The sequence below is a fragment of the Passer montanus genome, unplaced genomic scaffold (genome assembly GCF_014805655.1).
Source record: "Passer montanus isolate IOZ18808 unplaced genomic scaffold, ASM1480565v1 scaffold101, whole genome shotgun sequence".
Taxonomy (NCBI): domain Eukaryota; kingdom Metazoa; phylum Chordata; class Aves; order Passeriformes; family Passeridae; genus Passer; species Passer montanus.
In genome coordinates, this window is record NW_024356616.1 from 1,939,356 (window position 1) to 2,072,702 (window position 133,347).

The 133,347-nt window shown below is 49.8% G+C and overlaps 7 protein-coding genes across 7 annotated transcripts in view; 2 read left to right on the plus strand and 5 right to left on the minus strand.

The window, feature by feature from the left end:
- Window positions 1–2,230, plus strand: part of NFU1 (NFU1 iron-sulfur cluster scaffold) — a 7,020-nt gene extending 4,790 nt beyond the window's left edge. Inside the window, exons 7-8 of the mRNA XM_039716579.1 lie at window positions 392–566; window positions 1,059–2,230. Of these exons, the coding sequence (XP_039572513.1) occupies window positions 392–566; window positions 1,059–1,106 (223 nt within the window). The 3' untranslated portion in view covers window positions 1,107–2,230. The remainder of the gene's footprint in view (window positions 1–391; window positions 567–1,058) is intronic.
- A 7,113-nt stretch (window positions 2,231–9,343) lies between these two features.
- On the plus strand, window positions 9,344–31,607 carry GFPT1 (glutamine--fructose-6-phosphate transaminase 1). Its single transcript, XM_039715698.1, has 18 exons — window positions 9,344–9,464; window positions 9,847–9,954; window positions 10,342–10,467; window positions 11,082–11,140; window positions 11,970–12,104; window positions 13,269–13,330; window positions 14,013–14,092; window positions 17,808–17,913; window positions 19,573–19,736; window positions 20,619–20,714; window positions 20,959–21,056; window positions 22,116–22,329; window positions 22,467–22,507; window positions 23,955–24,177; window positions 24,894–25,021; window positions 26,149–26,316; window positions 26,821–26,982; window positions 28,091–31,607. Exons 3-18 carry the CDS (start codon window positions 10,353–10,355, stop codon window positions 28,133–28,135), a joined length of 1,896 nt encoding a protein of 631 aa, XP_039571632.1. The 5' UTR covers window positions 9,344–9,464; window positions 9,847–9,954; window positions 10,342–10,352; the 3' UTR covers window positions 28,136–31,607.
- A 5,056-nt stretch (window positions 31,608–36,663) lies between these two features.
- On the minus strand, window positions 36,664–95,155 carry ANTXR1 (ANTXR cell adhesion molecule 1). Its single transcript, XM_039715710.1, has 19 exons — window positions 94,700–95,155; window positions 88,727–88,798; window positions 88,065–88,136; window positions 86,273–86,354; window positions 85,429–85,462; window positions 84,633–84,712; window positions 82,353–82,421; window positions 80,597–80,677; window positions 74,127–74,187; window positions 71,842–71,940; window positions 67,919–67,988; window positions 67,585–67,663; window positions 65,700–65,795; window positions 56,330–56,371; window positions 49,262–49,357; window positions 47,864–48,031; window positions 42,173–42,253; window positions 38,419–38,600; window positions 36,664–36,667 (listed from the first exon to the last, which is right to left on the minus strand). Exons 1-19 carry the CDS (start codon window positions 94,849–94,851, stop codon window positions 36,664–36,666), a joined length of 1,620 nt encoding a protein of 539 aa, XP_039571644.1. The 5' UTR covers window positions 94,852–95,155.
- Window positions 95,156–97,663: 2,508 nt separating this feature from the next.
- Window positions 97,664–99,934, minus strand: GKN1 (gastrokine 1). The gene is made up of 6 exons (XM_039716907.1): window positions 99,821–99,934; window positions 99,159–99,212; window positions 98,878–99,018; window positions 98,638–98,748; window positions 98,178–98,319; window positions 97,664–97,774 (listed from the first exon to the last, which is right to left on the minus strand). The coding sequence occupies exons 1-6, from the start codon at window positions 99,830–99,832 to the stop codon at window positions 97,686–97,688; spliced, it is 549 nt and encodes a 182-aa protein (XP_039572841.1). The 5' UTR covers window positions 99,833–99,934; the 3' UTR covers window positions 97,664–97,685.
- A 1,934-nt stretch (window positions 99,935–101,868) lies between these two features.
- Window positions 101,869–103,575, minus strand: LOC120505327 (gastrokine-1-like). Its single transcript, XM_039715720.1, has 3 exons — window positions 103,468–103,575; window positions 103,135–103,245; window positions 101,869–102,117 (listed from the first exon to the last, which is right to left on the minus strand). The coding sequence occupies exons 1-3, from the start codon at window positions 103,552–103,554 to the stop codon at window positions 101,869–101,871; spliced, it is 447 nt and encodes a 148-aa protein (XP_039571654.1). The 5' UTR covers window positions 103,555–103,575.
- Window positions 103,576–103,591: 16 nt separating this feature from the next.
- Window positions 103,592–109,312, minus strand: LOC120505337. The gene is made up of 12 exons (XM_039715729.1): window positions 109,294–109,312; window positions 108,794–108,882; window positions 108,261–108,410; window positions 107,930–108,040; window positions 107,294–107,432; window positions 106,790–106,878; window positions 106,251–106,400; window positions 105,239–105,349; window positions 104,614–104,752; window positions 104,434–104,471; window positions 104,063–104,201; window positions 103,592–103,608 (listed from the first exon to the last, which is right to left on the minus strand). Exons 1-12 carry the CDS (start codon window positions 109,310–109,312, stop codon window positions 103,592–103,594), a joined length of 1,191 nt encoding a protein of 396 aa, XP_039571663.1.
- Window positions 109,313–109,356: 44 nt separating this feature from the next.
- LOC120505349 lies at window positions 109,357–118,854 on the minus strand. Its single transcript, XM_039715738.1, has 13 exons — window positions 118,792–118,854; window positions 115,745–115,885; window positions 115,414–115,524; window positions 114,311–114,449; window positions 113,370–113,485; window positions 112,743–112,922; window positions 112,490–112,600; window positions 111,861–111,999; window positions 111,392–111,480; window positions 110,755–110,934; window positions 110,502–110,612; window positions 109,884–110,022; window positions 109,357–109,502 (listed from the first exon to the last, which is right to left on the minus strand). The coding sequence occupies exons 1-13, from the start codon at window positions 118,852–118,854 to the stop codon at window positions 109,357–109,359; spliced, it is 1,665 nt and encodes a 554-aa protein (XP_039571672.1).
- Between the last annotated feature and the right edge of the window lie 14,493 nt (window positions 118,855–133,347).

The following is a 133,347-nucleotide window of genomic DNA, read 5'->3' on the forward strand; positions in this document are numbered from 1 at the left end:
TTTTCTGTCCTGTGTGAATGGTGGAGAACTGTGTATTTATTTATGGAAGCAGGGCTCCTTATCACAGGTGACAGCTGTGCTGCACCCTGGGGGACACGCCCCTGAGGAATTTATTGGCACAACTGAGGACACCGGGCTGCCTGTGCAGCTGAGCTCTGCCCCAGGGTGCTCACTGTACCCTAAAACCTCACTGCCTACAGAAAAGGTTTCTATGTTAGATAGCCCAGCAGAGCAGGAGTTGGAAATGTGAACCAGTGGCTGCAGAGAAACAGTGCCTAAATCCCTGTGCCTTCACAGTTATTGTAAATATTAAATACTGCTTTCCTGAGGGTTTCTGGAAGGATCCCTGTCTCAGCTCATGGGCTTTAAGTGGAATGTTGTGTTCCCTCAGGCCCACCGTGCAGGAAGATGGTGGTGATGTTATCTACAAAGGCTTTGAGGATGGCATTGTGCAGCTGAAGCTGCAGGGGTCGTGCACCAGCTGCCCCAGCTCCCTCATCACCCTCAAGAGTGGCATACAGAACATGCTCCAGTTCTACATCCCTGAGGTGGAAGGCGTTGAGCAGGTGGGCTGGGAGACATTGAGGTTTTCTTTTGTGGGGAAAAGGAGATCTTTGTCCCTTTCCAGTGGGGGCAGGTTGGAAAACCAGGGGTGTGTGGGTGCAGGCTTCCCAAGTCAGCTGCAGAGCTCTGCAGGGTCCTGTGCCCAGGGCTGGACACACTTGCTGATACCCTTGTGCTTGGGTGACTTGATGTGATAAAAAGCAACGAGCTTTGTCCCCTGAAATGCAGATTCTTTGGGTTTCTCATGGAATATCTGATCTCTGGAGCCATTTGGTGGCCTTTGTGGTAGCTTGACCAGCTCCTGTAATTAAAGCTCATTTCCTCCTGGCATTTTGGATTGCCAGTTTTTCTTACCTTCCTCCTGAGCCCGTTGTTGTTCAGTGGTGTGGAATAACTGCTGCTCTCCTTGGGCCCAGCAGGGATTTAATGTAATAAATCCTGCAGGACTGAGAGCTTAACCTGTTTATCTAAACTACTTCTGGATTTGATTTCAGGTTGTTGACGACGATGATGACGTGGGGAAAGAAGCAAATTCTACTTGAGCTTCATCATCTGTGGCCAAATAAACATTTACCTCCTGCTGCATGTGAACCATCTTTGTGCTGAGGAGCAACCAAATCTGCCTTGTCAGAAAAACAGTTGTAGCTACTGTGAGAGTGCACCATCAGTTCAAGCAGTTCATCCACTCATTTATTAAATGCCCTGGATTACCAAAAGATTCTTCTGCCATGTCTTTAGAAAGAAATGGTGGGCTCAGAAAACAGTGATGTGTTTCTTTTTTGGTTTTGTTTTTTTCTTCATACAGAAACTTCAGTACTGAAAAAAAGAGAAGGCAGAAGTTCCTTGGCTTTTTTTGTGCAATAACAATATTAAATGTTTATTCTCCCAACTTGTGGGACTGACAGGACTGTCTGCCCTTACTCTGTAAATGGGAGCTTCAGGAATGTTAATTTTATCAAGTCTTGTTAAAAAGCTGCTGATTCCTATCAATTTTTTTGTGTGTGTGAAAGATAACCTATAATATCAACTGTTCATTTTGGGGGATGTAACACTGCCATGGCTTGTGGGAAGTTACCTCCTTGCTCATTACCACTGTGCAAACCATAGCAACAGAAACAAAAAAACCATGTTATAAAAATCATACCTTCTAAAGCAAATGTTAGAAAAGAATGATCCTTATCAGCTTCAGTAAGTAGACTAATGAGCTCGTTTAGCAGTAAAATCGTTCAGGCACCATGCAGCAGCTGATTTCCCAGCCCTGGGAGGAAGGTGCAGTGCTGGAGGCTGCCTGTGCAGGGTGCCAGGGGCAAGGAGGGCTGTGTTTGGCTGCTCCTGCCACATCCTGTTTGCCTTGTGTGTGGCAGAGCAGGGCTCCTTGCAGTCCTGCACGCCACGGCACAGCAGTGTTTGCTGTTCTGACGTTGGAACACGTAAATGGGGCTTTGCAAGGAGCTCTGTTTACTTTTGTGTGTGGGAATGATTTCTTCCTGGTGCCCGGCTCTGTGACCAGGAATTCTGTTCCTTTTTGCTGCCACCACGGAGCTGAGTTTGTGGTCCTCGTTTGGCTTATGATTGACTTGACAGCTTCTGATGTGTTCCCCTCTTTCAGCCCTTGCCAGTGTGATTATTCCACTGATAAAGTCCCTAAACAGGATCAGTTCAGCTGGTGGAGAATCTCCTCTATAGCACCACATCAGCATCTGGTAACCATACACTGCCTATTGGTAGAAATTTGAAAATAAAGATTTTAGCTAAATATTTCTTCAGCTTTCAATAATAACCCGCAGTTGTTTGAATGTGGAAATCGGTGTGAAATTACCATGTTTTCTTTGACTCTCTGATGAAGTACTCGGTGCTGTTGATGACAGAATTCCCTGCTGCAGGGCAGGGAAGGAAAGCCGGGGGCAGGGTGAGATTGGAGGGGAGCAGCACTGCTGTGCCTGCTACTGGGAATGTGTTCCTGCCCTTCAAACCCTCCAGGGCTCTGTGCCTTCTGATGGGAATGTGTTCCTGCCCCTCAAACCCTCCAGGGCTCTGTGCCTGCTGCAGGGTGTGTGTTCCTGCCCCTTCCAGGGCTCTGTTCCTCTGCAGGCTGTGTGTTCCTGCCCCCCACACCTTCCAGGGCTCTGTGCCTGCTGCAGGCTGTGTGTTCCTGCCCCTCACACCTTCCAGGGCTCAGCGCTTCCCTGCTCCTGGGAGATCAGCTCCCACTGCAGAGGGGCACTCGCCTGCCGGCTGCAAATCGGGGTGTGAAGTAATTTTCCCAAGTGACGAGGGGATGGAGCGCTGAGAGTCCCGGGATCCCCGCCGGGCTTGTCCCGGTGTGTCCTCGCCGTGGAACAAAGGGGGCTGCGGGCTGGCTGCAGGCTTCTCATGTCCCTGAGATCCGGTGACCTCCTCCTCTCTGCTCCGTGCCCAGCCAGGTTCTGGCAGCAAGCTCAAAATACCGTTCTTTTATGTGTCCTGACGTTGTGGGTTGTGCTTTTAAAGGAAATAGTTGTGTGTTGACATTTTAGTGTAATATAAAGTTGAATGAATGGTATTTCTCTCGAGGCATTGCTCCCTTTTGCAGCCTTAGGCTTTAATAAGTTTCCAAGCAGGGTTTGATGGCGGTGGCTGCGGACAGACAGCATCACTGAGCCCTCCAGCTGCACGGATGTCACGCCTTGGTCACTTGCGCCCGTCCCAGTTTGCTTTGCAGATTCATCTTAATGCTTTCTTTCTCTTGCCTGTGAATGGGTGCTGTTATAGAGCAGGGCTGGGGAAGGGTGGAACCAGGCAGCCTGGCTGGCCGCTGGTCCCCTGCCCTAGCCCGGAGCAGCCTTGGTTCCTCACCCGGTGATACACTGAGTGCTGCGGGAGAGCCTGGGGCTGATCCCGTGGGTGCTGCTCCTGCCTGGCCTCAGTGGGATTTACCGGGGGAACACCTCCCCTCCGCTGCCCGGGGCTGGGAAATACCGGGAAGGGTCCGGGGAAAGGGGATACACTGGTCTGGGGCTGGGAATTACCGGGAAGGGAATGGGAAAAGGGATACCCCGGTCTGGGGCTGGGAATTACCGGGAGGGGTCTAGGAATGGGAATACCCTGGTCTGGGGCTGGGAAATACCGGGAAGGGTCCGAGGAAAGGGGATACCCCGGTCTGGGGTTGGGAATTACCGGGAAAGGTCTGAGAACGGGAATACCCCGGTCTGGGGTTGGGAATTACCGGGAAGGGTCTGGGAAAAGAGATACCCCTGTATGGGGTTGGGAATTCCGGAGAAGGGTTTAGGAACGAGCATCCCCCGGTCTGGGGCTGGGAATTACCGGGAAAGGACTGGGAACGGGCATCCCCCGGTCTGGGGTTGGGAATTACCGGGAAAGGACTGGGAACGGGCATCCCCCGATCTGGGGCTGGGAATCACCGGGAAGGATCCGGGACCGGTCTCCCCCCGGCCGGGGTCAGGGGGCCGGGAACCCCATCCCGGCGTGCCGGGGGTGTTTCCGCCGCTCGTGCCCCGCTCCGTCCGCCCGGCCCCCGCGGCGGACGCGGCCCCGGCAGCGGCTGCCACGTCCCGGGGCGGCCCGGGCGGGCGCTGTGAGGCCGCGGCCGGGCGGGGACGGCGGGCACGGCCGGGCCGGCTGTGGAGAGAGGCGGCCCGGCCCCGTTATCCCGGCTGCGGGGAGGCGGCTCGCACACCGTCAATTCGCTTAAAGGGCGAATTGCCGGCAGAGCGTGGGGATGTGAGGCGGCGGACAAAGGGCCGTGCCCCGTGCCGTGCCCTGGGGTTGCCTCAGGGCCGGGGGAATCCGGCGTGGCCCCGGCGGGCAGGGCCGGAGGGGAGCGGCGCTCCGGCGGCGCTGCCGGCCGTGCCCTGCTGCTGCCGGCCGTGTCCTGCTGCTGCCGGCCGTGCCCTGCTGCTGCCGGAGGCACCACTCCCACCCGGCTGCCGGTGCGGTTTCTCAGGCGTTGCTGGTGCCGGTAATTTCCGCAGCTCGGGCCGGGCTGGCTCGGTGTGTGGGTCCGGCCTGGCCCGGCTGTGGGCCGCTTCTGGTTCTGGTTCTCCTCTCCTTCCACTCCGCTTCCCATGGCACTGCAGCCACCCTGCCCCATCCTTCACACGCAGGAATGTCATTTATTTATCCTTTTATCCCGCTCTCTTCCTGTTTTCCCATGGAAATCTATGCAACAGCAATCTCTTGGATTTTAATATTTTCTTTCCACACTACCTTCTCTTCTTTTTTTTCCCCCCTCCCCCCATGTATTTTTGTGTGCAAAATCACGCTGTCAGCGAGACTGTGTGTTTTACACTTAATGTGCAAGTTGCCATTTCTCTCATTGTTTTTGTGGGATGGAACCGGCGTTGCCTTCAAGCTGTCAAGCTGTGGAGAATCAGAGACTCATACCTCAGCTCACATTTAACACCGTGTTAATTCGTGTTGAAAGTACAAAGCGGAGCAAAGCTAAGAATAGAAAGGATAATTATTATTATAAATAGCTTGCTGCGAGAATAGAGGTGGTTTTGGTGCCTCTTGCTTGCCGTATTTGAGGTCCAGCCTTTGAAATGTGCAATATTAACATTGTGCTCTTTGTCTTTCCTGCTCTGAAAACACAGGGCAGTTCCTCAGCTGGGCTCAGGATTTAACGTGTTTTTGATACAAGTGAAGTTCTTCTTGGATATTGAAACATTTTATGGAAAGAGTGAGAAAAGCACTGGGGATTATTGTCTCTGCTGCAGAGGGTTGCTCTGGGATGTATCCTGGAGTGAGAGAGCTGCTGGTTTGTCTGGAGCAGGGTCTGATTTCCCAGGGCTTCAAACACAACATTTCTGTCATGGAATTGTGGCTGGGGATGTCCTGCCACCCACCTTCAGAGTTCTATCCAATTCACACAGAAAGGTTAAGATGAATTTTAAAAGAAACAAATGTGACAATGGTGCTGTTGTTACCTGAATTCTCAGACACCTCAGTCTGAAGGGATTCCACCTTCCAGACTGGAATTACCAACGCGGTGATTTCAGCCTGATGTTGAAGTTTGTCACCTTACAAAATCTGGTGGGCTGCTGCTGCTGGACAGGTGAGGGAAAGGAGCCTCCCAGTGCCTTGGAGCCTGCCATGAGCACTTTTGGATGTGCTGGGGGTTTGTTTGTAACAGTCCCAGTGAAAAACAGGGTTTGTGCTTGGTTGTGTGTTAGACACCTGCAGTCTGAACACCTGGCCAGGTGTGAGCTGGGTGTGCTTTGGTCCGAGTGGTATCTGTGAGATCATTCAGGAAACTGGTTTTTCCGGGGCTCCAGAGACCATTCTGTAAATCAGTAAACCTGTCATCTGCCGTGGCTGGATTTAATGAGCAAAAGGGATTATGGAATTCGGGTCTGGGGTGACAGAGTTCGGGTCTGGGATGGCAGAGTTCGGGTCTGGGGTGGCAGAGTTCGGGTCTGGGGTGGCAGAGTTCGGGTCTGGGATGGCAGAATTTGGGTCTGAGGTGGCAGAGTTCGGGTCTGGGGTGGCAGAATTTGGGTCTGAGGTGGCAGAGTTCGGGTCTGGGGTGGCAGAGTTCGGGTCTGGGATGGCAGAATGCAGGTTTGGGATGGCAGAATTTGGGTCTGAGGTGGCAGAGTTCGGGTCTGGGATGGCAGAGTTCGGGTCTGGGGTGGCAGAATTCGGGTCTGGGATGGCAGAGTTCAGGTTTGGGATGGCAGAATGCAGGTTTGGGATGGCAGAATTTGGGTCTGGGGTGGCAGATTTCGGGTCTGGGGTGGCAGAGTTCGGGTCTGGGATGGCAGAATTTGGGTCTGGGATGGCAGAACTCAGGTCTGGGGTGGCAGAACTCAGGTCTGGGATGGTACAATTCAGGTCTGGGATGGTACAATTCAGGTCTTGCTTTACTAGTGATTCCTGAAGATAAAAATGGGCTTAGGAAAGACCTGAGTTTTTAGTTCTGGGGTTGCATTCAGCCCTTCCCCATCTGTTACCCCTGGCTGTGCCTGGTGCCTGCCTTGGAGAGGAGCATGGAGCTGTGCCTCAGTGAGTCCTGCAATTGCTGCTCTGGTTGTTTACCAGGAGAAATCCTGCCCTTTTTGGCTGGAGAGGGAGCGTGGGCAGCGAGAGAAGTTTCCAGTGGACAAATGTGGATCCCCAAGCAATGTTTGTCTGGTTTTGTTGTTTTTTTTTTCCAGCCTGGAGGTGATGAATTGAGTGTCAGCTCTCCCCTGTGCAGCTCCCAGACATAACAGTGCCAGCCAGCTTGGCCTGACCTTGTGCTCCTCAGACTGGGCAGAAAAAGGGATGGTTTGGGGCACAGGGCACCTCCAGAGGCTCCTCCAGCAGGGATGAGCAGCATTCTGGGATAAAGCATTCCTTGGAACTGCCAGGTGGATGTACTGATAACAATGTCTATGGAAATCAGTTAACAGTAATAGGAAAAGGAATTTGGAAGTAAACCCAGCCTGAAGGCTTTTCTGCTTTTGTAGGGAGTGGATTGCAAGAAGCTATTCCTTCATGTATCTCAATAATTTACCTGCAAGGGGTGATTTCATTTGCCTGTGAATGTGAAATTAAGGAACCTGAGCTCCAAAAAAAGTTCATGGGGAAAATAAAGTTCTCAGAGAAAGTGACTGTCAGCTATAGAAATCAATAATGCCCATTTGATGGAAATGTTATTCTATTAAAAAAGCCAACTCTTTGTAGGGAATTCCTTATGTAGCTGGTGTTCAGAAGGCCTAGGATTTGTGCTTGAGTGTTAAAAATCAGCTCCACGAGAGAGCTGAGTGTCAGAAGCAGCTGAATGCCTGTTCTGGTGGGATGTTTAAGGCAAACCTGCAAGAAAGGAAATGCTTTATATTCTAGATTATATTATTCAAGGTATTTCACTCCAGAAAACTTCTTGCTGTGGATCTCAGCGTGGTTCAAGAGCTGTCTGATGAGCTGACATGCTTTGAGCTGCCCTTTCCAGTCCACACATGCAAAGTGCAGTGTGGGGTTAGCAGCTGAAATGTGTTATTGTGCTGGGAAGTGTCACTGCTGGTCTCATTCTGACTTGCACTGGGCTTGAGTCCTGAGTTTGTCAGCGTGCTGCAGACAGGGGAGTTGTGTTTTCTGCCAGCTGGGGATCCCTGCACACCTTGCCTGCTCTCTCTCTTGCAGCTGGCAATTCTCAATTGCAGAGCTGGAGAGAAGGAAGTTCCCAGGGCTGGGTTTTTGTGTCATGTGTGTTTTTGTGTCATGTGTGGTTTTGTGTCATGTGTGTTTCACCTCCAACAATGCCAGCCAGAATGATTAAATGTCACTGGAGATCCTGGTTTTCTGGAGTGCTTCCTCTTGCATGTGAGGGCAGGTGTGGAAAGCATTGCCTGGAAAGGCATCTAAAAGTGCACTGAAACCAAAACTCCTCTTTGGCTCTGCTGGGGACCCGAAACTCAGGTTCTGCTCCGAGTTTGTGCATCTCCAGCAGGTTTCTTCCAGGCTGGTGGTGCACAGCTCCGTGGAATTCCCCCCAAAAACAACATTTCCATTGGGGATTTCAAAGAGTTGTCACTCTGAGGGAGAAATTGTCCCTCCTGAGAGGGCTCCTGACACACTTGGTGTCTTTTCGTGTCCTGATTGATTCGGATATCAGCTCAGGGAGGGGGAGAGCAAGGCTTGAACGGGGCACTGTGGCTCTGGGGTGTGACAAAAGCCTTTTCTGGGCTGGGAAGTGCATTTGGGAGCTGGACTTAAAATTGGAAGTGGTTACAAGGTGTGGCTGCTCAGATGTGAATGATCCAGTGGTTAAGAGACAGAGAAAATGCTGTTTTCTACGTGGGGATTCAAACTTTCCCCAGCTATGAGGTATTACATCATTACAGGATGTTTGGAAAGGGGAAAATGAAACACATTTGTAAATATTTCCAATAAATGAAGTTTATTTACACATAGTTCATCGTGATAAGTATCACAAATAGGTGATAAGCCTTCAAATATTGGATATTGGCCTGCAGATTAGTAAGTCATACATTTAGGAAGACTTGTGTTCTTTTACAGGAACCTTATGGTCTCACTTTTTACTTTAATTATGCGTCATTTAAGCATATTTATTTTTATTTCATTTTTCCTGTTTTCTCCAAGGTGAGTTTTAAACATCCCTGTCTCACTTGCCTTCTCATTTGTAAAATGTGTTGCTCACAGATGAGTTCTTAGAATTTCATTTTCCCAGTGGCATCTCTATTATCATTCTTGCTATTTTCCTCTCAGGATCTAAAAGCTGAACTGAATCAAAACTGGATCTCCCAGGGTCTGGTTTTTGGAAGAGCATGTCCATATTTCATGGCATTAACACTGTATTTGTGTTTCTTCTGGTTCCCTTAGTTTTCATAGTGTGTTTTCTGAGAAGCACTGAATTCCTTGGGTTGGTTTTTTGGGAGGGTTGGGGTTTTTTCATGCCGTTCTTAGCCTTGGATTCAGGGGTTTTTTCCACAGGCCTCATGAATAATGTTAATATAATTGTGCTGTAATTAATAGCTGTTTTCAGTGCCAAGCTGGCTCCTTCCTGGATGGGTGTTCAGTGTTTGTTTGCAGTACAGGCAGGGATGAACACTCTGCCTTTCCCTCTCCTCCCACCCCTCCCTGTGGGGAGCCACTGCCACTCTGTGCCCATTTTGTTGTGCACTGCCAGCATTTGGGATCTGGGACAAGGAGCCAGGCTTTGGGCTCTTGGTTGGGGTTTTTTTTTAATTCAGGTGTGACTGAGCTTGCTGAAATCTGCAGGAAAAACAACATCTGTGTGTTTTGGGGTCAGATTTAGCCAAGCTGGCCCTGATTCTCCTCTCCCCACACAGGCATCTTTGCTTACCTGAACTACCATGTGCCCAGGACGAGGAGGGAGATCCTGGAGACCCTCATCAAGGGGCTGCAGCGCCTGGAGTACCGGGGCTACGACTCTGCAGGTACCTCTGCCCTTGCCGGGGCTCTGGCCTTGCTGGGGGGCTTCTCCTGCTGTCATGTCAATGGGTTCTGCCACCTTCTGCTGTTGAAGAAAGCTGGAACACAAACTGCATGTGTCTGTGGTCAGAGGTTTGGATTAACTTCAATGTACAGATTTCTATAAGCATTCTTGATTTTTTTTTTCCCCCAAAAGGCTTTAAAATACTGACAAGACGACAAAGGGAAAACTTAATTCTAACATAAAGGGTTTCTTGCCTTTATGTGGCAGGCCAGCTCTTGGAGAAAGGGCTCGGGAAGAATCAAAAGGCAGAATTTGTTGATATAAAACACTGCAATAACTTCTGCACTTGACCCTCTTTCTCCATGTTCCACGGTGGGGTTCAGGTGTGGGACTGGATGGAGGAAATGACAAAGACTGGGAGGCCAATGCTTGCAAAATCCACATTATCAAGCAGACGGGGAAAGTGAAGGCTCTGGATGAAGAGGTTCACAGTGAGTATCTCCCTTTCCTCATTTTTGTTTTGAATATCCCCTGTTTTACCCACAAACGTGACTTTCCAGAGGTGTAAAGCTATTTCCAGAGGTGTAAAGCTCAGGGATGAACTGTGAAGAGCCTGGTGATCCAGGCATGGGCTCTTCCTTAGAGGCTGCTTTTTGTTTTGGCAGAGTGAGGAGTGCAGGGCTGTTTTCTGTGTGCATCTGCCCTCAAACCCCTCGAGGTTTTTGTTGGCCTTTGTTGATGCTAAAGGTCTTTCCTGTGTCCTGTGGGGTTTGCTGGCCCTGCCAGCATTGCTGTCCCGTATTCCCCAAGGCCTGGTGAGACTCCCAGGCTGACCTGGGGTGTGGACAGCCCCTCAGGAGTGAAACTTTCTGCTGCAGAGCAACAGGACATGGACCTGGACATCGAGTTCGACGTGCACCTGGGCATCGCCCACACGCGCTGGGCCACGCACGGCGAGCCCAAACCCGTGAACAGCCACCCGCAGCGCTCGGACAAGAACAACGGTCAGTGCCTTCCCTGGGCTCCCCTGCAGCTCCTCCTGGGAACCCCTGCCGCCCTCCTGGGCTCCCCTGCAGGTTCTGCAGCCCCTCCTGGGATCCTCTGCAGCCCCTCCTGGGGTCCTCTGCAGCTCCTGCTGGGGCCTGGGCTCCTCTGCAGCCCCTCCTGGATCCCCTGCAGCCCCTGCCGCCCTCCTGGGCTCCCCTGCAGCTCCTAGGGCTGAGCAGGGCTTTTCCTCTGTCCCCAGAGTTCATCGTCATCCACAACGGCATCATCACCAACTACCCTCCTGGGAACCCCTGCAGATCCTGCTGGGGCCTGGGATCCCCTGCAGCCCCTCCTGGGGTCCTCTGCAGCCCCTCCTGGGGTCCTCTGCAGCTCCTGCTGGGGCCTGGGCTCCTCTGCAGCCCCTCCTGGATCCCCTGCAGCCCCTCCTGGTGTTCTGGGATCCCCTGCAGCCCCTCTTGGGCCCTGGGCTCCCCTGCAGCTCCTCCTGGGCTCCCCTGCAGCCCCTCCTGGGCTCCTCTGCAGCTCCTGCTGGGTCCTGGGATCCTCTGCAGCCCCTCCTGGGCTCCCCTGCAGCTCCTGGGGCTGAGCAGGGCTTTTCTTCTGTCCCCAGAGTTCATCGTCATCCACAACGGCATCATCACCAACTACAAGGACCTGCAGAAATTCCTGGTGAGTGACCCCTGGGGGTGAGAAAAGAAGAAAAGGGAAGGAAAATGAAAGGTGAAGGGGGGAAGGCAGGAGCAGAGAAAAGGAAAAGCATGAGAAAAAGAGGGAAGAAAAAGCCTGTTCTGGGATCCCCTGCAGCCCCTCTTGGGCCCTGGGCTCCCCTGCAGCTCCTCCTGGGCTCCCCTGCAGCCCCTCCTGGGCTCCTCTGCAGCTCCTGCTGGGTCCTGGGATCCTCTGCAGCCCCTCCTGGGCTCCCCTGCAGCTCCTGGGGCTGAGCAGGGCTTTTCTTCTGTCCCCAGAGTTCATCGTCATCCACAACGGCATCATCACCAACTACAAGGACCTGCAGAAATTCCTGGTGAGTGACCCCTGGGGGTGAGAAAAGAAGAAAAGGGAAGGAAAATGAAAGGTGAAGGGGGGAAGGCAGGAGCAGAGAAAAGGAAAAGCATGAGAAAAAGAGGGAAGAAAAAGCCAAAGGCAAGGTGAAGGAAAAGGAGTGAAAGCAAAGAAAGGAAAGGTGGGAAGGAGAAAAGGAAAGGTGAGGGAAGAAGGCAGGAGCAGAGAAAAGGAAAAGCATGAGAAAAAGAGGGAAGAAAAAGCCAAAGGCAAGGTGTGCTGCTCAGGAGTAGTAAAAGCAAAGAAAGGGAAGGTGGGGAGGAAAAGGAAAGGTAAAGGGGGGAAGGCAGGAGCAGAGGAAGGGAAGAGCATGAGAAAAATAAGGAAGAAAAAGCCAAAGGCAAGGTGAAGGAAAAGGAGTAGTGAAAGCAAAGAAAGGGAAGGAAGGGAAGGAGGGGAGGCAGAGGGCTGGTGACCCACAGGGCTGTCCCTGCAGGAGAGCAAGGGCTACGACTTCGAGTCGGAGACGGACACGGAGAGCATCGTCAAGCTGGTCAAGTACATGTACGACAACCGCGACAGCGACGACATCAGCTTCTCCACGCTGGTGGAGAGGGTCATCCAGCAGCTGGTAACGCTGGGGGCACGCAGGGAGGGCAGCTGGGCATGGGCACAGCGGGCACGCAGCCCCAGAAATGCCCCCTGCACCCCAGAGCTGGCAGGGAGCTGCAGCGTGGCCGTGCCGCTGCTGCGGGGGGCTTGGGGCACCTGCCAGGGCAGGGCTTTGTGTCTGCTGCCTCTGGCTCAGCTCAGGGGTGTGTGGTTTTTTGGGAGGTTTGGCAGTGTTCATCTGGGAAGGGGCTCAGCTCTTGGGTATGGCAGTGCTGGAGGCTGCCAGCTCCTGGCTGGGGTGGTGGGAGTGGGGAGGGAGGGTCTGTGATGCTCCCAGTCCTTCCCAAACCCCAACCTGGCAGAATCTGTGCTGCTCCCAGTCCTTCCCAGAGCTCCAGCAATCCTGGGAGAGTCTGTGGTGCTCTCTGCTCCCAGTCCTTCCTAAAACCCCAGCCTGGGGGTGTCTGTGCTGCTCCCAGTTCTTCCCAAAACCCACCTGGGGGAGTCTGTGCTGCTCCCAGTCCTTCCCAGAGCTCCAGCAATCCTGGAGGAGTCTGTTCTGCTCCCAGTTCTTCCTAAAACCCCAGCCTGGGGGTGTCTGTGCTGCTCCCAGTCCTTCCCAGAGCTCCAGCAATCCTGGGAGAGTCTGTGGTGCTCCCAGTCCTTCCCAAAGCTGCTCCCAGTCCTTCCCAGAGCTCCATCATTCCAGGGATTGCTGCTGACCCCTGCTGGGAGCTGCTCTGCCTCCAGTGCCTGCTGGTGTGCAGGAGCAGGGCCCACCACAGCTCCCCTCCCACCCACAGCACTCAGCTGGGTTTTCTCTGGGTTACCTGCCAGGAACTCGTGTTGCTGGAGGGTTGTGACACCTCAGCTGAGCAAACACCCTCAAGTTTGGTGCTGCTTTTGGCAGATCTTTGCCTCTCAGGTGCCCTCACTGCACCCTGAGCTAAAGCAGGAGCCACTTGGGTAACCAGGGGAGTCTGGATGTGTCTCTGGGGGTTCAGTGGCTGAGGATGTGCTGCCATGCTCAGGGGGTCTGGAGCTACAGGCAGTTCTGGAAACATCTGTGGAACCTCTTTGGTGTATCTTTTGTGTCCACAAAAGCACAGGAGCAGTTTCTGTGCTGGGAACACTGAGACAGTGCCAGTGCTGAGGGGATAAACATTTGTTTCTCTTGTTGCAGGAAGGTGCTTTTGCCCTTGTGTTCAAGAGTGTTCATTACCCTGGGCAGGCAGTTGGTACCAGGTGAGTGTTGCCATGGGAAGGAACACCCTTGCACCCTGTCTGGCACTTGTTTTTGTACCCCCAAGTTAGAAGCCAGAGTGGAGATCATTCTCATCACACTCTTATGTGCTGGGGAGAGGGTGGTTGTTGTTTTTAATTTCCTTTCTCTTGTTTTCCATCTGTCATAACAGAAAGTTCCCAGAATTATTTTGGAAATTTCTTCTTGGCCAGCTGTACCACACCTGGTCTGGAACAGCTTTGTTTTGGTATCGTCTGGGGATGACCTGAAAGGAGAGGATTTTACCTTTTCCTTTGTGCTTGCCCTTGTGGCAGCAGTGGGACATATTCTCCACATGGCCTGGAATTTGGGCCAGCCTCGTGTTCAGGTTTTCTGTCCCACTTTTCAACACCAGCATCAGCTGGGCTTGAGCTTCAGTGCCTAAAGCTGTGTGTGGGTGTGTGCAGTGAGGGGCAGCCCCTGGTTCAGGGGTGCAGTGACTCTGGGGAAGTTTCTCCAACCCTGATGCAGGTTCCTCACCTTCTTGTGTTCCTTCTTGTGTTCTTTATCCCATGATTGTTTCACTGTCTGCAGCAGCTGCTCCGGGGGGCTCTGGCTGTGCCCTGCTGCAGCTGAGGGGGGCACGAGGCCTGGGTGGGGCGTGGGGGTGTCCCCAGGGGCTGAGCTGTCCCTGTGTCCCTGCAGGCGAGGCAGCCCCCTGCTCATCGGCGTGCGCAGCGAGCACAAGCTGTCCACAGACCACATCCCCATCCTGTACCGCACAGGTGAGAGGGGAAAATCCCAGACCTGACCCCAAACCCAGCCCTAAACCCCATCCCCATCCTGTACCGCACAGGTGAGAGGGGAAAATCCCAGACCTGACCCCAAACCCAGCCCTAAACCCCAACCCCATCCTGTACCGCACAGGTGAGAGGGGAAAATCCCAGACCTGACCCCAAACCCAGCCCTAAACACCAAACCCTAACCCCAATCCACAGACCACATCCCCATCCTGTACCGCACAGGTGAGAGGGGAAAATCCCAGCCCTGACCCCAAACCCAGCCCTAAACCCCATCCCCATCCTGTACCGCACAGGTGAGAGGGGAAAATTCCAACGCTGACCCCAAACCCAACCCTAAACACCAACCCTAACCCTAACCCCATCCTGTACCGCACAGGTGAGAGTGACAGCCCCAACCCTGACCCCAAACCCAACCCTAAACCCCAAACCCTAACCCCAATCCACAGACCACATCCCCATCCTGTACCGCACAGGTGAGAGGGGAAAATCCCAGCCCTGACCCCAAACCCAGCCCTAAACCCCATCCCCATCCTGTACTGCACAGGTGAGAGGGGACAGCCCCAACCCCAATCCCAACCCCAACCCCAGCCCTAAACCCCATCCCCATCCTGTACTGCACAGGTGAGAGGGGACAGCCCCAATCCTGACCCTGACCCTAGCCCCAACCCCAACCCCAGCCCCAACCCTGGGGCTCCAGGGCACGCACAGCTGTGTGCTCTGAAATGCAGATTTCAGGTAATCAGAAATTAAACCTCTGTTAGAGAGTTGTTTTTTTTTAAAAAGCAAGTTGTTAACCATGCATTTCACCCACCTCATACCTCAGGCTGGCCACAGCTTTAATATCCAGTTACTGTGAGGAAAATACATCTTAGTGTAGAAAAATAAAGTCATGAAATGGTTTGGGTTGGGAGGGACCTTAAAGCCCATTTTGTTCCACCCCCCCTGCCATGGCAGGGACACCTCCCACTGTCCCAGGGAGCTCCAAGCCCTGTCCAGCCTGGCCTGGGACACTCCAGGGCTGGTGGAACAGCTCAGTGTAGGAAATGAAACAGTGCAGCTCAGCTGCAGTCTGTTCTGCACGTGGCACCTGGGCATTTGTGAGCCTGGTGCTTTTCAGGAACAACGAGAGAGCTTTGCAGCTGGGGCTTGGGCTGCCACAGGCCTGGTTTGTCCCTTGGCACTGCCACAGCCCTTGCCTGTCCCTTGGCAGTGCCACAGCCCTGGTTTGACCCTTGGCACTGCCACAGCCCTTGCCTGTCCCTTGGCACTGCCACAACCCTTGCCCCTGCCACCCCACCTCATTTGTGGGAGCTGTCACCCTTCATGGGACAATGCCTGGTGGTGTTGTCTGTCCATCCTGCTCTCACAGACACCCTTGGAAATGAAAAGTACTGAGAATTTCTCTGTAATTCCCTGAGGTCAGAGGGGTCTGAGCCTGCCCAGTGCCTGGGAGCTGGACTTGTGTTCTGAGCAGTGCAGGGTCCCAGGAGCTGCTCTCCTGTCCTGCTGCAAGAGCCAGGCCCAGCAGCTTTGCCTTTTCATTGCATGATTAGCAGTAACATGAATGTATTTATGTAACACTGTGGTTTTTTTACTGAATATCTCAAATTTGGTTTGTTTGTTTGTTTGTTTTTTTCCAATTGCACTTCCAGCCGTACAATCTATGGATCATTCTTTTGATGGAATATCCATAAAAATGGAGGAAGGTGCCCACCAGAGAAAAGCTAACACTTGAAATTTCAGACAAATCCTCCAGCTCCTTAGAAAAGGAATCATGAATGGGACCAAGATGCATTGTCTTTATAATATGTGGCTATTGCTTTCCGTGTAGTGTAGTGAAACATGTGGGAAAATCAAAATTCCTTCTTGATCAGAAACACCACGAGCAGCACACAGGAAAATCCACCCATCCCACTTCAAATATTGGGACATAATGCTCAGCATATGTGCAAAAACTGATGACAGTGCAGCTTGTACTGAGTGTTCCTGCAGCTCTGGCTGCAGAAGGAGACAGTGAATTACCTTAAAAATAACCCCCACTAAAGCAGGAGGCTGCTGCCAGTCCTAATGCCAGCACTGCCCAAAATTCCTTCTGGAGTTGGGGTTGTCAGAGCCCTGTCCTCTCCCTGGTTGTGGTGAGAGGCTGAGCTGCAGCCTCTGGGGGCTGCACTAAGCTTGGCCTGAGCTGGGCCTTCCTTCCCCTGTTCATTTATCAGGGGGAACCATCTGGTACTGTCCTGAGGTGCTTTAAAGGCCAGCCCATGACATGATGGGATGGAGCAGCTCACATCTGAGGCAGGAGAGCCCTTTTCTGTGAGGGGGAGGATGTGCTTGCATCTGCAGAAGCTGTCGTGCAGGAAAGCAGTGCCACATAATGAAGCCAATGCAGGGAAATGCTCTATTTTGAGAACCCAAATTTGCATGTTCTGATCAGGTCTGGGTGCTTCTGTGGGGGAGTGGCCACTGGCAGCTCTGCTCTGTCCCTTCTCAACACCAAATCAGTCTGTCCTGTCTCAGCTCAACAACAAAGGCACTGTTTTCCTCATTTACTGACCTGATAACTGCACTGGAAGGCTCTGAATCACTGCCTGAGTGGGCCTTTCTCACTGAGTATCAACATGAAAGCAGTATTTTTCCTTCACATTTTCATCTGCAGAAGTGGAAACCAGAGCACCACGAGCTCTGCTTGCATCACTGAATCAGATCAGTGTCTAGTAGGTGAAACAACATCAGGATTGTGCAATAAATATAGAATGGAGTAACTTCAACACTGAAGTTCTTCAGCCATAGTCCCATTTTGGGAGATAAGCTGATTAATCCACCCCCTCCCTCCCCATACCCTGCACAATGACTGGCAAATAATTTTGCTGGAGGCTGGTGCTGAGCAGTAGGTGTTGGGTGCCTCATCTGCATCCCTGATGAGCTTCACCACTGAGCAGCAGTTTGGAGGAGGAGGAGGAAGAGGAGACAGTTGGGAATTTCCAGAGTACTCCAGAAAGGATCCCTGGTGACAGGCTGAACTTTGAGGGCAGATTTTTCCAAAGCTGGCCCTCAGTGCTGTGTCCCCCAGCACCCCTGGGTACCTCCCTGGCCAGAGCACAGGTGTGATTTCCTGGTCAGGGTGAGGTGGCTTTGTTTGCTAGTGCAGGAACAAGGCTGAGCTCTTAATCCTGGATTTCCTGAGCTGTGTCTGGCAGGGAGCTCAGGCAGGCAGAAGTAGGTTTGGGTTCCCCTGCTGCTCAGGGGAGCTGGGTGGGCACACAGGTGGCAGCTCTGAAAGAATTCCCCCAGTGCTGAGGGTAGCAGACAAAGAAAGAGCAGTGCTGCTCCATCTCTGGGGGCTCAGCAGAGAGGAACAGGGGAGAAACTTAAAATGATCAGCAGGGCAGGTTTAGCAGGGAAATGTGGCTGCTCATAAAGCACCTTGAATTCTCTGCCAGTGGAGCCACACAATTTGGATTTTCTCCTGATACTTTCCTCTAAACTCCAGACTGCACTAGTAATACACTTCTCAAAAAGCAACAAAACCCTTGCAAGCCAGCTGAGGATGGGCACAGGTGCTGCTGCTCCTTTTGCTGTGCCCACCTGCAGGCATGAAAATAGTGCTTCATGTTGGTACCGTGCTTTGGGGGCTGTGCTGGGTGTCACCTGTGCCAGGGCTGTCACCTGGGCAGCCCCTGAGCCCACTGTCTCCTAGGGAAGGACAAGAAGGGGAGCTGCAACCTGTCCCGGGTGGACAGCACCACCTGCCTCTTCCCCGTGGAGGAGAAAGCTGTGGAGTATTACTTTGCTTCTGATGCCAGGTAGGGTTTTCCAGCATCTCTGGTGTGTGTAGAAATATCCTGTTTAAAGGCCTCTGGAACAAGAGAGGGGGAGGCTGGGGTTTCTTTGTTAATTACTTTACTGATTATTTCACAAATGCTAACCAGAACAGAGTTGCTGTTAAAGTAATGAGCACTGGCCTTGGAATAGAGTGTTGCCATTCTTCAGGCTCATCTGTTGGGAAGATTTCCCAGTGAGAGGAAACCTGAGAGAGTCCTGACCTAAATTAACAGGCCAGGTGCTAATTATGAGGAGAATTGTGTTGATTCTCCAGGGGTCTCTGCACTCGTGCAATTCCTTCATGATCAAAGGTAATCCCAGAGGAGTGAGGAGAGACCAGCTTGGCAGCAGCCTTAGCAGAGTCTTTGGGGTTCTCTGGTTCAAGAGGATGAGAAATGCTTGCTCCAGGAATGTGGGAACACTGCTGTGGTTGCTTTCTGCAGCTCCTTCCATCAGAGGGTTGTGCAGGCTCTCAGCACACCCTGATGTGCTCTGGTTTTAGGGCTTTTCAGTGACTCTCCAGGTGTGCTGCTGAGCAGATCTCAGCTGCCTTACCAGGGCACAAAACTGCCCTGGTTTTACAGACGGGCAGAGAAAATTAGTAATGAAAATTAATAACAAAATTAATAATGAGCCGGCCAATATATAATATATTATATACATTAATAGTACAGTATAATAGAGTATATATTATATACTATATAGTACAGTATAATATACATTTTAATAGTATAATATAATACAGTATATATTATATACTATATAATATAATATATATCTTTATAGTATAATAGAGTATACATTATATACTATATAATAAAATATATGACACTATATAATAGGATGTAATATATATCTTAATAGTATAGTGTAATATAGTATATATATTATATAATATAATATATTATATTATATATCTTAATAGAATATATTACATACTATATAATATAGTGTAATAAATTATATATCTTAATAGTATAGTATAATAGAGTATATATTATATACTATATAATACAGCATAATATATTATATATCTTTGTAGTATAATAGAGTGCATATTATATAGTATATTTTATATATTATATAATATAGTATATGTCTTAATAGTATAGTATGATAGAGTCCATATTATATACTATATAATATAGTATAATATATATCTTGATAGTATAGTATAATAGAATATATATTATATACTATGTAATACAGTATAATATATATCTTAATAGTATAGTATAATAGAGTACATATTACATACTATATAATATAGTATAATGTATATCTTGATAGTATAGTATAATAGAGTTCATATTATATACTATATAATACAGTATAATGTATATCTTGATAGTATAGTATAATAGAGTACATATTACATACTATATAATATAGTATAATGTATATCTTGATAGTATAGTATAATATAGCTTAATAAAGCAATGGATCAGCCTTGTGCAATCACGGAGTCAATGCTAATTATCCCCTTTATGGCACCGTTGCCAGGACAGAAATGCACATTTCAGGGTTTTAACAGAGCAGGGCATTGCTCACCCCTGGGGGTGCTGGGGGGTGCAGTGTGTCCCCGTGAGCAGGCTGTGGTGTCCCCGTGAGCAGGCTGTGATGTCCCCGTGTCCCCACAGCGCGGTCATCGAGCACACCAACCGCGTGATCTTCCTGGAGGACGACGACGTGGCGGCCGTGGTGGACGGCCGTCTGTCCATCCACCGCGTCAAGCGCACGGCCGGCGACCACCCGGGCCGGGCCGTGCAGACCCTGCAGATGGAGCTGCAGCAGATCATGAAGGGTGAGAGCCCTGCCTGCCTCCTGCTTGGGGCTGCAGGCACCCCGTGCCACCCTGCCCCGGGTGGGGACAGCAGCCTGGGGCATCTCCAGAGGTGCCACAGCTGGGTCTGGTGCTGGGTCATCCTCACGGGGTTAAAAGTCCTCAAGTGTCATGGGATTTCCTCTCTAGTCTAGAGTTGTGGGGCTGAGGATTTTGCCTCCTGCTTGGGGCTGCAGTTACCCCATGCCATCCCTGCCTCAAGTGGGGACAGCTGCCTGGAGCATCTCCAAGGTCTGAGGTGCCACAGCCTGGTCTGGTGCTGGGTTGTCCTCATGGGGAAAAATGTCCTCAGTGTCATGGGACTTCTTCTCTAGTCTATAGAGTTGTGGGGCTGGGGATTTTGCCTCCTGCTTGAGGGTAAAATGCTCAGCTTGGGACTGCAGTCACCCTGTGCCACCCCTGCCCTGAGTGGGGACAGGCTCTGCTCTGGTCTGGAGCATCTCCAAGGTCTGAGGTTCCACAGCCTGGTCTGGTGCTGGGTCATCTTCATGGGGAAAAAAGTCCTTACATGTCATGGGATTTCTCCTCTTGTTGTTGATTCCTTACTGAGGAGAGTTGCGGGGCTGAGGATTTTGCCTCCTTCTTTGAACCCATCTGGTTTTTAACCAAGACTGATCCCTCACAAAGTTGCCAGTCTGGATCTGCCCTTCACTGCCTTCCAGAAACTCGAATCAAGCTCTCATCATGAGCTGGTGTTTTGGCAGAAAACCAGTTTAATAATCTTTGGCTGGCCCAAGCTTTTCTCTACATACACGGGAAAAATGGCAATTAGCAGGAGGTAATTTAAAATTTAAGTTATCAGGTGATAAAGTGTTCTAATTTGTTTTCTCTCTCTCTTCATAGGTAACTTCAGCTCATTCATGCAGAAGGAAATATTTGAACAGCCAGAATCTGTTGTTAATACCATGAGAGGAAGGGTCAACTTTGATGACTACACTGGTAATTGAGCTTGATCCTCACTCAGGGTCCAGCAGTTGCAGGGAGGGAGGGGGTGGAAACCTTGCTGGGTGAGATGAAATGTGTGCCACAGTGCCTCCAGAATTCCCTGTGCTGCTGGCAAGGTCCCACTTGTGCTGGTTTTCTGCACAGTGGGTGATGGAGATGGTGGCAGGCTGTTGGCACCAGTGACCTGGGAGCTCCTCCTGCCTGGCCACCCTGATTTGTCTCTCTGCTGTGCCCACAGTGAACCTGGGTGGGCTGAAGGATCACATCAAGGAGATCCAGAGGTGCCGGCGTTTGATCCTCATCGCCTGTGGCACGAGCTACCACGCAGGAGTGGCAGTGAGTGCTGGGCCCAGGGCCAGAATCAGGGCTGGGGTGGGCTGCAGGGACCCGAGAGCCCACCCAGTGCCACCCCTGCCATGGCAGGGACACCTCCCACTGTCCCAGGCTGCTCCAAGCCCTGTCCAGCCTGGCCTGGGGCACTGCCAGGGATCCAGTTGCTCTGGGCACCCTGTGCCAGGGCCGTCCCACCCTCTCAGAGAAGAAGTTCCTCCTAATAATCTCACCTAAGTCTACCCTTTCTCAGTTTAAAGCCATTCCCCTTTGTCCTGCCACTCCAGCCCTTGTCCCCAGTCCCTCTGCAGCTCTCTTGGAGCCCCTTCAGGCCCTGCAGGAGGCTCTGAGCTCTCCCTGATGTGTGCCAAGCAGATTAAGGATTGATTTCAGGTTAGGGATTGGTGTTAGGGATAAGCAAATGCACAGAGGTGAGTGAAGGAGGACCCTTGTGAAAGCTGCAAACACCAGGCTCAGCTCACAGCAGCAACAAGAGGAAATAAAAGCTGATGAAGCTGAACTTGGGGAAGTGGCTCCTGTGACTTCCATGGCTGTGGAAGGCTTTGGAAAACAAAACCTGCTGTGCTCAAAAAGGCAGCTGCAGGAGCAGAATGCAAAGGCTGCAGCAAGGCAGGGGCTGCTGGGGGCCAGGTGGGGTCCAGCTGGGCCTGGATGTGGGTGGGCATTTGGGTTCTTCAGGCTGGGACACACACAGGACACCCAGCATTACATAATTTATGTGGAGGGTTACATAACAAGTAGGAATTAGAGAAATCTCCATTTGAGGGAGCAGTTGGCCCCACAGGCCAGTGTGTTTTCCCCCCATCCCTCCCTGCCCAGGAGGGGGGAATTTTTATTAACCAGGAAAACAAATAAAGTTGGTGGTGGTGCCAAGGCAAGGTTGCTTCTCACAGGGGTTGGTGGGCAATATGAGTAATTAAAGTGTAACCCAGCACTAATTGTCATATAGGGTTTTAACAGTAATACTTTCCAGCGTGTGTGGCAGCTAGAAAGCTTTTTTTTGCTTTTATAAACATGATGTAATAATCCCTGCCTTCCTGCCAGACCCGCCAGGTGCTGGAGGAGCTGACGGAGTTACCTGTCATGGTGGAGCTGGCCAGTGACTTCCTGGACAGGAACACCCCCGTGTTCAGGGACGATGTCTGCTTCTTCCTCAGCCAGTCAGGTACTCCTGGGCTCCCCTCCCTGCCCAGGCCGAGGGGGAGGCAGCAGGGCCCAGTTTGGTGCCTCTGGGGGGTGGCGTTGGTGCCTTGGCAAGGCTGACCTAGAGCAGAGTTACAGAACAAAGTAATAAATTTATTAAATCCTCAATGGATCCACCTTGGGCAGCACAGCAGCCTGGCCCGGATGAATTTTCATTAACCAGGAAACAAATCAAGCTGTTTTTTGTTGAAGGGACAACCCCAGAGCTGCCTTTTGTTAACCAAAAGCTGCAGGTGGGTTTTGTGGTGGCACTGCCATGTGCTCAGGGCTCAGGCTGGCTCTGCAGGGAGCACCAACCCTGGGCAGTGTGGGCAGTGCCCATGAGCAGTGGCAGCAGCACTGAGCACCCATCCCTGTGTCCCCTGTGTGTCCCCTTAAAAAATTGATTAAATTTTTTTATTTTATTTTATTTATTTTTATTTTATTTTTTTTAATTTTTAAAATTTGCTTAACATTTTTAATTTTATTTTATTAATTTTATTTTTATTAACTAATTTTTTTAGATAAGATAAAGGAAACTTTGTCTGCATGTAACTCCCTCACTGGTTGTGCTTTACCAAAGAAAATGGGCCATTAAAACTATCCTTTTAACAAATGGGGGAATGGTCTTTGACAAAATCCCACTATTTGTGTGCAGATAACAGGACTGTTCTGGCTGGGTGAGATACAGTAGAAGAGAACTTTGCTGCCTTTCACTTTGGTGAAGTGTTTCTGCATGGTGAAATCTGCTTTGGTTTAGTTAAATTTAGAGGCGAGATGATGTCAATCTGTTACATAAATCCAGCCAAAAACCACATTTGAGTTTAATAGTTCATTGGGGGATTGGATCATGGAAAATTCATGAGTCTCTTACGAGAAGCTCTTGAAGGAGCTGTTTGTCCCTGTTGTTTTCACATGGCCAGCTTGGAGATAAATGCCATTTTCCCTCTGACCATGTGGGGAGTTACCAAAGCTGTGCATAGAGGAAATAAGAACTTGAAAAGTTTCTGCCCTGAGGTTGCCCAGAGCTTCTTTTGGGAATATTCGAAACAGCCCAGGCGTGTTGATGTGACAGCAGAGAGCTCCCACTCCCCAGCAGCTCCTCCAGGCAGAACAAATGCAGCTTTTCTGCCTCCTCAGAGCCACCCCAGGGCAGCCACGTGGAACTTTGCTCACTGCTCAGTGCCAAAACCACTCCACACCTTGCTCTGAGCTCTGCAGCCCTTCAGGACCGGGCTGGCCCCAAGAACTTTGGTCTTGGGAGGACCTCAGAGGGCAAACTGCAGCTGCAGTGTCCCTCAGGTGTCCCTCAGGTGTCCCTGTGACCTTCCTGCCCTGGTGTGACCCCTCTTGTCACCTCCAGGGATTCCCCCCAAAGGCAGGGACATCTCTTTCAGGCAGGGGAGAGGATGTTCCTAAAGAGGGGAGCTGGGGAATCACAGCTGCCTTTGTGTTCCCTGAGTGTGGCCCAAAAAAATCCCATCTGGTTGGGATGGGGTGGGGTGGGCGTCCCCCAGACACCTCCAGGCAGTGCCCTGCTGCTCCCCGTGCTCTCAGAGTCACCTGCAGGTCACAAAACAGGGTTGGGCAGTCAGCAGGGCATGCAGAATATCAAATCTTGGTTGTTGTGTCTGAATTTTCTGGGCTGTGAGGAGATCCCAGGTGAGCCCTGCCCAGGTGAGCCCAGCCTGGTGAGCCCAGCCTGGTGAGCCCAGGCTCATTTCTGCTGCTGACCTGCAAGCAGAGCTGCCTCTCTGGGCCGAGGGGGCACCTGCTGGGTGCAGCAGTGACCCTCCCTGTGCCCCCCAGGCCTACACCAGCCAGTTCGTGTCCCTGGTGATGTTTGCCCTGATGATGTGTGACGACAGGATCTCCATGCAGGAGCGGCGCAAGGAGATCATGAGGGGGCTCAAGGGGCTGCCAGGTAGGACCTGGGCAAAGGGAGCTCAGCTGGGCTGGGCCTGGGCAGGGGGAGCTCAGCTGGGCTGGGCCTGGGCAGGGGGAGCTCAGCAAGGCTGGGCCTGGGCAGGGGGAGCTCAGCAAGGCTGGGCCTGGGCAGGGGGAGCTCAGCAAGGCTGGACCTGGGCAGGGGGAGCTCAGCAAGGCTGGGCCTGGGCAGGGGGAGCTCAGCTGGGCTGGATCTGGGCAGGGGGAGCTCAGCTGGGCTTGGTCTGGGCAGGGGGAGCTCAGCTGGGCTGAGCCTGGGCAAAGGGAGTTCAGCAGAGCTGGATCTGGGCAGGGGGAGCTCAGCTGGGCTGAGCCTGGGCAAAGGGAGTTCAGCAGAGCTGGATCTGGGCAGGGGGAGCTCAGCTGGGCTGAGCCTGGGCAAAGGGAGTTCAGCAGAGCTGGATCTGGGCAGGGGGAGCTCAGCTGGGCTGGGCCTGGGCAAAGGGAGTTCAGCAAGGCTGGATCTGGGCAGAGAGGGTGGCAGAGCTGGATCTCAGGGCTGCTGAGCTCAGCAGGGCTGGACCTTGCAGGGAGGGTGGCAGAGCTGTCACAGTTCCTCTCAGCCACATCCCCTCAGGCGTCTCCAGGCCAAGCTGGGCCAGCCAAGCTTTGAGCCCAGGGGTTTGCAGGTCACTGCTGGCTGGGGGGTGAGCAGGGTGTGAGCACACTCAGCTGGGTTTTACCTCCCTCCAGACTTGATCAAGGAGGTGCTGAGCATGGATGATGAGATCCAGAAGCTGGCCACGGAGCTGTACCACCAGAAGTCTGTCCTCATCATGGGACGGGGCTACCACTACGCCACGTGTCTGGAGGGAGCCCTGGTATGTTCTGATTTAATAGCTCACACAAAAACACACGTGTCAAACCAGACAGGGAGCAAATCTGCTCCATGGCACGGGGTTAAATGGAGCTGGGGCTGCCCCTGCATCCCTGGCAGTGCCCAAGGCCAGGTTGGGCACTGGGGCTTGGAGAGCCTGGGGTGGTGGAACTGGGTGGGCTTCAGGCTCCCTTCCAACCCAAACTGTGCCATGGTTACAAATGCCTAAAATTACACATTTGAAATTTAAAATTTAGGTAATTAGTATTACCTAAAATTCAAAATTTAAAATTCAAAATTTAAAAACCTAAAATTACACATTTAAAATTTAGGTAATTAGTATTACCTAAAATTCAAAATTTAAAATTCAAAATTTAAAATTTAGGTAATTACCAAAAATTACAAATATTTCAAATTACAAATTTAAAATTTAGGTAATCACAATTACCTAAAATTACAAATTTAACATTTAAAATTTAGGCAATTACAAATACCTAAAATTACAAATACCTAAAACTACAAATACCTAAAACTACAAATTTAAAATTTAAGTAATTACTATTACCTAAAATCACCAATACCTAGAAGTCACTGTCAGATTCCCACACCCCAGCCTGCCGTGGGGTGCACGGTGTATTTTCCATTTCCTGGGAATGCTTTCCTGGACATTTGCACCCTCATCAATACAAAACTCAGCATGCACTTTCCAAACCCCTGCACTGCATTTTTTACACTGGAGGCCATTCCTGCTCCATTGCTGTCCCCATTGCCATGCAGAGGTGTCCTCTTTGCCCTGCCAGCCTGGGGGTGGCTCAGGGCTCCTTCTGAGGGCTCTGGTGGCACAGCTGGAAGCCACAGCTGGAAGCCACAGCTGGAAGGCACAGCTGGAAGCCACAGCTGGCTGCAAACAGCCCAGCCCAGGGGCTCTGCTTGGATCTGGCCTTGTGTTCTGCCTCACCTGCACCTGAGAAGGGCTGAGCTTTCCAAAGTGCAGCAATTCAGGAATTCAGGAATTCAGCAAGGCTGGATCTGGTCAGGGGGAGCTCAGCAGAGCTGGACCTGGGCAAAGGGAGGTTAAAAACCACGACAAGGTGGCTCGAAGTGTAATGAATTCTTTCCTCCCCACTGCAGAAAATCAAAGAAATCACCTACATGCACTCGGAGGGGATCCTGGCTGGGGAGCTGAAGCACGGCCCCCTGGCCCTGGTGGACAAGCTGATGCCTGTGATCATGATCATCATGAGAGACCACACCTATGCCAAGTGCCAGAACGCCCTGCAGCAGGTCATTGCACGCCAGGTGAGGGCTGGGGGCTGCAGAGCTGCTGATTCTGAGAGGAAAGTCACTCACAGACCCCAGAGTGCTCACCTGGGGGCTGAAGAGCTCCAGAGGTGCTGATTGTGAGAGCAAAGTCACTCACAGCCCCCCAGAGTGCTCACCTGGGGGCTGCAGAGCTCCAGAGCTGCTGATTCTGAGAGAAAAGGAATTCACAGACCCCCAGAGTGCTCACCTGGGGGCTGCAGAGCTCCAGAGCTGCTGATTGTGACAGAAAGTCACTCACAGCCCCCCAGAGTGCTCACCTGGCTGTCACTGCCCCCCTGTGAGCTCCCTGAGTACTGTGCCCATTTCACACCAGTTCTTGCAGCAATTGCAGAAGTCTGTTCAACCCTTAAATCCCCTCAGGGGATGTGAAGCTGTTTGATTCTAATTTAAGTAATAAATTTTGCCCCTGGGAAAATTTATTACAGCAGCGAGGGAGGAACCCCCCAGGTGTGCTTCCCTTCAGCCCCCCGTGTGTTGCAGGGCCGGCCTGTGGTGATTTGTGACAAGGAGGACATCGAGACCATCAAGAACAACAAAAGGACAATCAAAGTGCCCCACTCGGTGGATTGCCTGCAGGGCATCCTGAGCGTCATCCCCCTGCAGCTGCTGGCCTTCCACCTGGCCGTGCTCAGGGGCTACGATGTGAGTACAGCGCGCCTGTGTCACCCCTGTGTCACCCCTGTGTCACACATCCCTGCCTGTGTCACACCCCCTGTGTCACCCCCCTGTGTCACACAGCCTGGGTACAGCATGCCTGTGTCACCCCTGTGTCACCCCCCTGGGTCACACATCCCTGCCTGTGTCACACCATGAGTGCAGCATCCCCGCCTTGCCTGTCACATGTCCCTGCCTGTCACACGTCCCTGCCTGTCACACGTCCCTGCCTGTCACACCCCCTCTGTCACACATCCCTGCCTGTCACACCCCTGCCTGTCACACACCCTGAGTACAGCACCCCTGCTTGTCACACCCCCCTGCCTGTCACACCCTGTGTCACACATCCCTGCCTGTGTCACACATCCCTGCCTGTGTCACACATCCCTGCCTGTGTCACACCCCTGCCTGTCACACCCTGTGTCACACCCCCTGCCTGTGTCCCCCCCTGTGTCCCCCCCTGTGTCACCCCCTGGGGCTGCTGCAGGGCTGGGGCTGCTCTGTGCCACTGCTTGAGCTGCTGCAGGGCTGCAGGGAGCCATGCAGGGCTGCAGGGAGCCATGCAGGGCTGCAGAGGCCGTGCCCCTGTGCCAGGAGCAGGCAGGGCTGCAGGGCACCGAGGGGAGGGTGGCAACCCTGGGGGGGTGTTTGGCAACAGTTTGGTGTGAGCTCTTTGGGGAGCAGTTTGGTGTTAACTCTTTGGGGAGCAGTTTGGTGAGAGCTCTTTGGGGAGCAGTTTGGTGTGAGCTCTTTGGGGAGCAGTTTGGTGAGAGCTCTTTGGGGAGCAGTTTGGTGTGAGCTCTCTGATGGGCAGTTTGGTGTTAGCTCTGACCTTTGTGCAGGCACCAGCCCATGGCTGTCAGCAGTGACCTCTGGGCACAGCCTGGACTAAAGCTCAGCCTAGCTCTGAGCCAGGAGATGCAGCAAGCAGGGTTGTAGACATTTTTTTATACATTAATTGGCCTCAATGGTGAGAATGTGCTGGATTGTTTTCAATTGGAAGGCAGAGCAGACCTTGCACAGGTTACAAAGTGATACACAAACCAAGCAGGGTGTGAATACTCACCAGCCTGTTCTTTCTCCTCCCTCTCTGCAGGTTGATTTCCCAAGAAATCTGGCCAAGTCCGTAACTGTAGAGTGAAAGATCATCTGAATCATAGGGGCAAAGGGGAATTAAATGAAAGACTTTTTTTGGTACCAAAATAACTCGATTTTAAAGCCCCCTAGGTAAATCTTATTTTGGTAAATTGTTGTTTGTGTACAAGATCACCATAATTCCATTGCATTAGTGATTGTCCAGTTGATTCCACGTGCTACATCAATAGCTCTGGATTTTTTTTTTTTTTGATCAATACTTCCATGAAAGATGTTAACTGGTTTTCCTTAAAGGTTGCTGAGTCCTCTGGTGAGGGGTTCCTCTGAGCTGGTGTCATTGTCCCTTCCCCGACGTGGCTCAGCCCAGTCACTGCTGGGGAAGCTCTGAAGGAATTCCCAGTGCCCTGTGGTGCTCTCAGGCAGTGAAGCAGGACACCAGGACACACCACTGGAGCAGGAGCTGGCACTGCTCACGCCTGGGCAGGAATTTTAGCAGTGAAGGAAGCTGCAGGCAGCCTTGGGGTGCACCCCTGCCTCAGGAGCAGGAGGGAACTCAGCTGGCACAGCCTGCCAGGGAGGTGATGCTGCCTCCAGGGGGTTTTATCCATCCCAAATCCAGAGCAAGTGACAATCTCCTGGCCATGGTGGCCACGGGACCTGGCTCTGAGCTGCTGCTGCTGCTGCTTGGGGCTGTGAAAACAAGAGGAGCTTTTCCTGTGCTGAGGATTTCCCCTGGAGCTGAGGGGCACTGAGAGCACCTGGGGGTGACACACCTGGGGGTGACACACCTGGGGGTGACACACCTGGGGGTGACACACCTGGGGGTGACACACCTGGGGGTGACACACCTGGGGGTGACACACCTGGGGGTGACACACCTGAGTGTGACACACCTGGGGGTGACACACCTGGGGGTGACACACCTGGCTGTGACACACCTGGCTGTGACACACCTGAGTGACCCAGCTCTGTGCAACACCTGAAAAAGATAAAAAGGCTCCATAAACACAACAGAAACAACCTTTGAAAATTGCCTTGGTAATAAAGAAATTGCCTAAAGAAATTACCTTGGCCATATTTCTGTAACAAGGTTGAAGAATCAGAAATGACACAGAAAATGACACCTTCAGGACTGAAAACCTGACTTTTTCAGAGTCATCCAAGGGCAGTTATTATGCATTTCCTAATGTGGAAAGGTGAATTTCCTCCCATCTTGCTGGGTTTTGAATTGGCTTTCCACAGGCACTGTCAAACCTGCTGGTGACTGTTGCAGGGGATTTACTGCCCCTGAAAAATGGCTTTAAAATGGGGAGTGCCCAGTATTCCAAAGACTCTGTGGCAATTCTGCTTGGTCTAAACCCCCAGGGACTCCTTCACTTCAGTTCAGTGCCAGCAAAGGCTCAGATGATGAGACTGAAATGAAATGAAAAATGAAATGAAATGAAAAATGAAATGAAATGGAATGGAATGAAATGCTGGGTGCCTGGAAAAGCTTCTCTAAGCCAGTGCATGTGTTTATTAACCTGTCACAGCTGTTGGTTTGGGAACACACCGTGCTGCCAGTGTCTGTTGAAGAACAAAGTGATAAATTCTGCATTTTGGTTCAGCACAAGCTGTGTGTGAGGCACTGCCCTGGCACAGCTGTGCCTAAACACCACCTGTACCCCCTCCCTGCTTCCCTGGAGGAGGAGAATTGAGGAAAAAACAAGGATTTTGCAATCACAGGTGGGAGAGAGGTGCTCTTCCTCCTCCTCCTCCTCCTCAGCTTGCTTCAGAGCCCCTGCAGGGCTGGGTGTGTGCAGTGCCCCATCCTTTGCTCTCAGAACAGCATCTGTTAATTAATATTAGTTAATAATCCCCTCGAGGGGGTGCTTCAAGGCCCTTTTCCTCCCCCTGCAGCCAGCCCTGCTTCCCTGCTGCCTGGCACAGAGCAGGGGGCATGGCACTGTGCCAGTGGCACACCTTGCTGGAAGCTGCCTGCAGACAGGACCAAAGAGCTGAGCTGGCAGTGCCAGGGGCGTGCTGAGCTCCCTGGCTGTGCCCTGTGCCACACCAAGCCCTGCCCCTGCAGCTGGGGGCACGGATGGCTCCTGGCACAGGCCGTGCCCCCTCCTCTGCTCTCAGACCCAAAGGGGGCTGCTGTGGGCTCAGCCCCCAGGGATGCTCTGCAGCACATTTGTAGGAAGAATTTCCCTGCTGGGCACGGCAGGGAGCTCGTTGGCATCTCCTGGTGGTTGTTGTTGCCATGCAGTGTGAAGTGGGGATGCACACAGGACTCTGCTGGCTTTCCTTACCTCACTCTGTCCCCGTGTTGCATTTCTGAGCAGATGATGTCTCTCTTTCCCCTGGAAAGCTTTTAGGATGTCTCGTGGTATTTATTAACAGCCAGTCAGTCTTCTGCTCTCCCAAATGAATGTTTTGCTTACTGAGCCAGTGAAATTCTCTCCTTCCTCACTGAGGTGTTGCAAAATTCAGTAGCTCTGTGTCTAAAATTGAGCCACAGGTAAATACAAAGGGAGGCCTTTGCCACCTGCACTGGCAGCTCCTCCCGTGGCCACAGCTTATTTTGGTGTGAGTAGCTCTGCCCCTCACCTGCAGAAGCTCCTGGAGGGTTTTAATTCCCAAAAAAAAAGCAGAGAGCTCCCAGCCCAGCACCCCTTTCTGCCCAGCAGTTCCCACAGGTTCCACACTCACACAAACTGAGCTGCACGTGGAGTTTGCTGCAGCCAGAAGGGTTTTGTATCCCCCTGGCTCTGCTGCAGAAGGGCTGGGGGCAGTTTTTTCCCCCAGATTTCTCACAGCCAGCACTCTGTGCAGAGCCCATCAGTGCCTGGGGCTGCCCCTGGGCAGGGCCATCTCCAAAACCACCCCCCAGAGCCTTTCCCAGCCTCCTGGCATGAGCAGAACCCTCAGCCTGAGCCTTAAGCCCAGCCCAAAGCCTCTGAGGGCACAAATGACACGCAGCAGAGCAGAGCTGGGCCTGTCCCCTCCCTGGCTGTCCCTGGTGCCACAAGCAGGTGCCTGGTGGATGGAGGGAGGGAGGGAGGGGCTGGAATTAAGTAGCTTAATTAGCAGGTCAGTGTTTAGCTGTGGCTAATTTTAGATCCTACCTGAATGTACCAAACTTGCCTCAAAGCATGGAGTCCCTCCTCTTCACCAGGACAGGAAGAAGAAGAAGAAACAAAAGTATTTGGGTTGGCAAAAAAAAAAAAAAAAGGAAAAAAAAAGAAAAGAAAAAAGAAAAAGAAAAAAAAAAGGAAAGAAAACTTCTTTGCCTTCAATTCAGTTTCTGTAAATAGACATTTGAGTGGCAAACCCACATTTCCTCTGTGTAGATGCTCTGTGCTGTACATATCCAGCTGGCTGGGCTTGTGGGGACCAGACTGCACCGTGTTTGTTGTGTGCTGTAGCAGGAGCTGTCTTCTTTCTGTCTCTAGTGTTCATCATTCGGGTTTTGTCTCTTTGCTTACTTTTTTTTGTATCTCACCCTTTGAATAAAATCAAGTGCCCTACATTAACCAAACGGAATTCCTGGTCTTCAGTTAAATCCATTGAGGAGAGGTGACCCCTGGGGCTGGGGGGGCAAAGCAGAAAACTCAGGGATGAACTCGCCCCTGTCCTGCCCAGGGAGGCTCTTCTGGGGCAGAGATTCTGCATTTCATCTCATATTTCACTGCCCTGTCCTAAATGGGCTTTTCCCCACTTTAACAAGAGATCCCCCTAAGGCAGAGCTGTTCCTGTACCTTAATTATTACTGAATGATTATTTAATGATCACTGAGAGAGCACAGCCCACCCCTGGCCGTGCTCAGGGAGTGCCACCCACCTTCCCCAGCTCCTGGGGGGCCCTGGCTGGGCTGGGACCCCCAGGGTCAGGTCAGAGCAGGGGCTCAGGGCTGAAAACACCTGGCTGCTTTTGTAGGGAATAAAACCCTGGAATTCCATCCCTGGATTTCCTCTTTTGGAATTTCCACCCCTGGATTTCCACCCCTGGAATTCCATCCCTGGAATTCCACTCCTGAATTTCCACCCCTGGAATTTCCACCCCAATAATTTCCATCCCAATAATTTCCACCCCTGGATTTCTACCACTGGAATTCCACCCCTGGAATTCCATCCCTGGATTTCCACCCCTGGAATTCCACCCCTGGAATTTCCACCCCAATAATTTCCATCCCAATAATTTCCACCCCTGGATTTCCACCCCTGGAATTCCACCCAGGAATTTCCACCCCTGGAATTTTCCCTCTGGATTTCTACCCTTTGTTCCTCACGGGTTCATTTCCTCGGGGATGTCCAGGGGAGCAGCCCCAGCTGCAGTTTATTCCCAGCAAAGGCAGCAGTTGTTGTTTTTGGGGCCCCTTGTCCCGTTTGCAGGTGGAGCTGCTGTTGTTCCCTCTTGCAGGTGGATCGCATCGCTGCCTCCAGAGACTGAGCCCGGCCCTGCCCCGGAGCTGCCGGAGGAGGGAGCGGAGCCAGCGGTGAGCGGGGCAGCCCCTCCTGCCGGTGACAATGGCCAGGGGTGACGCCATCCCCAGGGTGACATCAGCCAGGGGGTGGCGCTGGCACTGGGGTGACACCAGCCCTGATGTGACACCAGCCCTATAGTGGCACCATCCCAGGGGTGACATTGGCATTGAAGTGATGCTACCCCAAGGGTGGCATTACCCCAAGGGTGGCACTATCCTAAAGGTGACACCATCCCCAGGGTGACACCAGCCCTGTAGTGACACCATCCCAGGGGTGACATTGGCATTGAAGTGATGCTACCCCAAGGGTGGCATTACCCCAAGGGTGGCACTATCCTAAAGGTGACACCATCCCCAGGGTGGCACCATCCCAGGGGTGACACTGGCACTGAGGTGATGCCACCCCAAGGGTGACACCATCCCCAGGGTGGCACCATCCCAGGGTGACACTGGCACTGAGGTGATGCCATCCCAGGGGTGGCACCAGCCCAGGCCCCCCTGAGCCCCCATTCTCTGCACCCCAACCCCTAAATGTGAGTGTTGAGCACTGAACAAAGCCCAGAGCCACCCTGGGCAGGTGACACAAATGGGGGGTGGCACAAATTGGGGGGTGGCACAAACGGGGAGGTGACACAAACAGGGAGGTGACACCCCCAGAGGTCACTGCTCGCTCTTTGTGTTTTTCCTGGAGTTCTCCTCTCCTCTGGAGTTTTAAGCAATAAAAGTCTGCAGGGATTCTCTCTATTAAAAACCACTTAAATAAAGAATCTGAAAAGTTCTGACAATCTGCTTCAGACTTTCAGCCACTGGCTGCATCCAGGATGATTTATTTTATTTTTGTTACAAGTTATTTTATAGCTGTTTCTGACATGAAAAGATGCATTACCCAGAGAGAGGATGCTCTGTCCCCCTGGCATTTCCATCAGCCCCACACAAACCCTTATGTCTGACTCACATTTGGGCCTTTCCCTGCCAAATTTGGGGAAAAAAAAGCAATTTCTTTCCCTGGCAGAAGTTTGGTTATTCCTGGTGGTGGCTGTGCCCTGTTAAGGGTTTTTAACAGTTTGTGTGAAATCCATTTTGGGAGGAATGGACACTTCAGGCTCTGTCAGACCCCAAAAAATCAGTTTTTGTGTCAGGAGTGCTCTGGGTTTTGGGAGGAAAACCACCAAGTCTGAGTCCCCAGCACAATGAGAAACCAGTCAGTGAAAATCAGTGAAAAACAGTGAAAAAAAGATCAGTGAAAATCAGTGAACAATCAGTGAAAAATCAGTGAAAATCCATGAAAATCAGTAAAAATCTGTGAAAATGTTTGAAAAACGGTGAAAATCTGTAAAAAATCAGTGAAAATCAGTGAAAATCAGTGAAAATCTGGGAAAATCAGTGAAAAGCTATGAAAATCAGTGAAAAGCTGTGAAAATCTGTGAAAATCTGTGAAAAATCTGTGAAAATCAATGAAAATCAGTGAAAATCTGTGAAAATCAATGAAAATCGGTGAAAATCGGTGAAAATCAGTGAAAATTCAGTGCCCAGGGTTTGCCTCAGCTCAGCAAGGAACGCTCAGAGCCCACAGGAGCTTTGTGTAGTTCTTTAATAATAACATCAAGGCCAGCAATCAAGAATAATGACTGGATTTAACAGAGGACACAATTAACATGCAACACACAGAGGGGTGAAACATCCCTGCACAGCCCCCCTCTGCTCCCCCTGCCCCTCAAAGCTTCCCCAAAATCACCCCAAAACCTGCCAGAGCCCCCAAAAGCATGGAAAATAAAATAAAATAAAGCCAAATAAACCAGAGGCTGGAGCTCAGAGCCCTTGGAGGCTGCCAGGCCCTGGCAGAGCTGGGAGGAAGGGGAGAAAAGGCATTTTTGGGGGAATATTTCACCCAGGACGGGCAGGGGGAGGTCACACAGGGTACAGAGGGCACCACAGGGGTGCTGCAGCTCTTCGACCTCATTTACATGGCATTAATTAATTAATTCATTAATTGGCCGGGGCAGCTGGCTGGGATCCAGGAGCAGGAAAGGTTTCACTCCCAGCCTTTTGTGGAGTCCCAAAATTCATCTTTGGGGTGCGGCACAGAGGGAGTGGGGCTTTGAGAGGCACCTAAAGGACTTTGGGGAGCCGTTCTGGAGCCAGATTTAGGCTGCTCCTAAATCACAAACCCCCAGAAGGGCTTGGCTGGGTTGGGAGGGGGCTGAAATCCCAGCCAGTGCCACCCTGCCATGCCAGGGACACTTGGCACTGACACTCCCAGGGGTCCAGCTGCTCTGGGAATCCCATCCCAGCCCCTCCCCGCCTGCCATGCCAGGGACACTTGGGGACACTCCCAGGGGTCCAGCTGCTCTGGGAATCCCATCCCAGCCCCTCCCCATCCTCACAGGGGAGAATTCCTCCCTAAATTCAAACCAGGGATAAAATTCCCCCCCCGACAGGCTCTGGTTTTTGTGGGAACATCACCAAAGCCCATCCTGGGCAGAATTATGGGGTTTTTTTTATCCAAATCCCACCCAAAATGGGCTGGAGCTGCCCCAGTTAATGCCATGTAAAACAGGTGCTCGTCACTACAGGAAATATTTGTACATTTATAAAAACAAAAAAAAAGCAATACAACCATAAAGAAAAAAAAAATACAACAAGCACAGCTTGATACGATAACATGCCATGAAATGTCATTGGCTTTAGAATAATTTACTACAACTTGAAAAATGTTCTTTTATCCACAAGGGATAGGAAATGCTTCCATCTAACATATGGTAAGCATGCAGCAACAATATGTACAACAACAAATTTGGAGCTCGTTTTTTATTTTTAAGCTGGATGATTACAAAGGGAGCATTTGAAAATTCTGATTTTTTTTTTTCCCTAGCCTGATCTAGGCTTTATTTTGCTTCTTTAAATCTGCAGGGTTTGGGGTTTTTTTCCTTAGTTTGGGGAGAATGAGAATTTCTCTGTGCATCTGCAAAAACGTCACGGACAATACACTGCTTTTATTTTGTCCCCCAGCAGGAGGTTTATTGCTAATTAGCCAATTAACCAACTTATTGGCTAACTGACACCTGAAAAAAGAAAATCCTCAAATCTGTCTTGTGGAAAATCCATTTCCTCCCCAAAGGTTTCTGAGATGCTGAGGATCTGCCGGGGCCGTGGGTCCCGTGCTGCACTGGGCCAGCTTTCACCCCTTCCGTGGAAACAGATTGAACCAGAGCAAACCAGAGCAAATCAGAGCCAACCAGAGCAAACCGGAGCAAACCAGAACAAACCTGACCAAAGCAGACCAGACCAAACCCAACTCAACCAAACCAATCCAGACCAAATCACACCAAACCAAACTGAACCAACCAGACCAGACCAGACCATACCAGACCCAACCAGACCAAACCAAACCAAACCAAACCAAACCCAACCCAACCCAACCAAACCCAACCAAACCCAACCCAACCAAACCAAACCAAACCAAACCCAACCAAACCCAACCAAACCCAACCCAACCAAATCAAACCAAACCAAATGAACCAAACTCAACCAAATCAGACCAGACTGAACCAAAACAACCCCAACCAAACCAATCCAAACCAACCAAACCAAACCAACCAAACCAAACCAACCAAACCAAACCAAACCAAACTGAATCAACCAAACCAGACCATAACAGGCCCGACCAAACCAACCAAACCCAACCAAACCAAACCTCACCAAACCAAACCTCACCAAACCAAGCCAACCAAGCCAAGCCAAGCCAAGCCAGGAGAAGGGACAAAGGGACAAAGGGGCAAAGAGACAAAGGGACAAAGGGACAAGGGACAAAGGGACAAAGGGAGCCCTGCTGCAGCCAGGACAGGGGGATCAGGGCAGCTCAGCCCCTGCAGTCCCAGCTCCTCAGCACCTCAGGGTTTGTCCCACCAAGGGCAGGGGGAGGGAGGGACCCAGAGCCTCTGCCAGGGGTCCCCTGCTCCCCTTGCCCAGGGCAGGTCTCCACTGAGTCTCTTTCCTCCATTCCCTTTCCTCCTTGAGATCTTATATTTTCTTTTTTTCCCCACTTTGTTTTGCTAGAAAATCTAGAACCGATATTTTCCAAAAGCAGCACTCAGCAAAGCATTTCTTTACCTGGTAAAAAACCACAAGAGGATGAGAACCCTTTGCTATGACAGCAGTGCAGCTCCAGAGGTGGATTTGTCTCCTGGGAGATTTGTGAGACCTGGAGGGGCTCGGGGGGCTCTGGGGGCTCGGGGGGCTCTGGGGCTGGGCTGCAGGAGGCAGGGGGTGCCCTGGGGGTGCTGGGGTCCCCTGAAGGGGAGGAGGAAGCAGGAGAAATGCAGCCAGTGCATTTCTTGGCAGGCTGATTCCCGTCTGGCCGGCCCCAGGGGGGTTTGCCTCAGTCCCTGCTGCTGAGAGCTGGCAAGGGTGGGCAGGAACACTGGCTCTTCTTCACTCGGGGCTGGGGAGGCAGCTGCTGCTTGTTCAGGGAAGGAAAACGAAACAAAACAAACATCCAAAAACCTCCAAAACCCCAAAAACCCCCAAAAACCCCCAAAATAAAACAAACAACCTCCCCAAAAAACAAAACAAAACCAATAAAAAACCCCAAAAACCAAAAAAAACCCAAACCAAAACCCCAAAAATATCCATGTGGAAACATTTTTAAGGCGAAAAAATTCAATTTACAGACAGACAGGGAGGCATCAGTGGAACCTTTTCAGCAACAAGGAGCCCCAGCAGGGCGGATTTGGGGATCCCCAGCCCCCAAACCCCTCTGGGTGGCACTCAGAGCCCTTCCCTTGGGTGGGGAGCAGCACTGACCCACACTGCAGCACGTGGGGACGGACAGACGGACAGAGCCCCCTCTGCTGCCCACAGCTGTGCCAGCCTCAGCGGTGCTGGGGCTCCTGGTGCCCCCGGGGCTGGCCCGTGCCCGTGCCCAGGGGTGGTTTTGGGGTTTCCCTGCGCTCTGATTTCCTGATTTCCCTCCTCGGTGGGAGGTGGCACCTGCTGGGGCTGCTGTGGGAGGGAAGGGTGCCTGGCACCACCTGGGCCACCCCAGGGGCTGCTGGGCCCAGGGGCAGGTGTGCCAGGTGTGCCCAGGTGTCCAGGTGAGCCAGGTGTGCCCAGGTGCAGCTGTGCCAGGTGCTCAGATGTTCCCAGGTGTGCCAGCCCACCCTCGCTGGGAGGTGGCACCGCCTTCCCTGCTGGGGCTGCTGTGGGAGGGAAGGGTGCCTGGCACCACCTGGGCCACCCCAGGGGCTGCTGGGCCCAGGGGCAGGTGAGCCAGGTGTGCCCAGGTGTGCCCAGGTGTGCCAGGTGAGCCAGGTGCACCCAGGTACACACGTGTGTGTCCAGGTGTGCCAGGTGTGCCCAGGTGTCCACATGTGCCAGGTGTGCCCAGGTACACACGTGTGTGTCCAGGTGAGCCAGGTGTGCCAGGTGTGCCCAGGTGCAGCTGTGCCAGGTGCTCAGATGTTCCCAGGTGTGCCAGGGCGTGGCCAGGCGTGTCCAGGTCTGCCAGGTGTCCAGGCGTTCCCAGGTGCCCAGGTTTGCACGGGTGTGCCCACGTGTCCAGATGTGCCAGGCGCTCAGATGTTCCCAGGCGTGCCAGATGTTCCCAGATGTTCTCGGGTGTGCCGGATGGTCCCAGGTGTGCCCAGGTGTGCCCAGGTGTGCCAGGCAGCTGGCTGGGGTCCCGCTCTGCTGGCAGCCCTGCCGTGCCATGCCGTGCCATGCTGTGCCCAGGACCCTCCCTGTCCCCCGTGCCCTTCCTGCAGAGCGTTCCCACAGTGGCACAGGGCACACAGCTGGCACACACAGCTGGCACACAGCTGGCACACAGCTGGCACAGCCGGAGCTCCCCGAGTTCCTGGCACTGATGCTCGGGGGGGTGTGGGGGGGTCAGGAGCGGGGAGAAGGTTCCAGAAGGGGCCGGGGGGAGCTGCTGCCACCCCGTGTAGATGGGCGCCGGGGGCGGGGCCGGGGGGTAGGAGTTGTTCAGGGGGTATTTGGGGGGGGTCTCCGCGTTCTTCACCCGCGTGAAGTTGATGCAGCGGCCCTGGAAGGGAGCAGGAGGGGGAGAGGGGTCACTGGGACTGGAACTGTCAGCACCAGGGCAGGGGATGGACCCCCAGACCACCCTGACCCCTCCATGGCATGGCAGGGACCCCCAGACCAGCCTGTCCCAGCCCTGACCACTACTATGGGATGGCTGGGACCTCTCAGACCTCCCTGTCCCACCCCTGTCCCCCACCATGACACGGGATGGACCTCTCAGACCACCCTGTCCCACCCCTGTCCCCACCTTGGCCCACCTGGGACCTCCCACCCCCCCATTTCCCAGGCCAAAGGGAAGGTTTCTCTAACTGGGACGTTTTCCTGCCCACAACTTTTCCTGAAATGCATCCACTCCCCACCAGGATGTCCCCATGCCCCAGGGCTCCTGAGGAGCCAATGAATTTTTGCTTTTCTTGCTCTTTGGTGCTAAGCTACAGTTTGTTGTACAGTTTTAAACAAAACCTTTGCCCTCTGAGCTATTATTTTCTTTTTTTTTCCCCTCACAAGTTCCACCTGCAAAAGATCCCACTGTAAATACTCAAATGTCAGAATCAGCATTACTGTATTATGGATTCATTCCTTTAGAGATGAAATCATCCCCAAAAGGCACCAGAGGATTTCTGGACCCGTTCTTTATTTTTGGCCTGGCTGAGCATGAGCTTATTTTCTGTTTTACTCTTTCCTCTCCCAAAGCAAATGTTTTTCCTGGTGAAATTTAAAAAAAAGCCAAAGGGAGCAGGGAGCCCCTGGGGGCTGGAGCAGATTTCTTGGGGGTTCTGGCACGTTTGTAACCCCCTGCACAGCTCCTCCCTGCTGTCCCCAGGCTGGAAGGGACACAGAGGTGTCCAGAGAGCTCCTCCAGCTGTGCATGGGGAGGAACATCTGTCTGAGAGGGAAAGGGCTCCTGGCCCGGGCAGGCTGAGCCCAGCCCTCCTCTGGGGAGAACAAAACCAGAGATTTCACAGGGCTCTGAGCTGCCCCCAGCTCAGGGTGACCCAACCAGGAGGGGCTGGGTTGGGCTCACCCAAATCTGGGGTTTTAGAGCCCAACAGGAGGGGCTGGGTTTGGGGAAACCCAAATCTGGGGTTCTACACCCAACCAGGAGGGGCTGGGTTGGGCTCACCCAAATCTGGGGTTTTAGAGCCCAACAGGAGGGGCTGGGTTTGGGGAAACCCAAATCTGGGGATCTACACTCAAAAAGGAGGGGCTGAGTTCAGTCTCACCCAAATCTGGGGTTTTACAGCCCAACAGAAGAGTCTGAGTTTGGTCTCTCACCTAAATCTAGGATTTTACAGGCAGAGGAGTGCCAGGCTGGAACTTCTCAGCTGGGGCTGGATCCCAAAAAAACCTCAGCCAAGCTGGAACCTCACACAGCTTTTGGTGAGGAATAATTCCCACAGAGTTTGATGAGGAATAATTCCCACAGCTTTTTGGTAGAGAGTAATTCCTACAGCTTTTGGGGAGGAATAATTCCCACAGGGTATGGTGAGGAATAATTCCCACAGAGTTTGGTCAGGAATATTTCCCACATCTTTTGGTCAGGAATAATTAATTCCCACATATTTTGGTCAGGAATAATTCCCACATCTTTTGGTCAGGAATAATTCCCACATCTTTTGGTCAGCACTAATTCCCACCCCACAGTCCCTGGGGCCGGCTTTTCCTCAGCCTCTGACTCCAATATCAAAGGCACAACTCCCACCCTGTCTGGCCAAACGCTGCCCTGGCCAGGTGAGGCTGGAGCTGCTGCAGGCCCTGCTGGGCTCCCCCAGCCCTGCTGCCAGTTCCAGGAACAAAACTCATCTCTAGGTTAACTTTTCCACTGGCAATGGAAAGCAAGTGCAGCAGAAGGCGTGGAAAGGCTGGGGAGTGTTCCCAGGCTCTGTCAGGAGCAGCCTGGGCTGGGGTGGAGGGATGGGGCACACTGCAGGGACACCTCAGGGTGAGCTGGTGCTGCTCTCAGGTCTGAAAAGGGACCCTGGCTGGTGTTCAGACCAGGGGGATTTGAAATCCCAGCTCCTGGTTTCTGCTTGTTCCTCCACCACTGAAATCACACAATTGCCTGATGTCTGAATCTCCTGGAATTTCTGACCCAGGCTCCCAATTCCAATGAGGCAGCAGCCAGGGATTTCCCAGGGTGAGAGGGAGACTTTGCAGGGGTGCTGTGTGACGTTCCTCATCAATCCATCAGCACTTCCCCACCTTCCTGAGAGGGACATGAGCAGGGCTGGGCTCCCAGGGAGCAGGAGAGCTGAAATCTTCAATCCCAATTCCTGCCCTGGGGCTGGGCACGCCTGTCCTGGCAGCCCCAAGGACCCCCAGAAACCCCCAGCTCAGTCTGGGGCAGGAACAGGACAGGCATCCCCACCTTCCTGAGAGGGACATGAGCAGGGCTGGGCTCCCAGGGAGCAGGAGAGCTGAAATCTTCAATCCCAATTCCTGCCCTGGGGCTGGGCAGGTCTGTCCTGGCAGCCCCAGGGACCCCCAGGGACCCCTGGGAGCTGCAGCAGATAAAACAGCTCACAGCAGCAAAAGCCAGCTCAGGGCTTGAGGTGGAACCCGTGCTTCACTCTGTGCAAGGAATCTTCTGAGCAGCCCAGCTCTGTGCTGGGAGGGGATAAAGTGCCTGATTTCAGCAAGGGATGGCTTCTCTATGGGAATGATGTAAGCCTGGGACTCAGCCCAGCGCCGTCCCGGGCTCCAAAGCAAACAGAAATGCCTTTCAGTTATTTTTCATCTGGCTTCACTATTTTATCTCCATCAGGGGGTGAATTAAGGAGCCCTGAGTCTGAAATCTGCTTCCCTTGCTCGGGAAGGAGAGGGGAAAGAAGGAGGCACAGACTGCTGTCAAGCAGCTCCTGTGCTCAGAGGCTCCTGCTGCAAAGCCCAAACCCCTCTTCACCAGCCACACGTGCTGCCTGCAAGGCTTTGGGCATTTATCCAGCCTGAGAAGGTTCCACCAGCATCTGGGGGCTCCCTCTGGGGCTGCTGGTTCCTCTGGGGTGCTCTGCTAATCCCTGGTTCCTGTGGGATGCTCTGCCAGCCCTGGTTCCTCTGGGATGCTCTGCCAACCCTGGTTCTCTCATTCCCAGGGCATGCCCCCAGCTTGTCCAGGGCTGGCACTGGGCACCTGCTGGTTTGTGGCTGGAAAACTCGAGGTGTTCACTCAGAAATCCAGCCTGGAGCTGCTCTGGGACACAAAGCAGAGCTCAGCCCTCCTGGGGTGAGGGTGCTGGGTGACCTGGTGCCCTGCAGCACCGGGATGAACTCGGGTGATTTAACAAAGAAAAATCCCAGAATCCCAAATATCCTGATGCCCAGCCCGACCCTCCCCTGCCACAGCTCCAGCCCCTCCCTCAGGTCCTGCCAAAACTTGCAGGAATGTCCCTCACTGCCCTGGAACCGGTGGGCAGCAGCTCCGTGCTCCAGGCTGGGCTCTTCCAGGGCTCCCTGCACAGCTCAGGCTGGGAGCCACAGCAGCCAAACCCCCAGAGGGGACAGAGGGGACAGAAGGGGGACAGAATTTGCCCCTGGGCACAGAGGGCTCTGCTGCAGGGCTCTGCAGCTCTGTACCTTGTCTCCGGGCTGCGGACGCATCACGGACACGCGGTCGTAGCCCTTCCTCAGCAGGACCCAGAGGGCATCCAGCTTCCCCTGCAATGACACAAACTGGGGTTTTTATATGCTCTGGGCCAGGAGCAGTGCCCAGACCCCCAGGCTGTGCCCCAGGGCCTGCAGGACAGGCTGGGGGACAAGGCTCCCTCTCACAGACACTCGTGGGGTTCTGGCTCACGAGTCAAAATTATTGATTTGATCCAACTCTCTTCATTTGATCCTTGGTCGTGAAGAAATCAGTACCCTGAGATTTGTAGGAATTTCTGGGATTTCTGTTTTCTGGAGAAACAGAATTCCTGCCTACTGTATTGTCTACAACAGGCAGGATTTATTAATCCAACTCTCTTATTTGATCCTTGGTCTGTGAAGAAATCAGTACCCTGAGATTTGTAGGAATTTCTGGGATTTCTGTTTTCTGGAGAAACAGAATTCCTGCTTACTGTATTGTCTATAACAGGCAGGATTTATTAATCCAACTCTCTTATTTGATCCTTGGTCTGTGAAGAAATCAGTACCCTGAGATTTGTAGGAATTTCTGGGATTTCTGGAGAAACAGAATTCCTGCCTATTGTACTGTCTACTACAGGCAGTATTTAATGTTTCCATGATTATTGATTTGATCCAACTGTCTTCATCTGATCCTTGGTCTGTGAAGAACTCAGTACCCTGAGATTTGTAGGAATTTCTGGGATTTCTGGAGAAACAGAATTCCTGCCTATTGCATTGTCTACAACAGGCAGGATTTATTAATGTTTCCATGATTATTTTCCCAGTGCTCTGAGTGCTGGGATATTGGAGCAGAACCACGAGCACAACCCCAGCAAACTTTACCTGCAGAGATAAGGCACTCTGAGAATGCACAACGTTATCCCTTGGTGCACAGCTGTTCTCTGCAAACCCAAAGCCTGAGCCCTGGCTGGATGCAGGAGCTCCTGCCTGGAAACGAGGGCTGCAAAACTCTGCTGAGGGCAGGAATGTCTGGTGGAAGTGTCCTGGGGCTGGATGAATGGGTGGAAATGTGAGCTGGGCGTTGCAGAGGTGCTGGGGAAGGACTGAGAGTTCTGATTCTCCTGCTCTGGGTGTGGGAAGCCCAGTCTGGGAGGGCCAGAGGTGACTCTGGGGGTGTTTGGGAGCTCTGTGTGACTCCAGGTCCCTGGTGCTGAACCAAGACTCCTTTTCATGGGGCAGAGCCCTCCTCTTCCCCTTCCAGGGACCCCCCAGGGCTGTAATTCCCTCTGGGATCTGGATTCCTGTGCTCAGCCAAAGCTCCAGAGCTGACCTGGGCCTTGCAGGGACACGTGGGTGGAGGCAGACACGTAAAATGACTGCATGGAACTTGTGCACGGAGGATGTGGGGGAAAATCCTTCCCAAGGTGAGAGCCAGGAAAGTCTGGGATTCTCAGAGGATGGAGCAAGAAACTCCTCTGTCAGATTCTTCTGCATTTGGACACGGAACTCCTCGGAGCTGAGGGAAACCATCCCTCCTGCTCCAATCCATCTTCCCTCTGCAGCAGAGCTGCTTGAAGCTCTTGATCTCCTGTCCACCCTGACAGCTTTAGAAATAAGCACCTTTTCCTTCCATTTCTCCTTTAGGAAAGCAGAGGCAAAGCGACAACTTTCCATGGAACAGATTTAAAAAAAAAAATAAATTCCTTTTTACTCTGCAGTCCCAATTTCCAAGAGCCTACCATGATTTCTTGGGGAAAGCCAAGAGCTCCATCTTTGGGAGCCTCTGAGACATCGGGGTGGAAGAGAGGGAGTGTGCATCATGGAAAGGATGATGGCTGGAGAAATGGAATGGCAAGGCTTTGTCTGGAAGCAGAAACCCTCCTTGCTCTCCACGGATGTGTCTCCGTGTCTGGAACTGCTCCACAGCTCCAGCACGAGGTCACTTGGAGGAAAAAAAAGAAAAAAGGCAAGATCTGAAGGCAAAAAAAGCCCTTGAGTCCTGCTAGATCTGAAGCCCAGAGAGAAGAAACACAGGGCACATGACAGATGAAGGAGTGCACGGCTCCAGCCCTGGAATTTCCTCTGAATTCAGGGTGAACACAGCCCTGCACTGAGCCTGAGTTACCTCAGTGCTCCTGAGAGCTGCTGGGGTCAGGCACAGGCACCTCTGGAGCTGCCTGGGAGCACAGCTGGCCACAGCAGCTCTGGGGACAGACAGGAGGGACAGAGCTGGAGAAGTGGGATCCACCTGGGACCCCCTGGGATCCACCTGGAACCCCCTGGGATCCACCTGGGACCACCTGGGATCCACCTGGGACCCACCTGGGATCCACTTGGGATCCACCTGGGATCCACCTGGAAACCACCTGGGACCCCCTGGGATCACCTGGGACCACCTGGGATCCACCTGGAACCCCCTGGGACCCCCCTGGGACCACCTGGGATCCCCCTGGGACCCCCTGGGACCACCTGGGCCCCCCTGGGACCACCTGGGATCCCCCTGGGACCCCCTGGGACCACCTGGGCCCCCCTGGGACCACCTGGGATCCCCCTGGGACCCCCTGGGACCACCTGGGATCCACCTGGAACCCCCTGGGACCACCTGGGAACCACCTGGGATCCACCTGGGAACCACCTGGGAACCACCTGGGACCACCTGGGATCCACCTGGGACCACCTGGGACCACCTGAGATCACCTGAGATCCACCTGGGATCACCTGGGATCACCTGAGATCCATCTGGGACCCCCTGGGATCCACCTGGGATCCACCTGGGACCCCCTGGGATCCACCTGAGCTCTCCCTGAAGACCACCACTGGTTGCTCCAGCCTCAGGCTGGGCTCAGCCTCTTGTTCCAGGTAATGAAGATGAGAGGAAATGGCCTCAGGTTGTGCCTGGGGAGGTTCAGGTTGGGTGGTGGGAAGAATTCCTTCACTGCCAGGGTTGGAGAGGCCTGGCCCAGGCTGCCCAGGGCAGTGGTGGGGTCCCCATTCCTAAAAAACCTGTGGCAGGGCTGTGGTTTCATGGGGGACGTGGTGGTGGATGAGGATCCTGCAGAGCTTTTCCAGAATTAATGATTCTGGGACTCTGATTCACTTCCATCCATGTTTTGTGCTGCCCCTCCCTGTCAGCTGAACCGAGGGTTTGGTGAGGTCCTCAGGAAGTTTTCAGATTTGTCATTCCCCCTGGATTATCTGCCCTGGCTTTTCAGACAGTTGAAATGACATTTTAAAAGCAGGATAATCCAGTTGGCACCGTGCTGAGGAGCAACAGCAGCAAACCAGAATAACAACAATAATAACCCCAATCTGTTAAGTGTCAGTAGACACATTTGGTAGCAAATAAATCTCTGGAGCATTTAAAAAAAACCCAATCTATCCACTCTCAGCTCTACTTACAGACATGACTCTGGGAAGACTGAAAAATAGAGGGAAGAAGAACTCCATCATAAAAGGCAGAATATTCTAAGTAGGGGCAGTGCAGTGTGGAGAAGAGGGGGCCTGTGACCAGCAAGATGACTTGTCCTAAAATGTGAATTTCCTGGCTCTTCTCCAGGTTCCAGCACCCTTGTTCCTGAAGTTCAATTCCTTGCCCTTCTCCTCCACCCATGATTTTTTATTTTTTTTTAAGCAGCTTGTCACAGCCACGTTTATCTGCTTCCCAAGGGGTGCTTCAACCAGCCCAGGGAGGGGTGGAAATCCAACATCTGCTTTATCCACGGTGCTCTGGGAGCGTGGGCATGAGGGAAAACTCAGGAGCACCATCAGGAGCCATTTCAATGGGTGAGCTCTGGGAAATATCCCCCCAAGAAGTGCTGGATTTGTTTTAAAATGCAGGATGGATGCCAGGCAGTGCTGCCCTGGCCGAGGGTCCCAGGCTGTTCCCACCTTCCCTGCACATCCATCTTGTGTGCTCACACCTCTCTGCCAAGACTGAGCAGGAATTTTGCCAGTTTTGCCCATTCCTTACTGCCCAGGGAGAGCAGCAGCATTCCTGCTCCTCAGGAATGATCCTGCTGGGTTTGCTGAGTGCTGTCCGTGAGGGGTTGGGGTTCTCCTGTCTCCATCCTCTTGCTGGGTGCAGCTCAGTAAAGGGTGTGGTGGCAATTAATAATTAGGTAAATTCTTCTCCAGGCTGCTAAATGCTATCCAGCTGTGGAGCACTGCAAGGTTTTGGGAGTATTTGAATTTTGCAGCATTTTGGGTTGGAACTGACCCTGTCCTGCACACAACTGGAATGGTAGATAAGAGAGAGGCTTCTAAAGGAATTAAGAATATCACCCATGAGATGCTGCTAATACTTGTAGGCAGCATTGTAACAGAATTCTTGTTGTTATGAACAAAAGCTGCTCCAGAGTCAGAACTGAGCCTCAGCCCTACACTGAATCCTCTCTCCAGGCCTCTCTGGAGCTTTGGAGAATTTCCATCCTGGACACAGATCTGCAACAGACCCAATTCCTCTTTTCAGAGCTGATTCCCAGCATGCAGAACAAACCCTGGAAATTCACTGAGAGTCTCCCGGGGCTGGGATGCACCAGACCAGAGGGAGAAGGGGAGAAACTCAGCAGAACCTCCTGAGGGAAGGGACCCAGCTCTCCAGGAATGAGCTCAGGTGGCTGCAACCCCACGGTTCCAGCTGCCTGAGCAGCTGTTTGGGGCTCTTTGTCCCCAAATCAGCATTTCTGCCAGCTCAGCTGCAAAAACCCCACTGTGCTGTGTCTTGGCTGGACGAGCTCATTCCCAGGAGCCAGCAGAACCTCCCAGGTGGGCCTGGGGGGTTTTCCAAGGGCACTGAGGCAAAATGACAGCTCATTTCAGGGATGTGGGCAGCCCTGTGGGGTTGGGGTGGGCTGAATTCCCCACTGGAGCTGGGAATGGGGTGTGCAGAATTCCCCCCTCAGAGCTGGGAATGGGGTGTGGGATTGGGGTGGGCTGAATTCCCCACTGGAGCTGGGAATGGGGTGTGGGATTTTCCTGTGGGTTTGGGGTGTGCTGCACTCCCCTCAGGGCTGGGATTGTCCTGTGGGATTTCCCTGTGGGATTTCCCTGTGGGTTTGGGGTGTGCTGCACTCCCCTCAGAGCTGGGGCTGTCCTGTGGGATTTCCCTGTGGGTTTGGGGTGTGCTGCACTCCCCTCAGAGCTGGGGCTGCTGCCTCCAGCCTGTCCCACCGTGGCAGTGAAAGCCCCCAGGGACACATGCTGAAGCCATTACAGCAAGTGGCTTGTTGGGAGCCTCTGTTTATGAGATGACAATCTTCCAGGGGGGAAAGAGAGAAGGTTCTGGACCCAGTCTTCAAGGAGGCCCACGTTTGGGATCCTCAGAAAGCACCTGGGCTGCCATCCTGCCCTGGCTGTGAAGCTCTGCAGGGTCAGGACTGAGGAGAGCCCTGGTTCCTTGGAGAACCTGGAGCAGCCAGAGGCAGCGCAGGGAGCTCTGCAGGGTGGGACATCTCCCATGTCCCCCCGACCCCACGGCTGCTGCTGGGCAGGGAGGAAGCAGGGAGGAAGCAGGGAGGAAGCAGGGCAGCCAAGCCCGTGTTTTCCTTCAGGAAAACCTCTCCTCCTTCCCCAGAACACAACTCCCAAAGCTGAGCAAGCAGAGGGGCAGCTCCCAGGCTGCAGCAGCCTTGGGATCTCGGCTCTGGGGGCAGATCTCACCCTGAAGTGAGCACAAAGCACAAAAAGGAGCCCCGGGCTCACCTTGATGGGGGAGTACCACCTGCGAGGGGACGAGGGCCGGCGCATGCTGCTGCCCGGGCTCCGCGGCTCGGGGAACTCGTACTCCTGCTCTGGCATCTTCACCCGGGCGTTCTTGGCCTTCTCCAGCTTGGCACCTTCCTCCGTGGAGCCCTTTTCCCCCCAGCGCACCTGGAGGGAGGGATCGGGGCAGGGTCAGGACTGGGGCAGGGGCAGGAGCAGGGGCAGGATCAGGGGCAGGGTCAGGATTAGGATCGGGGTCAGGATTGGGGTCAGGATTAGGATTGGGGTCAGGATTAGGATCAGGATCAGGGTCAGGATCAGGATAAGGGTCAGAATTGGGCTCAGAATCAGGGTCAGGGTCAGGATCAGGATCAGGGTCAGGGTCAGGATTGGGGTCAGGATTAGGATCAGTATCAGGATCAGGGTCAGGATCAGGGTCAGGATCAGGATTAGGACCAGGATTAGGGTCAGGGTCAGGATCAGGGTCAGGGGCAGGATCAGGGTCAGGGTCAGGATTAGGACCAGGATTAGGGTCAGGATCAGGATCAGGGTCAGGGACAGGATCAGGGTCAGGGACAGGGTCAGGGTCAGGGACAGGGTCAGGATCAGAGTCAGGATTAGGATTGGGGTCAGGGTCAGGATCAGGATCAGGGTGAGGATTGGGGTCAGCATCAGGGTCAGAGTCAGGATGAGGATGATGATCAGTGTCAGAATCAGGATGAGGATGAGGATCAGGACTGGGGTCAGGATTGGGGTCAGGATTAGGATTGGGGTCAGGGTCAGGATCTGGATCTGGATCAGGGTCAGGATCAGGATCAGGATCAGGGTCAGGGTTAGGATCAGGATCAGGGTCAAGATCAGGGTCAGGATCAGGATCAGGGTCAGGATTAGGATCAGACCAGGATTAGGATTAGGATCAAGGTCAGGATCAGGGTCGGGATTAGGATTGGGGTCAGAATCAGGGTCAGGGTCAGAATCAGGGTTAGGGTCAGGATCAGGATCTCGATCGGGGTCAGGGTCAGGCTGTGCCACCCCTACTGCAGGAACAGCCCTGCCTCTGGGTGTCCCCAGCTGAACAGCAATGCACAGGCTGGGAGGTTTGTTTCTAGGCTGCAGCCCAAATTTTGAGCTTGTCCTTTGTGGTGGTTTATGAGAAATGTGGGAGTGGGGGAGCTTTTCAGGAGAACTAAAACCATCTCCTGGTAAATTGTGTGGCAGTGCTGCCCTGTGTCCCAGGCACGGATCAGGACCTTGCTAAACCCCCCAAATCTGTGTCTGCCTCTCAAACATTCCCATACAAAAATGATCTGCACTCCTAAAAACCTCCAGAAGTTTGTGCCTGTCTCCTGGGTGCCCTGCTGGGGGGCTGTGCCCAGACCTGAGCCCTGATTTCCTCACCTCCATCCGTTTGATGCCGCCCACTCCTCGCCCGCCGTAGTAAGAGGCATCCACTGTTGGCCACTTCTTCTTTGGCAGCCCATCATCATCCTCCTCCTGCAAAACAGCAGCAGGGGTGGCTCTGTCAGGGGTGGAAGGGATGGGAAGGGATGGGAGGGATGAGAAGGGAATGAACAGGCTTTGAAAGGAATGAGGTTTTGGGATGGGAAGAAATGAACAGGGATGGAAGGGAGGGGAAAGGTTGAGCAGGGATGGGAAGGGAATGAGCAGGGATGGGAAGGAATGAATAGGGATGGAAGGGAATGAGCAGGCTTTGAAATGAATGATTTTGGGATGGGAAGGAACGAGCAGGGATGGGAAGGAATGGGAAGGAACGGAAGGGAATGAGCAGAGATGGGAAGGAATGAACAGGGATGGAAGGGAATGAACAGGCTTTGAAAGGAATGAGGTTTTGGGATGGGAAGGGTTGAGCAGGGATGGGAAGGAATGAACAGGGATGGAAGGGAATGAACAGGCTTTGAAAGGAATGAGATTTTGGGATGGGAAGGGAATGAACAGGGATGGGCAGGGATGGGAAGGAATGGAAGGGAAGGGAATGAACAAGGATGGGAAGGAATGAACAGGGATGGAAGGGATGGGAAAGGTTGAGCAGGGATAGGAAGGGATGAATAGGGATGGAAGGGAATGGGCAGGGATGGGCAGGGATGAACAGGCTTTGAAAGGAATGAGATTTTGGGATGGGAAGGAATGAACAGGGATGGGAAGGAATGAACAGTCCCAGGCTGCCTTGTCCTTGCAGGGCAGGCCAGCTTCTGGTCTGTCCCTCGTTCTTTTCCAGAGGATGAACACTTGTGAAAGGACAATGTTTCGTAATATAAACACCACACCTGGAAGGGACAGGCCAGCTCCAGCAGGAATGAGATTTTGGGATTTTTCACCTCTGCCACCCCTTGGTGACATTCAGATATTGGTGACTTAACAGGTCAAGAAGATTCCCTTCAGTTTATTTAAAATGAGTCTGCTAAAGCTCCAGTGAAATTCAAGGTGTTTCTGGAAGGTCAGGGTGTACACTTACAGTGCCTTTCCCTTTAATTTCTACAGTTCAGGCTGTGAACTGGCAAAGCAGAAAAGCAGAGTTCATCAAAAACGTGAAGTATTTCCTGTGAAAAACGTGGAGAGAAAAGAAAAATGGTCCCTCACTCTTTTTTCTTCTTCTTTCTTTAATTTTTCACAGGGATTTGGCCAAACTCCAAAACTTAGGAGCTTTCCAAAACTGGAAAAGCCAAAAATACTTTGAAATTGAAACTCCCCATCAGGAAAACTGAAAAACTGGGTGGGGGGAAAAAAAAAATCCAAGAAAAACTCCGGTTTTCACAGCAACCAAAAGCATTTCAGTTTATCAAAACACAGAAACTGGGCTGCAAAACGTGTCCTGATCCAAGGGAAGGGTGAACAACTGGTCACAAGTACCAGGTTCTCCTCTTCAGAGCTGACCTCTCTCTCTGGCCCCAGGCAGAGGCTCTTTGCTGCAACCCAAGAACTCAATATCTCTTTGCCATGAGGATTTTCTTGTTAAAAAAAAAAAAAAAAGAAAAAAAAGAAAAAAAAAAGGAAAAAAAAAAAGAAAAAAGGAAAAAAAAAAGAAAAAAAAAGGAAAAAAAAAGAAAAAAGTGGAAGAGAAGCCATCTAAATATTTTCCTTCAGCAGTTCTCTTTCTCTCCCTTCAGCTCAGCACAGACTGGACTCCTCACAACAGGAAATACCAAGGTTTAGGAAATTTTCCCCACAAGCCTTAAAAGCCCTGGGAGCCCAGGACAGCAGCACACGCACGGAGAGGCAGCAGCACACTTGACAAACAAAGGAGTCACAAGTTTGCTGCAGAAGGAGCCTGTTTACATCCCTGGAAGGGCAGGGCAGGTTTTGCAAGACAAGAAAAACCCCCCTGCACCCCTGGCTGTGTGCTCAGCACTCTGGGGGAGCTGGGAATGGGCTGAGGGAGGCAGGGCAGGGAAATGGGAGGGAAAAGGCACCCAAACCCCACACCCAGCACCCCAATTTGGGATGGATTCTCATTCCCTGCCTGCCTCAGGTGGATTTTCCTCCTGGGGTTGGTACCTGAGGAGCTCCAGCTCCGACCCAGCTGCAGCACCAAAAGCAGCCCCGGAAAATCCAAGTGCATTTGAGGATGCTGGAAATTGACTGTACAGAACCTGGCAGCTTTCCACCCCCAAAATCTGCTTTAGATGGAGCTAGAGTTTCTTTTAACAAGCAAGAAGAAGCAGGACAGAGCTGCATTTCACAGTCAGGCATCCAGATCCAGAAGTGCTGGATTGCAGAAAACAAAGATCTGTGTTTATCTCAGGGGCCAGGCTGGGCTCTGGATACTGTGACCCTGACCTGAGGGAACCTCATCTGTGGGTAACACAAGGGTAATTCAGGCTCCACAAGGGACATCTGAACCACTCAGGGTAAGAATTCAAACGAAATTTGGCCAGATATTAAAAAAAAAATTGGACAACTTACCCCCCTCCCCACCCTTATAATTATTTTCCCAGTTGTCTCTGCAGTGCCTGAATTTTGTCAGAATTCAGCATTTATGGAGAGCTCTGCCTGCACCAAGGGCTGAGCCACGGCACGACAATAATTTCTCTGTGTCAGAGATGTTCTCATTGAATTTCAGTGTTGAGAGAGCACAGAGCAAATCCAGCTGTCCTCAAGACTCCTTTCTGCCCCTTCTCCCACCACTGGAGCCATCCCCAAATCCCATGGGCACCTCTCAGCTGCCTTGTGCCACTTTGGGGACACTTTGCTGTTCCCCTCCTGCTGGGGAAGGTTTTGCTTGGTGCCTCTAAAAACTCCCCAGAATCTTCTCCTCTCCAGCCTGAACAATTTCAGCTTCATACAATCTCATCCTCGAGACACAATCGTTTCTCAAACCAGCCTTTGGTGGTCTGGATCACCACAGAAATTCCACATTTGTCCTGGCCCAGATCCTGGGAGGTGCTGCCTGAGGTGAAGGCTCCAAGAGCTGGTTGTGGTGAAAGGAGGATTTGAGCTGCTCCCACTCCAGAGCCCCTGAGCTCCAGGAAGGTGAAATTCCCATCAGCTCAGGGCAATCAGCACCAGGATGGGACTAAACCAACCCCCACAGACTCTGCACTGCTCTGGATGTTTTACATGAAACTGGCCAGGAGGCTGAAATTTGGCAATGGAGCTGAAATTTGGCCATGAAACTGAAATTTGGCCATGAAACTGAAATTAGGCCATGAAACTGAAATTTGGCAATGAAGCTGAAATTAGGCCATGAAACTGAAATTTGGCCATGGAGCTGAAATTTGGCCATGAAGCTGAAATTAGACCATGAAGCTGAAATTTGGCCATGGAGCTCCACCCCTCATGGTGTAACACCTGCACCTCTCCTACTGCCAATAACAGCCCCCCATTTTTTCTTTGCCTGTCCCTTGGAAGGTTCCTTTTCTCCTGCCATGTTTCCACAGCTCACTGTAAAAAGGGGGTACAGGGAAGGAGAAGCACTGGCACACCTCTGGGACCTGGTTTAATTTCAGGAATAAATTGATTTCTGCAGAAATTCCCACCAGATCCTTTCTCTGGAGCTGGTGTTGCCATCTCCCCAGCACGGCTCTGCAAAAGGAGCCAGGAAAACAATTTGGACAAGAATAATGAACAGCAATAACTGAACAGGTCTGGTGGAACAGAAGGATCTCCAAGGACCCTCCCAACCCATCCCATGATGAGAATTGAGGGTTCCAGCAGCTCTCCAAGCAGCTGGGTGTCCTTTAGCCATTCTTGTCCTCGTGGATGCTGTGGGAGAGATCAGAGCCCAGCAGGCGGAGTGGATCCAGCAGAGCAGGGAGTGCAGTCCCTGCTGTCCCTGCTGCCTCCCAGGACACCTAAAACCCCTCAGGGGTGTGCCAGAGCTGCCCCAGCACCTCCTGTGAGTGTTTCTGTGCTGTGTGTGGCTAAGAGGAGAGCAGACATGGGAATTATCCCATTACAGCCTGGTTGGTGGCTTGGCTCTGCTGCCCTGGATGCTGGGTGACAGCAGCGGGGAAAAAAGGGACTCAGTGCTGGGCAAAGGGCAGGCTGTGGGCACCTGGGTGATCTCCTGCCAGGCCCCAGGGGCTCTGTGTGCCTGGTTGTGCTGTGGTGCCTGCACAGATCCAGCTGTGGCTCCCTGGCTGCAGCCACTCTGTCCAGGACCCTGGCCTGGCCCAGGGGTGAAGAGGAGCTGTAGGAAGCTGCAGAGCCCTGCAGCTGGGGGTTTTGGTGTGTTTTGAGGATGGGGAGCTAGAGCAGGACCAGCTTCAGCCTGGGGGTGAGCCTCTGCTCTGAGCTGGGCAGAGCTGTGCCAATGAGCCCAGCCTAAAGGTGGTGCTTCTATTGCTGTGCCCTCCTCCAGCAGGGCTAGAAAAAGCCCTGCTTTTTCTGAACGTGGTTCTGATCCACTAATCCAGGCCAGAAAGGTGCTCCTGCCTCCCCCAGGCACTCACCTCTTCCTCTTGGCATTAACTCAGTCCTTGCTGGCCTAAGTGAAAGCAGCTGTCCTGCCCTGGCCCTCACCTCAGCATCCTCAGCATCCCCAGCTCCCCGAGCAGCCCAGCAGGAGCTGACAACATTTGCAACTTCTGAATGAATTAATTGGGAGTTTCTGGCCAGGGCTGGTTTCCTTCCCCAGCACTGAAGTGTCTCCCAGGGGCTCTGAAGCAGAGTTCAGTGAAACTTTGACAGCAGAGGCTGCTTCCCCTCCTTGTTAGAGTGTAATGCATTCTCCTTCCTCCTGTGGCCTTCAGCTCCCAAACCTGCTGATGCAAGAATTCCTTTTTTTTTTAAATTTTCCTTTTATGGCCAAGGATTTCGTGAGAAGGAAAAAATCCAACTGTAACCCTGCTGCTGAAGGGACCAGCAATCCCTCCTGCTGGAGTCCTGCAGGGGAGGGGGATAGCTGCAACACCTAAAAAAACGGATTACAGAAAATCAACTCCATCTTCTATTCATTTAGAGCAAAAGAGAAAATCTCGAGGCTTCAATCTTCTGAGAATGCAGCACACCACTGTCAGTCCTCTCCAGCAGTAAATGCACCACAAAATGCATCTTTTCAGAGCTGCTGCTAGTTTGTCACTAGTGGGAAGCTCTTCTGTCTGGGCAAAAAAACCAGTGCAAGTCACAGCTGCAAAAAATCAGCTCATTTCTGAGCACTGCCCTGCTGCTGCACAGCTTCTAAAATAATATAAACGACATTTTCCTTTCTTAAAAAGCCTTTGGCTGCTAAACCTTGGGCTAACTCAGCTGGGGGAGTGCTCTGGTGGGAAGCACAGGTGGAATGGTACCACTGGAGCAGCTGGAATGGGATGAGCTGTGAGCTCCCTTCCAACCCAAAGCAATATTGCCCAGTATCAAAACGATTCTGTCTGAACTGCACACACAGAGTTTCTGTGCTATCACTCCGTTTTTGAAGCCTTTTCCAAGGTCTCAGGTCAAACAAAGTGTTTCCTTAAATTCAGAAAGCTCCAGGTTTTCAGCCATCAGAGTTCCAAAAATCCATGAGTGCTGTAACCAAACCCTGCCATGCCCAGGCCCCCAAAGAGGAGAACAACACCCAAAAAATGTCCAGATCCCCTCCTGGATGGGTGAGGCAGCAGGGAAAGCCCATCCTGCTGAATGCCAACTTTCAGTCACCCTGCAGGGCCCTCTCAGGGTACCACCAAAGCCTGCACAAGGTGAATTTCAGGCTGCAGCTGTGATTTTGCAGAGATTGCTCTGTTTTTGCAGCACTTACTGGGCTGACAAAAGGTTTCCTTCTAGGTGACACACTCTTCCCTCTTAGGGGATGCAATTTCCCCCTCCAGCTCTTGGCCAGGGAGCCAGCATTCCAGAGTGATGTCTTTTAATTAATTTCAGCAATTGAATCCCTTGGCTCGGAGGCATGTGTGATGCAGAAGCAAGCATGTGCAATCTGAGGTTCATATTTTCCTTTTCATTCAGAGGACAGGAGCTGACAAAGCTGGTGGGTTTTCACCCAGCCCAGACAAAAGTCTGCTCAGGGAGATGAGCCAGCAGAGAGAGGGTCCCAAAGTGAGCCCCCCTGGCTCTGGGAATGGTTTAATTTGGGGTTTGCTTCAGGGAGAAGCAAGGCTGGAGCCTGCTCCTTGCAGAGCCCGGAGCTCTCCTGACCTTGGCTCAGCCCCTCTCCCTGGGCCAGGCTTAGAGCAGAGCCCCATTCCACCAGCTTTTCCACCTGCAAGCTGAAAACCACCCTGGATTTGTCTCCAGAAGCAGAAAACAGGGCAAGCTAGCCCAGCAGATCAGCCTGACACAGAGCTGGGGCTCATTCTGCTGCCTGGTTAAGGGAACTGATCCAAAGCTCAGTGAAGAAAATGGAAAAAGTGCCCTTGGCATCCGAGTGCCCTGCACAGAGCCCAGGAAATGCCACAGGGAAAGCCCTGGGAGCAGGGCAGGGACTCACTGTGTGCTCAAACAGGAGCCCACACACACAGGAGGAGGAAAAGTGGGCTCAGAATGGTGGCACAGCTTTAACCCTTTGTGGCAAGGCTCATCTAAAACCTGTAAGATGGAAGCTTCAATGTTGATTTAGCATTTTCTGAGTAGTCTCCATTAAAATCTCCCTGGCTTGTGCAGCTCTGCTGGTGTCCAGAGGATTTTGCTGGGGTTTTAAATCTCAGTGTGCCTCACACAGTGCAAGGCCCTTTTCCCACAGCTCCAAGGGCTCAGCACTCCTGCCAGGGGTGGTTCTAGATCCCAAACCACCAAAATCATGACATGCCCTTCCAGGAAGGCAGCTAAGCACAGCTTTAGGCTCCACTAACTCAGAGTTAAACCCAGGCTTAAGGGCTGTCCCTGTGTGAATCACAGCCTGACTGCTCTGGCCGAGGGAGGAGGGATTGTCTGAGCTGCCCTTTCCTACCTGTGAACCCACGGATTTAATCAGCTTTTCTGGGGTGGTTGAATCAGCTTTTCTGAGGTGGTTGAATCACTTTTTTCTGAACAAAACATTGTCCTCAACACAGAGCAGGGGGCAGGGTCACTCACCTCGCTGTCCTCTGCAGGAGGTGGGGGAGGCTCCTTGATGATCTGGAAGGATTAAAGAGAGAGAACCATAAATTCGTGCTGTGTTCTGCAGCACCACCCAAACCCACAGGAGGAAACAAGAGGATGTGCTGCTGGGACCCCTCTGTTAGAGCCCAGTGTGTCAGGGGTGGCTCTGCCACTCACGGGTGTCACTGTCACATTTCCTGGGAAAATCCCTTCGCCAGGATTTCTCTCCTGGGAAGATGAGAAGCCTCAGAGCAAAAGGAAAACAATAATTATCTCATTTGCCTCTCCTGTGTTTTGCTGCTTTGGAATGTGGTTGGAGATCTAAAATTTAATAGAATATAATAATAAATTAGCCTTCTAAGAACATGGAGTCAGTTTCATAATTTCCTCGACTTCCTTGGGGTCTCAGAAAATCCAAGGCAGGGGAGCAGGAGTGTCCCAAAGCCACTCCCAAAGCCAGCCCCACACTCCCCCTGCTCGCTGGGTGACCTCTGCCCGTGTGAGGCCACAGAAAATCCCAAATCTGATATCCCTGAGCCTCCTAACCCAGCAGCTGCCCCGGTCAGTGCTGGCTCACATCGGTGCTTCACTGAGCAGGCACAGAAAATCAGCAGCTCCCTCTCCTGCCCCGTCCACATCCTGCCTCAGGTCATTGCCAAGGCAGAGAAAAGCAGCAAGCTGCCCTGGGGAAGTTGCCAAGCAGTGATAACCCCCAGCCTGGCCCCCACACCACTCCTCCTTTCTCATTCCAGGAGGCTCTGCCACCTCATAGTGCTCTTCACATCATCAGGCTAATACAGCTCACTGCCATAAACTAAAAAATACAAATATATAAAAATAAAATAAAATAAAATAAAAATAAAAATACAATCCCAGCCAGCAACAGCTTGGCCGTTTAAATGCAGAAAGGGAAAATCTCAATCACTTTAAAGGCCCTGAAGATATAAATATTTACAGCAATTCCTCTCACTCGTGTTTTTCCTCCTGTGATGAGCTCACTGTTTTTATTTTGCTCTGCAGAGCCCGAGTCATGCAATGCTCCATTAATGAGGAGCATGTGCCTCAGGCTGGGGAGGAGACAGGGCTGGAGCAGGCTCTGCCACCACCTGCTCCTGGCCACAGTGACACTGTGACAGTGAGCAAAAACGGTGAAAACGAGCAAAAATTATAAAAACTGTGACAATGAGCAAAAACAGTGAAAACTGTGACAATGAGCAAAAATGGTGAAAACTGTGACAATGAACAAAAATGGTGAAAACTGTGACAATGAGCAAAAATGGTGAAAACGATAAAAAATTATGAAAGCTATGAAAATGACCAAAACCAATGAAAGCTGTGCAAATGACCAACAATGATAAACCAATGAAAATGACCAAAAATTATGAAAAGTCTGAAAATGACCAAAAATTATGAGAACTATGACAATGACCAAAAATGATGAAAGCTATGAAAATTACCAAAACCAATGAAAGCTGTGAAAATGACCAAAAATGATAAAATTACCAAATTTTACTATGAAAATTACCAAAAATTATGAGAGCTGTGACAATGACCAAAAATTATGAACGCTATAAAAATGACCAAAACCAATGAAAACTGACAATGACCCAAAGTGATAAAAACTGGGACAGTGACCAAAAACTACGAAAACTCAGAAAATGACCCAAAATGATGAAAAATAGCTGAGGATATGTGCCCAGGGAGGTTCGCAGTCCCCATCCCTGGAGGTGGCACTCAGTGCCCTGTGGGGATGAGCCCCAGGCTGGGCTTGGTGACCTCAGGGGTCTTTTATAACCTGAATAACTCTGGGATTCTGTGCAAAGTGGATGAAAAGCTGTCTGCAGGGCAGGAAAGGAAATTCTGGATATCAGCATCATCAGAGGTGTAAGATGGAGACAGCACCATCCCCTCTGTGTCCTTTGACACAACAAATACTAAATAAAACAGAGTGTTCAACGCACCAAAAGACCCAGGAGACATTTCTGGATTAATTTTGGTCACTTTGAAGGGTGGCATTTGCCAACAGAGCTCCGAATCCCTGAGCACAAACCCATCAGACACTGAGAAAATTCAGATATCTGATCCAAAATGTACCTGCTGCACCTCCTGGCTCCCTCCTGCAGCATCCCCTGGGCTCCAGTGGAGTTCCTCTCATTGACATTGGAATGAATCAGAATAAATCATCCAATTTTGGTCCAGCTAAGCATCCAAGCCCAACTTCTCAGCCAGTATCAGTGCAGATTCCACACTTGGAAGTGAGGGGATGGCTGTTTTCCATACATTTGCATTCCTTCCCATAGGCACACACGTACACACAAACTGAGTGACTTCTGTAAACAGATCAAGTGTTTTCTATCCCACGCCAAGAGGGGGGAAAAAAGGACATTCCTCCCATTTTTGAGCGCTTTGCACTTCTAAGAGCAACTGAGCTGCCCCTAAATTGGCAGCAGGGATTGGTTAATTTGGACAAGGCTGGAGATGGGGGAGTTCAGTCTCATGTGCCTTTGAGCCCGAACGACCTTTCAAAGTTCAAGTCTTACAAAAAAAATTTTCTCATTTCTGACTCGCTAAAGTTCAAGTCTTAAAAAAAAAAATAAAAAAAATCTCATTTCTGACTCGCTGCCACCCATGCCTTCAAACAGCACAAAGCTTTTCCTTCTCCCCTTTGGATTCTTACAGCTGTGCATGAAATCCTTACTCTGGGGCACTGAGACCCTCATTTTGGGGCTCAGAGAGCCTCATTTTGGGACACTGAGATCCTTGTTTTGGGACACTGAGACCCTCATTTTGGGACACTGAGACCCTCATTTTGGGGCACTGAGACCCTCATTTTGGGACACTGAGACCCTCATTTTGGGGCACTGAGACCCTCATTTTGGGACACTGAGACCCTCATTTTGGGGCTCTGCGTCCCTCATTTTGGGACACTGAAACCTTCATTTTGGGGCATCAAGATCCCCATTTTGGGGCTCACATTGAGACTCTCGTTCTGGGGCACTGAGATCCTCATTTTGGGGCAGTGGGACCCTCATTTTGGGACAGTGAGACCCTCGTTTTGGGGCACTGAGATCCTCATTTTGGGACACTGAGACCCTCGTTCTGGGGCACTGAGATCCTCATTTTGGGGCAGTGGGACCCTCATTTTGGGACAGTGAGACCCTCGTTTTGGGGCACTGAGATCCTCATTTTGGGACACTGAGACCCTCATTCTGGGGCACTGAGACCCTCATTTTGGGGCACAGAAGGCAGTGAAGCCAATGGCACCTGGTGCCATCCCACAGCACTGGGCCCAGCAGGCCCACAGGCCCCAGGCTCGCTCGGCACAACCAAAACCAACCCAAAAGACTGAAAAAGGCCATCACAGGGACCCTGTGAGGACACAGCCCACATGGCCACCTCGTCCTGGGGCCAGATGAGCCCCAGGGGCTGCTGGAGGAGCAGCTGGGAGCGCGCCAGGCCCAGCCCGGCCTGGTTAGGCTTGGCTTGGCAAGGCCGCGCTGTTTGTCCATCAGTGCTTGGGTGAGCCCAAGCCATCCCTGTGTTGGGGAGAAGGAGAACACAATAGTTTGAGGCCTTTAGTTTTAGCTTTTGTACTTCTCATATTCTCTGTTGCCTGGTGTGTTACTCTGAAACTTCACGTTAGGTGTTGGTATGTTCTCTTCACAAAACAGTCCCCTCACAGCTGGAGAATCAAAGACAACCTTGCCCAAAAAGCACAAACAACAGCAAAGACAAAGGGGCGAGCCAGGAGGCTGAGACTTCATCACCTGGAGCTGTAACTGGACAACTGAACCCAAGGTGTAGATGAACCAAAACTTCTAAAAGTGGAAAATCTCATGACCAGGATCCATCTTGGGTTCAATGGGACACTGAGACCCTCGTTCTGGGGCACTGAGATCCTCATTTTGGGGCAGTGGGACCCTCATTTTGGGACAGTGAGACCCTCGTTTTGGGGCACTGAGATCCTCATTTTGGGACACTGAGACCCTCGTTCTGGGGCACTGAGATCCTCATTTTGGGGCAGTGGGACCCTCATTTTGGGACAGTGAGACCCTCATTTTGGGGCTCTGAGATCCTCATTTTGGGACACTGAGACCCTCATTCTGGGGCACTGAGACCCTCATTTTGGGGCACGGAAGGCAGTGAAGCCAATGGCACCTGGTGCCATCCCACAGCACTGGGCCCAGCAGGCCCACAGGCCCCAGGCTCGCTCGGCACAACCAAAACCAACCCAAAAGACTGAAAAAGGCCATCACAGGGACCCTGTGAGGACACAGCCCACACGGGCACCTCGTCCTGGGGCCAGATGAGCCCCAGGGGCTGCTGGAGGAGCAGCTGGGAGCGCGCCAGGCCCAGCCCGGCCTGGTTAGGCTTGGCTTGGCAAGGCCGCGCTGTTTGTCCATCAGTGCTTGGGTGAGCCCAAGCCATCCCTGTGTTGGGGAGAAGGAGAACACAATAGTTTGAGGCCTTTAGTTTTAGCTTTTGTACTTCTCATATTCTCTGTTGCCTGGTGTGTTACTCTGAAACTTCACGTTAGGTGTTGGTATGTTCTCTTCACAAAACAGTCCCCTCACAGCTGGAGAATCAAAGACAACCTTGCCCAAAAAGCACAAACAACAGCAAAGACAAAGGGGTGAGCCAGGAGGCTGAGACTTCATCACCTGGAGCTGTAACTGGACAACTGAACCCAAGGTGTAGATGAACCAAAACGTCTAAAAGTGGAAAATCTCATGACCAGGATCCATCTTGGGTTCAACCTGGGTGTAGCCAGGCCCTTGTGCTGCCCAAGGTGTGTCCTTTTAAGGCCTTGCAAGAAATACTTATTTTGTCCATTTTGTCGAGTCTCTGTTCCAGGTTCAGCCCTGGGTTTGCTCTTTAGGTGAGGAACACCTGAGCTCAAGGTGAAGGACAGGTCCCTGCTAGCTGAACTCCAGATCCATGGAGAAGCAGCTGTTTCTGATGGATAACCCAGTGGCAAAGCTCAGGAATGCCATTAGCCACCTCCAGGAAGGTTAAAAATATTGGGAAGGATGAATTTTCTGTTGCCCTGAAATTTCTGTAGCCATTCAGTCACAAGAAAGCACAGGCTGAGTCCAAATTTTGCATATTCCAGGAATGTGTCTGGGATGTTTTCCGCCCTGGGAGCCCAGAAATCTCCACCAGCTCTGTGTCCAGCAATCCCACAGAGACTATCCCTGCAGTTTCAGATGATAAATTGGGGCAATATGTTTCTTGTCAGAGGAGCATATCTGCTTTAGGATGGGACAGATCATCATTTAAAACGAAGCAAACAGTGCAAAATAAGAAATAAACGACTTTGCCTCTAATTAGGACTGGAGTTTGAAAGCATGCTGTTAACTGGGCAGATTATTTTTGTCCTTAATTACCTTCATTCTTCTGGAAAACACCAAACATATATTCTTGCTGTTTTAATAAACAAGGATTTTTAATAGCATTAACCATGATCCATCTGACTAATTTCCTATTTTTCTCCCCTTACATATTTATAGTTTTGACCTCTCAGTCCTGTGACTGCTTCATATTTGAGGTATGAGTTGGGTAAAGGAACATTTCCTTTTTATTTCTGTCATATCTTCTGTGTCTTCTCCTTGGAGATCCGCTCTACACTTCAAAGCTAACACAAGCAGGGGCCTGCCCCAATTTCTTCAGCTGCAATAAAACACAATCTTCTCCTTAGAGACAGAAATTAAATTTTATAGAAATGAAATTTTATAGACATGAAATCACTTTTCTGGGCAAAGGAGAATCACCTGGAGCTGCGCACAGGAGCCCTTGCCCTCCCTCACTGGCTCCTGGGGAATTTTCTGCCTGAGTGATGCTGTGCTCCCTTCTCCCCAGAGCAGCACAACCGAGAGGAGCTGTGCTCGTGGGAGAGGGTGGGAATCAGAATCCAGGGATCTTTGCAAGGAATCTCCATCCATCCAGCCAGCCAGCAGGGACCCTGCCATTTTATAGCTCTGCAGAGCCTATGCATTTCCCCCCCTTCTCTTCCACCAGTTTAGCCATGTGGTTTTAATCTATATTTTCTGTATTTTCTCCATCCAGCTTTTTGTTTCCAAAACTTCTGGTCAGCTGCAGTACAGAGAGCCAAACAGATTGCTGGGTTCTTCCAAGCTTACTTCCAGAAAACAGCTTTAAAGTTAAAAACTGCTGCTAGATGCTCAAATACCAACACCTCATTTATCTGCCAGCCACACCCCTGCATCTAAAATCGCTGTAGGATGAAAATGAGCGAGGTGGGGCAGATTCTGTGGGCAAATAACCCAGCCCAGCCCCTCAGGCCACCCTGGATGGCTGCACAGGGGAGGAAAAGGCTCAGACATGGAGGAGTGTGATGGAGGAGCAGCATCCCCGTGAAGGGAGACCATCCCAGTGAAGGGGAGACCACCCCAGCAAGGGGAGACCATCCCAGTGAAGGGGAGACCATCCCAGTGAAGGGAGACCACCCCAGCAAGGGGAGACCATCCCAGCAAGGGGAGACCATCCCAGTGAAGGGAGACCATCCCAGCAAGAGGAGACCATCCCAGTGAAGGGGAGACCATCCCAGCAAGGGGAGACCATCCCAGCAAGGGGAGACCATCCCAGTGAAGGGGAGACCATCCCAGCAAGGGGAGACCATCCCAGCAAGGGGAGACCACCCCAGTGAAGGGAGACCATCCCAGCAAGAGGAGACCATCCCAGCAAGGGGAGACCATCCCAGTGAAGGGAGACCATCCCAATGAAGAGAGACCATCCCCGTGAAGGGAGACCATCCCAGCAAGGGGAGACCATCCCAGTCAAGGGGAGACCATCCCAGCAAGGGGAGACCATCCCAGCAAGGGGAGACCATCCCAGTGAAGGGAGACCATCCCAGCACAGCCAAGCCTTCCAGCTATTACACTAATTCTTCCTTCACTGTACATCCAAACACTCGAAGCAGCTCCATTCCCAACGTGTCTCCTTAAGCCAGTTTTGGAGGTTTATTATCTCCTTGGCTTACATGAAAAGCTATTTGATTTATATCACCATTAAACCTGAGGCTCATGCTGGCCTCCTGCCCGGGACAGTTCCAGCCCTGGGCAGCTGAACAGCCTCCTGCACACGGTTCCTGCTGTGGATGTCTGCATTGGGCTTAGGAAAGAAGAGGGATGGGAGGACAAGCAGTGCCTGGGAGCAGCCAGGAGCTGGGATCTGCTGGGATCTGCTGGGATCTGCTGCCTGGCAGACCTGCTCAGCTCAGGAAAGGTGGGGTGACCCCGTTGGAGGTGTCTGTGTACTGGCTTCCTCCTTGCCATCCTTCTTGTTATGAGCACAGTGCTGGGGAGTTCAGCCCAGCAGAATTGTTCCTTTGTTTTCTGTTATTCAATGAACCTCCTACAACCTTTGGAGAGGTTCCTCCTGCCTCCCATGCTATTGTAACATCCTGCACAGGTATCCAGGGGAATTCTGCCTGTGCTGGTACATCAGGCACAGCAAAGAGTTATTATTGTTCTGATCTACTAAGCAACAATTGCCTCTACTGTAAACTGAGTGGTGAATTCCAGACTTCACCCCAGAATCCTTCTGGGACCAATAAACTTGGATGCATTTGGAAACAGCATTCCTTCATGGACGAGTGCCAAGGAGATACTGGGCTCCAGATAAACCTCCAGAGTGAGTCTGTTGACTGCAGTCCATTTACTCCAGGGATGAAGCTGGCTCAGTGTCTTTCCTGAAGAACTGCTGGATAGTAATGACTCCTATTCAATTAAAAAGCACGCCAAGAGGAATTTCAGGGTTTAGAAATGTGCTTGTCGCTCAGAAACAGATTTATACTTGGTAAGAGAAGAGTTTGTTGTGTTTTTTTTCCCTTTTTCCCCTGACACATCCCCAATTATCTCAGAGACGTCCCTGGGCTGGAATCCACGGCGATGTCTCCGGGTCTGCGGTTTGGTTATTCGAGGTTGGAGCTCTGGGCTGTTGTGCAAGGCAGTTCCTCTGCCCTCAATTCACTTCTGACAGCACTGCATTCCTCCCCGTGCCACTTCCAGCCCAGCCAGAGCTCTGCTGGGCTCCCTGTCCCCATCCCTGACAGGCTGGGCACTCCTCCATGGTTTATCTTTGATTTCACAGCATTTTGGGGTGAGCGTGCACAGGGAGGCATCCTGGCTGCTGACCCCCTGCCAAACACACTGCATGCCCTCCCAGAGAGGTGGAAGAGATTTCCTACAGCCTCTTGGAATGAAATCTTTCCAACAGCCACAGGGAAGTGTTTGACTACATTGGAAAAATATCAGTGAGATAGTCCCCACTTGCAGACCTTGCTAGGAGGGAACGTGGGAGGTAAAGGAGGAGAGTAAGGAAAAGCTTTTATCTGCAGCAAAGAGTTTAAGAGGAGAATTTAAATCTGGAAAATATTAAGCTTTTAAAGTTTCATGTGGACCAGAGATTCCCTCTCTCTGCTGCACCCACCTTGCTTATCTGGACTATTTTTCACACTCAGGGCTGTTACATGAGCACTGTCCTCACATGATTCCGCTGCAGCAGAGCCAGGTGCCCTCACAATCACAGCTCCACATCCCCTCCATGCCCTGCTGCTTTTATTTATGCCTTTTTCTCACCAGCTCCATCTTTCTGCTTCACAGAACCTTAAACCAGCAGCATCACTGAGAGCATTTTCCCTCTGTGCTCCAGATCCCAGTCTGCAGAGGGCACATCTCCTCTGACTTCCATGCAGATGTGCCAACAAAAAGCTGGCCCAGCTCCCTTGGGAGTGTGCCATCTAGTTTAGACAAATAACTCTGAGCAACCTACCACGCTGCTAATCCTCTGGCCAATTTTAGAACCTTTTTTTTTTTTAATTGTTCTGAAAGTCCAAATAAATATTTTTTCCATTCTGGTTTTCATCCTGGGACAGAGGTGCCAAACTAGTGTGAGGAGAAGCGTTTTATCCCCATTTTCAGCCAGGAACAGAAATAGACAACTGAGATTTTTCCTGCAAGATTTCCATCCCCGTTCTGGATAACACATCTCAGCACAGAGTGGCTGCTGCAGTGTGGGGCTGCAAAGCTCCCTGCCCTGCACTGCAGGTTTGCTACAACATGGTGCAAATTTACAACGTGGTGCAAATCCACACCAGGCATGGCAAGGAATTCATTTCTGCAAACTATTTCCATTTTGTGACCAAAACACAAGGCTGAAAGGCTCCTGAGAAGGTCTGGGTGTTGGCAACATGGGTCTAATCCATGGCTGGGCAGATGAAACAGGAGCCCAAAGCAGAGCCAGCAGTGGCAGAAACTCTGGGATCAGCCCTGTGGAAAACTCTGCCTCCTCCCCCTCATTTCTTCCTCAGATGCTGCTTGTGCTGGTGATTTGTGTCACTTACCACGGTGCAGCACAGGGGCCAGAACCACCAGAGCAGAGCCAAGGCCAGCAGGAGGAAGAGGATCAGCAAGGCAATGGCCAGGATGGTCCCATCGGACTGGAGAGAACACAGAGAGCACAGCCTGTGACACCTGTGACACCCCTGACACCTGTGACACCCCTGACACAGAGCTGTCCTCACACATCCTGCCCCAGATGTGTCCCCAAGGCCTCTCTCTATTTGCTGCCACATTATTATTATTATTATTATTATTATTATTATTATTATTATTATTATTATTACACCCATGTAATTGTCAGAGCAGGTGCAGCCCTCCCCTCTCCTCACACAGGGAAGGTGGCACCTGCCCTCCCCAGCACCTCCCTGCACAGGGGCTGGCACCTCTCCTTGCCCTCACAGGTTTGGCATCGTTCACATCACGCATTTTGTTCTGACCCCTGCACTTTCATCACTTAACTCAGGTTAAAATTCATGTAACATCCCCCAGAATATTGAGGTGAGGGCTTGAAGTAAAGATTTGAAGAGCTCACAACACAGTCATGGAATCGTGGAGTGGGTTGGGGTTGGAGGGACCTCAAAGCCCACCCAGTGCCATGGCAGGGACACCTGCCACTGTCCCAGGCTGCTCCAAACCCTGTCCAGCCTGGCCTTGGGATGGGGCAGCCACAATCCTGGCAAGGATTCACTGCAGTCTGAGCAATTTCCCTGCAGCTCTTCCCTGCTGCAGCCCAAACGTGCCAGATGTTGGTGTGAGAGCTGACTCCAAACTCAGAGATCTCCAGGGCCCGTGACCCAGGTCCTGCTGCTCCTCTCAGCTGTGCTGACTCAGAGCAGCTCTGCCAGGAGCTTTCCAAGAGCTCTGAGCATCCAGCACAAGGACACACAGGGAGTTTCCCCATCACTAACTCCACAAGGTCCCCTCCTCTCGGGCTGGGACACTTCTCCCAGGTCAAACCCATTTTCTGCAGTTCTCCAGTGCTGATCAGCACTGCAAATGCTGCCCAGCCCAGCTCAGCCCCGAATTTGCAGCACTCCTGGTGCTCAGCTTTAACCCACAGCAGATGTGCCAGCCTCCCTGAGCCGTGCCAGCCTCCCTGCTGCTCCCAGACCTGACCTAAACCTCTCTGAGATGTCCCTGCTGCAGGAGCCAGGCATCCAAATCCCACCCAACGTCAGGGCCACGGTGCCAGACTGGGGACAGGCCAGGGACAGGCTGACCTGGTGGGTGAGAAATGGGTGCCTGCTTGAATCCCTGCAGCCCAAGGGCCTGAGGACCTGCCACCATTCCAGGATGCAGAGTAATGGAAGAACAAGCAGGTCTGAGAGCGTTTTCCAAACCCTCTGCTGGTGCAGGAGGAATTTCTGGAGAACTTGGACCAAGACAACCTGATCTTTGCCCAAGAGCACAAACAACATGGACTGAGGAGAGAAAAACAAGCAGGATGGGACTTCATAATAACCTCAAGCTATAATTGGATAATTAACTCCAATATGCAAATGGAGCAGAACTTATAAAAGTGACAGACCTTGTGACAGGTCATGCATTTTGTGCCCATTTTGGTTCACCTTGGGTACAGTCCTGACTGGGCTCTTGTGCTGCCCAAGGTGAATTCTTTGAGGAAATCCTTTTAATAAATCCCTGCTTTATTCTGTAACTCTGCTCCAGCTCAGCCTTCCCCAGGCACAGATCTGGAGCCTGAGGTGTTCAGTGAAGGCTTGGCCACGTTGTGGCACACCCAAAATGTCACATTGCCACACGTTCAAACTCCCCTTTGAGGGGGGCACACGTCCTTCAGAGCCAGCCTGGCAGCCCTGCTGCTGCTGGGACACACACCTGGAGTCAAATCCCAGCACCCCCAGAAGCATTTCAGGAGCCACAACTTACACAGTGTGTGCTGGAGATGATGACAGAGCTGGAGATGAAGCTCAGCCCATCGTTCATGCTGACTTGAAGGGCTGCTTCCCTGGAAAAAAACAGAAACAAGTCAGGGCAGCTCATGCCCAGCCCTCTGTCTGATGCCCTGGGTGCTCAGAAATCCTCGTGTACAGATAATTCCCACTGCTCCCTGTGCTCCAGAGCACAGCTGGCACCGAGCACGAGAGGATGGCAGCTTGGAGAGGAAAGAGAAAACAGAAAACCAAAGAGAAAATCAGAACTCAGGGAGGAGACCCAGCCCCATCTCCCCGAGGCAGGGTGAATATTGGGCACAGAAACGTACATGCCAACTTCCCTGAGCACAGGTGCTGGGCACAGCAGGTAGGTGTCCTCCACCACGAAAGGCTTCTCATCTGGAGAGGGGAAAGATGGGGTTAGTGCCAAATCACTCACACAGGCCTCAAAAAGCAAGTTTAAACCAGGGTTTTCCTTGCCATTGGTGCCTAAATGGGATGGGGGATGAGGAGATGCCTCGTGTGTGAGCCACAGCAGGGCTGAAGGTGTGGAGCTCTCTGGAAGGTCAGAGGACAGGGCCACTCTGGCAGGGGGACAGGGACACTCTGGGCAGGGGGACAGGGACACTCTGGGCAGGGGGACAGGTGCAGTTGCAACAGAGATATCCAGGTTAGCATATAGGTTCATTAGGATGTCTGTACATTACAGAATTTAGGATATCTGTACAGTAGGATATCTGTACATTAGAATACCTGTACAATACAGAATTTAGGATATCTGTACATTAGGATGTCTGTACATTACAGAATTTAGGATATCTGTGCATTAGGATAACTGTACATTAGGATGTCTGTACATTACAGAATTTAGGATATCTGTACATTAGGATACCTGTACATTAGGATATCTGTACATTACAGAAGTTAGGATATCTGTACATTATGGAAAATTTAGCATTTTAAGGCAGAAGCATCTGAACTTCAGCTACACCTTCCAGCCTGAATTACAGATTTCAAAAGTGATGAGAGAAGCTCCCAGGAGGCCTGAGGAGCAGGAGCACCGAGTGCTTTCCTCCTCTGCAGACTGGGGTCAGGCTCTGCCCCACCACACACTGGGGCACCCCAGGAGCTGCCCAGCCCCTCTTCCAGCTGTCTGCCTGTGCTGTGCTGGCACGTCTGCTCCCTCTGGGCTGTCCTCACCCTGATTTATGAGCATATCATGAACCCCCATGAATTTATCACGTTGTCTCAGTGCACACATGCCAAGAAAATGAAGATCAGTGTCTTGTTTTCTCTTGGCTGAGGAGAGGAGGCCAAATCCTGCTCCGTGCCAGCATCCACAAAACAAAAGCTGCTTCATCCTGCAAGGCCTTTTACTCAGCTCTCCTCAGGTTTTTGTTTCTCTTTCTCTCCCTGCCCACTGCCATCAGTCCAAGCCTCTCTAGAAGGTTTATCAGCTCTGGGTGAGCTCCAGGCTGGCCAGATCAGTTTTGTTTGGAGAATGTTTTGTGTTTCACCACAAAAACGAGCTGTGCTCTGAACAAAGGAGCATCCATTTGGTTTGCATAACTCTGGCCCAGCTGACTCCTGCCTGAAAACTCACCCAGGGAAAGCAAACAAAACAACACTTCCCATCTCCTGCTCTGCTGCAGGACAGATTGCTGCATCCCAGGGAGGGGTTTGCTGGATAAACCCCCCCAGATGACCCAGACTGGCCATTCCTGGGGCCTGAGCAGTGTGCAGGAACACAGGAGGGTCAATCCTCCCACTAAAACACATCTGGGCCCTGTGGGTGCCCTTCCAAGCAGGTACCTGACACTGCTCAGGCTCCTGCAATTCTATCCCCAGTGTTCCTGCACCTGAGCAGCTCAGTGCAGCCTGGAAAACCCATCATTCCCAGCAAGAGGGAATCATTTCTTGTGCCATTAGCAGGGTGGAACCTTCTGGCAAGCAAGGACTTGGAATATTTCCTAAGCATAATAATAAAAAAGGTCCCAATGTATGCAGGATGCTTTAAGAGCAAGCCTCAAAAAAACCCCTCAAAAAATAACAAAAAACAAACAAAAGGGAAGGAAAGGGAAGGGAAGGGAAGGGAAGGGAAGGAAAGGAAAGGAAAGGAAAGGAAAGGAATGGAAAGGAAAGGAAAGGAAAGGAAAGGAATGGAAAGGAAAGGAAAGGAAAGGAAAGGAATGGAAAGGAAAGGAAAGGAAAGGAAAGGAATGGAAAGGAAAGGAAAGGAAAGGAAAGGAAGTTAGAAAATTAAAGGATTCAGTGGAGGGTTACAGTGGTCTGATCAGGCAGGGAAATCAGAGGGTGGAACTGCAAACAAAATATTCCTGTGCTGAGAGTGGCAGGGCTGCAGGAGAGCACAGAGGGTATCACAGGCAAAGCTGTGCTGCCAGCAGAAAGGGAAGATGGGGAAAAGGAAAGATCTGCCAGGCTTTAAATCAGGAGCCAATCCTTAGGAGACGTTGGCTGGGGATGCACCCCCACACTCCCCAGGGCTGGATGCTGCCCTGAAGCCTGGACAGAGCACAGCCTGGCCTCTCTGTGCCAAGGACGGGCTTGGGGCAGCACCCAGGGAGTGCAGCAGCTCCAGCCCAGCCCTGCTGTGCTTCCATCCCAGCACAGAGCCCAGCCTCTCTGCCCAGGGCTGGCTGGGCTGGCTCCTGCAGGTGTGGGCACACTCAGACATTTCAGCACACACAGCAGCCTAAATCCTGCACTGGAGAATCACTTTTAACCCTGTGCAGGCTGAACCCAACCCTGCAGCTCCTGCTGCTGGCAGGGACAGCCTGCTGCTGAACATGCAGCTCTGCTCAGCCAAATATCCCTCATGCTTTCTACAGATGTTCCCCCTTTTTTTTTTATCCCACAGCTCTGAACATTATGAGTCGCTGCTCTCTTCACCTGCCCCTTTTCCCTGCCAATAATCCCAGTAAAACCCCATTAGCTCATGCCTTTAACCTCAGCACATCCTAGCCCGGCTCACTGCATCTCATCTGGGATAATTTAAGGTTTCAGGAACTGTTGGCTTAGTGTTATCTTTAAAAATACCTCCCTCCCTGATGCAATCAGAGGCACAGAGGTTTGAGGCAAACAAAGACAGCTGAGCTTTCCAACCTCCATGAGGTTTCCATAAAATCCTGCTTCAGTTCTCTCAGGGAGAGGGTTTGAGTTGTGTCACCTCAGATGAGCCAAAACACCTCCCCAGTTCTCTGCCCCACCTACCAAGAAACTACCAAATGAAAGGAAAAATTATCTATCACAACTGTTCCTGAGATGCACTGCTGTAAGAGCAAGGAGAAATTCTTTACAGTATCCACTTCTACATTTATTTCTATTTTATTTCCAGCCTTGCCTCAGCAAACTCCCCCTGCTCCAAGGAACAAGTTACCCAGGTGCTCAAAACACACTGAGCCTTGAGACCTGCACTTTCCAGAGCTAATAAATGCATTTATTTTACACTGAGCAGGGCCAGGACTGCCTGAAGCATTTTCTGAACAAATCCCAGGTTGGGGATCCCCAAAGCAATCAGGCATTTTCTGAACAAATCCCAGGTTGGGGATCCCCTGCTCAGCAGAGCTGCAGGAGCAGGGCACAGAGCACCCCAAAACACAGCTGGGGAGAGAACCAAACTGTGAGCACCTGAGGCAGGCACTGGGGGATGCTCTGAGCACCCCAAAACACAGCTGGGGACAGAACCAAACCTGATCCCCTGTTCTCAGGCCAGCCAGGGATGCTCTGAGCACCCCAAAACACAGCTGGGGACAGAACCAAACCTGATCCCCTGTTCTCAGGCCAGCCAGGGATGCTCTGAGCACCCCAAAACACAGCTGGGGAGAGAAACAAACCTGATCCCCTGTTCTCAGCCCAGCCAGGGATGCTCTGAGCACCCCAGATTTCAGATAATGAGAGAACCACACCTGATCCCCTGCTCACAGCTCTGAGGATGCTCTGAGCACCCCACGTTTCAGATGAGAAGAGAACCACACTTGGTCCCTGCTCCCAGCCCAGCCAGGGATGCTCTGAGCACCCCAAATTTCAGATAATGAGAGAACCACACCTGGTCCCTGCTCCCAGCCCAGCCAGGGATGCTCTGAGCCATCTCCCTTTCACACAAGAATCCCTCCTGCCTCCTGCACATCCAAATCTCATCCCACAGCCTCTGCCCTCCCAGCCAAGGAGTTTGAGGGTCCACAGGACGGGGGGAAGGCAGGAGGGCAGCAGAGGGAAGGCAGGAGCTCCTTACTGAGGGTGAGGGTGTCGTTGATCCTGAAGCTGCACAGCACCCGGTCCACGTTGCGGGCGTGGCGAAAGCCATTCCCCCTCACCACCACCTGGAAGGACTCTGCCAAAACAGCAGCGGGTTATTTGGGATGCACAGCAGCCAGGCAAGGGGCATTGTGGGGTTTACAGCTGATCAAATTGGCTGTTTCACCATTTAAAACCTGCTGGGAATGGGATTCTGTTCTCTCGCTGCCTGAGAGGAGTGAGGGGTTTGTCTGTAAAACAAATAAAGTTTGGTGATAAAACCAGCACTGAGAGATGAGAGGAGCAATGGGAAGGGTTCCACTGACTGTGAATGGAAAAAGAGGTTTGCTTTTACAAAAAGATAAATGAAATTGGGCATTAAAGGTGAAAGAAACAATGAAGGAAAACCCCCAAATTCCGTAAGAACGAAAAATTAAAAGGGAGGGCTGTACATTAGAGGGAAATCTCTGGTATCAGGTGTTCTGGGAAATCTGAACCTCTCAAGTACCTCAGAAATGGGGAAAAAGAGAAGGGAAATTGGGATAAAAAGGAGGCTGAGTCCTCCAAAAATCCGAGACACCCCAGGGGGATGCCCCATGGCCTCTCCCTTTATTGGAATAAAGTTACAGGACTCCTCTGTCTCCTTTTTGGACATAAATCTCTGGTGTTTGTGGATTCATTTTCCTGACATGCCCAATTTCAGCTTGGATTTCTGGCAGCAGGGAAGAATTGAGCACAGACACACTTGGCTGCAGTGGGAGCACAAAGCTTCCAGGACACTGAGCCCTTTTCAATGGCAGCAAATTTGGGTGAAGAAAGGCAAAAAAACCTTCTAGTGAGAGATAATTTGGAGAAGTTTAAGTGCTCCTTTCCCAGGGGGCTGCAAAGGAAGCAGAACTCTGGGAGAGGCACTGGGCTCATCCCCACTGCAGCCTGCCTGGGGAATGGGACCTGAACACAAAACTGGAATAACCCTAGAGCATCAGGGACAGGATTTAAAACCCCCAGGATTTAAATCTGCATTTAAAACCCCCAGGAGCACCAAGGAAGCTCCTTTTTGGGCAGGCTCAGCTCTCTGCCCTTGCATTTCACAGCCCCCATCTCCCCTCAGCTCCCCCGGGGCCTGCACAGTGCATTTGTCAGGAAAAGCAGATTTCTGGAATCTGGGCTCCCTTCCAGGCCCCACTGGTTTGCAGCCAAGCTGAAAACCATCCCAGCACATGCAGGGAAGCTGCTCCAGGCCCTTGGTGTGCTGGGGACAGCTTTTGGGAAGGGCACAAGAGCTCTGGGCTGCTGAACATCCAAGGGGAATCACAGAATCCTCAGGCTCTGGGGGGTTCAAGCAAAAAGAACAAAAATCAGAGATATCAGCAGCACCTCTTGGGGCTGGAATATCAGCCCAGTGCCCCTGCATGGCCAAACCCCCCAGAATTGTCATTTCAGAGGGATGGCTGTGCTGAAATCCACCTTGGACAGGCCAGCAGTGCAAGAGTGGCCTCGGGTGACACAGAGCCCTCCTTGCAAACAAGAAAATAAAAGGAAAAAGCTGCCAGCATCCTTCAGGGACCTGCACAGCAACGTGAAAAGCAGAGGTGTCTCAGCTGTGCCTGCAAACACGGATTTGAAGGACAATAATTCACATTATTTGTGTGGCCAGTGGCACTTCCATCAGTCCCAAAGGGATTTAACTCCCTGCAGGCCAAGGGCAAGGACTGTGTGCCCAGACTTGGAGGTTCTGAAGTGAGGATCTAAAAAACTGATGGGTTTTCCAAGGATTGCTCCTCTTGTGAAGCCCTGGCCAAATTCTGATGCAAAGAGCTTTTATAAACCCTCTGCATTTCCTCTCTGGGCACAGCTCTTCTACCCCTGTCCTCCACTCAGGCACAAGGAGTGGCAGTGATAAGATCAAAGCCCTCAGAAAGTGTTAAAGATGGTTATAAATGATGATTTCAAGCCATCTGTGTTCTAGAAGCATCCTTGTTTATCACTTGAGTAAGTATGTAAATATCTTTTCAAGTGCATCTACTTCAAGCATCCACAGCCAAGTAAGGCAGAGTGGTTTGACAGGAGAACATTTCTGCAAAACTTTGGAATTTTCTGTAAGAAAATCCCACTTGACATCACTTGGCAGAAGTGGGGCAGTGCAAACTGAGGTGAAAAAGAAATTCACCCCAAAACAAAAGTGAAATATTTAGCCTCTGGTAATTAATGAATCAGCAACCAGGGGTGGACTGAAAATTGTATTTTAGGCCACAGGGAGAACATGGCCTTGCTCACACTTACCCCCTGCACAGATGCTGGAGGGCTCTGCTGCCAGGATCTCTATGCAGGATTTCTTCAAAATCTGCAAGAGACAAAACGTGAAATCCCTCAGCCTTGTTTCCACTGAGACGCAGCCATGGAAATAAACCTTTAACCCACCAGAGCAGCCTGCACTGGGGGCACAACTGCAGCTCCTGACTTCCCACTCTAAACCCCCCCAGGCAGCTGGCACTGCCCTCCTTGAGCTGTGCCAAGGGGAGGGGAATCAAGGTGAGGGTGCCAAGGTGAGGGGTGCCAGGCTGTCCCCTGTCCCAGGGCTTTGTGGCCTGGATTCTGCAATAATTCTGAAATTATTTATGATTATCTGCAGCTCCCCAAGCACTCACAGGGCTGTGGAGACCATCAGTGCCCTCTCTGGATTCTGCAATAATTCTGAAATGATTTCTCATTATCTGCAGCCCCCAGGCACTCACAGGGCTGCATCAGTGCCCTCCCTGGGTTCTGCAATAATTCTGAAATTATTTATTATTATCTGCAGCCCCCCAGGCACTCCCATGGCTGCATCAGTGCCCTCCCTGGGTTCTGCAATAATTCTGAAATGATTTCTCATTATCTGCAGCCCCCAGGCACTCACAGGGCTGCATCAGTGCCCTCCCTGGGTTCTGCAATAATTCTGAAATGATTTCTCATTATCTGCAGCCCCCAGGCACTCCCAGGGCTGTGGTGGCACCATCAGTGCCCTCCCTGGATTCTGCAATAATTCTGAAATGATTTCTCATTATCTGCAGCCCCCAGGCACTCCCAGGGCTGTGGAGACCATCAGTGCCCCCCCTGGGCAGCCCCACCTCCCTCTCCAGAGCAGCTCTGGGCCCAAAGCTCCACTCCAACATCTCCAGTTTAAGCTGAACTGTTCAGCTTTGCCCTAAATCATCCCAGAAATTCCCACAGAGCCCTCCAGCCCCACCCCAGGGGCTGGGATTTCTGTTTGAACCTGGTTTATGTGCGCTCACCCGAGGCTGCTCAGACCAAGCACAGACAATTCTCCTCCATTTAAGCCAGGCTTAACAGAGCAGAGTCTTTGGGAGGGCTGGCCCTGGCTTTAAGAACTTTTTGCAGCGATTTGCTTGGCTCGGGCTTGGCTCTCAGGGCAGGGGATTTATTATGTATTTATTATTTCATTATTATTATAAATAAATAATAAAGAAATAATAAATTATTTATTTATTATTTATGTAATAAATAATAAGCTCCTCCTGCCCAGCCAGAGCTGAGCCTGGGCAGAGCTGGGGGGGCTCAGCCCCAGCCCCAGCTCCAGGGGACACCCAGCAAAACTCAGCTCAGCTCCAAGAGGCAAGCAAATGTCAGCCAAGCATCCTCTGGTGACTCAAATCCAGCATGAAAACTATTTTCCCAACTTTAAATTGAAACATCTGTAAGGAATGAACAGCAACCAATACAATAAACCCTGTAAGGAAAAGAGAATTTGTTGTCGTTGTTGTTGTTTTCTCCACAGTCACAGCTCCCTGCCTCAAATTGCAAAAGCTACTCACAGAGCCAGGCTTTGCTTTTTAAAACATTTAAACAGAAGTTTGAAGCTTTAAAACGTTTAGACAGAAGTTTTACTCAGAAAGCAGAGCTGAAAGTACCAAGGGGCTGAAGGAGGCAGGATGCTCTGAGCTGGTGGCACCTGACAGGTGAGGAGAGAGAAGCTTTGCAGGAACAAGGTTTTACAGGAACTGTCAAGTGGAAAAAAAGAGAAAGTCAACAGCTGAGAACAGAACTGAGAAGAATTTAAAACAGAGGAATTTAAAATAGACAGAATAAGGAAAAACACAGAGAGTGTAGAATACAATCAGCACTTTTTTAATGAAGTAAATGGCAGGTGGCTCAGTTGGGTGATGCACATCTCCCAGCCCAGTCTAATCCCTTTACATGACTACAAAACCTGCCCTTAAACACTTCCACGGTGCCAATGGCAATATTTATTTTGATTTAGATAAAGTTCCCAATGTTCCAAGCACACGCCCTTACTTAAAGTGAACACCAGGCAGAAAAGGCAGAACCATTGCAAAAAAACCCCAAACCTTTATGTCTCCTCTCATTAAAAAAGACACCCAAAAAGGATTCAAAGCCTTCATGCCACCCCCTGACTCACTCCCCTGGAGGTCACTGGGCCCTTTTGGAGCCCAAGGCAAGGAGGGCAGTGAAATTCTGCAGCTGCTGGAAGCTCCCACTGGACATTCTGCACCCAGCCAGGTCCCTGCACCACTCTCCTCAACATCCTTCCCCCCAAATCTGGGAATTCCAGCCAGCAAACAGCATGCAGAAGTGTCCTAGAAGATTGTTAGCTAATTAGTGTCAGTGTTAATGACCTTCAGCGTGATGCCAGGTGCTCATTAGCAAGCTCTGTTCAATTACTGAGTGCCAAAGTCTGCTGCAAATAAAAAAACAGCCATTTATTTATGGAGTGTTTCCTGTCCAGCAACAGCCACACGAGCTAAGTAAAAGAAATAAGTAAAATAAATACCCTCAGGCCCTTCTCAAAGATGCATTTGGGGGAAGAAAGAAGCAGAGAGCTGATCATACACCATTAAAATTAACAAGGAGCACTGTGGGGTAAAACATGTCCTGTGTCCAGTGTGGGATCTGCACTTGCAGGAGTGCCTGGGATGAACTCCCCCTCATCCCTGTCCCCCCCAGGGGTCTCAGCCCTCCCCCTGCTCCACTGAGGTCTGGAGCTCAGGGTGGGCACACAAAGCCATCAGCACATTCCTCACAGTGCCCCAGGAAACCCTTGTGCAGCAGGAGAAGTCAGTGAATTTAGTGAATTTCTGTAACAGAATTCAGTGAATTTAGTGAATTTCTGTAATAGAATTCAGTGCATTCAGTACATTTGTGTAACAGGAGAATTCAGTGTATTCAGTACATTTCTGTAACAGAATTCAGTGTATTCAGTACATTTCTGTAACAGAATTCAGTGCATTCAGTACATTTGTGTAACAGGAGAATTTCAGTGAATTCCCAAGCTAAAACTTCCTGAGCTGCCACATCAATCCTGAGCTGAGGCAGGAGCTGGAAAACACTGAGAGCAGCTGAGCACCACTGCAAGAGGACCCAAAAGGAGCAGAGACAGAAACGAAACAGGAAAGGATGACCCAAAAGGAGCACAAAGAAGTTAAACCTCAAAGGATGAACCACCTGTGAATTCATACAAGCCAGTCCCAGACTGCTTCACTTCTCACCCATCAGCACTGCAGCTCCCAGACCCCTGGCCTGAGATGAGCTCCAGGCTGGTGCCATGGTTTAACACACAGCAAAAATCAGGATTTTCCTGTCCCAGGAGCTGCTCCTCAGCCAGCTCCTGTCACAGCTCAAAGCAAGGTGAAGACAGGATCCCACCCTGACTCTCACGTTCCTTGCCTCCAGCACTCCTACCAAAGCCAGGAGATTAGGTTGAATTTCAGGTTTTCTTCTAGGACTTGCTTCATTTGCTTTAAATTGACGGGTTGTGATCTTTTCCAGAAATTTTTCACAGCAAAGGAAAATTCAATAGAATAATTCAGTTCCTTCCATTGGTTTCCCAGCCTGCAGCAATCAGTCAGATCTGCTCCTGCTCCAGATTGTTCCCTCCTGACAAACTCAAACCACTCAATCATTAGCAGGGGGAAGCTGGAGTTTCAGCAGTGGCTTTTGCATGATGAGGAAGGAAAAAAAAAATTGGTTTGCTTAATAAAAAAGTCACATTAGAACTCATGGGAGGGAAAGGACCATACCCCACTGAACACCCACTGCAAGAATTGTGTTTTTAGACATGACCTCAGCGTGGGATTGGATTTTCCTCTCACTTTCCAGGGCTTGGAGGGGTCAGTCCCTGCTGGAACAGCAGGAGCAGATCTGCAGCTGCTCCCTCAGCCCCTCTGGCTCCCCAGCAAGGGAAGGGCAGGTGCTCAGGAACATTCCCAGCCCCACCACCCCAGGAGCTGGGGCCAGCCCTGAGCTCCAGCCCTCCCAGCTCCAGAGGGGCTGCCAAGCCCACCTGCACACACAGAGGGGCAGGAAAACCCCACCCAGACGGGGCAGGGGGGGAGAGCCAGGGCAGCTCACCCCAAATCCCTGCAGAGCCAGGTGTGCACAGCTCCTGAGCTGCTCCAGATCATCTCTGCAGCTCTCCTGTCACATCCCGTGCTGCAGCCTCTCTCCAGGGGCTCTGCATCCTTGCTGTGCCAGCTCCTGCACAGGAACTGGAGGAGTTTCCAGATCCCAGATCCCTTCCACCATTAACACTCCCTGTGACCACAGCTGCTCCAGCACAGGGGTGCCTTTGGCAAGGAGGAGAGAAGCAGGGAAGAGGGCCCTGATTTCCCAGCTAGAACAGGAATCTGCAGATTGTTTGTTATTCTCTGGAGTGATTCATGCCCTCTTGCCATTCCTTTCACACACAAAACCACTTCCCTTCTGCCAGGCTGCTGCAGGGACTCCTCTCCAGGGCTCAGGTCACAGATCCACCAGATCCTGCCCTTCCCTGTGACCCTCCTTGCCAGGCTGGGAAATCTTGCCCCCCTCAGCTGGAGCTTGCCTGGCTGCCTGGAGGCTGAAATGCTGCTCAGCACAACTGGAAGGGGAGGCAGAGCTGGGATTCATTAAAAGCAGCTGCAGAGGGAATGCAGGGCTGGGAAAGCAAACCGTTGCTTTGCTGTTGTTGTTGTGCTGCTTTCTGAAATGACAAGCAGCACCTGACTGTCCAAGAGAGCTCAGGCAGCAGATCCAGGCTCAGCCAGTGCCAGGAAAACCAATAAACCAGGATTGGCTTCCATGTCCATGTGAGAGCACTGGGGAAGCTGAGCCTGTGCTGAGGGAAGGGTTCTGCTGCAGTTGCATTGTCCAAATAGTGTGTGAGCACAGCAAACACAGAAATCTGAGCCCCCCAGGGCTGCCCCCTGCCCAGCTCCACGCTGGAGCTTTCCTCTGGGTTTTGTCACCCAAAATGAGAACACACAAATCCCCACAGAGGGATTGCCCATCCTCTGGAGCCAGGGGAAGCACCCAAATCAGCCCAGCCACTGGAGCTGCTCCCAACCCCTGCAGGAAATGCCAGCTGATGCCTTCAGCTTTAACTTTTGTATTTTCCAGCTTCTGTGCTGCTTTAGTGTGCAGTTCTGAGCTTCGTGTGAAGTGTTGTAAGCTCTCTGCACAGGGTAGGGAGACAAAACAATTCCTTCTCCAGCTGGGGATTAAGGACAACCACCCAAATCCCACCCAAGAGCACAAACAACATGGAATGAAGAGGGAAAAACAAGGATGGGACTTCATAATAACCTAAAGCTGTAATTGACAATTAGCTCCAATATGCAAATGGAGCAGAACTGATCAAAGTCACAGACCTCGTGACCTGTCGTGCATTTTGTGCCCATTTTGGTTCATCCTGGGCTCATTTTGTGCCCATTTTGGTTCATCCTGGGTTCATTTTGTGCCCATTTTGGTTCATCCTGGGTTCATTTTGTGCCCATTTTGGTTCATCCTGGGCTCATTTTGTGCCCATTTTGGTTCATCCTGGGTTCATTTTGTGCCCATTTTGGTTCATCCTGGGCTCATTTTGTGCCCATTTGTTGTAAGCTCTCTGCACAGGGTAGGGAGACAAAACAATTCCTTCTCCAGCTGGGGATTAAGGACAACCACCCAAATCCCACCCAAGAGCACAAACAACATGGAATGAAGAGGGAAAAACAAGGATGGGACTTCATAATAACCTAAAGCTGTAATTGACAATTAGCTCCAATATGCAAATGGAGCAGAACTGATCAAAGTCACAGACCTCGTGACCTGTCGTGCATTTTGTGCCCATTTTGGTTCATCCTGGGCTCATTTTGTGCCCATTTTGGTTCATCCTGGGCTCATTTTGTGCCCATTTTGGTTCATCCTGGGCTCATTTTGTGCCCATTTTGGTTCATCCTGGGCTCATTTTGTGCCCATTTTGGTTCATCCTGGGCTCATTTTGTGCCCATTTTGGTTCATCCTGGGCTCATTTTGTGCCCATTTTGGTTCATCCTGGGCTCATTTTGTGCCCATTTTGGTTCATCCTGGGCTCATTTTGTGCCCATTTTGGTTCATCCTGGGCTCATTTTGTGCCCATTTTGGTTCATCCTGGGTTCATTTTGTGCCCATTTTGGCTCACCTTGGGTGCAGCCCTGGCTGGGCTCTTGTGCTGCCCAGGTTGCATCCACTGAGGAGATCCTTTTCATAAATCCCTGCTTTATTCTGTAACCCTGCTCCAGCTCAGCCTTGCCAAGGCACCACAGGAACTGGGAACAGGGAAACCTGAGACCCTAAAGTTGATAAACTCCACCTCAAAGCAGCATTTTAGCCCAGACCAAGGCTGGTTCCCTTGGACTGAGGGATTCAGTGAATTATTTTCCAGCAGGTTCTGGTGAACACAGGAACACCAAACCTCAGGGTGACACCAAGAGTGGGGTGAAAATGCTGAAAATACTCACGGAGTCTATGATGCCCTGCAGGGCCTCAAAGCCATCGTTGACAGGGAAGACATGATCTCTGCTGTCAGCAATCCGGGCCAGCTGCCACAGGGGGAGGAAAAGGAACAGAAATGCAAAGGGTCAGATCAATTAGGCTGCAGGCAGCTAATTAAGACTTCTCCACTTGCAAATAAAACCCTCAAACACTCTCTCTGGATTGCCCCTGTACTGTGGTTTATTAAGCAGCAAAATGTTTGTCTTGTTAGCATGATTGGCTTTATAAAATTCCATATCAGGGATCAGAAAGGACTTGGAGACAAGACAGAGTGTGGCTTTCACTGTACCCCAGGGGATAATGACCTTTAGGGCAAGGGCTGAACCCAAAGAAGGCTGGACTCCATAATCATGGAGGTCTTTTCCAACCTGAACTCTTCCACAGTTCTTTGAAATGACATCACAGGCCTGATTCACCTCTCCTGCCAGGACAGAGAGTTGATGCTGGGCCTGTGTTCAGAGAGGAGTCGGGGACACAGCAGGGGATGTTTTCTGACAGGAGGCTGGAAGGTCCCAGAGGAGATTCAGAAACCTCTGTGATGAAGAGGAGGAGCCTTCCTGAGGAGGTGGTGAGCTCAGGACAGCCAGGACATCACCTGCCTGAGCTCAGGACATCACCTGCCTGCAGCTTCAGCTGGCAGCAGCACACCAAGGGTTAAGGCAGAGCTCCAAGGCCAGCCCAGCAGTAATGAGCTCTCCATGCCTCTGCTGGAGTGCTTCAAGGCCAGGGTTTGTTCCAGTAAATCTCCCCTGGCAGAGGTACCAGAGCCTCTCTGCAGCTTCCCGGAGGCAGCAGAGCAGCCAGAGATTCCTGCCCAAGGCCACGGGCTGCCCCTGGCACCCAGAGGAGCCAGGAGGGCAGGGAGGCAGCTCACTCTGCCTGGGCTGCTGGAGAAAAGCTGGATGTTCACAGCTCATCCCCCCCAGTCCTCATCCATGCTGGGATTTCAGACACAGCCGTGTAATTCCAGCTCATTTTTCACCACCTGAATGCTTTAAGGAGCAGCTGTCTGGGGTCTGCTGCTTCAGGCCTGGTCTCTGTGCCACTTTTATCCCCTCTTGGCTCTTCCTGTGACTTTGGGTCACACCAGTCTCTGGGTTTGATCCAAGGGAGATTGTTCTGAAGCCAGTGTGGCTTGACTCCTTTTCTAAAAGCTGAAAAACCTGGGAAAAGTCTTCCAGCCTCTGCTTGTGTGCAGTGGGGCTGTGCAGGTGTTTCACTCATTTAGAAAAAGGTCAGTTGTTACTGTGTGAAATAGAATTCATGGACACAGCAATATTCAAATGAGGAACTTAGAATTCAGACAAAACCCTGGGAAATATTTCTCACTAAGGAAACTGTTTGATTTTACAGCATGGCTTTCCCCTGAAAGAAAAGCTGCACTGAAGCTGAAGGGTTTTATGGCGATGCTTCAGTTTTATGGGGAAAAGCATCCCCACATCTTCCTGCCTCCAGCTCAGACAATTTGCTGCTCCCCCTGTGCCTTTGCCCTGGTTTTTTCTCTTCCAGCAGGAGCAGCTGGGAGAGGCAGAGGGGCAGATTCAGACAGAAATGACCAAACCCAACAGGACCCAACCACGCCGGGCGCTGCCTTCAGCCAGGAATAGGAGAGGAAACCCCTGGAGGAGCCCTGGGCAGGGGGCTCAGGGGGCTCAGGGGGTTCAGGGGGTGGGGCAGGCTTTGGGGCAGGCCTGGGCAGGCTCTCAGGGCTGGGGCTCTCACCTGGGTCTCGTTGAAGTCCTTCACCCCCACGCAGTACACGGTGGCCCCCAGGTCCCGCGAGCGGTTGGCCTGCACAGGACAGGAGGGACAGCACGGTCACCAGCGGGGTGGGAACCCCAAAATCACTGGGGTTTGGGAAAGCTGCAGAGGGCAGGCCTCACACACAGCAGGACTGCACTCAGAGCTAAGCAGGAGCCATAAAATCCGCCAGCAGAAAAATGATATGAGATGTAGAAAGTAAGGACAAATAGAACAATGGTCTGTGCATTAATGCTTGGCTAGAAAAACTCCCTAAGCTGCAGAAAAGTCTATCTAAGATATTAGCAAGTTCTAAGCTTAATAATGGAGCTCTGTGCATTGTGTTTTAATGCTCACAAGCAGGGATTGTATTCAAAATAAGCAAGCATTGCTTTAACCAAAGGTAGATGTGCTTGTAGTGGTTGGGTGGAGCCACTGTCAGCGTGCTTCTGCTTTGTGTGGTTGGCCAAAAACCTTTCAAAGTGAGTTGTAACACTGAGTTCTGTGTCTGCTGGCATCTTGCCATTGCCATAACCATGGAGTGAGGCTGATGCCGGAAAATAAAACAGCTCCAGAGGTGTTCCCCAGCAGTCCCACCCCAGCTGTGATCTGTGAATAAACCCTGGCCAGCAATGAGTGGTGCCCTGTGCGAGGCTTCCCCAGAGCTCCCGACCATAAATTCACCCTTTTTCTGTAGAATGAGCAACGGGGGAGCCTAGCAGAAGAGCACTTGAAAAGTTTTCCTCCCCGATTGTGTAAAATCAGGGTTTTATCTCCTGCAAGAATTGCTGTTGTTTAGTAAAGCGACTCCCAGGTATTTGGGGGATTTTTAAAACCTAATCAGTTCACCTTTCTAGCTCCTCCAGCATCCCAAGAGACCTCAGACAAGCTGAATCAATTTTATTTTCCTCAATTTTCTTTTCCCAAGAGATGTCAGACAGGCTGAATCAATTTTCTTTTCCCCATTTAGAGCACATCCCATATAACAGTGACCTAAAATGCTTTTGTGTGTTATTTCAGACAGGTGTGCCTGACACCCAGAGGTGAGAGAGGCTCCATTCCACTGCCCCAAAACTGCATCACACCAGTGCTCACACAGCATCCTGAAGGGAGAGCAGCCACAGGTTTGATTTTCCTGCTGCCTCACTGAAATTGCATTTGCTGTTGCTCCAAATGCCTGGGTATGAGTGCAGTAATTTAATTTTCTTTCAGCAGAACAAGAACACTTGACTGAAAACTCCTTCCCAGAAGAGATGCTGGTGAGTCAGACTGGGTGGGAAGACTGCAGCCCTGCAAGTCCAACAGCAAAGAGCTTTTTGAGCAGAAAAGCATCATCCCAGTTTTACTCTGGGAAGCTTCAGCCCAAACTCCTGGAGCAACTCAGAGCGAGTTCAGGATCTCCTGCCACAGCCCAGAACTCTTCCTCCCCAAACCAAAACAAATATAACACTGCTGACCTTTCAACTTGCTCACTCACCTCTAAAAACAAACTTGTTTTTCTTGTGGATTTTGTATTTCAGGAGGGAAATAAAAAGAGATGAAGTGTAAGGACAGGAGCTGGAGATTCAGAATGTTTGCTGGTTTTACTCTACAAACCCATTCCTCTTGTTGTTCTTGGATTTAATGCTGCACTTTGGACAGACTGAGAGGAAAAATCCTGTCCATAGCAAAGCCATGCAGAAATTGCCTCTGCCAAGTTTAGGTCATCCTGGTTTGACTGACAAGTGCCAATTCATCTCTGCAGGGAGGACATCCAAGGGAACATTCTGCAGCAAAGCTCTCCGTGCTCACCCCTCTGCTTAACACTTTGCACAGTCCACTAATTTAATGAGGATGTTGAGAATGTGCTCTTGGACCTCAGGGATATTTGTGGAAATGTCAGACTTGGTGATCTGAGGGATTTTTAATGTGACAGAAGCCACCAGCCCCTTTCTGCAGTCGTGACTTCGTGGGAGAGGGGAAAAAAATGAAAGTGAAAATATTCAGCATTTTCCCAGAGCAATCCAGTAAACACTGAAACTTTTCAGCTGTGAACAATTCCTCCTTCTGTGTTTATTTTTAACTGGAAGTTTTAACCCCTCTCCTTTCCCTGACCAGTCTCAGCTGTGGTGAGTCAGAGGCTGCTGCTGTCAGTGGTTATCCTTTGGATTCCTGTCTGCAGAGCACCAAAGTGGAGATTTCTCACTCAAAAAGGTTTTCCTCATCCTTTGCAGCAAGCCCAGACATTCCAGTCTCCCTGACTACCAAGTGCAAGTCACTTACCTCCCTCTCAGAGTAGAAAAATAGATCCTCGTGGAGCTCTCCATCTGTCAATGCGATGATGACACTGGCAGTTCTGTAACCTGAACACACAAACCTCCTTTAAACCACTTGAAACCACCTCAGGAAACATCCTGCCCGAGGGCACAGCCCTGGTGCTGCTTCAGGCCAGGGAATGAGACTGCAGCCACCAAAAACCCAGGGCAATCTGCTCCTGGTTTTATTCAGAAATCCAGAGGGGCTTTTTCAGCTTGTGACAAAAAGCCCAGTTGGGATTTAAACAAAGATGGTGGGGAAAGGGCCTAAAATCCTCAGGATTCCTGAGCAACATTTCAGGAACATCATTAAACCTTTGCAGCCTTCCCTTCGAACCAGAAAGTTTTTTTCACCAATTACAGGGAAGGAAAGGACATTTTTCTGCACTTAGTGCTGGTTTTAATAATTGCTGGTTAAAAAGTCTTTTACCTAACAGCTTGTCCATGTATTTTTGTTTCAGAAGGAAGAAGAAATGGCTGAGTCCTCCAGAAAAAGTAAGGTGCCAGTTTTGGTGAGGGTGGGCACCTGCAGCCAGCCTGGTTCCCCCTTTTGGCCTGAAATATTTTCATTCCAGCTCCTCAAAGTTCCACTTGCTCTTTTTCCCTTTCAGGAACACTTCCCTGACTAGCATCACATCCCTGCAGGAACAGAAGCCACCCCACCCTTCCCACAGCAAAGCTGCATTTGAGATCTGCTAAAAGTTTTCAGTCAAAAAGAAAGAGAAAAAACTCAAAAAATTAAATGGGTCAAGAAGGGCTCTCACCGTGAACATTCTCGTAGTAAATCTGTTCACTTGCCTGAAATCAGAGCAGAGGATTATCAGCAATAAATCAACAACAGGGCCTTGTGAACAGCAGTTTGTGCAGCAGAAAGGAAGGGACAGTGGCAGGGGGTGTCACATCTGCAGCTCACACACGAGCTCTGCTCTCTCATTCACAGAGCAGGGTTCACAGCATTCCTGCAAGGTCCCAGCAGCCAAACCAGCCCCAGAGCTGTCTCCCACTCTGACAACCCTGTCCACCTTCATCCCTGAGAAACATCCTAGGCCCAGTGCTAAATATTCCTCAAGCTCCAGCTCAATTATTCCAGCTGCAAATAAAGCAACAGCTCTGCTCGGTCAGCCGAGGCTCTGCTGTGTGTTCACATTTCAGTGCTGGGACAGCACTTCCAACAGCCCAAAAACCTCCCAGGTACCCACGTGGGACAGAGGAGGGAGGGAGTGCAGGAGCTCAGCTTTAGAGAAACTCCTGAGCTGGTGAAATATATAAAAAATGCCCAGAGGAGAAGGCAATAAGGTTGCAGTTACTTGGGCACCCCAGGTGTGAGCTGTGAGCTCAGCCCAGGTGGGGCTGAGAGCTTCCCACCCCTCCTGGACACAGAGCCACAGGAACTCAATGCCACTGCCTTCCCCTAAGCAGAAAAAAAAGCAGAAATAAAGAGAATTAGCAGAGTTTGCAGCTCCAGCACTGAGCCCTTGCACTCCCTGTCCTGGCTGCAGCAAAGGGACAGGGTCCCACTCACCCACCAGGGAATTTCCACCCGTCCCCAGTGCTGAGCAGCCCCTGAGGGGCAGAGACCCTGCCCAGCCCTGAGCCTGCCCCAGTTACCCTCTCAAATCCTTCGTGCATGTACGTGTCCCCTCCTGGCAGCACCTTCTGCAGCTCCTCCAGGCCCTGGCGGATCTGCTCCCTGCAAGGAAGGCAGGCACTGTCAGAGCCAGCAGAGAGCCACCAGGCTGTCCTGGCACTGTGACACCCAGCAGAGAGCCACCAGTGTGTCCTGGTAGTGTGACATCCAGGAGAGAGCCACCAGGGTGTCCTGGCACTGTCAGAGCCAGCAGAGAGCCACCAGGCTGTCCTGGTAGTGTGACATCCAGGAGAAAGCCACCAGGCTGTCCTGGCACTGTCAGAGCCAGCAGAGAGCCACCAGGCTGTCCTGGCACTGTGACACCCAGCAGAGAGCCACCAGGCTGTGGGGAGCAAAGACTGCTTTTGCCTGAATTATCCAACTTCCAAAAACCCTTTTTGTACCTGTGAGAGCCCAGACTAGTCAGACACTCTCACAAGGTTCCTCCTCTCAGGCCAAACCAAAGCTGGGTGTAAAATGGAGCATTCCCTGTGATCAAAACTATTTCTGAGAGGTTAATGCTGACTTTTTAAAGCATGCAGCCAAAGTCATTAAAGTTTGTCAGTCCAGACCCGTTAGAGGCACTGAGTTTTCCCAAAAGCAATGCCCAGCACCCTCAAATTCAGATGGACACCCCACAGAGGCAGGGAAGCTGTCCCAGGTGAGAGAGGCCAGCACAGCCTTTGTTTGCCCAGTAAAGCCCAGCTGGCTCTGGGAGCAATCCCACAGCAGCATCCTGCTGCCAGGCAGCATTTCTGGGACAGCTGGGTAAATCTGGAACACATTCCCACACGGGGAACGTTCCAGCCCCAGAGCCTGGGCAGAAAGGAGATCCCTGCAGTGGGGTTTGCTCCCAGGGTGGGACAGCAAGAGGCAGGGAACAGGTTTTGCTTTGGCACCAATGAAATAAACGTGGTTTATTCTTTTCATCCCTGCAGGAAGTGGCAGGAGATGCTCAGGCTGGCTGGGCTTGAGGGCATTTTCAAGGCTGGTGTGAGTGTGCACTGCTCTGTGGGAAGGCAGCCAAGCTTCCTCCCCATGGCAGCTGCTCTGGAATGTGATTTCAGACATGCAATATGTAAAACACATGCTGGCTTATACACTCCACACATGTGGGATGTATATTTTTGCTCCACGTGGCAATGAAGTTAACAGAGGAAGCGAGAGCGATTTAAGGACCTCGTCCAGCTCTCCTTGGAAGTCAGAATGAAATAATAAAATTAAAAAAGAAAAAAATCCATCCTGTGGATTTTCCTGAGATTAACTTGGGGGGCTGTAAGGGGGTGGCAGGGACACGCTTCACAAACAAGGCAACCTGGTATTGCCAAAAAATCCACCCCAAACTCTCTTTGGCTGTGACACACCTTCAGACCTTCGAGGAAATCACATTCCCCTCTAGCCAGGAGTGTGGGTGTCACCTCTGCCTTCCAAGCCTGCTTTTATGGGAAGGGAGTTTCACCCATCTGCAGGAGAAGCTGCCAGAGGATGCTCCACAGGCACAGAGTCTGCTTCTCTGGCAAAATCCTGAATCCCTGAAGGAAACCAGTGTGAGCTGAAACCCTGGCTGAAGGACTTTTAGGAGTTGAAATTAAGCAGGGAACCCCTGCCCTGAGAGGCCTCAGAGCATTCCAGCCGTGAGGATGGGCTCTACCAGTGCAGTTGGGAAGCTCAGAGGTGCCACAACACGTTCCCAGTGGGATGGAAATCACTGAGGAGGGTGAAGGAAGCTCCAAGGACACAGAAGCTGCTGTGGACCTTTAAACCTCTCCTTACCTGTCTTCTGTTAACCTCATTAGAATTGTCCCTCTGGTAGAAAAAACAATGAAGGACATCCTCAGCTGAGGGCTGGAGGAGAGAAAAAAAGTGAATTAATGTGGTGGTCAGAGCAGAGCTCTGTGTGTGTAACACAGTCACCCCCTGCCAGCCCAGTTACACCTCGACAGGATGAAAATGTGGTTTTGAAAATGCATTTGAAACCTTGGGGAACCCTTGTAAAGGATGCAGAGAACACTGGTGTCACAGCCTTGGGATTGTTAAAGCAAGAAAGGCTTAAATGCATCCTGAGACAAGGGAGGGCTCCTTGTGTTTGTCACAACACATCCCCAGGGATTCCTCATCCAGGGCCTGTAAGCCACAGCCACAGGCTCTCCCTGCAGCCCCAAATTCTGCAGCTCAGGGACAGGAGGATTCCTGCCCCCCAGGGAAGGCAGGCAGGAGTAAATGGAATTATTTTATCTGCCCCCCCAGAGCTGATCCAGGGAAGGCAGGCAGGAATAAATGGAATTATTTTATCTGCCCCCATTGGGCACAGAACAGGAACGTGGGGAGGAGCAGTCAGGGGAGGATGGGAGGAAAGCACCAGAGCCCTTTCTGCACCACGGGAAGCAGCAGATGAGGCACTGGGAGGCACTGGGAGCCCCCAGGAGCCTCCTTACCTGATGAACTTGCGGGCCAGGTGCTCCACAAAGTGATAGATCTCGTTCCAGTGGTGCAGGACACTGCCTGACCTGGGGACACAAGGGTGACAGCACAGTCAGGGTCACTGCCCTGTCCCACACTGCTCACTGAGGCGTTTGCCTCGCTTTGTTCAACGCTCACTGCCCGTGCCCTTCCTCCAAAGAGATCAAACTGAAATCAACATTTCCTACTCGACTTTAAAAATCAGGAATCATTCCCACCCCATGCAAGGCTCTGAGGCAGCAGCTGAGGGCAGTTAGGCTGGGCTTTAACACAGCCTTAACCAAACAAACCCTCTGTGAGTGAGGAGCTCTGCACAACGTTTCAGATTAATCCCACCCACTCACTTCCAAACCACTGCACAGAGCTTTCAGCTCGAGTGTATTCTGAGAATTACAGCAGCTGGAGGAACAGATTATTAAACTCCTCCAGTGTTTCCACTGTGCCAGAGACTGGGAGAAGTAAAACACCTTAGTCCACATCTCAGCTGCTCTGGTTAATTCTTTCACACCTCCATTAAAGACAAAACAAACTAATTTTGCTCCTCAGGAGAATAAACCATGGGATGTAATGGGGTTGGATTATTCTTCTTTATGTTGTAAGAAGGAGGAAAAAATTAGGTTAATCAGAATCTTTCAGCACAAAATGCTGAAAACACTGGCATAAACACTTCTGTGAACACTGGAATATTAATATTGGGGAAAAAAATTTCTTTCCTAGAGTTGGAAAATAAATGTGTCATCACTTATTCAATTCATTGAGTACAATTAGAAATATTTAGAGGGGAAAGAACCATTCCAGCTTCAACAGAAACTTCACTGATCTGCAGCCTGAGGAAGAAAAGGTGAATGTTTGAGATGGTTTTTCACTTCCCAGGAAGAACTTCCCTCCCTTCCTTCCTTCCTTCCTTCCTTCCTTCCTTCCTTCCTTCCTTCCTTCCTTCCTTCCTTCCTTCCTTCCTTCCTTCCTTCCTTCCTTCCTTCCTGATAACCCAATCAAGAGGGAAATTTGGCACCCTGAGAGGTGAGGGGTGGCGCACATCAGGACTTGCTCTCAGACAGGAAACTCAAACCCTGCTGCATGCAACCCCCAAATTGAGAGAACAGAGACACGCAGAGCTCAGCCCCAGGTGCAAATTCCCCCTGGATGGATGGGATAACTCAGAGAGCTTGAATTCCACAGGCACTCCAGGCACAAATCATTTCCTAGAACTGGCCTGGAAAAGAAGTATTTATTGTCTTTAGGTGGTGAGGCATAAAAAACCACTTGACTTTATAGCAAAGGTCACATCAGTCTCCAGAAGACACGGAGAGCAAGGCTTGGTTAATCAGAATCCAATGAATCCTTCCTTCAGTGAACCAAATGTCACTTTAGACCACACCTTCACCTCCCAAAATGAAGGTTCACTCTTTTGCTGAGCACACATTGTCCTTCCTGCACAGCCATTCCCACCTGGCCAGGCAGCTCAGCCTGCCTGCAGCTCTTTTCTTCCTCTGCTGTCAGGGGCCAGAAATGCCCAGGCCTGCACTTAGGAAAAAGCACTCCTTGTAAATAAAATGCATTTTCTGAATCACACTTCAGACTTCTCATGTTCTTCACTTGGCCTAAAATGGACAAATCCGACACAACCAGGAAAAATGGACAAACCTGACACAAAAACCTAAAATGGACAAACCCGACACAAAAACCAAAAATGGACAAACCCGACACAACCAGGAAAAATGGACAAACCCAACATAAACAGCAAAAATGGACAAACCTGACACAAACAGCAAAAATGGACAAACCCAGCACAAAAACCAAAAATGGACAAACCCAACACAACCAGCAAAAATGGACAAAGCCAACATAAAAAACAAAAATGGACAAAGCCAGCACAAGCAAGCTTTCTGCAGCCAGTGCAGAGCTCACACAAGCAGCAGCAGCTCGCAGTGCCCAGCTCCCTGAGCTGTGTCACTCAGCAGCCACACTGTAAAAGACACTTCCTTTGCTCAGTGAGGCAGGCCAAGAACTCTGAGTAGCATGAGTGTTTCTAAAGTCCAACTGTAAGATAAGAAAAGCCAATTTTCAAATAGTTCTCTCCTCATATTCCCAGAAGAAACAAGACAATCAGCGAGCCAAGGCTTTGCAGCTGAGTGGCTGATGCTTTAAACTTGCAATTTAGGAGAAGACTCATCCTGAGCATGTCAAAATCTCTTCTGGAGAAGGGCCCAATAAATGGAAATTAAACCCAACCCAGCCTTGGTCCTCCTGGCACTTTTTTAGACTCCACTTTTCCATTTCTGCTGAGGCACCTCTCAGGGGAGCTGTGGGTTTATCCAGGTCACCGTCCAAAAGGGTCACAGAACGGAGCCCACACTCTACACCAAGACCTCAGGTGAGTGGAGTGCTCTGCAGCTGGCAGGAGGACATGAAGACACTTGGTTCAGAGGCTGCTGTTGATCCAAAAACCTCCTTAAGCTTTCCTGGGTTTGGACTGGCTGCCAGAGGTCTCGTGGCTCTCACAGATGCCATTTACCTGAGAAGCTGTGCAGCATCTCTTTATTAGCTCTTCAAAAATAACACAAATCAGCCCAAAAACATCTTCTGCCTTCCCAGATCCTGCAGGAGCAGTTCTGAGAGGCCTCCAGAGCACAGAGGCTCTGAGGGGTGATGCAATCCTTGGAGGAAACGCTGTTATCTCGTGCCACGCTCCACACCAGACACTGCCAAACCCTGCAGGTCACAGACCCACAGGGCTCAGGGCAGAGCAGGACAAGCCTCCAAGCCCAGCCTCAGTCCAAGAACATTCCTCTCCTCCTGGCTGCCAGGGGGTATGCAAAAAAACCCAACCAATAAAGAAGTAGCCATGAGTTAATTTCTGTTAATCAGCAGATGAAGTGCAGAGTGCTGCAGGCACACACTCGGTCCTGGCTGGAAGGGAGCTCCTGCCCGTTCCTTTCACCAGGAATGCTCATCCCAGAGGCATCACTGGGTAAAAAACACATCCACAGGTCCTGACTGGCAGGGATTTCACACATGAGCTCAGCTCTCTGCAGTTGCCTGCCCTTGGCAGAATTGGGAGTTAATTACGTTCCTTCAGGCAAAAAGGCACAAAAATGCACAAATTTCTCCACCCTGCCTTGCTGGCGTCCTCAGCCCTCATGCTAACAGAGAAAAATCATCCCTCCACATCCTTGCAAGCTCCTGCCACCCTGACAAAATGCACACCTTGCTCTGGATGCAGGGAAAATCCTGATGCTGGGAAAATCCCAAATATTCCAGCTGTGCTGGGAGAGGGGAGGTTTGCTCACTGCAGTCAGCTTGGGGTGGCCACAGCCAGCAGTAATTAATCACACTGAGAATATTTTTACAAAAACTGGACAATTTGTTAGCAAGGACAAACGTTTGGGCTTTTTAGCAGCATCTCACTGCTTCCCTCATTGTTCTGTATCTGAATTTTCACCCTGTGTTAATTCCTTGGCACCAGCGTGTGGAGCCTGAGCCCACAAATCCTCTCACAGAACACAAAAGGAGAGACCACCCTGGCCCAGCCAGTAAGCCAGGCCTACCTTCCACAGCACTGGCCTTATCTTGGTGTGAGCTTCACCCCGGGGTGCTCAGCACCTGCACAGGACCCAAGCAGCAAAGAGGACACAGCCCTAAACAGCAAACAGCTCCTCCAAAGGGCAAGCAGCACCTCCAAACAGCAAATTAAAGCTACTCCAAATAACATAAAGGTACTCCAGATAACATAAAGCTACTCCAAATAACATAAAGGTACTCCAAATGACATAAGGCTACTCCAGATAACATAAAGCTACTCCAAATAACCTAAAGCTTGAGTCTAAATTGAGAAAATAGACACAGTTTGGGATTTGGCCATCAAAGAACAAGAGGTAGGGTCTCTGGAAGGTTCCTCACCCAGGGCATGGGGTGGAACCAGATGATCTTTAGGGACCTCCCAGCTCAAACCATGCTGTGATTGCATCCAAGTGTTGAAGGAAATGTGATAACCAGCTCCACCACAGAAAATCTCTCACCAGTGGTTAAACAAGCAGGTCCAGGGGTGCATTGTACTCAGGAACAGCTGAAAAGCCACAGTGCTCCTCCAGAATTCCACTGGAGACCAAGGAAATTCTTACATCAGCTCCTGGTCATTTCTGCACCAGAAAAATGCCAGAACAGGAATTCTGCAGCTGCCAAAGCAGGCTTTTGTTGGATACCTTGATACCTGCACTGGGGCCAGGCTGCCTGCTTTAAAGCTCGTGTTTGCACCCAAATCCATCATCCTGTGCGGGAGGCTCAGAACTCGTGGATTTTACTGGGGGAACAGCACAGAACTGGAATGAAGGACCTGCTGAAGCTGCATTAGCTCCGAGGTGTAACACAGCACATCCATGAGATGTGAGCAATCCTTCGGTCCTGCTTCAGCTCCCAGGGAAATGCAGCTGACAAAAGCTCTCTGCAGCACAAGTCATGCTCTGGGCTTGTTTGGGTTCAGCCTTTTTCCATTTGTAGCAATAGAGTTATTCCAATTAATAACTGAAAATGAATGAGCCAGGTAGGTCTTGCCACTGAATAAATGAAATAAATCTTCCCCCTGGAGCATCAGGACCACTGGCACACTGAAGCAGCCAGCGTCTCAGTGTTAGGTTTTACCCAGTATTTTGTAATAAAGGGTTATGTAATTCCAAGTCATTTGTACTGATGGAATGTGGGAGCTACTGCAAAACACTCCAGAGGATCAGTCAGAAACTTTGTCTGGGAGTGCTTTTGGCAACTTGCAAATACTTTCCTGTCTCTGAAATTGATGGTTGTTCATGGCAGTGCCATGGCTCTGGCAGGAATCCCCTCCACTGTTTCCAAGCCTTTGGTTCAAAAGAGCTGCTCTTGATCAAGAAAATCAGGACAACCATTTCAGCTAGTATTTTTTAAAGTTTTTTCTTTCTTTTATTTAATTGTCATATTGCTTTGGTATGAAGCTTTCCAAAGCTCAGCACAAAATGATTCCACATTGCTCCATCCACAACTGCAGAAAGCAGCGCTGCTGCAGTGCCAAGGAGGTGACAGTGCCACAATTAGTGATGAAAAAGTGAGGCAGGAAGTTATCTTCTGCACAAACAGCTAAACACTCAAAATATGCATTTGATTAACTGAAGAAACAAAGAAAGTGTGACTCAGCTAGGGGAAATAAAGCTCTTTAAATGAGGCTCTCGAGCTGCTCTCCATCCCAGCAGCTGAGTTCAGCCCCCTCCCAAGGGAGTAGCCCCTCTCTGGGCTGGTTTGTACCTGGAGCTGCTGCTGTGGGGGCAGCTGGGGCAGGGACCCAGCCCGGGGGCACGAGCAGAGCTCCCTGCTCCTCTCAGCCCTGGAGTTGGTGCCTGCCGGAACAATCCGGCACATCCCAGCTCTGGAATTGGTGCCGGCAGGAACAATTCTGCACCCCCTGCACATCCCAGCCCTGGAATTGGTCTCTGCAGGACCAATTCTGCACATCCCAGCTCTAGAACTGGTGCCTGCAGGAGCAATTCTGCATTCCCTGCACATCCCAGCCCTGGAATTGGTGCCTGCAGGAACAATTCTGCACCCCCTGCACATCCCAGCCCTGGAATTGGTCTCTGCAGGACCAATTCTGCACCCCCGGCTCTGGGGAAGGCAGAGGGGTCCCGGGTGCTGCCCTGCTCCCAGGCACTGTTTGAAGAACCTCGGGAGCTCACTCAGCTCAGTAGACACAAAGCTCCCACCCTGGGAAAGCCTGTAACGATGTGATCACAGAGCACAAAGGGATTTAGGCACCGGACCTACCAAAGAGTTACCACAACAATAACAGAGCAAGAGTCGGGAGCTGCAGAGCTCCCCTGGGGACACAGTGGCTCCCACAAAACCCAAACCCAAAGGAAACCTCCTCGGTACCAGCTCGTGCCCAGGGAAAGAGCTCCGTGGGGAAGAACAAAGCAGGGCTGACTTACTTGTCCAGGATGAAATACAAATCAAAGCCCCCGTAGCAGGCAGGGCCACCGTTCTCTCTCTTCCCACCTTGGCCATCACAGGTGAGGGTAAAAGCTGCGAGGAAGGCACACTGGAAGCCAAATCTCAAGATGCTCTGCTTTGCAATGCCCATTATATCCAGAGAGGAGGAGAAAAAGAAATCTCTTCTTCCGAGGCTCCTTTATTTCCCAGGTTTCTCCACAAAAGCCATTCAATAACCTTTAAAAGGTAGAGATGTATATTGTATTCCTTAAAACTCCACTCGCAACAGTTGTCCACAGGAATTGCAAGACTTTCCCCCTTGTTTCCCTCGCACTTCTGTTTCTTGGTTTCAGATTTCAAGATGCACAATACTGTATTTCACTTTTTTTTTTTTTTTTTTAAAGGGACTTGACCCTCAGTCTCCCTCGCAGCTCTGGGAAAGCAGCACCATTGTTTGCCAGGAGCAGGAGCAGCCTCCTCACAAATCTCGCTTTGTCACAGACTTCAGAAAATACAGGGAGGGTTTGTGGCTTCCCCCCCCTTTAATTATTATTGTTATTATTAAAGATGGGAAGCTCTGCTTTTCCTCAGCAAGAGAAGCTCAGAGAATGCCATCTCGTGGCCACAACTCCAGCACGTTCACAGCTGCACCAGGACTGAGCACTCCCAGCATGGAATCTCAGCCTAAGCTGAGTTAGGACGGACCTAAAGCCCAGCCCATCCCACCCCTGCCCCGGCAGGGACACCTCCAGCTGTCCCAGGCTGCTCCAAACCCTGTCCAGCCTGGCCTTGGGCACTGCCAGGGATCCAGGGGAGCCACAGCTGCCCTGGGAATTCCATCCCACCCTCACAGGGAGGAATTCCTTCCCGAAATCCCACCTAAGCCTGCCCTCAAGGCCATTCCCCCCATCCTGTCACTGCATCTTTGCTCCCCACGCAGACAGAAGAGATGTGCAGAGGACAGAAGTGATGTGCAGAGACATCTTTGCTCCCACAAAGTCAGAAGAGATGTGCACAGACATCTTTGCTCCCACAAAGACAGGAGAGATGTGCACAGACTTCTTTGCTCCCACGAAGACAGGAGAGATGTGCACAGACTTCTTTGCTCCCCACACAGGCAACACCTGAGTTTAAAGACCTTTCCAATCTTGGGGCAGCTTCCCAGGAGTGCAAAGCCATGCCAGGCTTCCTGCCTGGCATTTTCTCACTCCTGAGGGGTGCCTGGGCTTATCAAAGCCTGCCCCAAATCACCAGCCTCAGTTCAACCCCTAAAGCCTAAACTCTCCCTTTCCAAGGAAACTCAGTGGGAAATGTAGATCCATCCACACTCACCTCTCCTGTCTCCCTCCACGAGCACCACAGGCCCCAAAAGCAGACAGGAGAGCTCACAAGGAGCACCTTTCCCCACTGAGGGAGCCCCTGTACCAGTAAAAGGGGAACTGGAGGTGCCAGGGGCTCCCAAATTTCCCTCCCAGACCCTCAGAACACACCAACAACCCCAATCTCCTAAGTGCCAACCCCTGGTGAGTGGAGCAGCTTCCAGGGGATGCAATGCCCCTGTGTCAGGGTTTGCAGCTGCCCTGCACTGCTCAAAGCATTACATCTGTCTTTAAAACATCCCTGAGCAAAGCTGGAGGAGGAGATCAGGTTCTCTGTGGGGTCAGGGTGACACGAGGCCCAGGAGAGCTTGGGGAAAAGCCAAGGAATGAAGCATCAGGTGGAGCTGTGAGGGCTCTGAGATGGAGGGAGCTGCTGGCCAAGGGGAGCACCAAGCTGCATCCTGAAATTCTGGATTCCTCCAGGACTAATCCTCGGGTGTGTATTTTTGTGTGTGATCTGGCAAGAGCAGCACCAACACCCACGTGGGACACAGGAGGGGTGATGGAATTTGTTTGCCCTTTCCCCCCCCCACTAAAAATGCCAGAAACAAAACAAATTATGAAGATTGCAGGTTGCGTGTGAGAGACCTTGGGAAGGCTGACTGTGTTCTGGTCAATAATGAGGTGTTTTAATTGCACACAGAGGTGCAAAGTCAAGCTCCAGCTGGTGCCTTTGGGTTTGGGAGCACCTTTGGGTGACTCTGGGCTGGTTCCCTTTGGCTCCCAGGGGTCTGACCAGGCTGATGGGTAATGGATTTTGTCAAGATCTAAAAATCCCACTCCCTGTTTTCCAGGGGACCTCAGGAAGCTGCTACAGCACCGTGTGGAAGCTCCCCACACTCCCAGTGTTGTTCTGACAATGAAATTATCTCAGCACAGGAATTCCTGCAGACACCTTGGAGTCCCTGGCTGTGTCTCCAGTGCTGAGCTGGAACTGGCAGCACTGCACTGCCCTGGTGCTGTGGCATTGCAGGCTCCTCTGGGTGGGATCGAGGGCCTTCTCCATCTCAGCTGTGCAACTCGAGGCTGACACTCAGTGGCCAAGAGGGTTTTTTTCTTCCCTGGACTGCTGTAATTTTTCAAAGATTTGAGCAACAAGAATCCCAGCCTTGCTTTATGTTAGGGACAAAACAACTCTGTAAATCCCACAAAGGAGACTTCCCTTCCTCTAAAAAAAGATAAATTCATTGTTTTTCACTTCTTTCTATCTGCCTTTTGTGCCCCCTAGATTTTTAATGTGAAGCATCTTTCCCCAGGCAGGGAAGGAAGGTCCTGCCTGTGAATGCCTTGTTTGTGCCTTGCCCAGCTCTCTGGCTGTGCTGGGGTGAAAAGAGCAGTAAAAGAGCTCAAGTGGGGCAAAATATTTTCGTGGAGGTGTTTTTAGATGAAAAAGTGTAGAGTAATGACAAACAGGCTGGAGTTATTCCATGATGAAGGAATTTAATTGAAAGCTCTGCTCACCAACTGATCTGTTCTCAATCTTCAGGAAGGAACCTCTTGAAAGAAGAGATGCCAGGGAATAACTCCAGCAGGGTTGGGTTTGGGCAGCAGCTACGAGGCTGCTGCTGGAACATCCCACGAGGCTCAGGAAGGCTCAGGAAAGGATTTACACAAAGTTTTCGTTGTGGCAGTAGGTGAGGGCCAGATATTGAAGGACATCGAGCTTGAGGCACGATCCCAGATTGAATTGGGGCTCTTCAAAAACAAGGAAAGAAAAACAATTACCACCAGACAGACTAAGATGCTGTTAAGTGCTCTGGGTTAAGTCATCAGTCAGCTCTGAGCTGAAGGACAGAGGTGCTTAGAAACACCTTTTTTATTGACTGGGCATTTCAGGGGAGCTCAGTGTGGCCAAAACACTCTGAGCCCAAAATTAAGCCCCATTAAGTTGTAAGGGTTTGGTTTGGGTCATTTATGGGGCTGTGACCCCACCCTGTGCCAGTCCTGATCTGCAAAGATGTCAAATTCATTGTGCAGCTGCTGCAGCCCTTGGTTCCCGTGGGTTTCGAGGTGGAAGAGCAGCAATTGTGCATTATTCATTCCCCAAGGAAACAACTGCCAGGTCATTTAGAGACAGAATTCCTCGGTTTGCACTCACCATGAACTTCATAACCCACATAAGTTGAGAGCCCTCTGCACATGGAGAAGATGTCTGGCCCATATGATTCGAGGTCACGGATGGTTCTCCTGACGAGGGTGAATGTGATCTCCTTTGCAGGGGGTCTTGGACGGTTCTGGTTCTAAACACCAAACACCAGCATTCAGCAAGATCAGTGCCCTGCTCTGTTCAACTCCTAGTTTTAGTTGTTATAAACATTTTAAGAATAATCTAACTGGCCAAACATGTAAACCCTCCACTGGAAGCATCTGAACAAGGGTATTCCAATTTTCAAAAGCTGAAAGTTACATTGTTGTAAAATATAATTGAAATTGACAAAAATATCTAATTAATGGTGTGATGAACCTGGTCTTTAAAGCACCTGTTGGTTTGGAAAACAGCAAGGTCTCACTTTGCACTAAGTACAGCTTTCCAAGTAGCTGCTCCTTTTCAATCTTACCCTGATGTCTGCAGCCAGCTGGGGAAGTGCATCAAAGCTGGGCATCTCTGTTCTGTTCATGATGGAAATGTAGCAAGCTCTCTCTGGCAGCACTTTGGTTGCCATAAAACCCTGGAAAATGAAGTTATTGACCACATGGAATTTAATCATCAATACTGGAATTTGTAACATATTTTTATAAGTAAATAACAGTTTTTACTGGATGTATGAGCTGCTCTCTGAACAAGAGACTGCACTCACTGTGTCATAGTTCCAGATGGTTTTCCAGTACTCATGGTTGGTCTTTTGCTCAATACTTGCCACCAGCCATTTCCTATTGATGGTCATGATTTGGTAGCCTCCACTAATGGAGATTTTCTTGCTTACTTCAGTCTGTTGATGCTAGAAAAAGAAATGAAAGAACACTTAGGCTTTCCAGTGATTTTCTCCCCAAGGCTTTAGAAAAATGAAAGATTCAAAGATTTCTCTGAAGCAGGGTACACAGAAAGAGCAGCATTGTGGAATTGTTCATTTATACTCACATGATCAGCAAGGGCTGGGGTCAGGACGAGTCCTAGAAGGACTGCAGTCCAAATCTGAAATGAAAATCAAATACAAAATGTAACTGCAACTCTGGCTGACAAATCTGGTCATGACACTCCTCCTTCCCTTTTCCTAATCTGATGTTCAAGGGTCCCCCTTGGATCCCTTTTGTGCTTTCAGCCTGGGATTGCATCCGTGCCCCCAAAGGGAGGCACCCTTGCTGTACCCCAGGGTGCTCACAGTAGACACATTTCACACTTGCTCTCTCAAGAGCTGAACCTCAAGTTGTTTCTCAGAGCTGTGCAGGCACACACAGGCATTCTACAAGAGTAAAGAGAGAAAGCTTTTCCATTTCTTCTGCTCTGGCATTGCAGGAAGGGCTTGCTGCACTGGTGCAGTGCTGCAGTGGTGCAAAAGCGTTGGCAATAATGGGCATGGATGAGGCTTCCTGCTTTCTGAATAATGTACAGCCAAGGCGTGAAGAAAGCCTTCCCTGCTCAGCTCCTCTGGGGAACAGGGGCTGAGCTGCTCCTTCTGGAGGAGCACAGTGTCCCCAGAGAAAGCCTTAGTGCTGCAGAGAGGCAGAAGCCCTTCAGAGAGACAAAGGAATGGGTCTGAGTCAAAGTTTCAGTTTAAAAGGAAGAAAAGCATGCATACTTACAGGTAGATGCATCCTGACTGCAGAGCTGATGCTGCTGAAGGCAGAATAAATGATGTGAGCCTCCCACCTTTTATTTGTTTTCAGAATTAGGTGTGGAAGGGCTGAATGCTGCAATAAAATTATTTTGTCGTTTGTTTCCCTGCTGCATGTCCCTGATAATTATTTCCTCGTGTAGCTGCTTGATAAATGTGGGGATTGTACTTTTGGAAGTTTTGATCTGCTGGAGTCTGATGATTATGAGGTAGGAATCTGTTGGTAGGCAAAAAAAAAAGGTTTTATTGCCTCCTTCAGCAATGCCACCTGTATGATGTTTCTCCTGCTCAAGCATAACCCCAGTGCCAGAGCAGTGTGAACTTTCATTGGAGCTTTTCTTGATGTTCCAATTTTTGGGATAGATTACAGGAGGTAAGGATTTAGCTTTGTGGATTCCCAGCAGTGTTTCTCTCAATAAAGCATTGGCTGCAGTAGCCATGTTTTGGGGAATTATTGCTCTTGGAGATCAGAATAAAGGGGAGATGGTTTGTGGCCTCAGAGGGGAGGCTGGGAAGGCCACAAGAGCCATCAGTGCTCTTGTGTCAGGCTTTACATTCAGGCTTTACCCCACCTGGGAACTTCAGAGGGAAACGTGGGAGTGACACTGCTCATATCAGGAATATTGGTTCCCTGACCCAGGCAGGGAACAAGGGATAATCACTCACCCCTGACAGCCTTGGAACATTATCTACCTGTGCCACAGCCTGAGTGGAACAGGACCATTGTTACCAACTCGGGACAGGCCAGGGTGGAAATCTCCTGGAATTAAGGACAATCATCTCATCCTGACTGCACAAACAGCGGTGCTAAGTGGGGTCTTTGAGCTGCCCTGGACTGCAGTGGGCTCCTCAAGCTTCTCCTGTGGAGTGGGATGTCTCCTGGAGCTTGCAAAGCCTCAGGTTTGCAGTCAAAATTTGATTCCTTGAAGACTGGGCTGGTATTCCCCACTCCTTGAGACTCAACCCTCACCCAGTGAGAAATGCAAAGGCATTTGACCCCTTTCAGTGAACTCCAGGGGAATTTTTAACAGGTCCTTCTGCACACATAGATAGAGATGTAAACAGCTCTGGGCCTGTGTGTGTGCCCAGGAGCGATTAGGGTATGAATGCTGCTGCCTTGAATCTATATCTCAGTCTTTGTTGTAATTGTAGTCAACACTATTGAATCTCCTTGTAAATGAGTCAGTGTTTAAATGCTCTTAAACCCTTTGCACCCTCACCCTTTGCACCCCTGGGCTCTGTGTATGCCATGCTGCAGTGGGATCAGCTGAAGAGGATTTAAGTATGCAGGAGAAGTATTTGTTATGATGAAAAATTCATTTGTGTTAACTGTTGTGGACAATTATTATCATGGAGACATTCCCTTGAATGTTGAATTGGTCCAAACTTTGATTTTAAAGGATTTTGATGAGGAGGATCTGAGTGCACATGGGGTCTCTCATGCCTCATGGTTCTCCCAAGCTCTAACTTTATGTGACTTGCTGAGACTGTTGATTTGCCTCTGAGTGCTGAAGGAGAGAGAGAATATTGTCCTGTGGACGTGTCACGAGTGTGTGTCGCCCCTGGAGCAGAGCCCTTCTCTCTTTCATGTTTCAGCATGTGGAGTTCCATCCCTGCCAAAAGGGAGATTTCTCCCCTGCAGTCCCCACCCCTTTGGCATTTTCACTTTGTCAGAAATCACTAAGAGTTCTCTCAGTGCCAAGAAAAGCTCAAAACCACTTAAAAGCTGCCCAGCCTTAAGAGTTTTATGAGAAAGTGATAGATATACTTACAGGGAACTTCATTTGGATGGCAAGCCAGGCCAGCTCTGCTGCTAATTGATGTGTACTCTTACTTTTTATACATAATATCCCAAAGTTAAATCTGAAAATGGGTTTACCTTATTGGCAGGTGCCCTGTGTTCACAGAAGCATGACGAGTTTCCTGGGGAAGTGCTCTGATAAGAGGAGGCTTTGATACCTGCCTGATTGAATTCATGGCATAGAGGGAGCTGAGAGAAAGGTGCTCATGGTAAGCTCAGTGTATTGAAGAGTCACTTTTAAATGGAAAACAATGATCATCAGAAGCAGAGCAGAGATTCCCAGTAAACTTGCAGTGATGCTTTGGACCAATGTGCACCTGATTATGGACTAAGGGCTGATTTGAGTATGCCAGAAACTGAGGGATGTTGGTGCTAAAGGCAGCTCCATAAGACATGAGGTTGTTGACCAATCCATTGGTGACAAAGGTGATCTTCTTGGTTGGTCTTCCAAGGCCAACCTGGTTCTGAAGAACAAAAACCAGCATTCAGCAAGCTCAGTGCCAGCAGCTGGTTTCTGCTAGCCCTATTTCTAGCTCAGGAAGGATGACTCAAGGCTGGGTGTTGGAGTCCCAACTGCCTCTAGGGACACCTTTCAGTCCTTGGGAAACTGTGGGACCACTGGCAAGCCTTGAAGGCAGCTCCAAAGGCAGATGGTTCTAAGGGAGCCAAGGTGCAGGAGCCTGAGGGGAAGTGGCAGCACAAGGAAAGTGCTGAAGAGGAGAAGAGGAGTTCAGCCACTCCGTGGAGCCAGAGCTCCTTGCAAGGCATGTGCTCAGTCACTGCCCTGGCCCCTCAGGGGCACCCGGGCTGTCAGCTGGCAGGAGAAGTCTCCTCCTGATTCCCTTCTGCCCTATAGCTCTTCCTGCTGTTTAAAGTGTGGGTTTTTTACCAACTCAGCTGTAAGATTTCAAGGGAAGCTTGTGTTTAGCAAAGGTGAATATGCTGAATGCTGAGATCATTTGTATGCCTGTGCTAATGTGGATGGCTGAACTAAAGAAACATGGTGTATAGTCCTCTTCAGAAAGTTTGAAAGCTTATTAAAATATTTTTTCTACAAAATTGAAATATTTTTTCTTCCTCAATTAGATATTCTGAGGAAAACATATTTTTCTAGACTTTGAGAATGAGACTTTCTGAAACATACTCAGCAAAGAATCTAAAGTCTTGGTTACTAAGGTAATATAAAAAGTCAATTGAAATACTGATTTAAATAATTGTAAAAATAATCTAACTAATTTGGGACTTGGACTCAAAATGAACCTGCACTAAAAGGCATCCAAAAGAGCATATTGTAATTTCTGAAAGCCTTCAAACAATGCACCTGAAAAATATCACTGAAAATATCCATGAAAATAGCCATTAAAATGGCTTTTAATTTACCAGTTGGTTAAGAGGATTTTGAAAACAGCAGTGTTTCAGGCAAAAAAAGCAATTTCAAATACAGTACAATATTCCAAACAGCTGCTAATTTTGAACCTTGCCTTGTTCTCTGAAGCATATCTGATGAGAGCATCAAAGGTGGGCATCTCATTTCTGTTCATGGTGGAAATGTAGCACGTTCTCTCTTGCACCACTTTGGTTGCAATGATGCCCTGTAAAAAAAACCCAAAAACTTATTGAGCACTTGCAGCTTGGTTTTCCACCCAAAAAGATGGGATAGACTCAGACTAACAAGAGTAACAAATGCTGAGAGGTTCTACCCCTAATCTTGGACTCTGGATGGTGAGAATACAGAAACATTCCCTGTCCCTGGGCTGTACCAAGGGCCAGTCTGCCAGTAGGGCTTTAGAAGGAGCCCCCTCCCTGGCACTCACCGAGTTGTAGTTCCAGATGGTTTTCCAGGAGAACTGCTCACTCCTCTGCTCAATAATCACCTCACGTGTTTGACTGCTGAGGGTCATGTTTTGGAAAACACAGGCACCAGAGAAATGGCAGTTGTTACCTGTCTGCTGAGACTGAAAAGCCAAGAGAAAGCAGACATTTAGCATTTGAAGAAAGACAGTGATGTCCCCAAATTTTCTGAAAAATCCCTGCTACAATGGAAGAAGTGCTGGCTGCTGGGGAGTGCTGCCACTGCCCTCATTCTTTTCAAAGGACCCAGAAACAAGGCTGTGGTGTTGGGCAAAGGCTGTAAAAATCCTTTCCAGGAATTCAGTGAATCCTTCCTGCATCTGACAGCTGCCATCTGGTGCCATTAGAGGTCGATGCATGCTGGAGTACTGGCCAGAGTAAATCCACACTCAAGGTCCTGAACAGAAACCTCTGCTGACCCATTACTCTGTTTCTATTTCTGCAATTGCTGAGGCCTTGGTTTCTGCCTGACTTGAGGTGGAAATGCAGCAATTGGTAATTCATCAGGAGAGAAAAATGCAGATCACTTAGAAACACAATTCCTTTGCTTGCACTCACCATGAACTTCATAAGCCATGTAGGTGGTGAGTCCACTGCACATGGAGAAGACATCTGACCCATAAGACCTGAGGTTGTTCACCAATGCACTGGCAACAAAGGTGATCTTCTTGGTAGAACTTCCAAAACCAATCTGATTCTAAACAAGAAATTACAGAGTCAGCAAGACAATTGTCAGGAGCTGCTTCCTGCTAGGCACATTCCCTAGGGGAAAGGCTGTGGAATAGGGAGACACTCTCTCACACCCCAAAGGAAAAGGGAGTCTGGGCAAGAGCAGCTGCAATGCCAGGTTCAGAGCCGGCCAATGCAGTTTGGGACTGAATAGTCAGTGTAGGACTTTGAGATCTTGGCATGCCAAGAGAATCAACAACCTTGATGAGCTCCTCAGAGAAAGGCTGCGCCAAGCAAGCTGCAGAGATCAACATCCTCAGAGAAAGTGGAAATGAGAATGTTGCAGCCCCCTTTCACATTTCAGCAAAGCATTCCTAGGAAAAATTCCCAAGATCCACTAGCAGGTCACTCAGAGACAGAATTCCTTTGTTTGCACTCACCATGAACTTCATAAGCCATGTAGGTGGTGAGTCCACTGCACATGGAGAAGACATCTGACCCATAAGATCTGAGGTTGCTGACCAATCCATTGGCGACAAAGGTGATCTTCTTGGCTGGTCTTCCATGACCAAACTGGTTCTAAAGAACAAATACCAGCAATGAGTAAGATATGCTTCCTGCTAGATATATTCCCTAGGTGAAAGGCTGTGGAACAGGGAGATGCTCTCTTAAAACCCAAAGGAAAAGGGAGTCTGGGCAAGAGCAGCTGCAATGCCAGGTTCAGAGCCGGCCAATGCAGTTTTGGACTGAATAGTCTGTGTAAGACTTTGAGATCTTGGCATGCCAAGAGAATCAAGACCCTTGGTGGGCTCCTCAGAGAAAGGCTTTGCCAAGCAAACTGTAGAGCTCAACATCCTCAGAGAAATTGGAAATGAGAATGGTGCATCCCCCTTTCATATTTCAGCGAAGAATTCCTAGGAAAAATTCCCAAGCCTCAGTAGTGTTGAGACAAAGAAAATCCTATCACTTGTGAACAACATAATCGAGTCCAGAAGGAAAAAGCACATGGAGAAATGGATCAATGAACTCCAGGGCAATAAATCTGCTATTCCCCTGGAATCTTACCCTGCTCTGCTCAGCCAGGTGAGCCAGGTTATCAAAGCGGGGCATCTCGCTTTTGTTCATGATGGAAATGTAGCAGGCGTTCTGTTGAGTGACTTTGGTTGCAATGACACCCTGTGAAATAAAAGTTTTTAGCACGCACATTTCAGTCTTTCAACCCTTGGGATTGTGAAGACTTTTTCTGAAAACCAGAATGAGTGCAAAATATTCATACCTGAAATTGTGCACTCAACATGGCCAAAATGAAGAAACAATCACCGTCCCTGGGCCAGCTATATGAGCAGCCAGACTCCATGGATGCATTTTGAAGAAGTCCCATCCCTGCCACTCACCGTGTTGTAGTTCCAGAAACTGGTTCTAAAGAACAAATATCAGCATTCAGCAAGATCAGTACAGGGATCTGGTTGCTGCTAGATACATTCCTTAGGGGAAAGTCTGTGGAATAGGGAGATGCTCTCTTAGAACCCAAAGGAAAAGGGAGTCTGGGCAAGAAAGAATGTTGAAGCCCCCTTTTTTCTTTCAGGAAAGCAATCCTAGGAAAAATTCCCAAGATCCACTAGTGTTGAGATAAAGAAAATCCTGCCACTTTTGACAACATTCTCCTGTCCAGAAGGAAAAAGCACATGAAGAAATCGGGCCAATGAACTCCAGGGTAATGAATCTGCCAGAACTTGGGAATCTTACCTTGCTCTCTTGTGCCAGGTGAGCCAGATTATTGAAGCTGGGCATCTCATTTTTGTTCATGATGGAAATGTAGCAGGCGTTCTGTTGAGTGACTTTGGTTGCAATGACACCCTGTGAAACCAATGTATTGAGAACACACACTTTAGTCTTTCTACCATTGGATTTGGAGAAAACCCTTTGTTAAAACAGAATCAAATTCTGAGTGTTCTTACCCCAAGCTGTGCACTCAACATTGTCAGAAGAAGGAAACAAACCCCATCCCTAGGCCAGCTCTACCAGGAGCCAGTGTCCTCATACGCATTGTGAACAAGAGTCCTTCACTGCCACTCACCGTGTTGTAGTTCCAGATGGTTTTCCAGGATCCAATGCCAGCCTTTTTCTCAATGATAGCCACACGCCATTGCCTGTTGATGGTCACAATTTGGGACTGGCCCCCAATGATGACTTGTGTGTTGCCATCACCACCAGGAATCTGCTGGGACTGAAAAGCCAAGGGAAAGAAGACATTTCATCTTTGAAGGGAACCAATGATGTCCCCAAAGCTTCTGAAAAACCCCTGCCACAATGGAAGAAGTGCTGCTTCCCGGGCAATGCCATTCCCTGCTCTCTGTCTATTCCAAAGGACCCAGAACCAAGGCTGTGGCAGTGGGCAAAGGCTGTAAGGAGGACTGGCCAGTCAATCCATGCTCAAAATCCCACACAGACACCTGTCCTCACCCATTGCTCTGTTTCAGCATCTGCACCCTCAAGAAGGAACCTCACAATGAGAAGGTGCCAGGCATGAAGGGCATCGGGGTTGGCTTTGGGCAGCAGCTCACAAACCGTCCCCCCAAATGAGGGTCAAGACAGGTAAGGGTAAGGTTTTCTCACTTGTCCATTGCCATTGCCAGTGCAGTACTTCAGATCCACGACTCTCAGGACATCGAGGGTAATGCATGATCCCAGATTGACTTGGACTCCTTGGGAAGCAAGAAAGGAAGAAACAAAACCCCATGAGCTGATGCTTAAGACCTTGGCTGCCATTCAAATGGTCAGTCAGCTCTGACCTGGAGGACAGCTGTTCTTAGCGGGACACATTTTATTGACTGGGCATTAACGGGAGGCCAGTGTCAGCTGAAACAATCTGGGCCCTAAGTTAATCCTCCTTTAGTTTCTCAGGAAGGAGCTGTAAGGGTTTGCTCTGAGTCATTTAGAGTGGATGTGCCACCACCCTGTTCCAGTCCTGATCTGCAAACATGTTGAACCCTTCATACAACTGCTAAAGCCCCTGGGTTTCTTCCTGACTCAATGTGGAAGGGCAGCAATTGTCCATTGGTCATTCCCCAAGAGAATCAAATGCCAGGTCATTCAGAGACAGAATTTGTTTGCACTCACCGTGAACTTCATAAGCCATGTAGGTGGTGAGTCCACTGCACATAGAGAAGACATCTGACCCATAAGACCTGAGGTTGCTGACCAATCCATTGGCGACAAAGGTGATCTTCTTGGTAGGTCTTCCATGACCAAACTGGTTCTAAATTAAAAATATCAGCATTCAGCAAAATCAGCACAGGGATCTGGTTGCTGCTAGATGCATTCCTTAGGGGAAAGGCTGTGGAATAAAGAGATGCTTTCCCGCACTCCAAAGGAAAAGGGAGTCTGGGCAAGAGCAGCTGCAATGCCAGGTTCAGAGCCGGCCAATGCAGTTTGGGACTGAATAGTCAGTGTAGGACTTTGAGATCTTGGCATGCCAAGAGAATCAACAACCTTTATGGGCTCCTCAGAGAAATGTTTTGCCAAGCAAGCCGCAGAGCTCAACATCCTCAGAGAAAGTGGAGATGAGAATGGTGCATCCCCCTTTCATATTTCAGCAAAGCATTCCTAGGAAAAATTCCCAAGCTCCACTATGTTGAAAGAAAGATAATCCTGCCTGTTGTGACAACATTCTCCTGTCCAGAAGGAAAAAGCACATGAAGGAATCTGGCCAATGAACTCCAGGGTCAGGAATCTGCCAGAACTTGGGAACCTTACCTTGCTCTCTTGTGCCAGGTGAGCCAGATTATTGAAGCTGGGCATCTCATTTTTGTTCATGATGGAAATGTAGCAGGCGTTCTGTTGAGTGACTTTGGTTGCAATGACACCCTGGGAAACAAAGGTATTGAGAACACACACTTTAGTCTTTCTACCATTGGATTTGGAGAAAACCCTTTGTTAAAACAGAATCAAATTCTGAGTGTTCCTACCCCAAGCTGCGCACTCAACATTGTCAGAAGAAGGAAACAAACCCCATCCCTAGGCCAGCTCTACCAGGAGCCAGTGTCCTCATACGCATTGTGAACAAGAGTCCTTCACTGCCACTCACCGTGTTGTAGTTCCAGATGGTTTTCCAGGACCCAATGCCAGCTTTTTTCTCAATGATGGCCACACGCCATTGCCTGTTGATGGTCACAATTTGGGACTGGCCCCCAATGATGACTTGTGTGTTGCCATCACCACCAGGAATCTGCTGAGACTGAAAAGCCAAGGGAAAAAAGACATTTCATCTTTGAAGGGAACCAGTGATGTCCCCAAAGCTTCTGAAAAATCCCTGTCACAATGGAAGAAGTGCTGCTTCCCGAGAAATGCCAGCCCTGTTCTCTGTCTATTCCAAAGGACGCAGAACCAAGGCTGTGGCAGTGGGCAAAGGCTGTAAGGAGGACAGGCCACAGTTAATCCATGCTCAAAGTCCTGGATGGATACCTGTCTTCACCCATTGCTCTGTTTCAGCATCTGCACCCTCAAGAAGGAACCTCACAATGAGAAGGTGCCAGGCATGAAGGGCATCGGGGTTGGCTTTGGGCAGCAGCTCAGATTCCCCCCCCCGTTTGAAGAAAGGTAAAGGTAAGGTTTTCTCACTTGTCCATTGCCATTGCCAGTGCAGTACTTCAGATCCACGACTCTCAGGACATCGAGGGTAATGCATGATCCCAGATTGACTTGGACTCCTTGGGAAGCAAGAAAGGAACAAACAAAACCCCATGAGCTGATGCTTAAGACCTTTGTTGCCATTCAAATGGTCAGTCAGCTCTGACATGAAATACAGCTGATCTTAGGGAGACACTTTTTATTGACTGGGCATTAACGGGTGGCAAGTGTGAGCTGAGACACTCTGGGCCCTAATTTAAGCCTCCTTTATGTTCCCAAAAAGGAGCTGTAAGGGTTTGCTTTGGGTCATTTATAGTGGATGTGCCACCACCCTGTTCCAGTCCTGATCTGCAAAGATCTTAAACTCCTTGTGCAACTAATGAAGCCGTTGTTTTCTGCCTGACTCAAGGTGGAAGAGTACAAGTGTAGACTGATCATTCCCCAAGGGAAACAAATGCCAGGTCTCTTAGAATTCCTTTGCTTGCACTCACCATGAACTTCATAAGCCATGTAGGTGGTGAGTCCACTGCTGGTTCTGGGCAGTAGCTCAGGTTCTACACCCACTGCCCCCCCAGTTTGGTTGAAGAAAGGTAAAGGTAAAGTTTTCTCACTTGTCCATTGCCATTGCCAGTGCAGTACTTCAGATCCACAACGCCCAGGACATCGAGGGTAATGCATGATCCCAGATTGACATGGACTCCTTGGGAAGCAAGAAAGGAAGAAAAAAAACCCCATGAGCTGATGCCTAAAACACTGGCTGCAATTCAAATGGTCAGTCAGCTCTGACCTGGAGGACAGTTGGAGATAGTTAGGCTGACACTTTTTATTGACTGGGCATTACATGGGATCTCAGTGTCAGCTGAAACAGTCTGGGCCAAATCTGAGCCCCTGTAAGCTTTCTGGAAAGGAGCTGGAAGGATCTAGTTTGATCTGCAAAGATGTTGAACCCTTTGTACAACTGCTGAAGCCCCTGGGTTTCTTCCGGACTCAAGGTGGAAGAGCAGCAATTGTCCATTGGTCATTCCCCAAGGGAAACAAAAGCCAGGTCATTTAGAGACAGAATTCCTTTGTTTGCACTCACCATGAACTTCATAAGCCATGTAGGTGGTGAGTCCACTGCACATAGAGAAGACATCTGACCCATAAGACCTGAGGTTGCTGACCAATCCATTGGCAACAAAGGTGATCTTCTTGGTAGGTCTTCCATGACCAAACTGGTTCTATAGATCAAATACCAACATTCAGCAAGATCAGTACTGGGATGTGCTTGTGGCTAGGCACATTCCCTAGCAGGAATAGGGAGAAGTTCTCTTACACCCCTAAGGAAAAAAGTGAATCTGGACAAGTGTCCATGCAAAGCTCTGAGCTGACCAATAGAGATTGGTAATGAAAGGCTTGCAAAGGACTTCAAGGTCCAGGCATGCCAAAAGAATTAAGGCCCTCAATGAGCTTCTCAGAGGAAATGTTTACAGCAAGCTGCAGAGCACAAGATTCTCAGAGAAATCAGAACTCGGAAACGGAATGTGCAACCCTTTTCCTCTTTCAGCAATGCATTCTTATGGAAAATTCCTCACTCCTGTTGAGAGAAAGAAGTCCTGCCACTTGTGTCAACTTCATGCTGTCCAGAAGGAAAAAGCCCATGAAGAAACAGATCAATGAACTCCAGGGTCAGGACTCTGCTACTTGTTGGGAACCTTACCCTGCTCTCTTCTGCCAGGCGGGCCAGATTATTGAAGCTGGGCATCTCATTTCTGTTCATGATGGAAATGTAGCAGATGTTCTGTTGAGTGACTTTGGTTGCAATCACACCCTGTGAAATGATATTATACAGCACTTCATTCTTTCATGTCTCAACATGGTCAGAAGAAGGAAACAAGCCACATCCATGGGTCAGCTGTGCCTGCAGCCAGTCTCCTCATGCATTTTGTGAACAAGTCACCCCTGCCACTCACCGTGTTGTAGTTCCAGATGGTTTTCCAGGACCCGCTGAAGGTCTTTTGCTCAATGATGGCCACATGCCATTGCCTGTTGATGGTCACAATTTGGGACTGGCCACCAATGATGACTTGTGTGTGGTTGAAGATGCCGCCTTGCGTGTTGTTGTTGAAGATGTCCCCGGGAATCTGCTGAGACTGAAAAGTCAAGGGAAAGAAGACATTTCTTCTTTGAACAGAGACAGTGATGTCCCCAAAGCATCTGAAAAATCCCTGCTACAGTGGAAGAAGTGCTGCCCCCAGGAAGTGCTGGATCTGCACTCAGTCTTTTCCAAAGGACCCAGAATGAAGGCAGTGGCAGTGGGCAAAGGCCGTAAGAATTCTTTTCAGCATTCACTGAATCATTTCTGCATCTGACAGCTGTCATCTGGAGCCTTTAGGAGTTGACGAGTGCATTAGGACTGGCCACAGTTAATCCATGCTCAAAGTCCTGGATGGAAACCTGTCCTCACCATTGCTCTGTTTCAGCATCTGCATCCTCAACAAGGAACCTCACAAAAGAGGAGATTCCAGGCAAGAAGGACATCAGGGATGAAGAGCTCTGAAGCCCCCCCTCCAATTTGTTTGAAGAAAGGTAAGGGTAAGGTTTTCTCACTTGTCCATTGCCATTGCCAGTGCAGTACTTCAGATCCACAACGCCCAGGACATCGAGGGGAATGCATGATCCCAGATTGACATGGACTCCTTGGGAAGCAAGAAAGGAAGAAACAAAACCCCATGAACGGATGCCTAAGACTTTGGATGCCATTTAAATTGTCAGTCAGCTGTGACCTGAAGGACAGCTGGTGACACTTAGGCTGACACTTTTTATTGACTAGGCATTACATGGGATCTCAGCGTCAGCTGAAACAGTCTGGGCCAAAACTGAGCCCTCTTAAGCTTTCTGGAAAGGAGCTGAAAGGATCTAGTTTGATCTGCAAAGATGTTGAACCCTTTGTACAACTAATGAAGCCTTGGATTTTTGCCTGACCCAAGGTGGAAGAGCAGGAATTGTCCACTGATCATTCCCCAAGGGAATCAAATGCCAGGTCATTCAGAGACAGAATTCCTTTGTTTGTACTCACCATGAACTTCATAAGCCATGTAGGTGGTGAGTCCAGTGCACATGGAGAAGACATCTGACCAATAAGAACTGAGGTTGCTGCCCAATCCATTGGCGACAAAGGTGATCTTCTTGGTAGGTCTTCCATGACCAAACTGGTTCTAAAGAACGAAAACCAGCATTCATCAGGATCAGTGCTGTGATCTGGCTCCTGCTAGGTACATTCCCAAGGAGAGAAGCTGAGGAATAGGGAGATTCTCTTGCGCACCCCTAAGGAAAAGGGAGTCTTGCCAAGCTGCCATGTAAAGTTTTGAGCTGACCAATAGAGATTGGTATTGAAAGGCTTGCAAAGGACTTTAAGATCCTGGCGTGCTAAAAGAATTAGGGCTCTCAAAGAACTGCTCTGAGAAAAAGTGTTTTCACCAAGCTGCAGAGCTCAACATTCGCAGAGAAATCAGAACTCGGAAACAGAATGTGCAACCCTTTTCCTCTTTCAGCAATGCATTCTTATGGAAAAATTCCCCCCTCCTTTTGAGAGAAAGAAATCCTGCCACTTGTGTCAACTTCATGCTGTCCAGAAGGAAAAAGCCCATGAAGAAACAGATCAATGAACTCCAGGGTCAGGACTCTGCTACTCGCTGGGAACCTTACCCTGCTCTCTTCTGCCAGGCGGGCCAGATTATTGAAGCTGGGCATCTCATTTCTGTTCATGATGGAAATGTAGCAGATGTTCTGTTGAGTGACTTTGGTTGCAATCACACCCTGTGAAATGATATTATACAGCACTTCATTCTTTCATGTCTCAACATGGTCAGAAGAAGGAAACAAGCCACATCCCTGGGGCAGTTGTCCCTGCAGCCAGTCTCCTCATGCATTTTGTGAACAAGTCACCCCTGCCACTCACCGTGTTGTAGTTCCAGATGGTTTTCCAGGACCCGCTGAAGGTCTTTTGCTCAATGATGGCCACATGCCATTGCCTGTTGATGGTCACAATTTGGGACTGGCCACCAATGATGACTTGTGTGTGGTTGAAGATGCCGCCTTGCGTGTTGTTGTTGAAGATGTCCCCAGGAATCTGCTGAGTCTGAAAAGCCAAGAGAAAAAAGACATTTCATCTTTGAACTAAGACAGTGATGTCCCCCAAGTATCTGAAAAATCATTGCTATAGTGGAGAAAGTGTCGTCCCCGAGAAGCCTCAGTTTTTTTCCAAAGGAGCTTGAATGAAGCCTGTGGCAGTGGGCAGAGGTCCTAAAAATTCTTTTCATGTATTCAGTGAATCATGGCTGTATCTCATTTGGTGGCTTTAACATTGATGTTTGCAAGAGTACTGGCCAGAGTAAATCCCTTCTGAAAGGTCTTGGATGGAAATCTCTGCTGACCCATTCCTCTCTTTCAGCATCTGCTCCCTCAAGCAGGAACTTCTCAAAAGAGGAGATGCTCGGCAAGAAGGGCATGAGGGCTGGCTTGGGGCAGCAGCTGTTGAGCCTCCACCATTTTACACATGAAAAGCTAAGGGCTAAAATTTTCTCACCGGGAAATTGCCATTCCAGTTGCCATTGCCATTGCCATTGCAGTACTTCAGCTCCACAATTCTCAGGACTTCAAGCGTAATGCATGATCCCAGATTCACCTGGGGTCCTTGCAAAGCTGGAAAAGAAAAGAAAATACACCATGAGCTGATGCCTAAGACCTTGGCTGACCTTTTACAGAAGGGTGGTGGTGTTGCTTAGAGCACACCAGGTATGAATAGTTGCTGTTCTGGGAATGTTTGAGCTGTGCAAGGGACAGATTCTCTTGGAGTCCCCAGTGAGCCCTGGCTCTGTGGCTCAGCCTGGAATGCTCACAGAGATCTACTCCTGAACACCCTTGGGGATTTCCTGTGCAGAAATTGTGTCTCTATTGCACTTTGTCCTGAGAGTCCCAATGGCTGAGTAGGGCATGGTGAGGCTGGTGCCAGATCATGGGACCAGCCACATGGGCTGTGACATTCTGGAAGAATCCTACCATGTGTAGGTCATTTTAGTCCTGGGAAATGGGATCATTGCCCCAGGGAAAAAGTTACAGGTGAGGAAGCCACTTGGCTTAGTGTTGCGAAGCACAAGGCTTTGGTGGCTGCCTGGGTCAACTCAGCAAGCTCTGACCTGAAGGACATCACTTCTTAGAACGCCCATTGTTCTTGACTAGATATTACAGGGAAGCACAGTGTGAGCCAAAGCTTTCTGGGCTCATTTTTAAGCCCCATTAAGCTTCCTAGAGAGTAGCTGTAAGGGTTTGGTTTGGGTAATTTCTGGGGGCTGTCACCCCACCCTGTTCCTGTCTTGATCTGCAGAAGTGTCAAACCCTTTGTGCAACTGCTGCAGCCCTTGGTTTCTGTCTGGCCCAAAGTGGAAAAGCAGCAATTGTGCCTTACTCATGCCCCAGAAGACAAAAAGGCCAGGTCAGAAAACTCAGATTTCCCATGCTTGCACACACTGTGAACTTCAGTAGCCATGTAGGTGGTGAGTCCACTGCACATAGCTGTGATTTCTGTTCCATAGGAGTAGAGGTTGTTGACCAGTCCATTGGTGACAAAGGTGATCTTCCTGGTAGGTCTTCCAAGGCCAACCTGGTTCTGAAGAACAAAAACCAGCATTCAGCAAGCTCATTGCTGGGAGCTGGTTTCTGCTAGCCCTATTTCTAGCTCAGGAAGGATGACTCAAGGCTGGGTGTTGGAGTCCCAACTGCCTCTAGGGACACCTTTCAGTCCATGGGAGACTGTGGGACCACTGGCAAGCCTTGAAGGCAGCTCCAAAGGCAGATGGTTCTAAGGGAGCCAAGGTGCAGGAGCCTGAGGGGAAGCAGCAGCACAAGGAAAGTGCTGAAGAGGAGAAGAGGAGTTCAGCCACTCTGTGGAGCCAGAGCTCCTTGGAAGGCATGTGCTCAGTCACTGCCCTGGCCCCTCAGGGGCACCCGGGCTGTCAGCTGGCAGGAGAAGTCTCCTCCTGATTCCCTTCTGCCCTATAGCTCTTCCTGCTGTTTAAAGTGTGGGTTTTTTACCAACTCAGCTGTAAGATTTCAAGGGAAGCTTGTTTTTAGCAAATATGCTCGATGCTGAGATAATTTTTTCAACGTTTGTGCTAATGTGGATGGCTGAACTAAAGAAACATGGTGCATAATTTTCTTCAAAATGTTTGAAAGCTTACTTGAAGATTTTCTCTCTAATACTGCAATATTTTTTCTTCCTCATTTGGAATGTCTGAAGAAACATCCTTTTTTGAGAATGTGAAATTATGAAACATACTTAATGAAAAATCTGATTCATTGAAGCTAAGTTAGTAAAAAAAGAGTCAATTGTACAATAATTTAAATAATTGTAAAAATTATCTAATCTGGAAGTTGGGCTCAATATGACGAACCTGTCCTAAAGGCTTTTGAAAAAGGATATCGTAGTTTTTGAGTGTTCACAAAAAATGTAACTGAAAAATATTACCAAAAATATCAGCAATAAAATGTCCATTGGTTAAGAAGTTTTGGAAAATAGCAGTGTCTCAGACAAAAAATGCATATCAACTACAGTAACAGATTTTGAATCTTACCCCGTTCTGTGAAGCCAGGTGGGCCAGATTCTCAAAGCTGGGCATCTCATTTCTGTTCATGACAGAAATGTAGCAGGTGTTCTGTTGCACCAATTTGGTTGCAATGATACCCTGTAAGGAAAAAGTTATTGACCACTTGCAATTCAGTTTTTCCACAACTGGGATTGGAGAAAACCCTTTGTTAAAAAAGGAATGGATGGCAAGAGTTGCTACCCCAAATCATGGGCTCCAGACAGTCAGAATAAGGAAACAATCCCCATCCCTGGGCCAGCTCTACCAGGAGCCAGTCTCCTCACACACTTTGTGAACAAGGCTCCTCCCTGCCACTCACCGAGTTGTAGTTCCAGATGGTTTTCCATGAGAATTGCTCGCTCCTTTGTTCAATAACCACGACACGTGTCAGACTACTGAGAGTCAGATTTTGGAAAACTCCACCAACAGAGACCTGGCAGTTGTTATCTGACTGCTGAGACTGAAAAGCCAAGGGAAAGAAGATGTTCAGTCTTTGAAGGGAGGCAGTGATGTCCCCATAGTTTTAGAAAAGTCCCTACTACTTTGGAAGGGCTGCTCTCTGGTAAGTGCCATCACAATCTGTGATTGGCCATTAGTGATGGGGACCTAGTCTTTAACCCAAGGATGACTTGTTGGTTTTTAATTTTTTGCGGAGACTCAATTAAAAATTAAACATTTTTCGATTTTCAGGCTAGTCAATGATGTCCTAAAATTTTTACAAAAAATCTTTGCTAGACTAGAGTAAGTTCTACCACATAGAGAGTGCCAGAGTTTCATCTGTCTGAGATGACTAATTTGTTTCCTCCAAAGGGGTGGTGAAAGAAAAAGGAGATCTCATGAAGCGGGGAACATAGAAAGAGCAGCATTGTGGAATTGTTCATTTAATGCTGCTGCAAGTAGGAAGAACAATGTCAACCTTCCACCTTTTATATGTTTTCAGAATTAGGTGTGGAAGGACTGAATGTTGCAATAAAATTATTTTGTGATTTGTATCCCTGCTGCATTTTATTGAAAATTGTTTCCTGCTGTAACTACTTGATAAACATGTGGGTTGTACTTCTGCAGATTTTGACCCAATAATTATCAGATAAAGCTCCATTTCTTGTAAGAAATTAAATATGCTTTGTAGTAACTTTCTGACATGTACTAATTACTTCTGAAACTTTACATCAAACTTACAATCAGAGATAGCCTTGGCTTTAAGCAAACAAAAAAACCCCGCTTTCAATTAGTTTGAATAAATAAAAGCCTTTGCACTTTTCAAAATGCACTTTATGTTCTTTGTAACCATAGTACCCATGAAAATACATGCCCTAAGTACTACATGGCCACTGAAAACTGTTTTACAAGAATCACAGAATCACAGAGGACCCACAAGAATCATCAGGTCGAGCTCCTGGGCCTGCACAAGAACAACACTCCCCAGGAGTCCCACCTGAGAACATCGTCCCAACACTCCTTGAGCTCCATCCAGCTTGCTCCTGTGACAACTTTTCGGGGTAGCCTGTTCCAGCTCCCAGGCACCCTCTGGGTGAAGAACCTTTTACTAATATCCAACCTAAATCTCCCCTGACCCAGCTCCAGCCATTCCCTCAGGTTGTGTTGCTGATTATGGACAGCAGAGAGAGAGGAGAGCTGTTTCTCCACCGCCCCTTGGGAGGATGTTGAAGAACCCCATCTCCCCTTGGTCTCCTCCAGCTGAACACACCAGATACCCTCAGTTGTTCCTCCCATGGCTTCTCCTTGAGACCGTCTTCATATCCCAATGCCAAGTTTTCAATTTCATTCTGTGAACAACCCGGCTCTAGGGCATGGAAACTACTTCTCAGCTTCAATCCTGCAGTATGGCTAGGTGTGGGGGTTTATACATAAAAATAACGCCTAAACGCTGTTGCACGTGCAATATGAAATGGAATACTTGTCTCAATTTCACTTTTTGAATCTGCAAGCCCGAAGTGGTATTTTTGATACATACAGCTACACCAAACGGGCGTTACCTTCAACAGGCTGCTTTACCAGCAGCAGCGCCGGTGTGGATTTGTGAGGGGCAGACCTCCCTTTCCCTCCCTCACTGCTGCCCCACGAGAAACACCGAGAAAGCCCCTGCGCTGCCCGCGAGGAACTCGCCCTTTGCTCAAGCAATAAACCATTGTTTTTTGCTGCGGTGAGGCACGGCCTGAGAGGGCCGGAGGGAGCGGGGCTGAGGCGGCGCCGGGCTCTGAGGGGAACAGAAAATGGCGGGAAAGCCCCGCTGAGGCAGCGGGGGAGGAGAGGATCACGGGAGGGCGGAAAAAGGGCGGGAAAGCCCCTCTGAGGCAGCGGTGCCTCAGCGGATCCGGCAGAGCGGCGTTGGCACATTTACGTCATTGCAGCTGGGTTAATTTACAGTTCTTGAGGTAATCTTTACTCACAAGAGGGGTGTTAGGCCTGCTGGTGGTGTGTCCAATCAGAATATCAATTTTGCATTAAAAAAAAAAAAATCCCTCAGAAGTCAGGTTCTTTCAAAATCTCCAATTTGTCTTAAAATACATGAGGGAATTAAGACAGATTTATTAGACTGTGTGCTGGCATTTTAATGGTACTCTCTGTGCTGCACGGTGACCGTGGGGGTGCGAGATGGGCCCCACAGACTCTGCTCAGGTCACATCCCGGCTCCCTGGGGCGTGAGGGAGGAATCCTCGTCTGTGAAGGGCTCACAGGGACACATTCCCAGTGCCTGCCAGCAGGATCAGGGAAGAGGGCTGCGCCTGTGGCGTCTCAAGGAAAATGCAGTGTGGCGTCTCAAGGAAAATGCAGTGTCAGGTTGGAAGGAAAATGCAGTGTGGCGTCTCAAGGAAAATGCAGTGTCAGGTTGGAAAAGGAGAGGAGTGTCTCTCCAGAAACCCCAGGCAAGGCAGACAGGAACGATTCTTTAAGTGCTGCAATCCTACGGTTGCTTTTCTTTGGAGGTGCTAAAAAATTCTTGGGTGCAGTTTTGCTTTGGTTTTCACGGTGACCCTTAGAGTCCCCAGCAGGCTGTTCCCGAAGAGAATGGTCTCCTGCACCCTTTTCTTTGGAGTAACCCTGGGGCGTTCCCAAGTGGGTAAAGTGTCTCTTGGAGTAACTCCTTTCAAAGAGCAAGGAAAGGGGTCCTGAGGGAGGAGGGCAGGTGAAGATGTGGTATTTTCCAGACAGAGTGAGTTGCTGAAGTTTTTGATGAAGAAAGTAGGCTCAGGCTTTTTGCTTTACTTTTAACCTAACTGTAGTTTGACTCTTTCAAATTTCCAACTTGCACTTAGTTAGAGTATGTTTATTTTCTCCTGTGTTTAACCTTCATGAAACATTCTTAAATAGCATGTGTGTGCAACTCCAGTCTGTCATTCGCACCTTGATTTCTTCGTTGATCAGAATAATAGTGCATCTGTCTGTTTGCAATTGGCCAGATGGCATGACAATGCTTATTTCTAAAATAAACTATTGCAATGTGTTGGTAAGATGTTAAAATAAAAATACCTTAGTTATGCTGATCTCTATAAAACCAGATTTTAGTTCACCTGACTTTAAATGGTTAATGTAGAAGATATAGCAAAGTAATAGGCAGTTAATTTATCTTAACTTTCAGGTGTGAGTTATCTTGCTTTAAGAAGTTTGAGCCTGATAAGAACTTTGATCCGAAAGAAAAAGAAAAACTGATTAGACTGAGAAAATAAGAGAACATTGTAGTGGAAATTTTTCCAACTTAGTTTTGGAAATGTACCAGGAAAAGTCACTTAAAACCTGAACTGCATCATTCTTAACGTATACAGCGAGCTCTTGTTTATTTTGGAACACAAAGGCTGTCAGTGGCAGGCTCACCAGGAGCTGGGTAAGCGAGGTAGGAGGGAATTCCTCTGCACAGGGCTTGGATGCACTTTCCAAATGAGCTCAAGCTTTGGAGTCTGTTCCTAGAGACAATGAAGTGAATCTCTCTCCATGGCAATTGGTAAGGCCCAGGTCCCTGCGCATCAAAGAAACAAAGCCAGAAAACAGCATTTAGGAAAACCAGTGGAATTCAGAGCTTCTACACATTTCTTTGGTATGGGGGAAAGGATTATTCCTGGACAATGCAACTTTTGAAGGAACTTTTAGAGCGACTCAGCCCTGCTGAGAAAGTTCTCTTCGGTTCCTGGAGCCTTTTCTCCTGCTTGTGTAGGAACAAGGGCTTTTCACCAACAATCTTTTGCCCCACTTTCAACCATGATCCTACCTTGTCTCCTGGAGGTGGTGTAGGAAAGGGTTTGCCAAGCCAAAACCTCTTGCTGGTTGTAGCAATGATGCAGGTGTTCTTTGAAAACACCTTGGTTGCAACGTAGCCCTGTTAAAGTTAAACAAAACCCCCTTTTTGTTGCAAACAATATACAGGGAAAGAGAAGTGCATTGCTAGAGAGAGGCAGTGGTTAAAAGGCTTCCTACAGTGCAAATAGTCACAGGGAAAGAAAATATTGGTCCTTTCAATTATATTGTTTAGGCAAATGTGTCATGGAGGCTGACAGGAGACTTTGGTAGAAGGTAAATTGCCTCCTCCAGCAATGCCACGTGTATGGTGTGTTCTCCTGCTTAGGGCAGGTGAAGGAATTTGCTGCTGAAAAGCTAATGCAGCACACCGTGCACCAGAAGCAGTCCCAATGCAGTAGGATCATGTTTTTAAGCATCTCCTCTGAAATTTGGTGAAGTTTTACAGAATCAAAGAATCAACCAGGTTGGAAAGACCCTTGAGGTCATCGAGTCCAACCTGTGACCTAACACCTCCTTGTCACCAAGACCGTGGCACTGAGTGCCTCATCCAATCTTTTCTTAGACCCCTCCAGGGACAGTGACTCCACCAGTTCCCTGGGCAGCCCATTCCAATGCCCAGTCACGCTTCCTGTGAGGAATTTCTTCCTGTTGTCCAGCCTACACTTCCCCTGAGTCCTCTTATCCTACTGCAAGTTACCTGGGAGTAGAGATCAACCCCACCTCTTGCACCCTTTTAACCTGTAAGGAGTGGTAAGATCTCCCCTGAGCCTCCTCCAGGCTGAACACCCCCACCTCCCTCCACACAGGGCTTGTGTTCCAGACCCTATGCCAGCCTTGTTGCCCTTCTCTGGACACACTCCAGCATCTCAGCCTCCTTCCCTTTTGTGGGAAATGATAGGTATACTTACAGGGAACCTCATTTGGATGGCAGGCCAGGCCAGCTCTGCTGCTAATTGATGTGTACTCTTACTTTTTATACATAATATCCCTAAAAATGTTACATGGGTCCCTAGAGATCACAAGGTTGGTTCTAAATCATAGGAATTGCTGAGTTCTTTTACTGCCCTGACTTTCTGAGCTCATTTAGGATCTGCTTTCTTCTTGTCAGATATGGCCCTTAATCTTCACAGAGTCTCTTCAGGAGAGTAGCACCAAGGGCTGATTTGGGAAAAGGACCTCTAGTAGAGGTAGCAGAACATGTGTGAGGGAGGGGCAGTGACATGGTGCATTTTATATCCCCTGTTATTTAGGAAATATATTTTTATCTTTCTCTGAATTTGATATACAGAGACATGGCTCAGGAGCCTGTGGTAATTTGGATTTGCTTTTTTGCTGTGCCTTTTCCAGGTTCCAGAAGCAGCACTCCCAGAGGAGCTCACTTCCCAACTCCCCAAGTGCTTTGTGTTTGACAGCAGTTCTGCCAGTCCCCATGTGCTGATTGTTCCCTTGGCTGCAGTTCAGGGTGGGTTTGCACACTAAAGCTTCCTCTGCAGTGCCAGACTGGCACAATGGGGACTCAGTCTCTCTGAAATTATTTCTCTGAACACTCTTTTCCTCTGCTATCCGTTATCGAGGACCAATATTGCAGCTGTTCCTGGAAAAGGCAGGGGATCTTTGTTTGGGAAGGGGAGGCCCAATTGTCACTTGTGCTGCTCAGGGCCACACTGTGTCCTTGTGCTCCTGCCTGGTGCCTTGCTCTGTGAGTGCTGAGGAGGTGCAGCGGTCTGCCAGCACTGTGAGCGGAGCGCTTAGCTTTTCATGTTTCACATCCACTTCATACTTTACTCGATGTGTCAAATACAGTGAATGAAAGTGGTAAACTACCAAGGGGGAAGATTTATACATCTTCTAATCACACTGATTTGTGGAGGCCAGATGGAGACAGGGTATGTCCAAGATACCAATTACACATCAAAGTTTTATTTTGTGTATTATTTATGCTTAGTAAGAAGGTCCTCTTTTAGCCTCTGGAAATTCCATAAATTGAGCCCTCCTCACGAAAGGCAAGACAAACCAAGCTGTACAATCCTCCTCCCTCCAATGTCGCTAGCAACAAGTTGGAAAGCAGTTTTGTCCTTAACTTCCACCAATCCAAGCCAACTTGGCCATTTCAGATATGCATCACCCTTGGAACCCTGACCCTCCACATCTTCCCTCAGCCTCTGCGTGCTTGAGCAGTTTGTGTGGCAAATGTACAGCTCAGGCACTTGCCATTAAGAACAGCTTATGTAACTAGTGACAGCAGTAGAGTAGCCAGGAAAAAGGGCAGTTACTGTACAGGGCTTTGCATAAAAGACCCTGTTTTCTTTCAGTACAGGTTTGTCTCTGTGTCATTTTCAAAGCTCTGCTCAAGGCATTCTGTTTCTACAGTAAATTCTTGTCCCACTGTGCAGCAGCCTCCCAAGGGTAAGAAACATTCCAGATTTCACCCTTTCCTCAAATTCCTGCTTAATTTTTACATTTTATGTGTTTTTTCTGCTCCTTGCTGTCTGGCAAGGGTAGAACTGATGAAATTATTTCTGGTTTCATTCTTGAAGCTGGAGCTTGAGGGTTTTCTTTTAACTATGGAACGTGATTCATTCTGTCCTTGAGCCACAATTTTCTAGGCTATGTCACACTGCCTTTATCTAGAGCACGGCATGCCCACCTGAGTGCAAATGGGAGCATGCAGAATTATGTTGGTTTTTAGAGGTGTTGCTTCACTCTTTATCTTTTCTCCCACTACCTGCTGACTCCCTGATAAAGTAAATATTTATGAAAAGTACCTGGAGAAAAACCCCGTGTGTCCCCCGTGAGAGTTTATTGTAATCATATGATCTCAGCATAACTTGATTGAATCTTCCTTTTACATGTTTAAATTTCTGTTTGTTAATCAGACTTGAACTGAAATGCTGCAGTTTTACTTTTCACTTCATGATCAGGGTTCTCCTGTTTACCTGGTTTTTAGTGGATGACTAGTGGTTTTTAGTGTCAAATAATGGGTCAGATTTTTCTGGAAATTTTATAAGTTAAGAGTAATTCTGTAGCTTTATAATGTAGAAGTAGATGGGGACTGACATTTTTCAAGTACTCTTATTAGCTCAGCAGAAACATGACTCTATTCCTAGCTTGGTTTCTGTCCAATTCATACTACTGAACACTGGGAGGATCTTATAGAGAGAATCTGGAATTTGCTATCAGGAAAGAGACATATTCCTGGCAGCAAAAATGGAAGAAAACTTTCATTTTGTAGGTACCATTACAGCATTAAGGAAGACAGGGTTTTTTTTTTTGTTGTTTTTTGGGGGTTTTTTTGTATGTCCATGTCTGAACTAAAGGCCTTTGGGAGGAGATGAGTGGGAATCTTGCACTGTCCCAAGGGATCAACAGTTGTGTTTATACTGTGTATGTATCTTTGGAGCACATTTTCATCCATGTCAGTGTTCAACACAATACCCTGTAACCAGTCTTTGCTATGCACTGGAAAATGGAGGGCTTTATAAGAACAACATGGTAAGTTCCATAGAGACTCCTCCTCCCCTAAAAAAGGCAAATTCAACGCTTTACCCTTCTTTCTTTCTGCCTTTTGTGCCACCTGAATCAAGATTCTTAGTGTGAGGCATCTTTCCCCAAACGGGGAAGGAAGGTCCTAACTGTGAATGCCTTGTTTGTAACATACACACCCTGGGCTTGCCCAGCTCTTTGTCTGTGTCCTGTCTTGAGAGCTGGCAATCAAAAGAGCATTTGAAGGGCTCAAATGGGGCAGAAGTGAGACAATAAAAATATTCCCATGTAAGTTTCAAGGATGATTGAAGGGTAGAGTAATGAGAAACAAGCCAGAGGTCATCTATGCAAAAGGTTTTTTAATTGAAAGCTTTAGTCAACAAATTATCTGTTTTTAAGTTTCTGAACCATGAAAAACAAAACTCTTGAAAGAAGAGATATCAGGGAAGAACAGTATCAGGGTTGGCTTTGGGCAGCAGCTCTGAAGGCTGGATCTTGGTTCAAGAAATGTAAGATTTTCCGACCTGTCCATTGCCATTGCAGTACTTCAGCTCCACAAGTCTCAAGACGTTAAGTGCAGTGCATGATCGTTGATTGTATTGGGGTACTTAAAAAAAAAAACAAACAAAAAATTACAATTAGTTCAGGGGGAAGATGTTCTTAAGTAATCGATAAGAGCTCATTTTTGTTGCTTGAAGTGGACTAGGTTGTCCATAGCTGCTGTATAAGAAATCATTGAATAGACAAAGAATCTCTTTGAAGTCATGAAACAACACTGGGTCTATAATACAGAAATGAGAGAACAATGGTGCTTAGAGCTATCCTTTCTATTAGTGTAGGCATTGCAGAGGATATCAGTGTGTAAAATCCTACACAGTAACTTAAGCCACCTCAAACTTCACAGAAAGGGGTAGTAGTGGTATAGATCAGGTCATTTAAGGAGGCTGAGACTCTACCCTTGTTTCCATCCTGAGCTTTGGAGATGTCAAACCCTTTGTGCAACTGCTGGAGCCTTTGGTTTCTGTGCAGCTCAAGGTGGAAGAGCAGCAATTGTGCGTTGTTCATTCCCCAAGGGAAACAAATGCCAGGTCACTTAAAGACAGAATTCTTTTTTCTGCACTCACCGTGAACTTCATGGGTCATGTAGGTGGTGAGTCCGCTGCACATAGAGAAGACATCTGCTCCATAGGACATGAGGTTTCTGACCAATCCATTGGTCACAAAAGTGATCTCCTTGGCAGGTCTTCCAAAAACGCCGATCAGGTTCTAAAGATCAAAAACCAGCATTCAGCAATCTCTCAGGAGCTGATTCCCTTCTAGGTTTCTTCCTAGCACTGCAATGATGACTCAGGGCTGGGTGTTTGAGTCCAAACTGCCTTTAGGAGCACCCTTTAATCCCCTGGGGGCCTGTGGGACCAGTGGCAAGCCTTGAAGGCAGCTGCAAAAGCAGAGCTTGTTCTAAGAGAGTCAAGCCTTGAGGCGAGCCATGCTGAGTCATTTTGCTATGCCTTTACTGATAACACTGCTGGTTTTCTTCTTCCCCCTAATTGTTCTTGTTCTTTAAAGCCTTGGGTCTTTTTAAGGACTCAGTTCTGAATCTTCAGTGGAAGCCAGTGCCTACCAAAGGTGAGTATGGTAAATGCTGATACCATTTTTAAAATGTCTGTGTTAATTCAGTGGGTGGAGCTCATGCTAACATGGTAGTTATTTGCAAACGTTTTGAGAGATAGTTTAAAATTTTCCAGGTTATTGGGATATTTGTTCTTAATCAACTACACCTAAACCAAAGAAATTAATTTTTTTACCATGCAAGGAGTGGAAGATTATAAAGGTTACCTTACCACATATCTACATTTTTGGGTCATAAGAGAGTATTAAAAAGAGATCAGTACAAAAAACTCATTGCAAGCTATGTGAAAATTACCCAGGATGTCTACAACATTAATTAAAAATGTGAAATCTTTACGTTAAAGAGCTTATTTTTGAACCTTTTAAAATAAAATCTAATTCAAAATAAATTGAACGACGTAATTAACAGTGTGATAGAAATCATTTCTAAACACCTAATGGTTTAAAAGGCTTTGAAAATAGCAGGCTTCCACATCTGCTTACTTTCAAATACTGAGCAACATTCCAAGTGACTCCTCCATTAAATTCTTACCCTCCTCTCTGCAGCCACTCTGACAAGTACAGCAAAAGTAGGCATCTCACTCCTGTTCATGGTGGAAATGTAGCACGTTCTCTCTGGCATCACTTTTGTTACAATGATACCCTGTAAAATTAAATTATTCAGCACTCACAATTCAGGTTTTTTTCAGCTGTTTAACATTTGAATAAAGTTTGGATTGAAACGATAGGAAATGCTGCGAATGTCTACCCAATATGGACTCACAAATTCAGCATAAAGGCAGCTATCCCAGTCACTGGGCCAGCTATATGAGTAGCCAGTCTCATTCTATACTTTTTGAACAAGCCCCCCCCGTGCCACTCACTGTGTTGTAGTTCCAGATGGTTTTCCAGGACAAATGGTTGCTCTTTTGCTCCATAATTGCCTTCTGTGTTTGGCTATTGATGCTTATGCTTTGTGAGACACCAGAGATGGAGATATGAGAGTCTCCGCCAGAGATGGAGATGTGGGAATCTCCATCAGTGATGATTTGTTGGTTGTTATCTGACTGCTGAGATAAGAAAACCACATTAAATATTTTCAGACTGTGCAAGTAGGTAGGTCTCACAACATATATTTACAAAAAATCCCTGCAAGAAAAGAATAAGTGCTCTGATCTAGGGAGGGATGGCAGTAGAGATGTATTTTCAAAGGAGGGAGAGATATTTAAAATAACAAACAAAGAAAAAGGCTGGCATTCAGCAGAGGCCATAAGAATAGATTTCATAGATTCGTGAATCATTGCTGCATCTGACAGCTGCCATCTGGAGCCTTTAGAGGTTGATGCATGCAAGAGCACTGCCCAGATTAAATCCACACTCAAGAGCTTGGAAAGAAAGTTCTGCTCACTCATTGCTGTCTTCCAGCATCTTAACCCTTAAGCAGGATCCTCTCAAAAGAGGAGATTTGAGGCCAGCAGGGCATCGGGGTTGACTTTGGCAAGCCCAAGTTCCCACCCCATTTGGTTCAAGAAAGCTAAGGGCTAAGGATTTCTCACCGGGAAATCGCCATTCCAGCTGCCGTTCCAGATGCCACTGCCATTCCAATTGATGCTGCCATTCCAAATACCATTCCAGTTGCCATTGCCATTCCAGTTGTTATTGCCATTCCAATTGCCATTCCAGTTGTTATTGCCATTCCAGTTGCCATTCCAGATGTTATTGCCATTCCAGTTGCCATTGCCGATGCCATTCCAATTGTTGTTCCAGATATTGTCGCCGATGCCATTCCAATTGTTGTTCCAGTTGCCATTGCCATTCCAATTGTTGTTCCAATTGTTGTTGCCGATGCCATTCCAGTTGTTCTCCCAGTTGCCATTCCAATTGCCATTCCAATTGTTGTTCCAGTTGCCATTGCCATTCCATTGGCCATTCCAGTTGCCATTGCCGTTCCAATTGCCATTGCTATTGCAGTATGTCAGCTCTACAACTCTCAGGACATCGATGGTTATGCATGATCCCAGAGTCACCTGGGGGCCTTGGAAAGCTGAAAAAGAAAAGACAAAACCCCATTACCTAATTCTTAAGGCATTCGCTGGTGTTCTGCAGGAGGGTTTCTTTGTGTTTTGAGGTGGAAGAGCAGCATCTGTGCCTGAGTCACACCCCAAGGGAAATCAAGGCCAGGTCAGTAACACTTAGCATTCTCATGCTTGCACTCACTGTGAACTTCAGTAGCCATGTAGGTGGTGAGTCCGCTGCACATAGCCGTGATCTCTGTTCCATAGGAGTAGAGGTTGTTGACCAGTCCATTGGTGACAAAGGTGATCCTCTTGGTATGTCTTCCAAAAATGCCAAGCAGTTTCTAAACACCAAAAACCAGCAGTCAGCAAGCTCATTGCTGGGAGCTGGTTCCTGCTAGGGCCATCCCCAGCTCTGAGAGGAGGACTCTGGACTTGTGTTTGATTCCCAACTGCCTTTAGGGACACCTTCTAATCCCCGGTGGGGCCTGTGGGACCACTGGGAAGCCTTGAAAGTAGCTCTAAAGGCAGAGCTTACTCTACAGAAGTCGAGTAGAGAATTTGAGGGGAAGTGGCAGCACAAGAAAAGCAGTGAAGGGTTTCTCAAAGAACAGGTTTGTCCTGCGAGCTTCTGTGCTCAATATCCACAGAGAAAGTGGGGGAGGGAATGATGCCATCCCTTTCTCATTTTGACGAAGAAATCCTAAAACAAAATTCTCATCTACATATCAGATAAGGGAATGGAAAGTCAGCTGCTAGTGACTACTTGAACTTTTCCAGAAAGAAGAAGCATATGAAGAAACGGACCGATGATCCCCAGGACCAGGAGCCTGCTACTCTTGAATCTTACCCTGCTCTCTTCTGCCAGGCGGGCCAGGTTATCAAAGCGGGGCATCTCACTTCGGTTCATGATGGAAATGTAGCAGGCGTTCTGTTGCGTGACTTTGGTTGCAATGACGCCCTGGAAAATGAAATTATTCCGCACTCACAATTCATTTTTTTCCCACCGTTAATGATGGGATAAATTTAGCATGGAAACCATAATGACTGCTGAATGAAAATGCCCCAAAGTGTGGGCTCCAAATATAGAGAATAAAGGAAGAATTGCCATCCCTGGGCCAGCTGTAGGAACAGCCAGACTCCATGGTTGCTTTTTGATGGAGGCCCTGTCCCTGCCACTCACCGTGTTGTAGTTCCAGATGGTTTTCCAGGACCCGCTGATGTTCCTTTGCTCAATGACGGCCACACGCCATTGCCTGTTGATGGTCACAATTTGGGACTGGCCACCAATGATGACTTGAGTGTGGTTGAAGATGCCGCTGGGAATCTGCTGAGTCTGAAAAGCCAAGAGAAAGATGTTTGAAGACCTTTGAAAGCAGACTGTGATGTCCCCAATTATTCTGAAAAATCTCTGCCACAATGGAAGATGTGCTGCTCTCTGGAGACTGCCTGCCCTGCACTCAGTCTTTTCCAAAGGACCCAGAATAAGGGCTGTGACAGTGGGCAGAGGACATTAAGAATTCTTTTCAGGAATTCAGTGAATCCCTGCTGCATCTGACAGCTGCCATCTGGTGTCTTTCGAGGCTGATGCATGCTGGAGCACTGGCCAGAGAAAACCCACGCTCTAGGGCTTGGATGGAAACCACTGCTCTCTCATTGCCCTTTCAAGGCATCTGAACCTTCCAGCAGGAAGCTGTCAATGAGGAGATGCCAGGCAAGAGGGGCATCTGGGTTGGCATTGGGCAGCAGCGCGGGATCCCCCCTATTTGGTTCAAGAAAGCAAAGGGCTAAGGTTTTCTCACCGGGAAATTGACACTGCCATTGCCAATGCAGTACTTCAGGTCCACAACTCTCAGGACATCGAGGGTAATGCATGATCCCAGATTCAACTGGGGTCCTTGGAAAGCTGGAAAAGAAAAGACAAAACCCCATGAGCTGATGCCTGAGATCTTGGCTGACCTTCTACAGGATGGTGGTGGTGTTGCTAAGAGCCAACCAGGTTCAGCAGAATTGCTGCTCTGGGAATGTTTCAGCCATGCAAGGGACAGATTCTCTTGGATTCCCCTAAGAGGACTGGCTCTGTGGCTCAGCCTGGCATGCTCTCAAAGACCTGCTCTTGAACACCCATGGGGATGTCCTGTGCAGAAATAGAGGCTCTATTGCACTTTGTCTTGAGTCCCAATGGCTGAGTATAGCATGGGAAGGCAGCTGCCAGTTCATGGGCCCAGTCACATGGGCTGTGATGTTCTGGAAGAATCCTACCATGTGTAGGTCATTTTAGCTCTGGGAGATGGGATCATTGTGGGAGGGGAGAACCTCCAGGGATCAGAGGAACTTGGCTCAGTGTTGTGAAGCACAAGGCTTTGGTGGCTGCCTGAGTCAACTCATTAGCAAGCCCTGACCTGAAGGACAGTGATTCCTGGGACAACCCTTCTTCTTGACTGGGTATATCAGGACAGTGCAGGGTGAGTATAAACATTCTGGGCCCAAATTTTAGAGCCACATTAAGGTTGCTGGAGAGGTACTCTATGGCTTTGGATTGGGTCATTTCTGGGGGCTGTCACCCCACCCTGTTTCTATCTCCATCTGCCGAGGTGCTGATCCCTTTGTGCAACTGCTGCAGCCCTTGGTTTTTGTGGGTTTGGAGGTGGAAGAGCAGCAGTTGTGCCTCAGACATGACCTATGATGAAAACATGCCGGATCAGTAATACTCAGAATTCTCATGCTTGCACTCACTGTTAACTTCGTAAGCCAGGTAGGTGGTGAGCCCGCTGCACATCGCCGTGATGTCTATTCCATAGGAGTTGAGGTTGTTGACCAGTCCATTGGTGACAAAGGTGATCCTCTTGGTAGGTCTTCCAAAAGCACCGATCAGGTTCTAAACATGAAAAACCAACATTCAGTAAGCTCAGTGCACAGAGGCGGCTCCTGCTCGGCCTTTTTCTCTGCAGTGATGATTCAGGGCTTGCTGATTTATTCCCAACTGATTTTCAGGACATCTTTTAATTGCCGGTGGAGCCTGTGAGATCACTAGCAAGCTCTGAAGGGACCTCCAAAGGCTGAGCTCATTCTAAGGGAGTCAAGATGAATGGAACTTGCGGGGTAATGGCAGCACAAAGAAAGCACTGGAGGGCGCCACAAAGAACCGGTATGCCCAGTGAGCTGCAGAGGCCAACATCTTCAGAGAAAGTGGGGGAGGGAATGATGCCACCCCTTTCTCATTTTGGCAAAGCATTCCTAAAACAAAATACTCATCTACATTTCTGTTAAGGGAAAGGAATGTCTGCCACATGACACAACCAGATCCTGCCCAGAAAGAAGAAGCACATGGAGAAATGGACCAATGATGCCCAGGACCAGGAACCTGCTACATCTCTGGAATCTTACCCTGCTCTCTTGTGCCAGGTGGGCCAGGTTATCAAAGCGGGGCATCTCGCTTCTGTTCATGATGGAAATGTAGCAGGTGTTCTGTTGAGTGACTTTGGTTGCAATCACACCCTGTAAAAGAAAAGTATTCCGCACTCACAATTCAGTGTCTTCCAAGTATTAATGGTGGCATAAAGGTGGGATGGAAACGATAACTAATGTTGTGTTTCACTGCCCCACATTGCAGACTTCAAACGTTCAGAATAAAGAAACAATGACTGTCCCTAGGCCAGCTGTACGAACAGCCAGATATCAGGTATACTTTTTGAAGGAACTCCTGTCCTGCCGCTCACCGTATTGTAGTTCCAGATGGTTTTCCAGGACCCGCTGAAGCTCCTCTGCTCAATGACGGCCACACGCCATTGCCTGTTGATGGTCACAATTTGAGACTGGCCACCAATGATGACTTGTGTGTTGTTGAAGATGCCACTGGGAATCTGCTGAGACTGAAAAGCCAAGGGAATGAAGATATTAACCTTCAAAGGGAGACTGTGATTTCCCCACATTTTCTGAAAAATTCCTGATACAATGGAAGAAGAAATAGCCCCTGGGAAGTGGCCTCAGTCTTTTCCAAAGGACCCAGTATTGTGGCTGTGACAGTGGGCAGAGGCTGTAAGAATTCTTTTCATGGATTCAGTGAATCCTTGCTGCATCTGACAGCTGCTATCTGGTGCCTTTAGAGGTTGACCCATGCTATGGCAATGGCCAGAGTAAATCCACCTTCAAGGGCTTAGATGGAAACCTCTGCTAACTCATTGCTCTCTTCCAGCATCTGCACCCTCAGAATAGCAGAGATGCCAAGCAAGAATGGCATCAGTGTTGGCTTTTGGGCAGCCAGTCGGGTTCCCCCCTTTTGGTTCAAGAAAACTAATGGCTAAGGTTTACTCACGGGGAAATTTCCATTCCAATTGCCACGAGCTTGCTCTATAGAATTCGAGTAGAGAATTTGAGGGGAAGGGGCAGCACAAGAAAAGCACTGAAGGGGTCTGCAAAGCTTCAGAGCTCAATATCCTCAGAGAGGATTGGGGGAGGGAATGATGCTACCCCTTTCTCATTTTGGCGAAGAAATCCGAAAAATAAATACTTATCTACATGTCAAATTATGGAAAGGAAAGTCAGCTGCTAGTGACTACTTGAACTTTTCCAGAAGGAAGAAGCACATGAAGAAATGGACCGATGATCCCCAGGACCAGGAGCCTGCTACTCCTCCTGAATCTTACCCTGCTCTCTTCTGCCAGGCGGGCCAGGTTATCAAAGCGGGGCATCTCGCTTCTGTTCATGATGGAAATGTAGCAGGCGTTCTGTTGCGTGACTTTGGTTGCAATGACACCCTGGAAAATGAAATTATTCCACATTCACATTTCTGGATTTTTCCCACTGTTAATGTTGGGATAAAGTCAGCATGGAAACCATAATGACTGCTGAATGAAAATGCCCCAAAGTGTGGGCTCCAAATATAGAGAATAAAGGAAGAATGGCCATCCCTGGGCCAGCTGTAGGAACAGCCAGACTCCATGGTTGCTTTTTGATGGAGGCCCTGTCCCTGCCACTCACCGTGTTGTAGTTCCAGATGGTTTTCCAGGACCCGCTGATGTTCCTTTGCTCAATGACGGCCACACGCCATTGCCTGTTGATGGTAACAATTTGGGACTGGCCACCAATGATGACTTGAGTGTGGTTGAAGATGCCGCTGGGAATCTGCTGAGTCTGAAAAGCCAAGAGAAAGATGTTTGAAGACCTTTGAAAGCAGACTGTGATGTCCCCAATTATTCTGAAAAATCCCTGCCACAATGGAAGAGGTGCTGCCCTCTGGAGACTGCCTGCCCTGCACTCAGTCTTTTCCAAAGGACCCAGAATAAGGGCTGTGACAGTGGGTAGAGGCCATTAAGAATTCTTTTCATGGATTCAGTGAATCCTTGCTGCATCTTACAGCTGCCAGCTGGTGTCTTCAGAGGCTGATGCATGCTGGAGCACTGGCCAGAGTAAATCCACAGTCAAGGGCCTCAATGGAAACCACTGGTCACCCACTGCCCTTTAAGGCCATCTGAACCTTCCAGCAGGAAGCTGTCAATGAGGAGATGCCAGGCAAGAGGGGCATCTGGGTTGGCATTGGGCAGCAGCGCGGGATCCCCCCTATTTGGTTCAAGAAAGCAAAGGGCTAAGGTTTTCTCACCGGGAAATTGACACTGCCATTGCCAATGCAGTACTTCAGGTCCACAACTCTCAGGACATCGAGGGTAATGCATGATCCCAGATTCAACTGGGGTCCTTGGAAAGCTGGAAAAGAAAAGACAAAACCCCATGAGCTGATGCCTGAGATCTTGGCTGACCTTCTACAGGATGGTGGTGGTGTTGCTAAGAGCCAACCAGGTTCAGCAGAATTGCTGCTCTGGGAATGTTTCAGCCATGCAAGGGACAGATTCTCTTGGATTCCCCTAAGAGGACTGGCTCTGTGGCTCAGCCTGGAATGCTCTCAAAGACCTGCTCTTGAACACCCATGGGGATGTCCTGTGCAGAAATAGAGGCTCTATTGCACTTTGTCTTGAGTCCCAATGACTGTGTATAGCATGGGAAGGCAGCTGCCAGTTCATGGGCCCAGTCACATGGGCTGTGATGTTCTGGAAGAATCCTACCATGTGTAGGTCATTTTAGCTCTGGGAGATGGGATCATTGTGGGAGGGGAGAACCTCCAGGGATCAGAGGAACTTGGCTCAGTGTTGTGAAGCACAAGGCTTTGGTGGCTGCCTGAGTCAACTCATTAGCAAGCCCTGACCTGAAGGACAGTGATTCCTGGGACAACCCTTCTTCTTGACTGGGTATATCAGGACAGTGCAGGGTGAGTATAAACATTCTGGGCCCAGCATCTCGCTTCTGTTCATGATGGAAATGTAGCAGGTGTTCTGTTGAGTGACTTTGGTTGCAATCACACCCTGTAAAAGAAAAGTATTCCGCACTCACAATTCAGTGTCTTCCAAGTATTAATGGTGGCATAAAGGTGGAATCAAAACCATAACAAATGCTGTGTTTCACTGCCCCACATTGCAGGCTCCAAACGTTCAGAATAAAGAAACTATGACCGTCCCTAGGCCAGCTCTACGAAAGGCCAGATACCATGGATGCTTTTTGAAGGAGCCCC

Coding starts and splice junctions, on each gene's coding strand:
- GFPT1 (XM_039715698.1), top strand. CDS start 10,353: ATGGACCTGGACATCGAGTTCGACGTGCACCTGGGCATCGCCCACACG. Junction 13,331..14,012: donor GGGCAGGCAGTTGGTACCAG/GTGAGTGTTGCC, acceptor GTGTCCCTGCAG/GCGAGGCAGCCCCCTGCTCA. Junction 21,057..22,115: donor GCTACCACGCAGGAGTGGCA/GTGAGTGCTGGG, acceptor CCTTCCTGCCAG/ACCCGCCAGGTGCTGGAGGA.
- ANTXR1 (XM_039715710.1), bottom strand. CDS start 94,851: ATGGGCATTGCAAAGCAGAGCATCTTGAGATTTGGCTTCCAGTGTGCC. Junction 49,358..56,329: donor CTCCTGCAGAGGACAGCGAG/GTGAGTGACCCT, acceptor GCTGTTTTGCAG/GAGGAGGATGATGATGGGCT. Junction 42,254..47,863: donor GGTGGTACTCCCCCATCAAG/GTGAGCCCGGGG, acceptor GTGTCATTGCAG/GGGAAGCTGGATGCCCTCTG.
- GKN1 (XM_039716907.1), bottom strand. Junction 98,749..98,877: donor CCATCTGGAACTATGACACA/GTGAGTGCAGTC, acceptor TTCATTTTCCAG/GGTTTTATGGCAACCAAAGT. Junction 98,320..98,637: donor AGCTGGCTGCAGACATCAGG/GTAAGATTGAAA, acceptor TTTGGTGTTTAG/AACCAGAACCGTCCAAGACC.
- LOC120505327 (XM_039715720.1), bottom strand. CDS start 103,554: ATGACCCTCAGCAGTCAAACACGTGAGGTGATTATTGAGCAGAGGAGT. Junction 103,246..103,467: donor CCATCTGGAACTACAACTCG/GTGAGTGCCAGG, acceptor TTTTTTTTACAG/GGCATCATTGCAACCAAAGT. Junction 102,118..103,134: donor GATATGCTTCAGAGAACAAG/GCAAGGTTCAAA, acceptor TTTGTTCTTCAG/AACCAGGTTGGCCTTGGAAG.
- LOC120505337 (XM_039715729.1), bottom strand. Junction 107,433..107,929: donor ACCTGGCACAAGAGAGCAAG/GTAAGGTTCCCA, acceptor TTTTTAATTTAG/AACCAGTTTGGTCATGGAAG. Junction 106,401..106,789: donor CTGGCAATGGCAATGGACAA/GTGAGAAAACCT, acceptor TTGGCTTTTCAG/TCCCAGCAGATTCCTGGTGG.
- LOC120505349 (XM_039715738.1), bottom strand. CDS start 118,854: ATGCCATCTGGCCAATTGCAAACAGACAGATGCACTATTATTCTGATC. Junction 110,613..110,754: donor CCATCTGGAACTACAACACG/GTGAGTGGCAGG, acceptor ATCATTTCACAG/GGTGTGATTGCAACCAAAGT. Junction 109,503..109,883: donor CATGGCTTATGAAGTTCATG/GTGAGTGCAAAC, acceptor TTGCTTCCCAAG/GAGTCCATGTCAATCTGGGA.